The 144,179-nt window shown below is 35.9% G+C and overlaps 3 protein-coding genes and 1 pseudogene across 5 annotated transcripts; 1 reads left to right on the top strand and 3 right to left on the bottom strand.

Moving 5' to 3' along the window:
* Nucleotides 1-26,860: 26,860 nt before the first annotated feature.
* Nucleotides 26,861-27,611, top strand: LOC110101453 (mannose-specific lectin). The gene has a single exon (XM_020829361.2). The coding sequence runs from the start codon at nucleotides 26,912-26,914 to the stop codon at nucleotides 27,407-27,409; it is 498 nt and encodes a 165-aa protein (XP_020685020.1). The 5' UTR covers nucleotides 26,861-26,911; the 3' UTR covers nucleotides 27,410-27,611.
* A 28,094-nt stretch (nucleotides 27,612-55,705) lies between these two features.
* On the bottom strand, nucleotides 55,706-58,263 carry LOC110101455 (annotated as a pseudogene).
* Nucleotides 58,264-66,704: 8,441 nt separating this feature from the next.
* On the bottom strand, nucleotides 66,705-138,333 carry LOC110101454 (isochorismate synthase, chloroplastic). Of its 3 annotated transcripts, none has more exons than XM_020829362.2 (14): nucleotides 138,066-138,333; nucleotides 132,502-132,746; nucleotides 132,282-132,399; nucleotides 132,028-132,144; nucleotides 131,804-131,950; nucleotides 131,428-131,502; nucleotides 131,289-131,357; nucleotides 130,346-130,464; nucleotides 70,034-70,091; nucleotides 69,805-69,915; nucleotides 69,380-69,464; nucleotides 67,641-67,738; nucleotides 67,154-67,246; nucleotides 66,705-67,072 (listed from the first exon to the last, which is right to left on the bottom strand). In XM_020829362.2, the coding sequence occupies exons 1-14, from the start codon at nucleotides 138,291-138,293 to the stop codon at nucleotides 66,989-66,991; spliced, it is 1,647 nt and encodes a 548-aa protein (XP_020685021.1). In that variant the 5' UTR covers nucleotides 138,294-138,333; the 3' UTR covers nucleotides 66,705-66,988. The 3 variants fall into 3 exon arrangements, 2 of the variants coding, with proteins under 2 accessions (XP_020685021.1, XP_028549046.1); XM_028693213.1 differs by having other exon boundaries at nucleotides 131,449-131,502; XR_002303689.2 differs by lacking the exon at nucleotides 66,705-67,072 and having other exon boundaries at nucleotides 67,195-67,246; nucleotides 69,370-69,464.
* On the bottom strand, nucleotides 77,398-86,496 carry LOC114579239. The gene is made up of 2 exons (XM_028693214.1): nucleotides 80,975-86,496; nucleotides 77,398-80,885 (listed from the first exon to the last, which is right to left on the bottom strand). The coding sequence occupies exons 1-2, from the start codon at nucleotides 81,390-81,392 to the stop codon at nucleotides 80,557-80,559; spliced, it is 747 nt and encodes a 248-aa protein (XP_028549047.1). The 5' UTR covers nucleotides 81,393-86,496; the 3' UTR covers nucleotides 77,398-80,556.
* Nucleotides 138,334-144,179: the final 5,846 nt, after the last annotated feature.

Below are 144,179 nucleotides of genomic sequence, written 5' to 3'. Positions count from 1 at the left end.
TGCATTAAACAAGAAGCATATTGAATTATCTGATGCATATGATTCCTTAAAGTCATTTTATGTTGAGTTATAAAAACAATTTAAGAAATTAGAGGAACTTGCATGGGAAATAAATAATAATGAATATCATTTAAAAGTAGCAGTGACATCTTATAAATATGAAAATAAAGCATTGAAAGAAAAACTCAAAGAATTTGAAAATGATATACCATCATTGCATGCATCACATAACTTTAAGAAGAAGCATTACCACTTGACTAGATTAGTAATACCTTTTATTGGTGTTAAATATCTTTTATGTGGCATGCTTGGACACATTTCACACACTTGCACTATTCACCGTAGTACACTTTGGGTGTGGAGACCCAAATTACATGGTTTATAGCATAACACACATGCATTGCATTCCTCTTTCCATAAGAAGGGATAAAAACTTGTTTGGGTTCCTAAATATGTCATTTGATGATTTTATAAGTGTTCTCTCATAAAAGACCTCTTGTAAGAGCATGTGATACCTGGATAGCGGATGCTCACGACACATGACTGGAGATGCCAATCAATTCATTTCACTTGAGGTTAGGGCTGGAGAAAGGTCACTATTGGGGACAACACCACTAGGAAAGTGGTGCGTGAAGGTATAATCAAAAACTCCAAAAACCTTTTAATTGAAAATGTCTTACTTGTAGATGGACTGAAACATAACTTGCTCAGCATCAGTCAACTTTGCAATAAGAGCTTTATTATAAATTTTTTAGCAAATACATGTATTATTAGCTTGAATAAAAATATTGTTTTACAGGGAAAGTAGATTAATAATATTTACATGCTTGATTTAAATAATATTGAATGTGTTGCTTCTTTTTTGCTTAAAAACTATCGCTAATGAGTTTTGGTTGTGGCATAGAAGGTTATGTCATGCCAGTATGCAAATCCTTAGGATAGTGACCCAAAAGGACCTGGTTGGAGGTGTTCCCAAGCATAAGTTCTCTAAAGGCAACCTGTGTGATGCCTGTTAACTAGGGAAGCAAGTCTAATTCACCTTCCATTCCATTAAGAATATTAGCACCTCTAAACCTTTAGAAGCCCTTCACATGGATTTCTTTGGAACCATTAGCACTGCCTGCTTAGGGGAAAAAGTCTATAAATTTGTGATTGTCTATAACTACTCGAGGTTCACTTAGATTAAATTTTTGTCTCATAAAAGTGAGTCTTTTGATGAGTTTAGATCCTTTTCTACTTGGATTAAAAAAAACTAGGTTGTGAGATCTTGACCATTCATAGTGACCTTAGGGGAGAGTTTGAAAATGAGATATTTGGAGATTTTTGTGAGGATAAAGGGGATTGACATAACTTCTTAGCTCATAGAACCGCTTACCAGAATGGAATAGCCGAAAGGAAGACCATGACCTTAGTTGAGGCCACTAGAGTCATGCTTGCTAAGTATTCACTTCCAAAATACTTTTGAGCTGAAGCAATAAGCACAGCTTATTATATATTAAATATGATGAATGTTAGAGCCAAACTACATAAGACACCCTATGAGATCTTTAAGAGTAGGACACCTAACCTTTCTTACCTCCATGTCTTTAGCTGTAAGGTTTTCATTCTTAATAATGGGAAGTCACCCTTAGAAAAATTTGACCCAAAATTTGATGGAGTGTTCTTAGGATATTCAAGTGTGGGGAAATCCTTTAGGGTGTTTAATAAGAGGACATTGATGTTGGAGGAGACTACTAATGTGATGTTTGATGAATCTGTTCCTAAGAAGTCTAGAGTTGAGGATGAAAATAAAGTTGAAGAGATTTACTAAGGAGTTGATAATTTGGAGAAGAAGGTAGAGCCCCAAAACAATAAAGGAGTAGGTGAGATTAACCAAGGAGTATAAAATATAAATTTGGAGGAAATGGTAGAACCTACACACACTTTGCCTCGAGATTAGAGATATTCTTTGTGTCATCCTAAAGAACTGATCTTAAGAGAACCTTTCAAAAGTATTATAACTAGATGTGGACTTAGAAAGAAAGTGAACCACTCAGGTTTTATCTCAATGACTGAACCCACCAACATCAATCAAGCCCTGTCCAATAAGTTTTAGATCTTAGCCATATAAGAGGAATTAAATCAATTTCTTAGGTATGATGTTTGGGAGCTTGTAGAAAGACCAAAGGGACAAAGTGTAGTTAGAACCAAGTGGGTCTTTAGGAATAAGATGAATGATTCTATGTGGTGGTTAGGAATAAGGCAAGATTGGTGGCTATGGGTTACAACCAAATAGAAGGGAATGATTTTGAGGAGACCTTTTCCCCTGTAGCTAGATTGGAAGCCATTAGAGTGCCACTATCCTTTGCCAGTTATAAGGGATTTAAGGTTTTCCAAATGAATGTTAAGAGTGCCTTTTTAAATAGGATAATAAAAAAATATGTGTTTGTAGATCAACCCCCAGGTTTTGAGTGTTACCAATTTTCAAATCAAGTTCACAAATTAGGCCTTATATGGATTAAAATAGGTACCTAGAGTTGGTATGAGAGGCTTATCACATTCTTACTAAAGAGAGATTGTTAAGGGGAGCATAGACACCACTCTTTTTCTGAGGAAAGTAGGAGATGAGTTACTCATTATTCAGATCTATGTTGATGATATAATCTTTGGATCTTCCGATAAAAAGGTATGTGATGATTTTTCTAAAATAATAAGTAAGGAGTTTGAGATGAGTGTGATGGGAGAATTGTCTTACTTTTTAGGATTTAGCATAAGATAATTAGATGATGGAACCTTTCTAAATCAATCAAAGCACATTAAGGACATCTTAAAGAAATATAAAATGGATAAAGTCAAGCCAATATATACTCCCATGACCTCCAGTGTTCAGTTGGATAAGGACCCAATTGAAAAATTTGTTGATCAAAAGAAGTACAGATGAATGATTAGATCACTACTTTACCTGACTGCTAGTCTACCTTATATAATATTTAGTGTTTGTCTCTGTGCTAAATTTCAAGCGTATCCTAAAAAATCTCACCTCATTGTAGTTAGGAGAATTCTTAAATATCTCTTAGGGACCCAAAACTTAGAATAGTATCCTAGGTATAACACTTCTTTTGAGATTATTGGATATTCTTATTCTGATTTTACAGGATATATGGTGGATAAAAAAATCACTTCTGGGACTTGCCAATTCATAGGGCAGCCTTTAGTCTCTTGGTCTAGTAGAAAATAAAACTCTATTGCACTTTCCACTGCTAAAGCTGAGTACATTGCCTTAAGGAGTTGTGTGGCCCAAGTCCTTTGGTTGAAGCAACAAATTCTTGATTTAGGATTACTTATAGTCACAATTTCAATCTTTTGTGACAACATTAGTGCCATCTACATCTTTAAGAATACTATCAAATATTCAATGATAAAATACATTAAGGCTTCACTTTATTAGAGATCATGTAATCAAAGGAGATATTGAGTTACACCATATAGCAACTGAGAATCAACTAGCTGACATCTTTACTAATCCACTAGCCTTCAACATATTTAGCATCTTTGGACCAGATTGGATGTGATTGACATAAATGTGTGAACTTGATGCTTTTTAAATTCTAAATTAATTTTCAATATGTTGTTTGTTATTTTCTTTTCTTTCTATTGACTTTAGTTTTACTTGTTTATTTTTTATCATTCTTTTCATATTTTTCATTTTTATTGTTTTAATTTTTCTTCTTTTTTTTTTCTTTTTTTTTTTCTTTTATCACTACTGAAATGATATTTTGTGTCTTGTTTTTTTATTTTTTGAAAATTTATAGTCAATATTTGGCATCCCTAAATTAGTTAAAAGGTAAAACATCGTAGATTGTTTCCCTTCCTCTAAATTCTTTTAACGTTGTAATTTTCTTTTCTAAATAAAAGTCTATCTTAAATTAAGAACTGAATTTTGTAATTGAAATCTTTTTTATCTTGCTACAATAATATATCTTATATAAATAATGTTCAAAGTCATTAACACTTTCAAGCTTTTGTAATTTTTTCATTTCATTTATTATACGAATTTGATTCTACATTGTGGTTTACTCTTCCTTATATTAGAGAGTAAGTTTTTTCTTCTCTAATTTCTTGAAGATATTCTCACAACTGAAAGTATTTAATAGTTTCAAGAGGGATCAAGCTTATAAAAAGGACAAGGGCATAAAATGAGCCCAAAACGAAGAAAAATTGAAAAGATGTGCAATGACCATAAAAAGAATTGAAGATACACAAAGTGTATAAAAAAATCAAAAGATGTGTAAATTGTGCCTACCAATTGACAAGAGGCATAAAATGAGCCCACAAGAAAGCAAGCTCATCACTTAATATTTTCAAGGGCTTATTTTTGAAATTCATGATTGTGACTAATTACTTTGATATATTATTCAATAAGATATTTTGGTTGGAACCAAGTTTTGAATAGATCTCTTTTTCTTATCTAATTAATTTTTCTGAGTTAGATCATTCTTTTTAAAAGATGGTTTTCCCTGTGAGAAGTCCGAGTTAGGGCTAATAGGATCGATTGTTCTACCATTTTTCAAATATCAACTATATAAACTCATTGATTCTTACAAATTTTTAATTCAATCATATAGAGAATTTATCATATTTATGCTTTGATAACAAACCTTCGTTTTCATTTCTTTTATCATTTTTATTATCTTTTTTCTTTATTTTAGTGTTATTTTTCTTGTTTTTAGGCCTTCTCTAATAATCTCCATCCAACCACAAAATTTCAATTTTTGCTCACATCATCCTAGATGATATTCATATCATCCTGGACAATATATTAATTACTCACTTAATCTTCCATCTGACGGCTGATATGACTCTTCTATTTAAGTTCATCCTGGATAATCAATTATCATCCGAGATGATCTGATCGTATTCTGCTTCAATTATTTGTGATCGGCCTGGACGATCCTACTCATCCTAGATGATCTTCTCAAAATTCTACCTAATTATTGGTGATCATCCTAAATGATCCACCTATTTGTCATGGAAAATCCATATGGCAAAGCTGTTATATATTTTAAATTTGGCTGGTATGATCTATTATTGTCAATCATCTGGGATGATCCATCTAATCATCCTAGACAATCTGCTTTTTTAATAGTCGTCCATCATGACTCCTCATGATGATTGCCTTTGTCTAATTATTCCGCACGATGTCTGATCGTCTTGGACAATATAATCACCGTTTTGACCAATCATCACAGACACAATATTTTTGTTTGATAATCCTCGATTATTCTGCAATCATTTTAGATGATCGGCCCGTTTCTTTATAAATAGCAGCTTTCAATGGTTTTCTCACCTCAAATCTTCAATTTCTTCATTCCTCTCCCTGAAGCTTTCACAATCTTATTCATAGAGGGTGGCAAGTGATCCCGAATGCTAGCTAGAAGCTCTTCGAGGGCCAACATTGATCCTCGTTTAGCTGAGGCAGCCGACCAAGCCTCCTACCTATTCTATAAGACAACTGGTATTATCTTTTCTCAGACTGTCAATCCACATAAACTTTCATATCTTGTTCTTGATCTTTTTGCACACACCTCACTCACTTTCATCCTTACCCTCGCAATCCCTTTTAATTCTGAACTGCTCTTTAAATTTTTTGCAAGCCTTCAAATCAACTCTTCTTACACTACACTTCAATCTTATGTCAACAAATGCCTATTTGAAATCACTTATCAGGAATGTCACGAGTCCTTCAATTGTCTACTACTGGAGACAAGCTTCAATTTTGTCTCAAGATCCTGATTATGACTGGGCCACGACCAATCACTTTCTTAGAAATACTATTGTCTCCTATTATGATGGGGCATCCAACACCTTAGTCAAGGATACTAAGGCAATCAAACATATCCTTCGCACCTCTGTTATTCCCAAAGTTGGTGATCATGTCCACATCACTCCTCTCCTTTAGATCATCACTTTCTATATCATGGCCCATAAAGAATTCAGTGCTATTGATCTTATTTTATTCTTTATTGAGCATCTCACTAGTATTAGGAATCAATTACATAAAAGGAAGCCTAACCTTTCCTTAGGACACATCATAACATATGTCTTGGAATCCATGTACAACCTTTAATATCCTACCCCACCTAACTTTTAGCCTGCCTTCTATACTAACAGCTCTTTCCACATTCTTCATAGTACTTGTATCCACCTGGAGCATGAGGAAGCTGAGGGAGCTGAGGAGGAAGCGGCTCCCGCACCTATTCCTACACTTGCTTCGCTCTTCCAGCACTCATAGCTAGATCAACTGGTGGAGCGATTTGACCAGTGGGAGGCTCGGCTCGACTCCTATATTGTTGCACATAAGAAGAAACATGCTGAGGCTATTGATCAATTTGATTTGTATGTGGCTCACTAGCAGCAGCAGCATGACACGGACATGGCCGAGTTTGGGGAGTAGTTTGATGATATATCTATCTTTTTTAGTGACCACTATCGCCTCCTTCTGATGATCAGGGCCCGTCGTACTTGTTGTTCGTTTTCCTTGTATCATTTTTTCTATGATGTAGTCTATTTCCTTTTTGTAGTTTATGTTCTATTTTTTATTTTATAGTTTCCTCCTCCTTTTTGTGATGTCAAAAGGGGGAGTAGTGGTAGTGTTTTATATTGTTTTGTTATACTGTTTTCTATTTAGCATTTGTACCATCTTTTTAATTTTAGTAAAATTTGGACTTCTTGATTCATATAATTTTTCCTTGAGATGTTTCAATTAACCTACTTAAATTATTTTTCTACCAAATATTTTCCATCATAAAAATTGAGGATATTGTTGCGAAACAAGATTTAGGAATTATAATTTTAATTATAGCAAACATTTTTTATACTTCTATTTTTTACGACTATCTTGTCTACTAACATTTCAAGTCAACAAGATCAAATTATAAATCAAGGCTGCCCAAGATTGGGTATATTAGGACTGAGTCAATCTATAATTAAGTGCACGTCAAGGGGTTTTACCTTTTTTGAGTCAATTGTAATAAAGTGGGTCTTGATACTAAGTAACCTTACACACACACACTGAAAAAAATTATATCTATTTTTAGAGTTTTCTATTTTTGACCATATCATCCGGGATGATCTCAAATCATCATGGACGATAAGTTAAAAATAGAAACCCTAATTAGGGTATCCTGGTAAAAGTAGCCGCAATTAAGCGAATTGTCCTGCACAATATTAGCTTTGTTCTATATGACATGCTCAAATCAGAAAGAATTAATTGCCAAGTCTTTTAGGCATATTTTATTTTTAGACATTGTCCAAGACATCATTCTGGATGATGCATTACAATTATGCCTAAATTATTTTAGTAATTAAGGAAAGAAATTAAGGTTTCATTGCTCGATCATATCATTCTAAATAATCACAGGATCATCCAAGGATGATTAGTTAAACAAACGTTAGTTTCTTCTTGGATGACCAGAATGATGTTTTGGATGGTATATATTGATTTATACTAATCATTCGGGGTAATCCAAAATCATCCTGGACAATCAGTTATTTATTCCATCATCCAAACATGTAACCAAGGAGATGTTTTGGATAATATCTGATGTTTAGAACTAATCAGCCAGAACGAACGTGAAATCATCCTGGATGATTAATTATTTTTCCATCGCCTAGACAGGATAAGTCTGGACGACTAGAGCAATTGTCTGGATGATACTCAATAATTTTGAACTAATTATATAGGATGATGTACTATCATCCTATATGATCAGAACAAATAAGTCCTTTAATCATCCAGACTCTCCCAGATCATTCTGACTGATTAAGCTGAATTTGTACTAATCGTACATGATGATCCATCAATTATTCTATATGATATTTGTTGATTTGTTGCAATTTAGGGAAAATTTGAAGCCCTTATTTATAAGACCTCTTATTTACTTAAGAGAGGATCTTTTACTACTGTCTTGACTTGATAGAGCCAAGATGAGAGGGAGAGAAAGAGAGAGAGAGAGAGAGAGAGAGAGAGAGAGAGAGAGAGGATCTTGTGAGGGGGGGTTTGTGAGGGGTTTTATAAAGGTTGCTCCAAGCAAGGATCCGAGTAATCTTCTTTGACCTTCATCCCTGGTTCCTTAGAGGTTCGAGAGAGGTCTACTTCAGTAATTGATCGAGGTTCTCTGCCTACTTCAAAAGAAAGCAAAAGGAGTTGGGTTCTCTATTTGCTTCAGGAGGAAGTAAAAGAAATTTGGTTCTCTTCCTCACTAGAGTCAGTGGAAAGGAGGTTTATACAGGCTTTTTCACCTTGTTGTGGGAGCAAAAGAAGAGTCATTGAGTTTAGTGCAATACCTGAAGGAGAGGCTCTCAGAAGTGGACGTAGGTCAAGTTGACTAAACCACTATAAAATTTGTGTTCTTTTTTATTGCTTTTCTGCATTTAATTTTCACAGATTAAATTTTTTTGTGGTGATTGTTTGGTTATGATTATGATTTTGTTTGAGAAATTTTTAAAACACCAATTCACCCCCCCCCCCCCTTTTAAAACCCCAATTCCCCCCCCCCCCCCTCTTGGTTATCCTCAGGCTAGTTCATAAGTGCTTAACATCCCTAACGAACATTAAATTTCTATGCTTTTGTCAGAAATCCAAACATTTTCAGTTGTTTTGATGCTAAGGAATTTTAGACCTTCCATCTAATAATATGCTGTAAGTAGCTTGCTCCATTTAATAAAAATTTCTACGTCAGAGAAATAGGGCCTTTTTCCCATAATTCAAAATCTCTTTACCATATTTTGCAATTAAGGATCTATTAAGGAGAGAAGAAGGGTTAGTAAAAACATTTCAAGCAAATTTTTCCCTTAGAGGGCCAACTCTTTGGATCTGAAATTACTCCTTGACCACCATATTTTTTGGCTCTATATAAAATATCCCAAGAGGCGTAGTGAAGACCAATACTACCTCCTTCCTTTTTCCATAAGAATTCTCTACACATTTTATCTACATCATTCAACACTCCCAAATGGACAAGATAATGGGTAGATAAAAATGTAGGAAGAGAAAGAAAGGCTGATTTTAAAAGAAGTAATTTCCCGACAAGAGAAATATACCGATTTCCCCACACATTTAGTCTACTAGAAGCCTTTTCCAACAAACTTTGAAAATCTGAGAAAACCAATTTTCTTAATGAAATTTTGATTCAAAGATAGATCATTTGTTTACCAACTTTAAAGCCCAAAAATCTGGAAATGGAAAGCATTCTCCTTCTCTTAACCGACTTGCCAAAAGGATAGAAGATTTTTTAATATTGATTTTCTGTCCCGACCACTTTCTTTAGTCCTTGAAAAAATTCTATTCACCTTCTTCGCACTTTTAATATTGGCCTTAGAGAATATATGAATATCACTAGCATACTATAAATGTAAATTTTTTTCTGCATTTGAAGATATCTTTAATCCAATATTCCTCCCTCTTTTAGAAAACACATCAGAGAGTAATTGTGAGCACAAGATAAAGAGATAGGGAGAGCAAGGACAACCTTATCCAAACCCACTCTTGGCTTCTATCCACCTAGAATTACACCCATTATCCATGATAGAGAATTTCAGTCTAAGAACATATTGCTAAAGAAGATTAGCAAATCTTTCCGGAAATCAAAAGTTCATAAGAACCTATTCTTATGTAAACCAGCTCATGCTATCATATGCTTGTTCCATGTCAATTTTAATAGCCATCATACCCTTCCTTGATTTAGAATATCTGAACTTATTAAAAATCCTTAGAGAGTAAGATGTGATCAGATATGGAATGACTTCTAAAAAAGAGTGACTCTTCTTTAGAGATAATTTTGTGAAAAAGACTTATCATTTTATTGAACAACATCTTAGCCACAATCATATTGATTGATAAACAAAGTCTAATAGGTATGAAATTAGATGGATAAACTGGATTGTTAACTTTAGGAAGAAGGATTACTAAAGTTTCTTTCCATTCTTCACACATAAGACTAGAAGTAAAAAAAAATTTTATAGCATTCCAAACATCATCTTTAATAGTACACCAATAAGATTTAATAAAGGTACAACAAATACCATCCACCCCAGGAGATATGTTTCCTTCTAAATGCTTAACAACATGATTTAACTCTTCTTTGGAAAAGTCAGCCGAAAGCAATCTTTTATCAGTATCCCCAAGCACATGAAAAGGAATTTGCCGATCTCTTAAACCGCAATTTTTTAATTTCCACTTGTCTTTAAAAACTCAAAAACAAGTTTTCAATCATCTTTTGGTCTTCAATCATTATACCTTCACTATTTATATTTGATGAATCCAATTTCCATTTCGTCTAGCTGAAGCCTAAGGATGAAAGAAATTGGAGTTAGAATCACCTTCCTTTGCCCTATTAATTTTTGCTCTTTGATTCCACCAAGTATTTAGCCATCCAAGTGTCGAATTAAGCTCTAACACCATGGCTTTGAGCTAACAAAGTTTAAATTTTGAAATCCCTGTAGAATCTGCCTCTACTAACTGTAATTCCAAAATATCTTTTTTTAAGATGATCCTTCAAAACATTGAGATCCTTGTGTTTTGCTCTGCTCCAAAAAAATAATTCCTCCAAATCTCTTTTTAACTTAAAATTTAGAGATTGGAAAACATCCCCTCTAGCATATTTACCCCAAGATTTAGCCACAATTTTGGATGAAGCAGGATAGGAAGCCCAAACTTCTTCAAATCTCAACATTTTATTACTCTTCAAAGAGGAAGAAAAGATCTTAATCACTATAGAACAATGATCAAATGCAATTCTAGAAAGATGACGAATAGCCATTAATTTGATAGCATCCAATGCAATATAATTTAAAAGATAACAATCCAGCCTTTCAAGAATATGAGCGTAGCCTTTTTCATTGTTGCACAAAGTATATTTTGGTCCAATCACCCCAATGTCGTGGAAATCTCCTTTATTTATGAACAATCTCATGTCTTGATTACCCTGATTAAGAACAAATCTTTTGCCTCCCCTTTTGTCATTTTGAGATAAAAGGAAATTAAAATCTCCCCTAATCAAAAAAGGGCGATTTCTATCAGAGTACATGTCTAGACTCTTCCACTATAATCTCCTCTTGTAGATGTCTTTACTACCATACACTATAGCAACCAAATAACTACCCTTGTTCAAGATAGATAATTCACCTATAACAACTTTTTTTTTAAAGAAAGCCAACGGCTAAAACATTTATTAAGAAAATCAACCTACATACACATTACAACCATAACTTGATTCCCCCTTTAATAAATCACAAAATATAGGAGGAATCTTATTAGAAGAAAAGACATCCCAATAAAAATCACTCAAGATTTCATAGCTAGCACAAAGGTTTGCTAGCTTACTACACTTCCTCTCTACCCAATTAAATAAAACAAATATGTGATTCTTTAAAAATACTAACTCATCTCTCCACTTACCTCCCAAGTCTTGCAAATACTTGATAACATTAAAATTATCACGTTCTATAATAATTCCTTCAAAGTCATGCATCCAATCTTTGACAATTTCTTTAATAAATGGAATAGAGATAAGCTTAAGATCTCCAATATCCCAACGTATACATGAGTGACCATACGCCAAAATAAGTCTTACTTCACTGTCTCGTACCACTCCTCCAGCTCCAGCTTCATACATTTTAATTAGTGATGCATCCACATTAAATTTCATCCAACTGGGGGAGGGGGGTACCAATGATCTAATAGTCCATAGGACTGATTCATACTCCAGTGTCCGAATCTTCCTTGAGCCATAAAGGAAATATAAGCCATACTTACAGCATATGACACTATGAACCTTGAACAATCCTTTTTTTCTTCATGAATTAGTTTGTTTCTAGACTTCCATGTAAGGAGAACTGCACTGTAGTAAATATTCATCATGAAGCCTTTAGATTTGAAACCCTTTTCCATCCATTCCCAACAAGAATTTAAAGAGTCAAATTGTTGAAAACCAAAGCCACCTTTATTTAAACATTCAATGACTTCTCACATTTTCACACAATTAATTATGATATGATCACAATCTTCCAACTAACCACATCCTCTTGGATAGCTATGAATGTCTTGGATTCTTCTTTGATATAATAAATGATTGGAAGGTATTGCATTATTGAATAATCTTCACCAAAAAACTTCTACCCGTGGTCTCAGCTTTATCTTCTTTAGACATTGCCAATAAATACAATCCTGCTCCTACATAAATTTGTTTTTATATACCAGAGCTGAAATCGAGCAACCCGAGTTCTGTTGAATTAACTCCAAGTAGTCTCTGTCTTGATCTAAATTAATTTCCACCATAAGGATGATTTTTATAAGCTCTTCTCCAAATCTCTGTTTGAGCTTAGAAACATCCCATTCACCTTCTGTAATTAAGAAATCCACCATTTCCTCTCCTTTATATGGAATTTAGACAAAAGTTGGCCAGCTATTCAAATTTTTGTCCAGTATCCAAATATCATCAAGGATACTGATGGAACCACCATTTGCAACTCCCCATTTAACTACAGATTTAAGATCTTTCTTTCCACTTGATAGTATTTTGCTGGTTGAAGAAGAATCATTCCCATTAACAGATTCGCGCATAAGCAGGCCCAACTTTGGATTTAGCATTTGATACAGCAATGAATCTCTAACTTGAGTGACCCTCCAAGCTAGTTTTTCTCTCAAAGCATCTACATTCTCCACACAAGAATGGATTCCTCTTCGACCCAGTTTCACTAGTTTACACAAATTACTCCAATTTACATAGTGCAACACCAAACTACCATTTTGTTTATTCCAGATAAAATCATGGCAGAGATTATCACCATTTTTTAGAATGCTTTTTGGAACAAGTGAGTGAGTATAGTAGAAGTTGGGTATAGATAACAACACCGTCTTGATCAGTAAAATTTTCCCATACAAGGAGAGTTGTTTACTTCCCCAGATACTCGTCAACTTCACTGCTTTCTCTGTGATGAATTGGAAATATGCTGCTGCCAACCTCCTTGCTGCCAATTTAACACCCAAATACATAAATTCTTTGACCACCTTGAAACCCATTATTCTTTCAATGATCTTCCTCCTTCTTCTCTTCACATGTTTACCAAATAACATTACAGACTTTCCAATGTTAATCCTTTGGCCTGTCCAGTTATAGAATTTTGTCAATACACCTTTGATTTCCTTAACTTCTTTGGCATTTGCATGAGCAAATATGATAATATCATCTGCATAAAGAAGATGAGACAACTTTGGCATATTCCAGCCAAGTTTGATCCCCAATTCAATATCACTTTTCATAAAATGGTTGGTGAGAAGTTGTGAACATAAAATGAATAACGCTGGTGAAAGCGGACATCCCTATCAAAACCTGCTCTCCGCATAAATCCAGTTAGACATCTTACCATCAATGATCAATGAGAATTTTTGATGCTCAACACACTCCATAATCCATTTAGAGAATTTTTGAGGAAACCCAAAGTATTATAAAATCTTTCAAGAGTATTCCAAATCATGCTATCATATGCTTGTTCTAAATCCTCTTTGAATGATACCAATCCTTCTAGTGATCTAGAACTCCTGAATTTTTTAATTGCTTCTTGTGCTACAAGGATGTGGTCACTTAGTGATCTGCCATTGATGAAAGCAGCCTGCTCCACTGAAACAAGATTATGAATCACCATTTTTATTATATTCAACAGAATTCTTGCTACCACTTTATATATAGACCTACATAAACTAATAGGTCTATATTGACTCGGAACTAAAGGATCTAAGATCTTCAGAATAAGAACTAATAGAGTCTCCTTCCATTCATCCATCATTCTACCGGAAGAGAAGAAGTAGTTCACTGCATTCCAACAATCCAACTTTATTATCTTCCAAAAAGATTTCATGAAGGAATACAAAATTCCATCATTCCCAGGAGATATACTATTAGTTGATTGTAAGACAACCAGTTCCAGTTCTTCCATAGTCAGTTCTTTGATTAAACTTTCTCTATCCTTCTCTTCAACATAATTATTAGGATCAGGCCATCCATTCAGATCACCTACCCTTCTTTTCCATTTCCTATTGAAGAACTGTAAGAAAATTTCATTGATCTTACCTTGATCCTCAGTAATAACACCAGCTACATCCTTAATTTTCTAGCTGAAGCAAAAGTATGAAAAAAATTGGAGTTAGTGTCTACCTCCTTCATCCAGGTGATTTTAGATCTTTGTTTCCACCAAGTGTTTAGTCGGGCCAAGACAGTGTTCAACTCTCCAATACACGAACGAAGCTCCAGTATATCATCCTCTGACAACCATCCAACATTTTCTTCCTTATATTGTAATTCCATAATTCTTGATTTCATAATATCCTTTTGTTGTTCAAATTCCCTGAATTTAGCTTTGCTCCAGTGAAACAGGACTTTTAGAGATCTCCAGAACTTGATGTTCAGTGATTCAGCATAATTCCCCCTATTGCACTTCCTCCACACAGCTTTAACCACACTCGTTGCAGCAGGGTATGAAGCCCACACTTCCTCTACTTCAAGATTTTGTCTGATGCAAAGTTCCAATCCAAAAATTCAAGTAGAATTGGACAATGATCTGATGCCACCCTGGATAAATGTCTCACTACCGACTAGTTGGCCTTTAATGCAGGTGGATTGCCAAAATAATGGTCCAACCTCTCCAAAATTCTAGCATTACCATCTTTGTTATTGCACCAAGTAAATCTTGGTCCAATAATATTCACTTCGTGAAGATCATTTTTAGTTAGGAACAAACTCATTTCCCTTGAGCCTTGAGAGAAACAAAAAGGTCTTCCTCCTCTCTTTTCTTCTTTATATAACACAATTGAAATCACCCCCAACTACTAAGGGATAGCTATTAGAATTAAATTCCTCTAACTTGTCCCAAAGCATCCTTCTATGAACTGCATCTTTCCACCATATACCGTAGCTATTCTCCACCTCCCCATATTCAAAATATCCAGGTCACCTATGATAACTTGCCATGAAGAAAATAAGCAAGAAAAGAATACCATTTTGGACTTCCACGATACCAATATACCTCCAGAAAGGCCTTTAGCAGGAACTTAAGAAAACTCCCACTCCTTACCAATAAGAGTTTCAATTTCACATTTACTAAAACTAGAGACTTTTGTTTCCAAAAGTCCCACAAAAAATAACTTTCCATTTTTTACCAACTCCTTCAAATATAGAGAAGCATGTTTTTTCCTTGCTCCTCTACAACTCCAAAAAATAATAGACGCCATTATCGAACAAAAGGGGAAGAGATACCCATCTTCTCTTTTACCTCCTTCTCCATTTTCCTACCTTTTGGAAAAAAATTTATAGGGCCAAGGCTTCTGAGTTCCTTTGCCAGCTTTATCTTGGTATAAGAAGAGCTATCATTTTTGCTTCAATCCATCATGTTTCCTTCACTACCATTAGTATTATAGTCTCCTTCATCTCCTGAATCTGCTGAATCCGGTGTAAAATTTTCTTTATCTCTATTATCCTCCCGAGAAGCAGCTGGAACTAAGCTTTCTTCAATAACCTGGAGCTCCCCTTCCTCTGCCAATTTGCTGAGAATTAAAAAAAATTTCTTCTGAAATTAATTCAGTCTCAACTTCAGAATCCTTCAACTTCTTAGACTTTTTCATACCAGATTTTGCCTCCACCTTATCAAGCAATTCCACAGCCTTATTACCATCCAAGTTTCCCTGATTATTCAACTTCTTTTCTCTAAATTCTTTCCTTGGCCCTTGACTACTATTGAAATTGCTTGTATTTCTGTCTCCTGCACTCTTTTTTTCCATGAAATAAATTCCCTTTAAACTCTTTCTTGCCATAACTGACGTGGATCCATAGACCATAACTGTCAGCATCTTTTGAAGGCTTTTCTGCTATTTCCTCTTTACTCAATTGAACATTTTGTTCCTTCACATTGCAATTACCTTCTACCTCAGCATCGAAATTCTTGCCCATGACCCTCTCATGACACTTATTTTGGTCATGTCCAATCTTACCACAACCAAAACAAATATTAGGGATCCTTTCATATTCAATACTTCGGAAAAATCTTCCAGATTTTCCATCAACCCATACGCCAAGTAGAAGAGGATCTTTAAGACGGATGTGGACACAAATTCTAGCAAATTCGCATCTTTCCCATTGGAACATGTTTTCATCCAGCAGATACGGTTTTCCTATCTTTGAGGCAATTCTACAAACATTTATAGTATCCCAACAGTATAGAGGTAGGTTTGGCATTCTCACCCATACAAGTGCTATCAAGCCCTTCAAGGAGCTCGGGGAGAAGGACTGGCTCCATTTATCTACCACGGACCATTGGCAAGAATAGAGTCTACATCTTCATCATTTTCAAACAAGCACAAGCTCCATCCTTTGCCAAGCCAAGTTGAATTAAACTTGCCAAATTACAACCACTGTCTCTTAGTTCTGCATTCACTATAAATTGAGGAATATTTTCCACAAAAACTTTTACCACCAACGTATTTTTCAATGCCTTGGTATTTTTTGATACTTTTTCCTCACACAGTTGTACTGTCATACCATCCTCTATTAAGGAGTTATCAAAATTCCAGTCTGACTCTAAAATCCTTTTATGAGATTTCTTTTGCCAAGCATTGAGTATCCCATTCCCTAATTGCTCTTTGATTGAACAATCTCCAGCTACCTTTGAATCAGGAGCAACCTAATTTCCTCCCCCGATACACATTGGCGAACCACGTTCAGATCTTCTCTTCCTTCCAGCATCCCTTCTTATTTCTTTGATCAACAGAAATGCCTTCTTTTGATTTCTCCTAGTTTTCCTCTTTCTCCAATTCAAACAACATAGAATCAGCCACCGCAGCTGGACTGATATTCTAAATTTCATGAACCAGATCACTCTCCTTGATTTCCTCTGAAATCAATACACCCTTTCCTTTCCCAATCACTGGCTTTGGTTTTACGTTTAAGAGGCCTCCTTCATTAATAATAATGGGCTTGGAATACATAGATGAATACCTTGCCCCGTTACTTCCAGTCTTTGTCATAGCTCCCGTCTTTAAATCTCCAAAAACAAGCAGAGATTTGATAGTCGAGAATATCTTTTGCGTTTTAGTTGAAGATCTTCGATCACCTCTTGGACAACCGCCGGTTATAGGCCGGTGATCATCCGCCACCATCAGTGGCTGCAACAGTTACTGCCAAATAGAATTTTGAAACTTCATTTTATCTCTCTAAAAACTCAGACCTTCTCTCTCTAAATCACAAAACTTTCCTTCACATTAAAATTAAAAGAATATCACCTATAACAACTTGAGAATAAGATTCCAACACCAAAAATGAAGCAATATCTAACTTCCAACAAATCAAAATTCCTTCTCATAACCCATCCGAGGGAAAAATATAGAAATCTCAATTTGTTTCAATCAACTTAATTGCATTTACTTTAGTAATAGAAGTAATCTTTGTTTCAATTAAATTGAAAAAAAAATGTCAAAGTCTTTAACAATTTCCTTTAAATAGTGAGAGGTCTCTTTTTTCCTAGCCCCTCTACAATTCCAATTGGTTGCTGAAGAAATTTTGGATTAGAAATGGGATTGCTCCCTTTCCTAAATCTTTTCCCCATCTCCTCTTTTCTATTTTTTTGAAGAATATTCAATTTTTCCAAGGATTTGAGTTCCTTTGTGAGCTTGAATTTCATCACAACCAATCCACCATCACTTGGTTTATCCTCCAAATTAGAAGTTTTTTCAACAACAACATAATTTATTTCACCTTTTTCTAAATCATTAACCACCAATTCCATTGCTAGAGGATCAAAATCCTCATTATTATCATCACTAGAATTCAGAATCTCAAATTTATTAGAAACCACAGGTAAGTCGGTAGTAACCGGAGAAGTTACCTTAGCTTCCACCATAAACTTAGATGGAGAAGGGAGGCCCTTAGAGAGTAGATTAGCATCATCTACTATAACATCAAAATTCCCTCAATCCACTTCAACTTCAATAGCACCTACGACTTCAACTTCAACAACATCTTTGTCTACAATAGGAATCTGGACAACTTCCATAGTTATACAAAGATTAGCCACTTCTTTGATTTGAGAGTTTTTAATAACCAGCTGATACTTTTTGGCTGGAGCTGTAACCAAACTCTTAAATTTTCCATTTTGAATAAATTCGTTTCCATTGTTAAAAAACTTCTTCCTTCGCTTATTGTCAACAATAATCCAAGGACCATAAGAAGGTTCTTTGTTATCATCATTAGGTAATGTGATTTTATCTAAAGCATTATTCTCCTCAAATTTTTAAATGTTGTTAACTTGACAGATATTATCGGTCAAATGACAATCATCTAAAAGGTGTCCAATCTTACCACATTTGAAACATAAGGTAGAAATTTTTTCATATTCTACCTTTTGAAAGAACCGGCCTTCAAGACCATCCACCCAAACTCCCAAAGAGAATTTCTTTTCAAGTGGCATACAAATGCAAACTCTTGAATATTCCCTCTTACTCCATTGGAACATATTACCATCAAGTCCTAATGGAGTGTCAATCATCGATGCAATTCTAGCCACATTATCTTCATCCCATCAAAGCAAAGGTAAGTGTGGCATCCTTACCCATATAGGAGAGGTTAAACCTTTCAACGAAGTAGGAGAAAAAAGAGGGTTTCACTTAACAATTCCCACTATATGCCCATTAACAAACAACAAACCTCCATCTAACACCCTTTCTACTGCCTCCAATGAGAAGAAAGAGCAAAGTACCCATCTGAGACTAAGAGTTGTAATATGAAACTTCCCAAATTGTTGCCATTGATGACGTAGCTCAACATAAAGTACATAAAAGGCACATCCTTTCCCAAGAATTTCACCATAACCGAGAACTATAATTTTTCTGAGTTTGCTTTGGCATTAGATTCATTCAGTTTGATAGCCAACCCATCCTCTGGAAGAAAATTCAGATCACTTGATAGATTGACCTCAATATTAGGCCTTCTACTCCATGGATTAGGAACAACCTTATATGAATGAATGACTTGATCTTCCTGATGAGTAGATGGTAATAAATCCTCTTGTTCATTTGTGCAAACAGTTGAAGTCTTATTCAAATCCTTATTGTTATAAAAATCTTCTAAACCAATAAAACAAGTCTTAACAAAATTTTTACCAAACATGTTAACAAATATTTTCAATCCTAAAGAAGAAGATGCCTCCAGCTCAATCTTACTTTTCGGGGGAGTAGAACAAATCAAAGGATGAGCATCATCAGGCCTATATATTTCAACAAATTTTTTCCCTTTCCCAATAACAGGGGATAATTTCTTCTCAGGAACAAAAGTTGGTTCACATATCTTCAATGGATGAAACTTGTCGAAGTTAGTGAAAGCCAACCAAGCGGAACAAGATGAAGTAATGTCGATTGGATTCTGGCGACCATTAGTGGTCACCATCAATTCCAACGGCATTGCAAAAAACCCGCCAAACCAAAGGAAGAAGAAAATTTGAAAATAAAATGAAGTTTGTTTTGCAACAGTCCCAGAGCTTCTCTCTCTAGCTTCTCTCTCCAATACACCCCCCTCTTGGTGTGCTAATCTACAGTTCAAAATGTTTCTCAACCCAATTGAGATGAAGTAAATAACTCATATATTAAAAGTGAAACTTGTATATCTTTGAGTACATTGAAGTTTAATCAATGAGAACATCATTAATAATACTTTCAACGATTTTTAGCATTCCACGATCAAGGCAACATCTTTCCTTTTGAATTTTTAAGTTTGAAAGTTCTAGGCTTCACTACTTTCACTACAACATATAATCCTTCGCATAGTGGAAAATGTTTATTTTATTGAGGTCCCTTCCCTGCAGCTATTATACTTCACAAGTCTAGATCTTCAATAGATATTGGTTAAGGTTTTAATCTTCTATTAAAATGACGAGCAACACATTAATGTTATGTTGCACTTCTCCATGAAGGAACATAAGTGTTTCTAGGAGGAAATAAAGATAAAAATGCAACTTATCTTCATTCTTAGCAGCATCAAAATAATAAATGAAGTTTATATTATGAGGCTTCATATTTTGCTACATTATTGATTAATATAAATGATAAATGAAGTTTATATTCTAAAGTGTTATTTTGAGGGAAAATAAACAGTATTCCCTTTTCTGTTTAGATCTTCCAAACTCTCCATAAACATATAATACCTAATGAGGTGATAAAGATGGAGAATATAAGTTTTTGCTACATATGGAATTGTATATTCCTCCACAAAGCCAGCAAATATTTGCGATTTGATATCTGGTTCAGAAAAAATGATATCAAATTCTCCCAATTCTACTAAAAATTTAACTAATCACCCTAAAGCTTAAGGTTTTTGATGGATAATTTTAAGTGGAAGTTTGGTATATACACCAATCATGTGAGCTTCAAAATATGGACATAATGTTTTTGCTAAAAAATTTGATGCCAATGCCATTTTATCTACCAATCGATATCTTCCCTATATACCAGTTTTAATTTTATTTATATAATTAATAAAGAGTTAAACACCCCCCCCCCCCCCCCCCCCCCCCCCCCCCCCCCCCCCCCCCCCCCCCCCCCCCCCCCTCAAATTGTTATTAAACTTATGGCATAGGGAGAAATTGAAAGATAAAAATATAAAATTTCTCCTCTTGTTGGCTTTGAGAATAATGAGAATGAAGCTAGAAATATTCTGAGTTGTTAAAAGTATCCTAACATTTTCCTATCCTGACATTCGTCTAGAATTACAAGAACCCTTTAGAATCTTAAATAATGATAAATATTTATTTCCCGATTGAGCTAAGAGGCGTAATAAAGTTGTTATTCTTCCATTCATTTGATATATCTCCTTTATATTTCTAGTAGGTGACATTTTGTATAACTTTGAATTTCCTAAAATTTTCATCAGTTTCTATATGGGTAACCATGAACCCTGAAAATTTTCCTGATGTAACTACAAATGTGTAATTAGTGGGATTATGATGTATATTATATCATCTAGGAAGATAAAAGCTTCATTCCAAATCAAAATGATAATTTTTATTCTATTTACTCTTTACTAACAAGTCATCAACAAAAGCTTTCATTATTTTCATAAAATGTTTCATAAAGACTTTATTCATAAGGTGTTGATAAGTTGCGCGAGCATTTATTAATCCACAAGTTCAAACCATTAAATAGATTATCAAACAATTTTAAATGTGACATGCTTATAGTCAAATTGAGTGGATAATCGAGACAAATCGAATGATCTCAAGATCATTGAATTCTAATATCATTAAGACATTCAAATGCCCAGTAAATGATCCACAATCAAGGGGATCAATAGCAGCCGTCAATTCAAACCACTATCATCATACCCTTGATCTCCCTCATATTTAATTTCCATAATATTCTCAGAAAACTATAAATAGATCTCTCATTCCTCATGAAATGGGACCCAATAAAGGAAGAGAAGGAAGGGAATAAAGAGGGAGAAACTAGACTTCTCTTGCCACGAGACTCCTCCTGGACAGCTGTCAACCACTGATCATCGTCAGATTGACGTCAGACTTTTGCCTGTCCACTGATTGACATCGGAGTTCAGCATAGCAACTGGCTGGCGTCAGACCTCCACCGGCTACGCGCCCACTAAAACTGGATTTCCGCCTTACCACTGAACATCACCTGATTTCCGTCCAATCTCAGCTCGTCACTATATTTCAACCCGGCAGTTGACAGTTGTAATTTGACCATCCTCAATTTCAAGGATGAACCGATTATTTATAATCTATTTAAATTCTAGTAGAATCATTTCACTCAATGTCACCTTGTGGTTTTTGCCCCTTTTCAAGGGCTATCCATGAAAAAAAAACCATATGTTTTTTTTATTCCTTGTTTGTATGTTGGATATCCGTACAACGTTGAGATAAAAATTCTAACTCTATCACCATGTATATTCTAATATGAATATTTAATATTTTCATTAGTGAAAGCTTCTCAAGAAGTATATTCCCCTTGGCTAACTAGTATTAATTGCGAATTAGACTCATAACGCTACCTTCCAAAAGAACAAATATAAAAATGTTATCATTTGCAGTGACTTGTTCATAAAACATGCTAATTTACTTCTAACCTCAAAAGTATTAATTACACTCAACACCTAATGCTACCTTCCAGATGAACAAACCAGAAAGAAAAAAAAAAAAACTAGAAAACGTGATCGTATGCAGCAACTCGTCCCACCTATAAAATTCGTACCAGCTATAAGTAGTGGTCTTTTCCTAGTGCCAATAATTCCCCATGCCTAATTAAAATGCATCAATACCAAATAATTAGATACTCCAACCCAGAAAGAAAAAAACAAATTTTAGCTTCAAGCTAGCTTCCAAATGAACAAGCTAGAAAAAGTTATCATATCCAGCAAGTGGTTCATTAAACCTATAAGATTAGTACCGGCAATAAAGTGTTGTCATTTCCTACCCCGGTAATTCCCCATGCCTGATTACTCTGCTTGAATACCAAATTACTAAATAGTCCAACCCCGAAAGAAACAACAAAATTGTTTGGTAAGCTGGCGACCTCATCTTTATTTAATCGCTTTCATAAATGAAGGTTGTGTTAATTTCTGCTAAATGATCAGTTAAATTTTGGTAATGTTTTTAATGTACATTAAATTTTAATTAGATAATAGTGTCCTATGAAATAAGCAGCTTAGCGATGGAAAAATTGTGGCAAAACATACTTTTTCCTTATTCTTTCAAAAATGACATAACTTTTTGTCAAAAAAGAAGTTATAAAATATCGGGCGGTAAATTAATTTTGTGCTGGAAAAAAATTTAACATTGTCATTTTGTAAAAGAGAAAAAGATCGCAATTGCTTTACTAATATACAAATGATGACAGTGTCATATTGGAATTAATTACGATGAGTTTAGGCACAATAATGTACAAAAATTTCATTATAATTTAGTATAATTATAAATGTTTTAGGAAAAATACTTGTCATATTTTAATTATTATCTTACAAATTAAGAACAATTATGTTGTTAAGATGCCACAAGTTTGTCGCAGAACAGGTAGTGCTCTATCTAGGTGCTCGCTCTTCAATCCAAACTTAAAAGGGCAAATTATTTGGTCTCGACATCCATCATAAATCTGCCTCAGAACAGCCATAAAATTTGAACTCTACAAAATTCTCTCTTTCCATCCCAAATCTGTCATAAAATTTCACAACATATTTCAATTACCTAACTACATAAATTTAAACATTAACCCCAGCATGAATTCGAAGTAGGACACAATAATCACAATTTTTTTGTTTTGTAATAATAAATTGCAGAATATAAATCAAAGAAAATGCTTATATACTTTTAAACATGTTTTAAAAAAAGTTATATAGTGCAATTAAAAATATTAAATTAAAAAAAAAAAATTGTTCAGCAGCATCGGGGGATTGCATTATCATCTTCATCATCATTATATGTCTTGGCATTCAGACCTTCTCCTCACATGATATCCTTGACCTGTTGAACTATATATGCGATCAGAGAGAAAATGTAGTGGTCGTTAAAACTCATTTTCCATCACCTGCAACAGTTGAGACGTTGTATTGTGCAATGCTTTTATGTAGAACAAGCTACTATTATCTATCTGTAAACCCTGAGATGTCGTTCTATCAATAGAAAAGCTTCATCCAATATAAAACATGAACTCGGCTTATTTTAGACATTCCAACAGCCTCATACGATCATCAAAATATAAATTACTTTTGTGTTTAGTTATTCCATGGTCTACAAGTGGGTGATAGTGTAATTCACCTCATAAATTTTAAAAGATTCCATCACTACAACAAAATACCAAGTTACTGATGAATAATAAGTTGTAAATATCATATTTCCCCTTGGTCAATAAATTTGTGACGTGCGCTATGATAGAATGTGACCACCTATAAAATCCTAATCCGAAATGCATTTTTTTGGTATTTCTATCACAACCTATGGAGGCCATTCCATTATTAAATTATTGATGGATTTTCCCATCTATTGATACTTAATAGATTGCTCGTTAGTAACTTACATATATATTATTAATGGAGTTGTGTTCTATGCAATTTGACTGACAAAATTCATATCCGTCATGTGAAGATGGATCAATGACAAACTTTTAGACAGGAATATACATAATATCAAAATTGTAATGGAAATTTTGCATTAATTTATCAAAAACATATAGGATAAATGAAGAAATAGTTGGCGGGATATGAATTTTACAAATTTAAGGAAATTCACTAACTACATTTTTTTTTTTTTGGACATTTACATTTTGGTCAATTAAGGAAAACTCATCCAAACATTATTTATACAAGAGTCGAACCCAAGACATCTTAGTTGGAAGTCAAACCTCCCTAACAACAAACCAAGGAGAGTTGAGTAGCTGTAATAAATATATAATAATAGTTTGTATCATGATTCACAATAAACCTATAATATCTTAAACAATTGCAAACTTTTAATATAATATAGCAAATGTACGTTTAAAATAAATATTTTCCTAAGCTATTGAAAAATAAAATCAAGAAATAAATAACAAACAAGCATGTTTTGCACATAAGTAAATGTTAGCACATATATAATAAAAATTCAAAAATAAATTTTGTAACCATAAATATGTTTCACAAGTATCCTCTTAGCTCTTCTCCACATATATAGATTCCCCTATTTTATCGTTTTTTTCCTTACCCTCAGCCAATCATCCCTCTACCTCATCCCATATTCATGCATCCCCTTATAGATGTGGTTAGAATAGTGGAAAGTAAATTTGGTACCTTATAGGGTGAACTTTTGCGTGTAAGTAAGTTAGGATTTGTTACATTCTGTGTAATAAATACTTATTTTATCAATGCTAAGCAATGCTTAGGTTTTTTTTTTTTTTTTTCTTTTTTGATATGATAATAATGGAAGCCAACTTAAATATATGCAAGTATATTGCCGAATCAAGTAATAAAGTCATGAAGTATGGTGTCGAACCCACAAGGAAGTTTTTTGCTTAATTACTTGCAACAAAAAAGTACAATTGCTTACTCTAAATGCATAAATTATCTTTCTGAAATAAAAATGATATTTTTTGGAGTTTCTATCATTGCATAATAAAAGTAGAATAGTTGAAACATTATTTAATAAGATATTTTGAATTTATGAATGCAAAATATCATATTTTTTCTAAAGAGACCCATAATTGTAGATGCGATTTAGAGCATATGCATCCATTGATCTTTGTTAAGCTTGTAGAGGTGAAAATGATATCTACTCATCTCATACAATTATAATATCTCTTTTAGAACCTAGAATACTTAAAGATCCTATATCTAGGCATGTTAACATTTTATCTCAAAATTCCAAATTATTCTTGCCTTCCTCCATCGAGGCTATACTGCACATTAGATTTTTACTACACATATTATATATCATTATGTGCATTAAATCAAGAACAAGTGATAACTGAGAAAATCATTAAATTTTGAAGTATAAGAGTCTTCATTAGTATTTAACATGCTCTTTGTATCATATATCCAAAATAAAAATTCTAATCAGACATAAGAAATTTCAAGCAAACTCATTTTTTTTCTGTTCATAGAAGAATCAAAATACAAGGGAAATAATAGAGGTTTATTACCATGTATGATCAAAGTATCTCCTCTATACTCCTTTATTGATAGAGTTTCTTCAACAAAAACAGGCAAAACACTCCATTATATTGTATCATGTACTTGCCTAGTCTTCCTTAGATTTTACTCTAACATGGTACTAGAGAAGCACACTGAAAAGTATTATGTTTTAAAGAAGTACCACTTCTTCTATCATATCCTTTATAAATTTAAATATAAGGTTTTAGTCATACTTTTAGCTTTTAACTGAAATCAAATTTTGAATGTACTCTTCTTCTTTTTCTTTTATTTTAGAACTTGACAAGAATATAATTAATGATTTTGAATATCAGTTTTGTTTATATCCTCTTACAATTTTACTTAATTTAATGTAACAATTTATTAATATGGAACACAATATAAAGATGGGTTGCCTTCAAAACTTCCCTAAGTTTATAGTCTTCTATTAGGCTTGCCTAGATTTATTAATTTGGTTGGGGTTCATCATTACCATTCCTTAAGTGGTTTCCACTAGGATATTTTATTTTCACCTTTGGATTAACTTCTGTATTGCTAGGCAAGGATCCAAGAGGCATGCTATTAAGTATATTACAAGCTAAATAACTAATTTTCCAAACTATTAATAGAAATAACTTGACTATGCAATTGAGTTCCTAACTACATCAATATTTCTTCCAAAGGTGACTTTCTATTTTCAAATTGATTGTTTTGATTAAATTGTAAAGTATAAGATGGTCTAGAATTAGTAATGGGTTACTGTGGATTGTTCCAAATTCCTCCTTGATTATTTTGACATAAATTCCATTGATTATTGAGATGTTAAATTTTACTATAAGCTTGCTATAATCGGAGTTTTGATGATCTCGATTTATTTTTTGAAGCTCCCGACTTATATTTTCTTCGAGATATGTGCCCAATCAAGGAAAATATTTGGTGACATATCAATATATATACTTATATATAATTGAGAACTTAAGTTTATTATATTTTTTATTTAAATTATGAGTTAAGTAGAGAAAACTTTTAATCCAAAATATAAAAGTAAATAAAGAACAAAAAAACTTAAGAATATAGCATTTTTGTTTTGAATTATTATTTTAGCACATTCCAGACTTTCATCAACCTTTGGCTTGGCTTCCTACTATAAATAAAGGACAATGCACACACATTTAGCGCATCACCCAAGTAGAGTACAACCAAGAACAAGCTAGATAGCTTTCCAATAAGCCATGACTTTCTCCATCAGCTCGGCAATGATCTTCCTCCTCTCTCTTGCTCTCTTTAGCACGCTGGTTTCTGCCGACAATCATTTACTCCCTGGCGACAGGCTGAACCCAGGTAATTTCCTGAAGCAGGATCGATACATGTTGATCATGCAGGAAGACTGCAACCTCGTGCTCTACAATCTCAACAAACCTGAGTGGGCAACGAAGACTGCTAATAGAGGCTCACGTTGTTTCGTCACCTTGCAATCCGATGGAAACTTTGTCATCTATGACGATCACGAGGAGCGTAACGAAGCTATTTGGGCCAGTAATACCGATGGCCAAAATGGAAACTATGTTATCATCCTCCAGAAAGATGGAAATTTGGTCTTATACAGTAAACCAATCTTTGCAACCGGCACCAATAGGTTCGGCTCTACTGCTGTTGTTGTTGCCAAGCGCAACCGCAAGGCGCACTTTGGTGTCGAGCAGAACATTATTGAAGTTACAACTAATCTCTAAGTTGGGGCAGAGGATGTTGGCCTTTTGCGTACGATGTTAGGTAGAGAATAAGAGCTTAATATAACCTTAAATTAGTAGAGTTATGCAGGGGCCGCAAGCGGGAATGGAATGATCAGGCATGCCTTCATGGTTGGTTTGTGTACGTACCAGTTGGTTGTTCTTAATATTATAATAAAATGGCAGCTTGATTTTTTTTATTACATATTAATTCGCTAAAATCATTTAATTTTGCTAATGACTAGATTCAGAACTATCTAATCAAAGACGCAACGAAAATCAATGATCGAATTTAAACTCCAAATATCTACTTATAATTTAGGAAAAAAATTTGAATGAACGGAGCAGAGGACTCGGTAGGTGAAATTCTTCATCCAGCTCTCAACCTTTACTTTAAAATCCTTAAGAGTTGATCAAATATTTGAACATTCAACAGCCAGCAGAACTTACATCATTTTAACAACAAATATTATTAGCTATTGCGAAGCATGCTTCCTGGTGACTTGAACTAGAATTCTTCATCTGTCAATTCAATTATACTAGCTTTCAAAAGGATCAAACTAGAATAAGAGATCATGTGCAGTTTATTCAGAAGAAAACCTAAGATCTCTCAAACCAACAAGAATAACAGCTTATTATTTTTTTTCTGTAAACCGAACTATTGGTTGATCATATGGATTGGCACAACGATTTGAGATAAAATGCTTATTATGTTTTAAAGAATATAGCTATTCTGCTTTTATTTCTAAGCTTAAATATGAGATTTTATAAAATAATGATGGTATTATAGTATCAAATGATAGTTATAAGTTATTTTTCTCGAAGTTTATTGTTCGATATATGATTCTTAAAACAGTAAAAATTAAAGATTTTAAAATAAGAACATTTTTTAACTTTGTCTATTTATTAATTTTTTAATTGTAATTTTAATGTTTAACTTAATTCATGACTCCTCTCTGTTATTACGGCACTCGTGGAGCAGACAAAATGGAAGCACAAATAGCATAGGTGGCGCAGTGTAAAGCTGCAAGGCAGTTATGATTTAGGTTTCGTTTGGGACGGCTTTCTTACTACTTTTTAAAGTAACTTTTTAGTACAAAAAATTTAATTTTTGTATTAAAAAACTGCTTCAGGAAGCAGTAAGAAAGCCGTCCCAAACAAAGCTTTAGTGTGAACCATTTATTCCTCTAATCTGGACTGAAGAGATTTAAGCTATTTGACCTTTTTATAACTATATATACTGTATAAAGGCTATATGCGTGCAAGGGAGAATAGAATGCTTTTTACATGTCTTCTTCATGCTTATATAGGTTTCTGTTTCCAGCTGTCATTAATGCAGGTTTTCAAGGTATCAAAGCATAGTGCTCATGTGACTATTCTAATTCTATCATAAAACATTATCCTATTATCTTCTCCAACTATGGACGCCGCCTCTGCCTCTCTTGCAGCAACGACTGAGTTAGCTATCAACTTTGGTTCCTCTTTGGAACACTACTCTATCCCTCCCCAACTTAAATTTTTGATGGGAAACAAGAAATATATTATCTCCACTTCATTAACCTCCGACAAATATCTGATCTGATGCTCTCAAGTGCTGAAAGTATTTCGAGCAAATGGATTTAAACGTTTATTAGATGGATTCTCCATTTTCCCACCTAAAAGTTTATCCAGCCATCTCCTATGTCTCATACTCCATAACCAACTTCATCATACCATACATAGATTTTAATGGACCAAAATCATGCTACAGCCTTATACTCGGTCATTTCACTAGGACTTCTTCCTTACGTTCCCTCCTTAGAACATAGTGCCGACATTTGGGAAACTATTGCTTGGCGACTTCAATCTTCTACTAGTTCATTTGTAATCCAACTCAAGAATGAACTCTATCACCTTTCTATGAGAGATCAAACCATGACACAAAATCTCATCGCAATTAAATAAAAAGCAAATTCCTTTGCAGCTACAGGTACCCCTCTCGATCCTAAGGATATTATACAATATACTTTGAATAGTCTTCTGACACAATACCAAGCTTTCAAAACTATAGATTGAACCAACTTACAACTACAAAGCTTGGATGATTTATACACTCTCCTCTGCAGTGAAGAACAAAACATTGCACAAGAAGATTCTCATGAACTCCAATCCCTCCATATCTCAATGCAAACCATGGCTCTCCCGACATCTCAGGCATGGGGTCATGGTTAATTTAACACCTCTCGAGGTCATCCTCCCTACAACCTCAGAAATATCAGGACTACTTACCCCTTGGGTTGTGGTGATAAATCTATCACTTGTAATCTCATATTTCAGATATGTGTCATGCTAGGCCTCTCTGCTCTTCGATATCGATATCATCATGATCAGACATACACTGATGCAACTTTGAAACTAGTGCTTTTCCCAATTTGATTCTCCAGTACGACCAGACTGGTGTCTTGACATTGGTCCTTTAACCCACCTATCATTCGATTAATCCTAACTTAGCTCCACTAAATAGTACTCTAGAACAGATCAGATTGTTCTAGGTAATGGTGATGGGGGCTCTGGAGTTAAATTTTGAATTGTATAAAAATTTAAGGATCTATCGCTCCTAAATAATGTTTAGATTTTCTTTGATATAAATAATAATAAACCCACTTAATATATGCAATTATACGTGTCGAATCAGACAATAAAGTGTAGAGTAGAGTGTCAAACCCACAAGGAAGTATACTTACTTGCAACAAACTACTAATGTTTACTATAATTGCAATAATTATCTTTTTTTTAATATGCATAAAGCAATATAATTAAAAGAAAAAGAGACCCAATACAAACTAATAACAACATCACACTTCTCCTTTAACAATTGAATAAAGTAAGGAGGAATATGATCCATACTAATATCATCCCAAACAAAGTTACCACTAAGAGCATAGTTAGCACAAATATTTGTTAACTTTTTGCATTTCCCTATTCACACAATTAAGAATAGCATGATTAAAATCATTGATAAAAGAAATAAATTCAAATCCAAAGCCAGGCTTGTGAATCTCCATCATCTTGATACTATCTTGAATGCTTTTAATCACATTTGCATTGTCCCCTTCAATTATGATGACTTTGTATTGCATCATCCAATATTTGACAACACATTTTAAAGAATAAATGGCTTCCATTTCTAACTGAGAGAAGTCCCAATGAACACCATTGAATCCAAATGCATATAGAAAACTTCCTTTATGATCCCAAAAAACACCTCCAACTCCAGCTTTATATGACATTAACAAGGAAGCATCTGTTAGGGAATGTGCCCTAAAGAAATATTATTGTAATATATTTTCTATGAAAATAATATTTAAAGACAAGTTTAGCATGTTTCGATATTATCGTTTGATATAATAATTTTATTCCATGACTATTTATGTGACCATAATTCAGTATATAATTATATACAAGAGGATTGAATTATGGATAATAGTCAAAACAAGTTCATAATTATTAATTATAGTTGGAATCTATAATTAAATATTATTAGTACGGTCCATCAACATTAAGAATGGAATAATCTTATCTGAATTATTCGATATGGAGATATTAAGGATGAAGGTACTTTATATAATATGATTATATAGAACTGGACTAGATAAATTTTGAATTCTCTAATAAATTATATTTTAATTATAAAGAATTTAAAATTAATCATAAAGATGATCATATATAAAATAATCTTAATCTTGAGTTATTAATAAACTCCTATTTGTGACATTTGGTTTTTTGATTTACTCGGAAAAAATTTGAAAGAAATAAACTCAATCATTATATTTCAGAAACACAATGAAACAAATGGCTGTGAATGTTAATATATAGATATGGAATCCATTCCTTTCATTTTTGAAAGTTAGAAAATTAGTTCCCTTGAATAATTAATTCAGAACTTGAAAAATTGAGCACTCAAATTTTGTGACGAGGTCACAAAGTTTATTATTCATTAGAGAATTAATTGGAATTCAATGATCAAGATATAATTAGTGAGGTGACAGAATTACATAGCTTTAATTATGAACTTTTTATGAAGTGTTATTTTATATGTAATGATTAAATCAATCGACGATTCAATTTTCTTTATTGAGTAAATCAATAGACGATTCATGAGTGCAATTTTATATTTACAGTGGAACAATATTGAAATTAATAATTTTGATTTATTAATTTAAGAGTTAAATTATTAATCAATTTTATTGGAGCTTGAATTATAGGTCCAAAAGTCCCTTCTTCATCACCTAAGCTCTATTGTATATTGAACACTATCGTTAAGAATGTGACATAATATAAATGTTAAATTATGATCACATTAGTAATACATTTAATATCACCTTTTAATTTTATTTTTCATGAAGAAAATGATGACTCATCATTAATATTTTCTTAATATTAAAAGATAAAGATAAGGTTGATGATAAGTCATGATGTATCATGATAATTATCATCAAATATCTTTTAATATTAAAAGATATAAATAAGATTAAAGATAAGATTGATGATGTGTCATGATAATTATCATTTTAATATTTATAAAAAATGCTTCATGAAATACTAAGAGGTGTTTATGAAAAGATGTAAACTTTTCTTATAAATAAGAGTTAAGTTCTACATGATGAATATAGATGATTCCTTCATGAGAGATGGAAGAAGATATATGAGAAGAATATTGGTCTCATAGTTTCTTCTTTTGAATGATTAAATTGTGTTTAGAATACAAATTAGATTCAAAAGGAAAAGTGTTCATCAATAATTGATTGATTGTGTCCACTCACTAAAGTATATTTAGTGGGGTGATTAGAAGAAGAAGGCTTACGGTCTCAATCAACGTTTCGACGAAGAAGATCTCAAATCTCAATCAATAATTTGATAAAGCTTTCTTCATTTCATATTATAAAGTAATTTATTAAGAAAATTAATATTGATAATGTTTTAATTTAATTTTCTAAAACTTCTGATTTTTTATTTTCGTATTTTAAATATGGATATCAAGATCCAACAATTGGTATCAGAGCCAGAGTTAATTAATGAATTAATCTTTCTGGTTTATTAAAATTCTTATTTTATATGATAAAATTAAGCCCATATTATAATCATTTTGTTCATAAGATGAAAAATGATTAAATGTTATATTTCTAAAAGTTATGTAATTGCAATAATAATTTTTATGAAAAAAAAGTATTTCTTTCGTGATATTGTTTATGAAAAAGATATTTGAAAGGTGTTTATGTATCATTTTTTTTGTAAGCAAAGAAAATTTGAAGTAGATTTTGAATTTACTTTAATAAAATTGTTCTTGAAAATTTCTTGATTTAATCTTGATTTTTTTTATATTTTATAAGATAAAATAAATAATGAGTGGGAGCAAGTTTTATGATAATAAAATCTTTGGTCTCCATTATTAATTCTATACCGTGAGTTTTAAGTGGCACCTATCAATGCATAGATTTCGTTACCCTACGGAAGGTGTCCATTTAATTCAATAACAAGGTTGATTTCTTTTATAACAAAAAAATTTTTAAGATATATTTTAAAATTGACCTACCCTACGACGGTAATTTTAATTTAAATTTTAGAAAATTATAATAATGGGTCAAACTCATAAAGATATATATTAAATGTGTTAATTATATCTTGACCAAATAAACGGTTATTAATAAGTAAAGATAAATATGAGATATTTATGATTTTATTTATTAAATGATAAATTATCAAATTAATTTTATAATAATATGACTGACCCTACTGTAACATATTATTGATAAAATTAGTATAATTGTGGCATTAACATTTTTTTAATTTGTTTACGGCATAAATCATATATGTATATGAATCATGCTTATATATGCCAAATTTTAAATGATGTGTCATGATAATTTTTTTAAAATATGTTTATTTATTTATTTCAATTATCATGACGAATCTCATTCTCACAATCTTATTAAATGAAAAGTTAACTGCGGAAAATTTTATGAAATGGAAAAGCAATATGAACCTTGTACTGATTTGTGAAAATCATAAAATTTTTTTGAATGAGGAATGTCCTCCACTTCCTGATGCTAATGCTTCTCGTACTATACGAGATGCCTATAAAAATGGATTGACTCAAATAACAAAGCAAGGTGCTATCTCCTTGCTAGCATGTCTGACGTGCTAAGATCGCAACATGAAAATATGATAACTGCATATGAGATTATGGAATCTCTCCAATCCATGTTTGGGCAACCTTCTGAACAAGCTCGTCATGAAGCTATCAAAGCAGTTATGAATTCCAAAATGAAAGCGGATGTCTCGGTTTGAGAACATGTTCTCAAAATGATAAATTATATTCATGAAGCTGAGATTAATTGAGCAATCATTGATGAGGGAACTCAAGTGGGGATGATTTTAGAAATTTTATCCTCGCGATTTCTGCAATTCAAGAGCAATTACTTTATGAATCCTCTAAAGTATAATCTTACTGAATTGCTAAATGAGCTTTAAACTTTTGAATCAATTTCAAAAGAAAAAGAGCCAGAATCAAATGTTGCTGAAGTTTATCCTCCTTCTACTTATAAGAGCAATAAGAAAAAAAAGAAAGATAAAAATATAAAATTCATAAAAGGAAGCAAATGCATCAAGAATAAAAGCAATAAAAAGAACAAAAGCTCTAAAAAGGAACCCAAAGGAAAATGTTTTCAATGTGTGATCGAAGGGCATTGGAAGCGAAACTACAATAAGTATCTTGCGGAGCTAAAATAGAAGAAGAAGAAAAAGCAAGCAGGTAAATTTGATTTACTAGTTCTTGAAACATGTTTAGTTGAAAATGATTTATCATCCTTGATAATTGATTCAGGTGCAACTGATTATGTATGTTCTTCATTGCAGAAGCTTAGTTCTTGGAGGAGGCTTGCTAGTGGTGAACATGTTATGAGAGTAGGGACAAGAAGTACTATATCAGCTCAAGCAGTGGGAGCCGTTAGGCTCGAATTTGAAAATAAATATCTAGTGTTGAATAATGTTTATTTTATTCCAGGGCTTTCTAGAGATATTGTTTCTATTTCAAAGTTATTTGAACAATGTTTGGACTCTCTTTTTATAATAATGAGATTATTATTTCTAAGAATGGTTTGAATATTTGTTCTACAATAATGGAAAATGGACTATTTATGTTAAAACCCACTGGAAACACACTGCTTAATACTGAAATGTTCAAAGTTGAAAAACCTAAATAAAAAGAGCAAAAGATTTCATATGAAGATAACACATATCTATGGCATCTTAGACTTGGTCATATAAACTTAAATAGGATTGAAAGGCTAGTAAAGGATGGTCCTTTAAGAGAACTGACAGTCGGAACTCTACCAGTCTGTGAATCTTGTTTAAAAGGAAAAATGACTAAGAGAACTTTTTATGGAAAAAGTGAAAGAGCAAAAAAAAACCCTTGAACTTGTACATTCAGATGTTTGTGGACCATTTAATATACAAGCAAGAGGTGGTTATGAATATTTTATCATTTTTATTGATGACTATTCAAGATATGGTTATATTTATTTAATGATAAGAAAATTTGAAACTTTTAAAAGTTCAAAGAATTTTGTGCTGAAGTTGAAAATCAATTAAGCAAGTCATTAAAACTACTTCGATCAGATTGTGGTGGTGAGTATTTAGATACATAATTCAGAAATTATTTAATTGAAAGTAGAATTGTATCTCAACTCACTGCACCTATAACTCCACAACAAAATGATGTTGCTGAAAGAAAAAATGAACATTGCTCGATATGGTTAGGTCTATGTTAAGTTACTCGTCCTTACCAAATTCATTTTGGGGATATGTAATACTAACTGCAATGTTTATTTTGAATATTATACCTTCAAAATCAGTACATAAGACACCATTAGAATTATGGAGTGGGCGTAAACCTAGTTTACGACACATCCGTATATGGGGATGTCCGACACATGTATTAAAGGCAAAAACAAATAAGCTAGAATCACGTTCAGAAGTATGCATATTTGTCGGATATCCTAAAGGTACAAGAGGAGGTTTGTTTTATAGTTCTCAAGAAAAGAAAGTATTTGTATCAACAAATGTTACTTTTCTTGAACATGAATATATGAAAGATTTCAAACCTCGAAGTAAAGTGTTACTAAAAGAATTTCTAAATGAACTAATCACAAAAGATACGAACATTATTGTTGAAAGTCAACAAACAGAAACCACCACTCCAAATCAAGAACCTTTATTTCCTCGACGTAGTGGGAGAGTTACTAGATTACCCTCTCGATATAATATTAATGGAGAAGCATATATTATCGCATCTGATGATGACAATGATGATCCATTAACATATAAATAAGCATTAGAGGATCCTGATAAAGAAAAATGGTTAGACGCCATGAAACTTGAAATAGATTTGATGTATTTCAATTCTGTTTGGGAACTTGTGGATCTTCTTAGCGAGGTAAGACCTATAGGATGTAAAAGGATTTATAAGAGAAAAATAAGTACTAATGGAGAAGTTGAGACTTATAAAGCAAGGCTAGTGGCAAAAGGATACACCCAAAAGGAGGGTATTGATTTTGATGAAACTTTCTCTTCTGTTGTTATGCTTAAATCCATACGTATAATTTTATCCATTGCTGCATATTATGACTATGAAATTTGGAAAATGGATGTCAAAATAGCTTTTTTGAATGGCTATCTTGAAGAAAGAATTTATATGAAACAACCATAGGGTTTCATAATAGAAGGCCAAGAGCAAAAAGTTTGCAAACTACAAAGATCTATATATGGACTTAAGCAAACTTCAAGGACATGGAATATAAGATTTGATGAAGCTATTAAATCTTATGGATTTGATCAAAGTTTAAATGAACCTTGTGTTTATTAGTACTTTAAAAATCAAATAGTAGTGTTCTTAATTCTTTACATAGATGATATTCTACTTATTAGGAATAATACTGAATTATTATTTGAAGTAAAGAAATGGCTGGCCAAACAATTCCAAATGAAAGATTTGGGAGAGGCAAGTTTTATACTTGGGATAAAACTAATAAGAGATCGCAAAAATAAAATATTAGTACTTTCTCAAGCATCCTATATTGAGAAGATTCTTACAAGATTTGGGATGCAAAACTCCAAGAAAGGAAATATGCCTTCACGTCATGGAGTTTATCTTTCTAAAAAGCAATGTCCTCAAACACAACAAGATAAAGATGATATGCTACTAGTGCCTTATGCATCAGCAGTTGATGTCTCATGTATAAAATTTTGTGTACAAGGCCTGATATTTGTTATGATGTAGGCATAGTCAGTAGATATCAGTCTAACCCAGAAAGATTTCATTGGGTGACAGTTAATCATATACTTAAATATCTTAGAAGAACTAAAGAATATATGCTTGTGTATTCTGGAAGTGATTTGATCCCTATAGGATACACTGATGCTGACTTTCAATCAGATAGAGATGAAAGTAAATCCACATCTGGCTCAATATTTATTTTAGGAGGTGGAGCCATAGTTTGGAGAAGTGTAAAATAATCATGTATTTCTGACTCAACTATGGAAGCTGAATATATGGCTGCTGTAGAAACGGTTAAAGAAGCAGTTTGGCTCCGTAATTTTATAATAGAATTGGAAGTTGTTTCAAATTTAGAAAAACCTCTAACACTATTTTGTGATAATAGTGCACTCCGATTCGCTCGGCTCCGCATATGTTCGTGGGTCGGGTCATGTCAACCCGATAACCCGCACGGGTCGGGTCCAGGTTGACAAGCCTGACCCGTTTGAAAATTAGGGTCCGGTTAGGGTCAACCCGTTTACAGCCAGGTCAAGTCGGGTTCGACCTGAACCCGACCCATTGACCCAAATTGACACCCCTACCTTAATGCACACACCTTTTGTACACATGAATGAAGACCACGGCCCCCCAAATGAATCGCCTTACATAAAGATTCCCAGTACACATAATGAAGTCCACTTCTACTATCATTTTTATGCCAAATAAATTCCCTATAAACTTTATCAATTTCAGCCAAAATACCAAAAGGCACAAGAGAATGAGTGCGATGAAACACCGGGATTGAAATAATAATTTATTTGATAAGAATAAATTTCCCTAATAAAGAGATAAATATATTTCCCCAAGTATTAAGCTTTACAATAACTTTATCGAGCATTAACTTGAAATTCGTTGCCACAAGTCTCCTCAAAGCAATCTTCACACCCAAGTACTTAATTCTTTAACAGATTTAAAACCCATTACCTGAGCAAGACTTTTCTTCCTCCTCTTCACCGCTTTTCCAAAAAGAATAGAAGATTTCTAAAAATTAATTTTCTGACCCATCCAACTATAATAGTCAAATAGAATACTGCAAATCTTCTTCACAAATTTCACATTAGCTTCACAAAAAATCAAAATATCATCTGTATAAAGCAAATGAGAGATCCTTGAAGCATTTGGATGAACTTTAGTCCCTATCTGATTATCTCCTTGTATTAAAGCATTTGATAAAAGTTGGGAGCATAAAATAAAGAGAAAAAGAGATAAGGGAAACCTTGAAGAAATCCACTTCATGCATTGATCTAACTTGAAGAATTTCCATTGATTAATATTGAAAATCTTGGATTTTCTACCCATTCCATAATAACTTTAGAAAAAATTAAAGGAAAGCCAAAATATTTCAAAATCTGCTCCAAAGTTCTCCAAGCCATATTGTCATAAGCTTTTTCCATATCTATTTTAAATGAAACCAATCCTTCAGAAGATTTTGAATACATGAATTTATAAAAGATTTTATAAGCAATTAATACATGTCCCAATAAGGAATGACCTTTATGAAAGCTGTTTAATTTGCTAAAATGAGTTTTGGAAGAATAGATACAAATCTATTAAGTAGAATTTTAGCCACAAGTTTATATATAGTTTTACATAAACTTATTGGCCTAATATTTGAAGGAATCATAGGCTTATTCACCTTTGGAATGAGCACAATCAAAGTATCTTTCCAATTGGCATCCATTTTTCCAGTAGAAAAGAAATGCTTAATAGCATTCCAAATATTTGTTTTTAATAATGAATCAATAAGCTTTGACAAAAGAGTGTGTAATTCCATCTCCACCCAGTGAAATCCCTCCACCAAGTTGATTAATAGCTCTTATAACTTCCTCCATAGATATTTCGGTTTCCAAGATTTTTCTATAATTTTCATTCAGCACACACCTAGGCCAGCCATTCAATGAACAAAATCTAGCCTCCCACTTGGTTTTAAAGAAATTAAAAAAGATACTTTCAATCAGATCTTGGTCCTCTGCAAACAATCATTCTCATCATTGATTTTGTAAATATGTTTAGCATTCCACCAAGCACTTGCAAAAGAATGAAAAACTTAGAATTCATATCCCCTTATTTAATCCATTTCACCTTTGCCCGTTGCCTCCACCATGTGTTCAACCGAGCAAGTGTGTTGTTGAGCTCATTTACTTTTGTTCAGAGAACTAGAATTTAAAAGTGCTCAAATGACACTAAAAAGTGCCGATACCATTTGAAAGTTTGTTAGGGATGTTAGGCCCTATGAACTGGCCCAAAGCTAATTAAGAGAGAGAGGTGAATTGGTAAAAAAAATTTCTTTCAATCAAAACACAAATCAAAACCAATGTCACCACAAAGAAAACCAAATGCGAAAATTAAATGCGGAAGTAATAAAGGAAAGAACACACCAGATTTATTGTGGTTCGGTCAAACCCTGACCTACATCCACTCCTTGGAGTCACTCTCCAAGTATTGCACTAAAATAAGTGTCTCTCCTTTAGCCCCAACAGCTAGGCAGAGAAGCCCTTACAAAATCACATCCACCTTCCCAGTGCGGCAGAGTCGCCGGGTCCTTTGACACCAAAGAGATCTTCTTCTTTGGTGAACTTCCCTCGAGACAAGCCTTGATTCCGACGGTATTCAGGTGCGAGCTTGCCGGAGCAACCGTGTGGAACCCCCTCCATACTCCCTTGAGTCCCCCCTCACAGGATCTTCTCCCTCTCTCAAACTCCACCCTTTCCTCACTCTCTTTAAAGATTTCTCCTCAAGTTTCCCCCAAAAGAACGAAGCTATAATGGCTACCAAAGAGACTTATAAAGTGTCTTGCTAAAGCTTAAATAGAAGATCTCAAAATGAGCTCATTAATGCAAGTTGCCGACTTTATCATCCAGGACGATATAAATATCGTTCTGTACGATTAGTACAATTTAAGCCCAATCAGTCGGGATGATTTGAGACGACCAGAAGAAGTTTGTTCATATTGTTCAGGACGATAATATATCATCTTGAACGATCAAAATAAATCGTGGAATATCGTCCAGAACATCGCCCTGAAAAACAGCTGTCTGATGTCCAATCGTCTAGCGTATCGGCCTGGACGATTTTGCGATCGTCCAGGATGATTTGATCGTACAATCAAGACATAATTGCTTTCCTTAAATTCCAGAGAAATTTTGGAATACTTGTCCTGGATCGTCCTGGACGATATTTAATAGTCCTGGACGATCCTCTGGACGATGTCCAAAAATAAGTAATTCCTAAATAGATCTGGAGGCATATTCTTTCTGTTTTGAGCCTATCGTCCTGGCCGATACAAAATTGTCCAGGATGATATTTTTACATAATGACGGCTGCTTTAATGAGGTTGCCCTAATTAGGGTTTCTGCTTTTGAAATGATTGTCCAAGACGATATAAAATCGTCCCGGACGATGTTATCAAAAATAGTAAACTCTAGGGAACAATAAAAAATCTTCCAAGTTACAAAGCATCAGGAGCGACACCAAATACAATAGACTCAGGAAAGGAAAAAGGGTACAAACTGACTCAAACCTAGTCTATCCAATCTTGAGCTGGTTCCAAATTGCAGTCTGATGGTGTGGACCTGAAATGTCAGTAGATAAGGCAGTCGTAGAGAAATAAGAGTGTTTGCTATCATCAAAATTATAAACCATGAAAATAGATCCACAACAATCTCTCCCTTTTTAATGATGGCAAACACTACAATTTGAATTTTTAAAAAGGAACATTTTCTCCTAATCTCCCCCTCACTAGAATAACACTTTAAAAATAGGGGAGATAAATTTTTTTTGTTGTTTTTTAATTTTTTGAACAAAAGATACAAATACGACAATAGTACAAAAATTCAACAATACGTTCTCCCCTTTTGACATTATCAAAAAGAGAGGAGGCACACATAAAAAACAAAATGACCGAAAGACAAAAACGTTCCCTAATCTAGTGAAAAACAAATATTCTTAAAATGAGAAAGTTACCTCTTGGTTTTAATAAAAAACTTAGTAGAATTGGATTGATAATGCATAGCCCAGAAAAGGTTAGAAATTCATAATTTGATAATCCAAACTCAAGTTCTTTTAAAGGCTTAAAAAACTTTTTAATCCAATATCCAAATCAAAGAATAAACGGAAAAAAGAAATATTAATTTTTCAAAACTCCTTTCATAAAACATATCTAATAGAAGATCAATGCATGAATTGCTGAATTAGGAACTAATATTTCAAGCATAAGTTTCGAACATATCAAGAATTTTCTTAAGCTTTTAGTAATATAAGAAAAAATAAGCATATATTTTTTTATGGGCTCATTTTATGCCCTTTATCACTTGAATGGCTCTTTGAGCATCTTTTGATTTTTAATACACTTTGTGTATTATTATTATATATATTTTTTTTAAATTTGGCGTCATTGCGCATCTTTTGGTTTGGCATCATTGGCCACTTTTTTTATTATTATTATTTTCAAAAAATATGCTTTCTTTCTTATATTTTTAATACTAAAGTAAATCTAAATTATTGACAACACGAACAACTTGATTAAGAAAATTTTAAGGTGGATTCAACAATCTTGTAAAAGATTCTTATGCGATAGAAAAAATGTAAGGAGATGAAAAAAAAGTTTCAAAATCCAATTTAAAATATGATGAAGATTTTGAATCAAAAGTAAAATAACCTCTTTAAGAACAGAGAAAGAGAAACAAAGAGAAACAAAATGTTTTAGAGAAGTCAATCACAACTTATCAAAGATTTCAAGAAAAAATAGGAAGCACATTTTTTATTTTTAGAAAAGTGAATATGTGTGTTGATTAAAGAAAAAAATTCACAAAATAAAAAAAATTCAAAGAATAAACAAAGACAAAAACACAAAATAAAAATTGAAAGAAAACAAATAAACAAAAAAAAAAGAAAATAACTAAAAACAAAACACAACACAAACACACAAACAAGGCTTTTAACAATTATCTTTCTCCTGGTCCGATGCTTCAGAAACCATGTCTGCCTAGGAGATTTTTTGCTTTTCATTATCTCCCCAATTTAAAATTTTCTCCACTTTACCATTTTTTTTTGTTAGAAGAATTCTTAAATTAGGGCACTGATTTTTCATATGATCAGGCTTCCTACAACGAAAGTGAATAACGTTAGAAGAAATATTAACATCCTTACCATTTTAACCTTTATTCCACTTTTGTTGATGCTTATGCTTTGGTGAGCTTTTTGACTTGCTTGACAAGTCATTGCATTCGTCACCAACTAAGCTATCTCTTTCTGTATCTTCAGCTTTTAGAACAATCATTTTACCTGCATCCATAAGTCTTTGACCCAAACTTTACTTGTAAGCAATGAGTGAGCCAATCAAATTATCAATAGAATATTCATTCAAATCTTTTGATTCACAAATGGAAATTACTTTTGCATCAAACTTATTTAGTAGACAACGAAGAATTTTGTTAACTTTTTCAAAATTTGAAAATTCTTTTTCTAAAGCATGCAATGATGTTACAATTTGGATAAACCTAGTATACATCTCTAAGATTGTCTCATAAGGTTTCATGGAAAATATTTCATAATCATGCATTAACATATTCAACTTGGATTGCTTGATTTCACTAGTGCCTTCGTATATTGTGTGTAGTTTATCCCAAATTTCCTTACCAATAGTGCACGTGGATACTAACATAAAATCTTCAAAATTTAAAGCACAAAAAAAGAAATTTAAAGATTTTGCATTCAATTGAGCATCGATTCGTTCATCTCTATTCCATTGACTAAAAGGAATGATAGTTTTAATTCCATCTAAAATACGTGACGATAATGAATAACTAGTTAAAATCATATGCCACATGCAAAAATCAATTGATTTCAAAAAAATAGACATGCGAATTTTCTAAAAATCAATTATAATATTTTCAAATAAAGGTGGTATGGTGATTAAATAACCTTCCACAATATTATGATTTGAAAAATTAGCCATGGATTGAAATTCAAAAGCTTTTAAAAACTTATTTTTTGCAAACGGCTCTGATACCACTTGAAAGTGCTCAGATGACACTAAAAAGTGCTCTAATACCACTTGAAAGTTCGTTAGGGATGTTAGGCCCTATGAACTGGCACAAAGCTAATTAAGAGAGAGAGGTGAATTGATAAAAAGAAATTTCTTTCAATCAAAACACAAATCAAAACCAATGTTACCACAAAGAAACCAAATGCGAAAATTAAATACGGAAGTAATAAAGGAAAGAACACACCAGATTTATAGTGGTTCGGTCAAACCTTGACCCACATCCACTCCTTGGAGGCAACCTCCAAGTATTGCACTAAACTAAGTGTCTCTCCTTTATCCCCCACAGCTAGGCGGAGAAGCCCTTATAAAATCACTTCCACTTTCCCAGGTGCGGCGGAGTCGCCTGGTCCTTTGACACTAAAGAGATCTTCTTCTTTAGTGAACTTCCCTCGAGACAAGCCTTGAATACGACGGTATTCAGATGCAAGCTTGCCGGTGCAATCGTGTGGAACCCCCTTCACACTCCCTTGAGTCCCCCTCACAGGATCTTCTCCCTCTTTCAAACTCCACCCATTCCTCACTCCCTTTCAAGCTTTCTCTTCATGTTTTTCCCAAAAGAACAAAGCTACAATGGCTGCCAAAGACACTTACAAAGTGCCTTACTAAAACTTAAATAGAAGATCTCAAAATGAGCTCAATAATGCAAGTTGCCGACTTTATCGTCCATGATGATATAAATATCGTCCTGTACGATTAGTACAATTTAAGCCCAATCAGCCGGGATGATTTGAGACGATTAGAAGAAGTTTGTTTATATCTTCCAGGATGATAATATATCATCCTGGACGATCAGAATAAATCGTGGAATATCGTCCTGAACATCGCCCTGAAAAACAGCTGTCTGAAGTCACATTGTCCAGCGTATCGGCCTGGACGATTTTGCGATCGTCCAGGACGATTTGATCATACAATCAAGTCGTAATTGCTTTCCTTAAATTCCAGAGAAATTTTGGAAAAATTGTCATGGATCATCCTGGATGATATTTAATAGTCCTGGACGATCCTCTGGACGATGTCCAAAAATAAGTAATTCCTAAATAGATCTGGCGGCATATTCTTTCTGTTTTGAGCCTATCATCCTAGCCGATACAAAATCGTCCAGGACGATGTTTTTTGCATAATGACAACTACTTTAATGAGGTTGCCCTAATTAGGGTTTCTGCTTTTGAACTGATTGTCCAGGACGATATTATCAAAAATAGTAAACTCTAGGAAACAGTCAGAAATCTTCCAAGTTACAAAGCATCAGGAGCCACACCAAATACAATAGACTCAAGAAAGGAAAAAGGGTACAAACTGACTCAGACCTAGTCTATCCATTCTTGAGCTGGTTCCAAATTGCAGTCTGATCGTGTGGACCTAAAATGTCAGTAGATAAGACAATCGTAGAGAAATAAGAGTGTTTGCTATCATCAAAATTATAAACCATGAAAACAGATCCGCAACAAAATTTTATCCTATGAAAGACCTCCACCATATGCTTCCTCCATTTGCATCTCTAAAATTTCATTCTTAAGGGATTCCTTCAATTGATTAAGATGTTTCAACTTGGATTTGCTCCAATAGAATAGAGCTTTTAAAGCCCTTTTAAATTTTATATTTAGAATATCATAATATTCAACCACAATATTCTCGTTCCAAGCTTTTTGAACTATGGCAGCTGAAGCAAATTGAGAAGCCCAAGTGTCATCAAATTTGATGTTCAAGTTTGGCTTCAGAGCACCATTCCATAGATTTAGAACAATAGGGCAATGATATGATGCCACTCTAGGAAGATGACAAACCATCAATAACTAAGAAGAATTAACAACAACAGAGTTAACAAAGCATCTAACTAATTTATATAAAATATATGCTCCCCCTGCTTTGTTATTGCACCAAGTAAACTTTGGTTCAATAAAAACCACTTCATGATAATCGCTTTTAGTTAAAAATAACTGCATTTCCTTCAATTATTGGGAAAAGACAAACCATTTCCCTCCCCTTTTATCATCTTTCGACAACAAGCAATTAAAATCACCATGCACCATAAATGGCCTATCTTTCGAAGCAAAAACCTCCAAATTATTCCATAGCTTCCGTATTTTATAAATATATTTATTCCAATAGACAGTTAAAATCCTCCACACATCTTTATTATGGATTTCTAAATATCTAATCACACATTGATATGAAGAATACATAGTAGTAAAAGAAGCGACATTAGAATTCCATAACACGAAGATCTCTCGAGACAATCCATTTGAAGGAAGATGAAAAAATTCCAATCTACTCCAATGACCAAATTAATATCCTTTCTATCCATAGAAAATACCTTAGTCTCTAGCAAACCAACAAAAATCACACCATTATCCTTCACAAATTCCTTCAGGATCGACGTGCCAAAAAACTAGGATCGACGTGTTAGTTCATAGCCATACCGGCAAACGAGAAAACACAAAACAAAAAAGAGGAAAAGCAAGGGAAGAAAACTCCCCTCGGCACATGCGAATGACAGAGAAGCAGCTTCAGGCATGGGAAGATGGCAGGAAGTGGCTAGGGCAAAGCCCTACCATGCCCCAGAGACATCGGGCAGAAAGTGTTTTGGCATAAGTTAGTATCCAAATCCTACTACGATATTTCTTGAAATTTTTAGGTCAATTATGTCAATAGAATTATGGTTTGCTAATTGACATACCAAGTGAACTTCAATTGATATTAAATTTAAACCCTAAGTATATGTAGAGCTAAGGAGTATCCATAAAAATTTGAGGTCATTTGGAACACTAAGTTTTATTACACTTTTCTAAATGTAAATGGATATATACCTTTAGAAATTTATTTAGGGCAAACTAGATAGAGATCTAAGGTAATCATTGGCTAACTAACCCACAATCATTGGCTAAGACACATCCAAGGAAATGTCCCATGAAATTTTGAGCGCTGTTTAAATTATCTATCATGAGCATTTAAATTATACTAGTAGGGTTCATAATAAAAATTAATCCTATTATACTAACCACCTAGCCTTATCTTTTACTATCATTAAATACAGCTACTCAAGCTGAATCCTTAAAGGGATTAATCACACCAATTTGTCCATTGGATTAGGGGCAACTAATTTTTGAAGTATAGAGAATTTTTAATGATTTATTATACTGAATCCAAGCAATTTACCCAGTTTGCCAGCTAACTTGGTAGCACTTTCCACATTGTACTTTATCATAGATCACTTAAATAGTAATGGGCTCTAGTGGCAATGCAAATTTAACATTAATCATTTGATCTAAGATCAGATGCTATAATTTAAAGGCTTGAAATTATAGGAGCGATGTATTCATCTCAACTTGATTAAATCATAATCATCCTATGAAATTAAATGAGTCAGATGACAGTGATTTCTTCTTCAAGCTCCCATCAAATTTCTCAAACATTATCCTTAATTTTCTTGATCTAGGCAATCTACTCCACAAAATTCCTTTAAATCTATCAAGAAGGATCATAATAAAGTAACCTACCCATTTAATGGTAGGATCACCATGGATTATATGTTTAAATTATTATTATTTCAGACCCCTAACTAATGGAGCTTGGGATTGATAATTACCTCAAATTAAAGAGATTTTGGTGGGGCTTTTTCTTGCAATAGATTTATCTAGATCCAAGTAGAAGTTAATCTTAAGATAGAAAGGCTTGAAGAGCATTGGATCAGAAGTTGTGTTTTTATTAGAGAGGGCTTAGTGGAGATTGATCAGAATTAGGTTAATAGGTTGTTGAAGGACTAGAAAATGCTTACAAATAGCTCAAAAGGACTGCATGAAGCTCAAGGAATGAAAAATTGGAACCCCTATTTAGAATAAAAGTAGGGTATTTATATGACATTTAGAAACGTATCTAATTGGAATTTAGGCTCGAGCTCATTGTACTGGGCCATTAGAGTAATGTTGGATGGTCTAATAGGATACAAGATGATATTGAGAGAATATAAGGCTCTTAGGGTGAGTTAGATAGCTATTTAGATCTAAACCAAGCCTTAACTAGTCAATTTCTATAACATTTCAACCTCCTCAATCCAAGCCAAAAGTTGGGATGGGATGGGTTAATTCTTATGGTATAGGGGAATAGTTTGTATTCAATGGTTTAGTTTAATTTGGCCTGGCTTGCCAAATGGTCAATTTTAAGCCCATTTGGTGAACATGAGTTAGCCACTTTTGCTAACCCAAGCTTGGCCAAGGGCTGGGCAAGCTAGGCTAAATCCAGAGTGTTTATGAGCAGGCTATGTACATATTGGATCAAGCCAATTTGGTTTAGGTTGGAAATTAACATAATAAAACCCCTTTAGGTGCACTTACATTAGCCCATTTAGCAAATACAAGTTGACCTATGGGATGGGAAGTTTTCAAAAAGTTCTTAAGGATCTCATAGATCAATTGGCATGCTTTGGAGGATAAAGGTCCAAGGATTTGAGCAAAATGCAAAGGAATAAGTCATATGGTGCATTTAGTCAAATAAGGATAACTTGGTCAACATAACCCAATGATTGGGTCCTTTGGGTTGGAAGTGATTGGGATGTAGATCAAGGAAAGGTTTAATGCATCAATATGCAAATTTAATGGAAAATAGTCAACTATGGCGTTCTTGGTCAAACTAGCTTAAACATGGCTCACCATGGTTCTAATAGACTCAAACATGTTTGAGTGATTATTTAGGAAGTATAAAAGGTATCGACATGATTTGAAATAACCTGTATGCATGAATTTATATTTATTGGTGAAATTGGGGTGATATGGTATATTTTACCTTTCATGTTCAAATATGGTCAACCATGGGTCTAAATAGATTTAGGCAACTTAATTATGATTTTAGGTGTCCTAGGGATCAATGCTAGGGTTTTGATTCATGTTTGAATGATATTTCATGCATAGGTTTAAGGGATTTAAAAGTCAAACATGGTCAACCATGAAATCCAATGGGTTCAAGTCATTCCAATGATGATTCTGAATAAGTTTAAGTCATTTCTAAGGGTTTATAGGGAGGTTTACACCAATATGCCATGTTGAGGGGCATGATATATAAATATGAGAAAGTTTTCATTTTAAGGTTTATAGGCTTATTGATTAATGATTGGAAGGACATGGAGTCTTCCAAAGGCCACTAAGAAGGCTATAAGGAGGTGATAGATAAAAGTAAAATTGGCCAAATAAAATTTCAAAGATTTCACCTAGGGATTCTATCAAACTTGGGTATCCTTATGGGAGAGGATTCTTATAGTTTAATGATTTGAGTTTGGAATTGACCTCATACAAAAATGGGTCAACAAATGGACCCTTAATAGATGTAATAAACTCATAAAAGTAAACCACATATATTCATGTTGATCAAGATAATTAACATAATCCACAAGAGTTTAGTAGGCTTTAAATTCAACAGGCAATGAAGGTTATTTCTAATAGGGAAACACTTGAAATGGAGATCATCCCAGACAATCATATTTAAGAAGGTAGCAAGCAAAAGGTGGATTTAAGCAGGAAAATGTTAGAAAGGGAAATTATCTCAAACAAATAGAGTAGCTCAACTTCAAGGAAGATTTTCCTCAGGTAACAAGTAATGAAGGTTAATTTTAATAGGGAAACACTTGATGGTGCATATACTTACAAAAGAGTTTTCTTGATCCAAGGAGTAGTTCAACTTCAAATAATAAGACCTGAGGAGCACTAGATTGAAGGTGAGTTTTTACTGGAGAGGACTTGGTGGATCTTGATTAAGATTAGGTTTAAAAATTATTGGAGGACTGAGGAATTCATAGTAATCACTCATGAGGACCTCATAAAACTCAAGGAATGAAAAATTGGAACCCCTCTTCAGTAAAAATTGGGGTATTTATAGGATGTTTGGATATGTATATAACTACATTTTTGGTTTGGGTTCGTCATACTAGGCCATTAGGCTAGTGCTGGAAGAAGATAAGGCACATGTGGTGAGTTGGACAGGTAGTTAGAGCAGAACAAAGGATAGTTTATAGAATACTATGTTCACCTTACGCTAGGTAAGAGGCTTGGCTTCCTAAGTATAGAGGGAGAGTTTTCATGCAATGATTCAATCTAGTTTGGCTTGGGTTACCAAATTATCCATTTGAAGTCCATTTATCTAAATTAGGTTAGCCAATTTGGATAACCCAAGCAATCCCTATCGCCGGGTAGGCTAGGGTAGATCTTGGGGGTTTAGGGCAGGTTATGTATGTATTAGATCAGGCTAATTAGGTCTAGGTTAGAAAATAGATTAATGAAATCTCTTTATGTACACTTGGGTTAGCCCATTTTTCTATTCCAAGTGGGCCTAAAGAGCGGTCAAGCTTGGGTGAATTCATGTGGGCCTTACGGATCTAGTAGTAAGCTATAGAGGAGAAGGGTTAAAAGATTTGAGCTAAATGCAAAGGAATAGGTCATATATTGCATTTGGTCAAGTTATATTGGCTTGGTCGCGCACGTGCACACACACACACACACACACACACACACATATATATATATATATAGGAGGCATGCTAAGGTTTAGGCAAGGTTTAATGCATTAAATGCACATTTAAGGGAAAATGGCCAACCATGATTTCTTGGTCAAACTAGGTCAACCATGGCTCACATTGTGGTTTGATGGACTCAAACATGTTTGAGTGATTTTTTTAAGAAGTTTAGAAGTATTGGCATTATTTGAAATAACTTGTATGAATTAATTTACATTTTTAATCAAATGGAGGCCATATGGTCAACCATGGGTTTAAATAGATTTATCCATGCTCAATTATGATTATATGGTTCCTAGGGTTTTGATCCATGTTTGAATAATGTTTCATGCAAAGGTTTATTCTTTAGGTTTTAAGGTATTTAAACTTGGTCAACCATTAAACCCAATGGGTTCAAATTATTTCAATTATGATAACCATTAAACCCAATGGGTTCAAATTATTTCAATTATGATTTGAACATGTTTAAGCCACTTCCATGGCTTTATAAGGTGATTTGAACAGTATATCATGTTGAGTGGCATGATATATAATATTAGAATGCTTTTTTTTATTTTTTTTGCAAACATTTCATAAACATGTTATATAATATTAGAATGTTTGCATTTTAAGATTTATGGGTTTAGGGTTTGATTATTTGAGGGCATGGAGGCTTCTAAAGGCTACTAAGAAGGGTCTAAGGAGGTGATAGGTTAAAGTGAAATTGGCCAATTAAAATTCTAATGTTAACACCTAGAATTTCTAGCAGGCATAAGTATCCTTATGGGAGAGGATTCCTATTGTTTAAATATTTTAGTTTAGCCTCATACAAAAATGAGATAAGAAATGATAAAGGAACAAAAAGTAAGAATCTTCATCCATTTACAGGTTTTTTTCTACTATAAGCCTTTTGGAGGATGACTAACACTAAAGATTCATGTCAAATATAGGAGTAGAATTTTGATTGTAATTTAAAGGGATTACCCAATTACCTCTATTTATTAATGGTTATAATTAAACAATAATTGCCACATTTGGACTTTTTCTAGACAACTAGCTAGATCTTATTACATTTTATTGTTTATATGCATTCTCTTAAATCTCCTAAAAGGTTCAAGTGTATAAAATCCACCTTAGTTCTCTTGCATTTCATTTGACTAGGTTTGATTCACTACTTTATAATGATTTCTCTTTAATTTCGGATTTGATGAAGTCCTTAAATCTTAAGTCATCACCCTCTCGAAAAATAATTTCAACTTTTTAATAACATGCTGATTCAAACAATAAATCTCATTCAAAAATATTAAAGCCCAATATAGGATAAACTAGAGTACTGTGGGCTCCAAAAATTCGGCCCCGGCCTTCGCCCACTGGTTGCTTTTCTTTGGTGAGGTAGTTTTAACAAAATAAGTTCCGGGGTAAATTTTGGAAGACAGATGGGTTTATAGATAAGACACTACCCAGATATTTCACCCTCATTTTGTGAGGACTTTATAATTCCGAGTTCTGGTTTCCTATAGGCACAAGCCCCTATAGTTAATTACCCCTCCCGATAATGAGAGAGAACTTTCGATTAAGGCTAGTCGTCAATCATATATGTAGAAAATACATGTTATCTAGCACATAGTAGCAGCATGGGTTTGGATATGAAAAAAGTTTGAAGGTTTCATATTTAAAATTGAAATTTCACCATCTTGCATTTAAAGCAGATGGTGGGGGAATGGATGATAGACCTGATCAAGATCCCATGGTTCCATCATCCCAGACCATCACGATCCCTGGTCTACTTAGTTAGAAGAGGTACCCAACCTAACAGAAGGATCCTTGTCGGCATCCATGAGTTGTTTTGTCCAAGGGGGCCTTGTAGACTTGTGGTGAGTATTTATCTAAGGGGACAAATTTGAATCCACCTTAGCTAACAGAGGGCTTTATGCTTTGTCGATTCTATCATATTGAATCATATCTCAAGGATTTGATGCCATTAAGGAGTGTATTTGCTATGGCCATAACCGATATCTATGGTGCCATTTGGCGGCAAAACCACTCCGTTCAGAGGGCCCCTGGTCGTAACCGTTTATCATGCGGTGTCATTTGGTGGCAAAACTGTCGATTAGAGGACACATACCACATCGTTAGTAGAAGAAGACTATTTGAGAATGAATCCTAGTGATATTTTTGACCAGGGATTAGCTCTATGTGAGCTGAAGGAAATTTTAATTTGTCCACCCCAGCAAACTGTTGTGGAGGGTGGATGGATTTTGCTTTAAGTTATTGATAGTGAAATTTAAATTTTTAAATATCTTTTTATTTTGGAATTTTGAGATGTTTTGATGTTTAGGCATTGACATTTTGGATTATTTGTGAACCCCTCCACTTGAGATAAACTTTTAACATGGCCATTATTGAGGTATTGGGGTTATTCATTAACTAAATCTTGTCGACCCTATCAACTTGCCAATAGGGGATTGGATTTCGTAGGCTTTATGCCTTTGTTAGTGAATCTTCTTTATTATAGGCCTTGAAGGCCTAATATAAATGTATAAAATAAATATTTCGATCGAATTTGTGACCGTATATTTATCCAATGGTTTGAACTCTGTCTATTCCTATTTACCTACTTAGGAGGATCAGGTTTCATAAGCTTCGTGCCTTTATTAGTGAATTCTCTAGATTATAGGCCTTGAAGGAATAATATGAATGTATTAAAATAAATACATCGGCCACCACAACCATGTATTTATTTGAAGGTTTGAGCCATGTCGACTCTTATTGATCCGTATAAAAGGATCGGGTTCGAACTTGAATTTAATTATTGACCTGTATAGCATCCCTAGACATCACGTGTGTATCAATAACACGCTCGCCGGGGCCCATATGGGTGTTTAGGGGCATTTTATAACTAAACCCTGTCGACTCCTTTTTACTTGCTTAGGAGGATCAGGTTTAAATTTGTTGATCCGCGTAGCATCCCTAGACGTCACGTGTGTACCAATAACATGCTCCCTGGGGCCCTTGCTGGTTGTATTATACATTTACCTATTTATTGTACCTATGTTTATACAAATTATGGTGTATGTGTGGGGGTATAATAATAATATTTATAAACACCTTTTGTCCTCTTGCATGAATGTTGCGGATCCAGTGGCATGACGTAGCAGCTTATAGATTGAGTTGCTCACTGCCTTGTACAGGTAGATTATTGTGTACTACTTGCATGATTTACGTAGGTGGATTGTAGCGCATTAATTAATCTCCTGCTTATGGAAGAAGGATGTTTTCACTTGCCACTATCTTAGTATGGGTTGTATGAGTATCTTTACATTCATCATAAGCTTTTGTATGTGCACTGAGCTCAAATTCAGGATGTTGTTTCATATACTTCATCAATGTATTTTTCTGGACATCAGATTTTTGTTGATAACATAAGCATTATCACACTCCTTTATGGTTATCCATTTTGTAATTCTATTACTTGTATATGAGACATGTTGAGCATTACAGATCTTCTATCATCCCCAGGAATAAATTGTAGCTTGCATGATGAAGCTTATTATCCATTTTTACTTGTAGGAGAGTGATGTATCTAATTAGTGGACCTTCACATTTTGCTCGCCTGTCTTTCGGCATTCATAAGGACCAAAGTGTATGCTTGCAGGATAACTGGCCTAGGTCGTAGGGAGATTTTCAGCTCTATAAGTTGTCCACTACAGTCATTTATTAGAGAACAGGTACTTTGCTTGTCGATTGATGCTCGCTACTTGTAAGTGTACCATCCTCCTTTCTCCACTCTTTAGTCGTCATTTACAAATAGTTCTTTATCTCGTGTTAGCCATAACATTCATCGAGGACTATTACATGGTGACTTGTAGGTGGGGTTGTCACATCTCCTATAATTTCTTTTTTTTTGTTGCTTGAGGATACATCTTGTTTGATGTTGTGAATGATCTTGTAAGCTCTAATGGCCCCCATATCATAACTTCACAATCTTCTTATTATTTGCAAACAAATCCTCACTTGCAAGTTCTTGGCCTTCAAGGGTGATTTACAACAAAGTGTAATGAACTTGATTTTATCATTAATGTCCTTATTCCAATCCACATGACTTTTATAAGTCAAGTATAGTCATCCAAAAATTTCATGCTAAGGTTTATGATTAATTTATGCATAAATCCTTATTTACTTGTAAGATATTTGTTTGGATGAATTTAAATGACCAAAGTAGCCATCTTAATTGAAGATTCTTGTATTGTTTCTCGCAAGCATTTCATTTGATCCTTGTTTAAATAATTATGATTGGATGTCACACATCCCTTATGAATTCAACATTTTAATTATTTGTTATTTGATTGCAATTTTTCATTCTTATATGAAGCTCAATTTAGTGTTATTCTCTTATATTCAATTTCATTTAATTTCAAATGTCATTATTTAATATTCATTTGAGCTCAATTTTTTTTGCAACCATAAGTCTTGTTCTTTTTTATTTATTCAATTTTTTTTATTCAAAAATTTAAAGTCATTTTTTAGTCTATGTTCTTATGTCCCCTGATGTCCAAATAATGTCCAATATTTATTCCAAGTCCTTATCTTTTTCAGACAAAATTTCGGCAGCCTCTCGACGTCTCCCCTGTTTAGGGGACATTTTTGGAGACTAGCCTTCCCTTCAAGCACAATAAAGGCGTGTATGGCAGGTGCCCTTAGACACCGTGACCGTGTTCTTTCTTCCCACCACGCGCACCTGTTTAAAAAGATAATTTGCTTTCCCCTCGCTCGAGGATACTTATAAATAACCCCGCCTCGTCGTAGGCATTGCACCGAGGTCCCATTCCACCACGCGCAATAAAGGCGCGTATAGACGATTTTTCGGTGCGCCGTGAACGTCAAAATGGAGCTTAAGGTGATTACTCGATTCGCCGTGGACGCCGCACTGGGGTCCCATCCCACCACGCGCAATAAAGGCGCGTATGGGCGGTTTTCCGGTGTGCCACGAACTCTGAAAAAAGGCTCTCAATTTTAAGGTGATTATCCACCTCGTCGTATGCATCGCATCGGGATCCCATCCCACCACGCACAAAAAAGGCATGTATGAGCGATTTTCTGGTGCGCCACACACTCCGAAATGAGATCTCGAATTTAAAGTTCAAAGGGGTTATACCTTCAGCAATGTTGGCGACGAAAGTGATGAGGTAGCAAAAGAAATATACAACATTAACATATCACAAAAATGCATTAATGACTAATGGAATTAAATATATTAACTATAGTCTAAATAATTAATGAAATTAACTAAAATAACTATAGGTCAAATAGTCAATGAAATTAACTAAATTAACTATAGTTCAAATAGTCAATAAAATTAATTAAATCCCTATAGTATCAAAAAAAGAAGTTAAAAAAACCAGCTAGTCTAATTAGAATTCAAAAAGGAATTTCACTGTACTTGAAATCTTCTCGGAAAAAAGATGAGTGGCATGCCTAATATGTCACTAAATCATGCATGAAATTATAGATACGATGATACCCAAAATCCATATTCCATTCGTTTGCTCCTGATGTATATTTTGAGTCCATGTACATTTGTGAGTGTCTCAATTATCATGCATACACTTACTTTTAAATTTAATAATAACACTAAACCAGTTGGTGACATTCATTCAAAGAGCTACAGAGATTTGAAAGAAAAAATCTTGTTGTTGCCTCGTACCTCCTTTTTTATTGTGATAAAAAAAAACTTCATGCGGCATATATGTACATAAGAAAACACATAAACGAGCATATAAATATTTATGGAATAACGTCAACTAACGAACTTAATAATATAAATATATAACAGTATACACAATATTATATATGTAACAATATATATACAACAGTATTATATAAATAATTACCACTGCTAACAAATAAAGACATAAACAAAACAAATAAACTAAGAAAATTCTAAAACAGAAATATGTTAAAACAAAACAAACAAAAGAAAAGAAATCAAACTTTATTGCTTGTTTGCTGTAGAGTAAATTAGAGAAGTGTGTGTGATCTTTTGACATGGCTGAAAAGTGAGAAAATAAAGAGGAAAAAGTTTTTTTTTTTTTTTTTTGACTACTCGACTAAAGACAAAACGAAACAGAACAGACTTAATAGCTACAACACAAATGAGTAAAAGATATTAATGCAATGATTACAACACCAATAGTTAACAAATGTGAAATTAATAGTTATAACAGTAATAGCTAAGACTAGAATCTTAATAACTACAGGGCTTAATAAAGGCATGAGCATCTTACTGCAGCTTCTCCTTCTTTTTCCTTAAGATATGGGGATGGGTTCACGTGAGAGGGTAAGGAGAAAAAAGACGAATCTTGCTGTTGGTTTAAATGGAGAAGTTTTGGAGTGAAATCAGGCAAAGGAAGTAGATGTGAAGGCTTTTTTTTTTTTGCTAAGTTGGTTCATCTTCAGAGGAGGAACGAGAGGCTTTGAGTGCAAGTTTCAGTGGAGCTCGTGTGTTGAGAAGAATTCGTGGAGAGCAAGGTAGTAAGTTTGTGGGGTTTCAGTCTGGAAGTTTAGGTGTGAACGGTCAGGGAAGGTGAGGGGGTTGGACGAAAGTTTACGGGAAGAGGAGTGAGGGACGGCGTGGAATGGAGGATTCAGAAGCCTTCACGAGTTGTGGGAGAAAGGAGCTGTAGGCGTCATTAAAAAAAAACTGGGAGCAGCCCCACTGAAGCTTACTCGGTTTCATTTTAACAACAAGGGAAGCTTACTCGGTTTCATTTTAACAACAAGGGACTTGACGAGGATTTTACGGGATACGACGCTAGCTCAGCCGGATTTTCGGAGTTTTGTAGGGATTTAGCACAGAAAATCCATTCAGAAGAGACGAGGTAAATTAATGTGATTTGCTGTTTCATTTGACTTATAATAATTTTTTTTTGAAATAATAGTGGTATACGTTTTGTCATCATTATCCATGATAATTAATTTTTCTAAGGCGATGCTTTTAATCTATCCATTAGCCACACTGGTGGCTCAAAGTGCTTTCCAGTGAGTATTTGTGATGAAATAAATTAGTTTGTTGCATCTATGTAATGGATTCCATCACATTTCACATAAATAGTAGCATCACTGTAGCCTTTTGCTGTAACCGAACTCCCATCTAATATCTTAGTTTGCCCACAACGAATTTAACTGTGATAGTTCAATGGAGGCCCTCCATATCCGCAGCATACCGGCACTGGATGCTCCAAACTATATCGAGAATAATTTGCAATGAGATCAGATTTAATAGTGAAGATGCCAATATAAGTGACATTTGCATCTACAAACTGGGCTTGTAACTTTGTGCAGAGGGCAAGGAAAGGAGCTGTAAAATGAAGAGTTTGGCAGCACGGTTGTGAGAACTCACACATCCATATTCATCTGGCTTTGAAGGATTTTTGCCAAATTGAGTAAAAAAAATTTTTTTTAAGCTAAGCGCCTAAAGGGGCCAGTGTTATGAATCCAAAAATTCCTTTCTCCTTGACCACACAATTTCTTGACCCCAATCTTAAAGCCCAACAAAATAGTTGGAATCGAGGCAATAATTTGATCATCTGAATTGGAAGAATAATAAAAAAAATGTCACTTTGGCCTATGTAAAACATGTAAAGTCCCCCGACTAAAGAAATCTATTGAGGATGCGCAACCAAATGAGCTTATCCACACAAAACAGCTCTATGATGTGCACTGAAGTGGCAACTAAAGAACTTAAGGCGTCAACTTCCCTGACGATTCATCTATGACACCATAATCAATGCTCGGCTCTCTCAAAGAGGGTATACTTTCCAATGCAAATACCACAAGATGAGGATATGAGAGATTATAATGATCATATAAAACGAATTGCATAAAAAAAATTTGGATAACTATGGCTTAAATAACAGGCAACATTCCTTGCCCTTGAAACATCAAGTGAGAAGTTCAACTCTGGCAGATAAGGGTATGTAGATGGCGTGTAATCTGAGAAAACGTCAGATATGTCTCCCCATTCAACTCATCTTGTAGGAAAGCGATTGGGTTGCACTAGACTTCTACTAGCAACACATAATAGTTATGCTTGATGTTTTGTGAGGGCCATTCCATTAAACTTAAAGATGAAAGTCCCTACTAGAAAAATCCCATGATCGAACACCCCACACGATCTCATTGGACCTAAACACCTCCAATCGTCGTCTGATCCCTTTCTGGCTCACTCGGTTTGGACGATTCAATTAACATCGTACGTCATCATCCTTAATATTTTCAAGATAATTAATTCCTAATTTGCAAAGCTCATTCATAATCTCCAAGCTATTATGAAATAGGCATGATAATCGAAGGCTTCTCAATGTTAGGGATGTTTTAACAAAGCGTACTGCAAAGAGCCATCCTTAACTCTTGAATATTCTTGTTTGCAAATTGACTGTGCCAGTCCATGTAGTAAGTCATACGGCTTGTAACATGAGAAGATTTTTTCAATGATTATCAACTTGTCAAAGATCGAATTTTTTTATCATAGCACCGAGGTTTCTCCTTCTGACATCCTCCATAATCTTTCTCTGAAAGCCAGGAAACTGAATGAAATCCAATGCAATCCACATTCGAACTAAAGCATCTTCATTAAACTTATAATTTCTGGGCTAATTTATAGGGGTCAACAAGTACTTTTGAACTTCTTACAATATAGTGCTCTAAAATTTTCTTCCTTCGACTCTAAAAAAATGTTCCCATTTAAACCAATCCTTCTTTGAAAATTCTAAACTTCTAATTCTTATTTTAAACTTTAGAATTAAAAAAAAAAAATTACCACTATTTAAAGAAAAAGTATTCTTAAGTGTCTCATCTCTTTTAAGATGTAGACATCACTCCATCCCTCCAACTGCACAACAAAGACATTCAACCTATTCGCATCTAAATAAGGAGTCTCGTACCAACTCGCAACCCATGACGAGAAGCTTCCCGGAGCCCATCCGACTCGCCCCTCACAGTCACCATTCCACTTGGCAGCGACGATAGACCGCCAACATATTAGATATTACAGTTTTACTTCTTGCCACTTGGCAAAATGTTATTTGTTTGCATTTCTATAAATAGTTCTATTAGCTGTAATGAAAAGAATAAGATAATTCTTTTCTTTCGTTTTGTCATGTCTTCTATGTTCTCCTCGTTCTCAAGAAATCCTCATGGTATCAGAACAGTAAGATCTCTTTTCTGCCTTCTTCTTCATTTTTTTTTTCTCGCCCGCGTTCTACCGTCCATCTTCTGTCTCATGGAGACCTCTACGACAACCTCCTCTTCCCATCAAACTCGCAACAACACTCAAGCGTCCTTCCTCCCAACGCCTACTATTCCTGCGGCACTCAAATTCTTGATGAGTAACATCAAGAATGTCGTTGTTCCACCTCTCAATGCTGATAATCATCCTCTCTGGCGATCTCAAGTGTTAAAAATGTTTCAAGCCAACGACTATGAAGCGTTCTTGGATGGATCTCTCACCGCTCCACCAAGAACTGTGAAAAACGACACCGGGCAGATTGTTTCTAATTCTACCTACATTACTTGGCATTTACTTGATCAAAATCTTTTCTACTGTGTTATATTCTGTCATCTCGCCCACCATTCTCCCGTACGTGCTTTCCGTCGCCACCTGCACTGAAATTTGGGTTGTTCTTGATCGCCGACTTCAATCTAGTACCAGATCAAGAATCATTCAATTGAAGCACGAATTTCACTATCTATCTATGAAAGATAAATCTATGACTCAATACTTGCTTGAAGTCAAAACTAAAGTTGATTCATTAGCTGCTGCTGGGGCTCCGCTTGAAGTCGAAGATGTCATTCATTACACATTTGACGGTGTTCCTCCTGCTTATCAAACGTTCAAAACTGCTATTCGGACTAATCTTCAACCTCTAAGCCTTGACGATCTTTATACGCTTCTTTGTAGTGAAGAAATCAACCTTGCCCACGAGACAACTCGGGAACTTCAATCGCTTCAAATTTCCAGAAATTCCACAGCTTTAACTGCTACTCGCGGTCGTGGTAAGGGTCGTAGCCGATCGATTCAGAATTGAGGTCAAAATTCTTATTCAAACCGATCTCAGTCCAAAAATTCAAACTCTAACCGTGGAGCCAACACATCCAAATTATCAATCACTTGCCAAATTTGTGGCAAATACGGTCATTCGGCGATCAAATGCTGGCACCGACATGATGATCAATACAACGTTGATCCACCCAACACAGCTCTTTTCTCTTCTCCGTCACCCAACGCAACATCCGAATGGTATCTTGATAGCAGTGCTTCAACGCATCTTACTTTTGATCCAACTCATTTTCAGTCTTCACAACCTTACATTGGTTTGTCTGAAGTTATTCTTGGCAATGGTCACCATCTACCTATTCACAATACCGGTAAAGGTATTCTACCTACTCCTCAAGGTAGCCTTCAATTAAAACATCTTAATCTTGCTCCGAATTTATCTTTCAACCTACTGTCGGTTTATCAACTGACTCGTGACAACAACTGTATAATTACCTTCTCTTCTTATGGTTATGAAATTAAGGATCAGACGACCCGCCAAGTTCATCTCAAGGGTCCGTGTATTAACGGGCTCTACTCCATCCGGCAAAGTCTCACAATTCCTCCAAGACCAAACTCATTCCCATCTCCGTTCAAGCCATTCCTGATCTTTGGCATAGACGACTTGGCCATCCATCGGCTTCTACTCTGTCTACCTTAGCAAAACATTATTCTGATATTTGTATTTCATCCTCTACTTCTATGTGTAATGCCTTGTCAAATGGCTAAAAGCCACAGAAAACCTTTTCCTATTTCTCAGACTACTAGTTTATCTCCTTTTGATTTGGTGCATTCAGATGTTTGGGGACCATCCCCATCTACTTCTTTTCAAGGATATCGATATTACGTTTCTTTTATTCACAATTTTTCAAAATTTACTTGGTATATCCCTTAATTCAAAAATCTGATGTTTTTAATAAATTTTGTGAATTCCAGAAAATGATCAAATGTCAATTTAAAACTGATATCCGAATTCTTCGAACTGACATTGGTGGTGAGTTTATAAACAATAAATTCAATTCTCTTCTCAAGAATCTTGGAATTATTGATCAATTCACATGTACGTATTCTCCTCCATAAAATGGAGTTGCCGAACGCAAACACCGTCATTTAACCGAAACCATTCGATCTCATCGCCTCTCTTCCTCACACATTTTGGGTCGATACTCTATTTACTGCTGCCTATTTAATAAATCATTTTCCTTCTCTAAATACTTTCAAAAAATCTCCTTATGAAATTCTTTATCAAAAAGCTCCGAATTACAAATTTTTTAAAGTTTTTGGATGTCTTTGTTATCCCTGGCTCAAACCTTACTCTTATAGCAAATTGTCTCCGATGTCCCATCCCTGCGTATTTATTGGCTACGCTCAATTTCAAAAAGGTAACCATTGTTTAGATCCTCTCACTAATAAAGTCTACACTTCTCACGTTGTTTTTAACGAAGTTGTTTTTCCCTTCTCAAATCTTTCATGCCATTCTATTGTCTCTAACATCTTGAATAATAGCACTCCTCCTTTGCTTCTCATACCCACATCAGCCTTAACTGCATCCATTACCAAATCTACAACTCTACATTCCCATAAACTCAACCTGTCATGCCCATACTCTTGGACACTTCTCCCATTGCTTCCCAAAATTCTGAACCGTGCCCACCTTTATCACTCTCTGATGACTCCTCTACCCTACATGATATATCGCAAACTCACACTACCAGCAACTCTCAACCCTCACGTCATCCCATGATCACAAGGCTTCAAAGTGGTCATTCCAAACCAAAACAGATATTTGATCTTTCTTGCATTCTCCAAAACGTTGAACCTACTACCTACAATCAAGCTCTCAGATCCGATAGTGCTATTGCAAGATACAAAAACATATTAGGTTGCAAATGGATATTTAGAACAAAATTCAGATCCGACGGTACTATTGCAAGATACAAAGCTAGGCTTGTGGCTAAAGGATTTAATCAAGAACATGGTCTTGACTACACAGAGACTTTCAGTCCTGTAGCAAAAATGCCAACTATTCGCGTGCTTATTCTTATTGCCTTACACTATAACTGGGAGATACATCAGCTTGACGTCTCAAACGCATTCTTACACGGTAAGCTTTCATACACAGTTTACATGCACCAACCATTGGGATTCACCGATTCTCTTCATCCAAACTACGTCTGCAAATTGAATAAAGCCTTATATGGTCTCAAGAAATCTCCTAGAGAATGGTACTCCACTTTCTCAAATCATTTGCAAAGTGTTGCAAAGTGCCGCTGATCCTTCCTTATTAACTTATCAAAAAGATTCCATTTGCATGTACATTTTAATTTACGTTGATGGCATTTTGTTAACAGGAAATTCGGCCAAAGATATTAAGTGTCTACTCGAAAATTTATACAAAAGGTTTCAAATGAGAAATCTTAGGTCACTAGCAAATTTTCTGGGAATTCAAGCTGTTGCCACTACCGATGGCTTTCTTCTTCATCAGCAAATATATGCTAACAGTATTCTGGATAAAGCTGGCATGACAAATGCAAAACTGGTCTCTACACCAGCCTCTTGCAAAACTGTGCTCACTTCTACCTCTAACAATGACTTTTCAAATCCTAAACTATTCCATCATCTCATCGGGTCGCTTCAATATTTAACATTAACTGATATTCAGTATGCTGTCCAACATCTCAGTCAGCACATGCACAAACCGCTTAATCTTCATTTCGAATCTCTCAAGAGATTACTTCATTATATAAAAAGTACAACTAACACCGGCATACCTCTTCACAAAGGTGATCTCAGGCTCCAAGGATTTGCAGATGCTGATTGGGCTAGTAATTCTCAAGATCGCAAATCAATCTCGGGATATTGTAAATTTTTGGGAAAATCTCTCATATCTTGACAAGTTAAAAAGCAAATGACGGTTGCTAGATCTTCTACCGAAGCTGAATATCAAGCGCTTGCCACCGAAGCATCCGAGGTTATTTGGCTCCGATGACTCCTTGAAGTTTTTCACAATCCGCAAACAATACCCACTACCATATACTACGATAATACCTCTGCGATCGCATTAGCAAATAATCTTATTTATCATGCTCGTACAAAGCACATTGACGTGTATTGTCATTTTATCCGAGACTGCATTCAAGCAAAGCATCTCACGGTTCATCACATTTGTACCAAGGATCAAATAGCTGACATTTTTACTAATAATCTACCCATACAAAGCTTCCAGTTCTTGTCCAGCAAACTGATCTTCGCTCCACCCCCATCAGTTTGACGGGTGCTATTAGATATTACAGTTTTACTTCTTGCCACTTGGAAAAAATGTTATTTGTTTGTATTTCTATAAATAGTTCTTTTAGTTGTAATGAAAAGAATAAGAGAATTCTTTACTTTCGTTTTGTCCTGTCTTCTCTGTTCTCCTCGTTCTCAAGAAATCCTCACAACAAACACTAACAAGACAATCATCATATCAAAGGCATACCTTATTCATCCTTTCTAGACTCTATAAAAGGAGGTGGATGAACAACAGAAAGGAATATCAAAAGCATAACCATCATCAACATCGGAAAAGGAATAAGAAGAAGAGGACAGTGATTTTATTCAACTCCACTTGAGAGAAATCTTAGAAGAGAAGTTACTTCTTTATTTGTGTAACCAAAAGCTCTAAGCTTTCTACCAGCTTGTAGCTTTGGCCCAAATAACAAAGATTTCTTCTACATTCACATCTCTCTCTCTCTCTTCTCGCATCTGCTCGTGGTACCTAGGGCTGCCAGGCAACATCCACCAGACAAAATAAGATCCGACATATATATATATATGAAGACTTTTGAGCATAAGAATTCAGCGATGCCAAAAAAAGTGGATTAATCATGAAATTAAACAATTGTGTGCCAATATTTGACAATATATGTCCATAGAATACATTACTAAAAGAATGAGATGTTTAGGCGAATCATTTTTATATATATTTTCAGAGATAACAAATGTAATGAAGATTATCACAATATACTGCCAGCAATATTATAATTCACTATCAAATCGTAGGCTTTGATGAGCTCAAAACACATGATCACTCTGTTATTCTGACAGTCTTTATAGTTGCTGGTTTCATTCCCAGAAAATAAATGGTGTAATTTTGAATATGATTACTGAATCAAACATGATCGACTATGTAGAAATGACTAATCCTTTTAGTGTTGGTAAGTGCTTGAATGAAAGCAAATGTTTATGGTGTTTAAGGATAGCAATAAACACCTTCTTGATAAGAAATAAATTTTATTGTTGCAAGATACCTAAAATCCTTTTCGCTTGAAATTTTTTGATTATATTAGGAAATTATTTGATTTCTGTTGTGATCAATATGAGTCAAAAAGCAATTTGACATTATCTTGTATGAAACCTTTGGCTCTAATATCAATATAATATAGGGTCTATAAAATCTTGATATTGAATCAACTTCTCCAATGTTGTAGTGGTAAAGGGTTATGTGGGCAACAAGAAAAAAAAAATATTTAATATTTTGGAAAGATTTGAGGATGGAAGTTTATAGGCATTGAAAGGGTGGGTTTTTCTAGAAGAAAAAGTGTCAGCAATTTCATATCAAAGGTTGAGTATGTCATAAAAATAATACCATATTTTTTATGAATTTTAGATTAATGGTGGAGGATTTGCAATTTTTTTTAATCTTGATGTTTTTTGTTTTTTTTTTTGAAGAAATGCAGAAATTGCATTAAAATAAAAGAGAAGACAACCTAACACAAACTAGGTAATATAAGCTAATGATCCATTTTTCAATAAGAAAAAGGGACCTTATTAAAACTAAATTTGTTAATTTAAACTTATTATAAATGAAATGAAATCCACTATCGCCTATTTTGAAACTGTTGAGATACAGGGGATACCAAAATTTAAGACAACCCGAGGGTTGATTAGAATCTCAGAGTTCTCATCCAGTTAGAAAATAAGAATTAGTAAAGATCCCATAATCATTTAAACAAAGTTTAAATAACAAATTAAAAGTAAAAAAGGAAATAACAGCTAAAAAGAAAATTACAATTCAAAAATAAATTCCAAAAGTTTGGTATTAGTTCGCCAAACTTTATGACCATAAGCTCCTTCTTCAAGTATATCTTTGTTATGTTGTTATCCACGGGAGATACTTTTGCATTTTTAGTGAGATAAAAGGGAAGAAGAACCTCTCAAACCGTTCTTCTCTTTGTGATCAGCCAACTTTCTTCTAGGTAGTTCTTTCACCGGTCTAAGATCTTGTAGTTCTTTGAACAACTTGTGTTTAGAACTTGAAGAACCAAGCTCCAAAGAAACTTTTTTATTCTTCAATAAGACAGTTCTTTTGAACTTTAAACTGATTGAGGAGAAATGGTTTTAGAAAAACCATCTTTTGTTTCATCAACATTAACAAACATTTCAAAAATATTTGCTGTCTTAATAGGAGTTGAATCTGAAATCTGCTCCTCAGATTTCTCCTTAACCGCCTCCATCATATGTGGAATTTGAATTTCCAAATTCCCAACAACCTTTTGATTATCCTCTGAAATAACAGTAGATTCGTTATTTCCTTCAATTAGACCTTTCTCCAGCATAAGGCCAGCTGGATTTGTTGGAGAAGAAATCGACTTTAGCTCCTTTTCATCCTTCTTTTCAGCCTCCATGAGAGCTGAGTTAGTTGGAGAGAAAGCCATCTCATCAACCTTATTATTTGAATTATGATCAGCACTAGTTTCTCCTAACAAACCATCACCCATATTATCCTCATCAGCCAAAGCTTTAAACGAATTAGATTCAAAAATTGAATCCCGAGAATCCATGCTGATTTTCAATTTCTAGTTAACCGCCACTTCATCTCCTTCCTTGAATCCAGCATTTTCTTCAATTTGACCTGCAACTTCCACTGGACGGACATCATTTTGATCTTGTTCCCATATGCCAATGTTTGTACAATTTCTTCTGTTTCAACAAGAACAGTTTCTTCACTTCTACAACCCGTTCCAGATTTTTCTGCTGCTAAAAAAATTCTGGATTTCAATTGATTTCTCACTGATTTCTTCTTGTTTTTGAATTTAACTTGCATCCAAGGACCATAAAGATTATCATTATGATTTGAGATGGAAGTGATTTCCTCAATATTAGGACAAACTGAATCAATATGCCCTATTCTCCCACATTTGAAACAAAGTGATGAAAGATTTTCGTATTCAAACTTTTGAAAAAATCTACCATGCAACCCTTCAACCCATATTCCAGAAGGGAGTTTAGAGTTCAAATTAACTCGGATGCATGCTCTAGCAAATTCTCTTCTTCCCCATCTAAACATATTACCATCTAATAGTAATGGAGTCCCAATTCTAGAGACAATTCTAGTGATATTGGACTCATCCCAGCAGTGAAGGGGTAAGTGAGGAAGACGAACCCAGAACGGAGATGAAATACCTTCCAATGAATTAGGAGAGAAGTTAGGAGACCATTTGTCTAACCCAACTGCAAAGCCCCCTACAAATCATGGACCTCCATTAAGGACTTCTTCCATGGCTTCATGAGATTGAAATGAACAAAGTAACCAATCTAGGCCAAGAATGGTTAAATGGAATCCTCCAAATTTCTTCCATTGCTTTCTTAACTCAATGGCACATTTAGAGAAAGATAATTTTTTCCCAAGAATTTTAACAACCAAAGATTTACTAAAAACTTGAATATTGGATTTTTCCTTATCCATATCCAGTTTAACAATGTTTAACTCTTCAATCTCATCAAGATTTTTATTCCAATTAATTTTAATGTGTAGTTTTTTAGTCCACACATTAGAATTATCAAAATTTGAAGAAATATTTGGATTATTGATATTGACATTAGCCTTGTCAATCTCCTTGTCATTCTTCAAAATATCAACAAAACTGCTCCTTAAAGAAGAAGCTTCTTTGTCATTTGCTCCAAAAAAAGAAACCGGTAAAGGAGATTTAGGTAACTTGTAAGAAGCCGAAATTACCTCTTTCCGTTTACTTGAATCCGGCAATGGCTTATGTTTAGCCAACAAGCCTTCCTCTTTGATAACAAGAGAAGATTCCAAAACACGAAGATTATGAGAGGAGATGCGTTTGAAGGAGAATCTACCTTTTGAATCCAACATAATTGGACTCGCGGTAGATAAAATGGATTTGGTGTTCCGGTCATCCATAGATGACCGGCCACCTTCTACCATCTCTTTAATCTTGATGTTCACAATAGAAATTATCTCTTTGTAAAAGGCTTTTAACTTTGATACTTTGGTACTAATAAAGATTTGAGATCTTAAGAAGTTGTAGGAGCATGAAAATTCAGTTTTATATAAATTGTGAATATGAAAATTCAGAAATTCCAAGAAAAGTGGAATAAGCTTGAAACCAAACAATTCTGTGTCAATATTTGACAAAATACGTCCAGAGAATACCTTGCTAAAAGAATGAGAGTTTTAGGCGCATTATTTTTATATATTTTCAGAGACAACAAACGTAATGAAGATTATCACAATTGAGAGCCAACAATATTATAATTCACTATCAAAATGTAGGCTTTGATGAACGCAAAATGCCATATCACTCAGTTATTCGACTATGTAGAATTGACTAATCACCGTTTGCTACAGTGCCTGCATTCTTGATTTCTTTCAAACATTCTTGGAGTTCATGACGGTGCAATACTTTCGTGAACTGAGGAAACATTAAAACCACCATTTAAGATCATTCGGAGAGAAGCTGAAACGGAGATAGGAGTGAAAGAGAGAAAAATACCTGGGATATCTTCAAATCAACTTCTTCCCATTCTAATGATGGAACGGTTCCTTTTACTATCCCAGCACCAGCAAAAACTAAAGTGTTCAAATCCTAATTTTCATGTGGGTACATAAAAATTCAATAAATTTATTAGCATAAAAGAAATAAGTTCTGAATTACTAAAGTGCGTTTACACTTTGAATTTAAGTTGTTTATCATGCATTCAGAGGAAGAATGAAGAGCACTTAACCGCAAAGTATAAATGTACATTTATACTTTGTTCAGAATTTGAAGAAGACTCGACACTAATCAGTTAGTAGAAGTCAGTCATAGTGCAAGTAAATTACATTTTTTCGATATCTGCAGGTCTTGAAAATTACATAGAATTGAACAACGAGATTTTAGAAGAGATGAAATACGCAAGAATTGAGCATTGATGGACAGCGGATTGATGGCCAACGATTACACCAGTAAAAAGAAAAAAAAAAACAAATTCTTTCATTACCTGACCAACAAGAGCTGATCTGATGCCAACTGCAAACTCACTTTCACTTCCTCCAAACCAACCAACAGGACCGGCATACATTCCTCGATCAAACTTTTCTGAAAAATAACAACAAAATAATCATCATTATTACTTTAAAACAGGTGGTTTTCAGTTCCGCACCAAACATTGGAAAAGCAATGCTTATAAATACTTGTGTTGCGAATTACAATGTACTAACATCATATAATAGAAAGGCGTGTCTTGCCCATCTCGTGCAAGACGGCGACAAAAGCCCGAATCAATATAGTTAGTTTAAGAAAAGCAAATTAGAGATACCTTATGTGAGACACTCAATGGTAGTATCCGACAATACGTATTAACCAAACTGACAAAAGAGACTACGAACCTCAATCTCAAAAGAAATCCAAGTCCCCAGTTTACTCAGCATCCTCCCTTTGCAATAGTTAATTTAACCATACCTAAAAAAGTCTCTCTCTCTCTCTCTCTCTCTCTCTCTCTCTCTCTATATATATATATATATATATATATATAAAGAGAGAGGGAGTGTATTCGTAATATTGTAATATCATATTCTATATGTATTTGTACTCTATTTTTATGAATAATAAATGTCCTATATTCATGCATGTTCTGCATGTGTTCATGCATGATAATTTTATAAATATTTTGAATTAAATAAGAGAAATATTGCCCAAAAAACCACGCAAGACCATTAGACCATTTCGACTAATCAAACCGCACGGTGGCTAACATAATGCTCAGGACTCTTAAGAGTCCACCTTAAACAATTTTAAACCCTTCTCCACCTTTTGTAGGCCTCCTTGCAATGGGTTGAACCTTTCCAAACACATAATAAACCCAAGCTCACCGTAGAAAACCCTTGGGTTCATTTGGCCCAATCCATAGACCAATATAGACCGAACAATAGTCCCAAGACCAAATTGATAGATCTAAGAACTTTTCAACTTTAACTAAAAAAATGCATAATATTAAAGCAATCCCCATGAGCATGCTTTGAAAGATTTACAAAGTCATATGTGAAATGAGATATAAACAAAGCAAGGGGGCACTTTTTATAAAACAGTAAATTGAAGGGAGAATGAAAATATTTATTGTGCATTTATATGTTATAATTATTACAAGTGATAATAATGAAAAAAACTTCACTCAAACAAAAATAATAATAATATAGAATTTGAGATAAAAAAACTCAAAAAGTTCAAATAATTCTTCGAGATAAAAGTAGTTCAATAAGGAATATTTATCTCACATTAATAAAATTATGTCCTAGAGTTATTAAGAAAATCAAATATAATAAATTTAAATTAGTGTAAAACTCTAATAAAATAAGGCAAGGAGCTAAATAATGATATAAAAGGAACCAAATTCGATAAAGAATGATATTAAATATTAGTTGATAAACTAATCAGCCTATCTTACACTCATTCAAATATTATATTTATGAGAAATCTCAAAAATCAATTTATGCATAAGCCAAAGGAATCATACCTTTGCTTATATCAAACTTATTAATTTTGCAATCAACAGATATGCAAAAATTAAAGATAAATTTAGTGCACAAGTGCATCACTAAAAAGGCACGTGAGAGTATAGCATTCTTGTACAGAACCGGTAGTTTAAAAAAAATGTAGTGTAAAATTGCAATGATCCGAAAACAAAATACAATTATTTCACAATGAAAATATAGAAAGGTAACCAAGTTAACCTGTAAGTACCATGTTCTTCTATAAATTTGCGAGCCTCTTCCGAAGGCATCCCACAAACGGCAGGACTTGGGTGCAGGGAAGCTAGGACATCAAACTGCAAAAAAAAGGGTTTTGAAGATAAGAGACAACACATGGAATGATAAAAGATGTTTTGATGAGATGTAAAGGATATAGAACTTTGCCAACTTTCGAGAAAAAGTTTTTATTATTTGATAATTATCTATTTAAAATAATAATAGTAAAAAGCCAACTCAGTTCAGCTAAAACTGGGGAAACTTAGAGAGATAAGAAAACTTGTGAAAACGCACCTTCGTAGAACAGAATATAAGTTAAATATTCTGCAATCTACATTTTATTTCTACTTCTAATATTTGAGCAGGTAAGGTTTTGTATGAATAAAATTTAAATGTTTATGCGTTGCGCACAAATCTAACCTCATCACATTCCCTCCTTAATTTGCCAAATAATTCAGCACATAGATGTTGTACTCCGGGAAGTCTTCGTAATGCTTTTCTTGGATCTATAATCACCTCATCGCAGATGGTCTACAGCAGACTTATCAATTAAAATCTTAACTAAAAATTGGGATAATGAGACAAATGATACATTCAATCAAATCAGTATCAATTGCAAATTTTACTCTAAAAGTGAGTAATTACTTGCCTCCAATTTTGCTCTAATGATATCGCGTACTATGGTAAATTCGATATCATCCTTGCGACTGCAATTGGAAAATAGATCAGTACCTTACTTTTCAACTGAGTGGAAATAGTTGGGCATATTATTTCTTTATTGCAGCTAAAGTTTTGTAAAAGTTCAGTAATAGTACATTTTGATCATCTCAATATCACATTTATTCTTGAAAATTAATAAGATGTTTCTTTGAAATTTGCAAACACTCAAGCCTACATCTATAGGCATGATGAGATGAAATAAGTCGTCCGTTTACCAATGACATAATTCCAACACATAGAAAGAGCCACCACTAACCGCAAAATTTTAAAATAAAAAGCTATAAATACATTTATCTCATAGCATCACGCCTACAATATACGATCTCTCCTCTTCTACTCATTTTAAAATTAATCAAATAATACCTATAAATGGTTTAAAAAAAAGGGAGTAGTCACAACTCAATGAGTATGTCATGATTCTAAATTATAGTCATACGAGGCCTTTGGAATAATATTCATGTGAATTTCAACATATAAAGTAAATCTAAATAAAATTCATTATAAACATGACCATCAATATTATACATATATCATAATTTATTATTTATGTAAATAATATATCCATCATAGGAGACAATGTCTAAAATAATACCAAGAAAGGTACTCTATTTCCATTTCCTTTTCATAACCTTTTCTATTTACGCAGCAAGTATATTGCATATCTGGTTAGTATCATAAGAGGATGTGCTCCATCATTCAACAAGCATATGCAAGCATATCTATCTAGTAATTTTCATTTATACAATATTCATTAACTTTCTATGAGAAATGTGAATCACAACATATTAATTATTGTTCATGCCAATGTGAACAATTATTGTGTCACAGTCAATCTAGAGTGTAATAGAGAAGGATAATCAGAACAAAATTACTTCTTAATAACACCTATATTGAAATACTTCTATGAAAATTGGGGAGTAAGAAGTAGTCTATTCAAAATATTATAACATATCATGCTTTATACTTCATAACAGAAAGCATATATAATATATCTCAAATAAAAATGTACATCTCAATTGAAATACATAGCTTTACTAAAACTTTTAAAATTTATTTACATACCCAAAAGTCTATTCACAACCAATTCAGATCCATTTATACACCCAAGAAGTCAAAAAAAATAGTCAACTATCCTAATTAGTACCCCACTGACTCATTTCTCTTGTCTGCAGTATAACCACTACTAATCAGCTAAAGCTCAATAAAATATGCAAGCAATATAAAAGAAATAATAATACCATTTTAATAGCTAATTTAAAACACATAAATTCCATACTGATTATAAGAATACATAACATCACTTTATTTTTTATTTCATGTTCAATACCTTTATACAAGTCATATGATAGCTATAAACTTTTTTTGTATCATTCTAGTTTTTTAATTCAAGGTTGGGTTCGAATTCTCAACTTGAAGAATTGAAACTGTTCTCTCAATCAAGGTAGGATTCAAATTTCCAAGTTTTAAAATTTTGAGTGTAGGTGTTGACATTTACCAAATCCCAAAATAAAATCATCAGCTCAAATATAAAAAAATTAGATGTCTTACCTCATATCTCTGCCACGAATCATATCCATGCCCTGAGTAGATCCGCCGCCTGCTACAGTGATGATTCACTATACAATTCGGCGCTAAAAATGTCCTCTCATGCATGCGAGAGACTCTTCTTGATCGCTACCCACCCTCATTGTTAAATATCAGAGCAAACGAAGCCTTATCCCATGTTCTCTCGGTATTTCTTCTTTCTCTCATCGCCAACTTCAAGCAGAACTCCCGTAGCCTTCCTCCTCCCATCAAACCAAAGCCTCGCCGTTGCTTTCGACCCCGAACCCCACATCTGCCGTCGCCTCCCCCTACCTATTCCGAACCCGTCGCTCCTCCCTCTACCTCTTCCGAAACCCACGGACAAAGAGAGAGAGAGAGAGAGAGAGAGAGAGAGAGAGAGAGAGATCCCTCCCCCCACAAGCCCAAACCAGCCTCTCCTCGTTCTTCTCCCTTCGACCCTCCTGCGTTTGACCGAACCTCACCAAACCGAAAGCCTCCTCCGATTCCTAAGGACGAATCCCCCCCCCCTCTACCTTGTCCCGATCTCCAGGCCGAATCCTTGCTCCACGCCTCAAGTCACGATCTCATCCTTCCAGAACCCCTAGCCGAACTCCTCACCTGATCGATACTTCTTACCTGTGCCCGAGTTCAGAGAGTGTAATCCCTCTCTCATTTCCTTTTAGTGTATTATTATTATTCTTATTAATGCTGATTATCATTAATATGAATATTAATGCCATATTATTATTTATTATAATATTACTTTATTATCATCATTAATGATATCATTAATGTTGTATAATTGTAATATTATAATAGCATAATAATAATATGATTTTAATATTAATATTAGTGTTATTTCCATTATTATTATTATTAGTATTTAATTATAATTATTTATTATTAATACTAATTATAACTAATAATTAACTAATTATTATTTATTATAATTATAATTAATTAATAATTAGTTATGATTAATAATTATAACTACTTAATAATAAATTATAATTAATAATAATTAATTAGTTATAATTAATAATTAATTATAACATAAGAAATAATGATTAATGAAATAATAATAATAAAAATAATAATAAGTAACCATTAATAATAAAATAAATCAAAACCTATACCTAAATATCGGCTAGAGCAAAAGAGGCGGCTGCAAGCAGAGGGATGGAAGCGTCGGTAGGGGAAATCAGACAGGAGAAGATGGAGTTGGGTTCAGCTTCAACGGCTAGGTGTGGAGGTAAGTCGGTTTCTTCCTCTCTCTCTCTCTCTCTCTCTCTCTCTCTCTCTGGGCTGACGACCTACGAACAGGGCAGGGACGGGAGGAGCTAGGGCTCAGTTTGGTTTTGATTGGAGGTAGGAGGTGCTTGGTTCGGTATCTATGGTGATAGGCGTTGAAGCAGCAGAGAGGAGAATTTGAGGGGAGAGCAGAGAGGGGAAGCAACGCTAAAGCCTCGCTCTCATTTCATTTTTTATAGACTGAGTGCAACGGTGTCAAGGCGAGCAAATCCTGGAACGGTGCCGAAGGAAAAGTGATCTAGCGAGATTTGCGGGAAGCTACTCCGTCAGTGGGATTCCTGGATCTGATTGGTACCCGATATGATTTTGAGTCCTCATTTATTTTTTCTTTGGGTATAACATGGAGGTTAATAAATGCCCCCCAACAAATGTGATTTGCGTCTAGAGCGAACCACGTTTGTTATATGCTGATTGACCCTATGGAACTCCAGATATTTGCTCTGGATATCACACAGAGGTTTTCATTTAGTGGACCTCCAAAAATTTTCTTGGATGTCACACTAAGATTTCTATTTAGTGGATCTCCAAAAGTTTGTTTAGATGTCACACTAAGATTTCTATTTAGTGAATCTCAAAAAGTTTGCTTGGATGTTATACTAATCTTTCTTTCTCCATAGATCTTTTAGATGTATCCACAGATAGTTGATACATTGGCTTTAGTTAAATAGGGACCTCAAGATAGGGATATAGCACTTCGTATTTGGGTCCCTAGAGCATGGCTCTGTAGATTGATAATGGTGGATAATATCACAAATATTTGTTCTCTTTTAACACTCCTGTCACTTTAGTATATGCTCAATATTCTTCCATCATATGGTTGTATCTTGATTAAATTTTAAATATTTATTTGGGGATCTCAGCATGCAGCGTGATATCGACCCAAATAAATATTTAAAATGCCCCCAGTCTTTTGGGACATTTATGGGTATCATATAGGGTACTCATTCCATAGCTTTAGTTTGAGTCCTGAGATTTTGATCCTTCTACCCTATGCTTTATGCTGCGGACATTGATGGAGAATTACCTGACTTACCAACAGTGATTTGTCAGGAGATTTGTAATCCTTCAACCATATGCTTCTTTGCTTTGTCGGGCTTGACGAAGGAGTAGATGCCGGTGACCTAAACCCCTTAGGTTTGTACTAAGTCGGTGGCGAGAAGTCATCGGTCCAGAGCTTTGTGCATAACGGACTTATTGATGACATAATCCTTTTGTTCAGCCTTGAGCTTTTTGTGAACTTTAGGACAATTTCTTCGGTCCTTTGCTTTGTGGTTTAACGGACTTGTTGAAGAAAAATTCCTTCGATTCTTGCTTTGTGCTTTATAGATTTGTTGAAGGATTTGAAATAAGATTTAGTCGATAGTACCGAACATAGATGCTATCTTGATTCTTAACCACTTGAGAAGATTTTAATCCGAGTCACTTGAGTTCATCAAATTGGGTGAGCTAAGATTTGATAACTCTTCGTCCTCGGGGGTTCCTCTGACCCCTATACATCAGACCACGCGAGAAAAGACTCAAACTGGTAAATAAAGCAATATGTGCATTGATGAAACACGTCACTTAAGGGGTCAAATGACCTCCAAATGCCAAGCAGATGGTATCGTTGCGATCAGGACACTAAATTCTGCTAGGTTGAGGCCCTCGTAATTGAATCAGATGAGATTGGTCAAAAGAGTCGACCGACACCCGAAATTAAAACGCGAGGCTGATCAAACGATGTCAGATCAACAAACGGACTTCGCCATTGTGTCCGGAACGTCCTCGACATTCAAAATATACATCTATTGTGATTAATTGGGATCAATCTTAAGGGTGACACAGATCCCAAGATAATAACACATATCGAGGAATTTGGCCCTCGATGTTGCCAAAACAATTTCAAATCGACAAATGGACAGTGTCATTGCGTCCGGAACATTGTCTACATTCATAATATATATTTTATTTAATGAATTTGGATCGTCTGAGATGGTGGCAAATTTCTATGCAATTCAAATGTGATATAAAGGTCTGTGTTACGACGGAAACAAGGCCTCAAAAATGCTCGAATGACATCCGATCGACAAATGGACAGTGTCATTACGTCCGGAACGTCGTCTACATTCAGAATATATATTTTATTTAATAAATTTAGATCATCTGAGATGTTTTTCAATTTCTAGGCGATGCAAATATAATATTAAGGCCTGCGTTACAACGGAAATGGGGTCTCGACGATATTCAAATGATGTCTGATTGACAAACGGACAGCGCCATTGCGTCCGAAACATTATTGATATTCAGAATATATATTTTATTTAATAAATTTGGATCATCTGAGAAGGTGGTGAATTTCTAGGCGATGTAAATATGATATTAAGGCCTGCGTTACGACGGAAATGGGGCCTCGACGATATTCAAACAACGTCTGATCAACAAACAGACAACACCATTGCGTTCGAAACATCGTCGACATTCAGAGTTTATATTTTATTTGATCAAATTGGATCATTTGATATAGTGTCGAAAATTTCAAAGGCGGTCCAAATATAATGCAAAGGCACGTGTTACGAGGGAAATTAACCTCGTCGGTGAAGAAACGATGTCCGATTACAAAACAGATCACGCCGTTGCGTCCGGAACATCGTCTGTATTAAGAATCTATATTTTATTTGAGTAAATTGGATCGTTTGAGGTGATGTCACAAATTTCAAAGGCGAGCCAATTATGATACAAAAGCACACATTACGTGAGAATTAAGCCTCGTCGCCGCTCAATTGACGTCCGATCGCAAAACGGACTTCGCCATTTCGACCGGGACATCGGTAATATCCTAAATGCACTACAAAATTGTCTAATGTATATGTTCGACAAATTCGACACGCTAAACAAGATGATTACATATATTTTGAGGTAACACATGAACTCCAAGTAAATTACACAAATTTCTAGAAAAATTTTAAAAAAAAATGAGGCAATCTTTTTATATTTACGTGTCAGCTTCAAAGAAAATAAGAGTATAATGTAAACTCAAATTGCATTTAAATTGCCTCGTATCTTCTGAGTAAATCCAGTACAAATCTCTGATGAAATATCGTAATTTTTGCTGAAGCAAAACATCAGACGTAGCAAGCCTCGTATGAGGAAAATATCTTGTTGTTAAAAGGAGACTAACGAGGCTTCTGTTGGTTGACGAACCTTATTTTTCTCAACTCTCTACAATTCAGCTCTTGAAAAAAAAATTCCTCCTGCACCTCTCGTTTTCTTCTGTTTCCCACTCAACTATTCATACCGTAAAAGCACCTTCAAGCAGCTCACGATCTCTTCTTGCGCCAGCAGCAAACAAAGAAAGGTCCGATCGTCCAAAGTCGGATTTATCTCTGACCATTATTTCCCACTCAAAGATTCGCCTACGTCGGTGGCGTGCAGCTATCCGGCCGGCGGCCTCTCTTCATTGCGATCAAGAACGCCTTATTTGAGCTATAGATCCAGCGGCTCGTCCTCTTTCTGTTATCAACCTAAAACTTCCGCATCCACTGTGAAAGGAATCATACAGCTTTTACGGAGAGCTCAAGGCACAGTAACTTTGCAGTTTACGAGCAGAGTCTCATCCACTCGCTGTAGCAATCTCCACTTACAAACGATCAAGTCATTCCCCTCCAAAAGCTGGTTTCTCCACTTCTACTAAGAACCAGTAAAAGTATCTCTCCTTCCCTTCTACTCATCTTCAATCTTAGTCGAACTCACCTGTAGCCCGTCCGTCCCTAAGAGGTTCATCCGCATGCAACCTCCTTACATCCCACAAGCTTCTTCATTTTATTAACTATTCCTTTGGTCCTGCATTTCCATCCGTGAGCTCATTTGCATATTCCAAGGGAAAGAGCAAAAGCTACTGTGAGATTCCTTCACCTTTACTAACTTTTGTAATTAAATAAATTGTTATCATTAATTGTTTACATTAATAATGATATTAAATGCATGTACTTATATTTTGCTTTAAGATATTCTTCTGAACTCCCTGTTTATCCACTTTTCTTGTGTCATTAGTGGCTAAATGAAGCTCACCAATTCTTTAGATAAGCCCACCTCTTGCATGCTGCAGCCAACAAAGCTTCTCACCTCATAAATCTATTATTCAAAAGACATTAATCCCTCCCTTCATTTGCTGTATCACCCCACTATCTCATTTCACCCAAGGTTATCTTTCACATTCCCTCACAAAGCTTCAAACAGCAAACTTTTAGTTCAACCTCATTATTATTGTTTGCTTTTGATTTTTTTTTTATGGATATTAATTAATGTTGCTATTTGGTGAAGTTAATGCTACAGGTATTTTTGTCAATCAATACTGTTGGCCATATATTTGTGTACATACATGTGTGTGTATGTAAAAAAAAAAGGTGATTGTGAGATTGTTTTAAAAAAAGAAGAGAGAGAGAGAGCATTCAAAAAAAAAAAAAAAAAAAAAAAAAAAAAAAAGATAAAAAAAAGAAAGAGGGAAAAGAGTATAAAAAAAAGAGAAAAAAAAGGTTTTAGTGCATCTCACCGTCGTCGTCAACCCTGCGAAGGTACGAATTTTCTAAAACTCAGATTCTCGCTTTCATTATATGCGGCGGACCGGAAAACCGCCTATATATGCCTTTATTGCGCGTGGTGGGATGGGACCCCGGTCCGACGCCAATGACGAGGTGGGCAATCACCTAAACTCCATTTCGGCGCTCGCGGCGCACCGAAAAATCGCCTATACACGCCTTTATTGCGCGTGGTGGGATGGGACCCTGGTGCGGCGCATACGACGAAGCGGGGTAATTTATAAGTACCCGTACGCGGGGAAAACAAATGTGTTCATTTTTTTATGCAGGTGCACCCGAAGACCCCATACACGCCTTTATTGCGCGTGGTGGGAGGAAAGTACACGGCCGCAGTGTCCTAGTCTGAGGGCACCTACCATAAACGCCTTTATTGCGCGTGGTGGGAAGGCTAGTCTCCCAAAATTTCCCCTAAACAGGGGAGACGCCGGGAGGCTGCCGAAATTTTGACTGAAGATTCAAGGACTTGGACAGAATTTGAACAAATTGAACTTGAACTTGCACTTGGACTTGTACTTGGACAAAATATAAAATGACATAAAATTTAAATGATTAATTTGAACTTGAATTTAACTCAAATGATTTAAACTTGAACTTGAATTTAGTTTGAACTCAAGAAAACCACAAAGAACTTAACTCAAATTTGAGCCTCAATGAATCATGTTTTGAATAAAAAATCAAGCTTAAATCAAGCTTGAGCATATGATGTTGAACTGGACTCGAACTTGGATTTGCCTTGGACTACAAGGAATTTTGCTTGAATGCAAATAACAAATGACAAGGACTCAAATTCAAACAAGATGAAAGAAGAATTTGAACTCAATTTGCACCAAACTCAATCAAGAAGAACTTGATTCGAGCTTGGACTTGAATTGGGTTTGCATGAAGAACCATTTCTTGAATTTGGATAATCTTTGAATGATGATATTGAAATTAAATGTGAATATGTAAGTAATGGACTCTTGATAAGCAAGTCTCAATGTATATGAATGATGAATAATGAAATTTAGATGATTTAAAGTGTCCAATCAAGTTGACTTGCAAATGAGAGCAAGTGATATCTATATTGATCATACAATCAAAGGCTACTAGAAGGATTTTGCATGAAGTGTATGATGAATACGATGGCACTTTCATAATCAACATATATATGCAAACAAACTAGTGGAAAACCACCTTCAAGGATAAAGAATTTGCAAGTGAAGTTTGTTTGCAAGCAACAAATGAGTTCCATAAACATTGAAAGGAAATATACAACGAGTCTTCAACTACAAAGAAATGACTTCAAATCTACTAACTTCAGAAGATTCAGTATCAGGGAGCACATTTCCCATAGCTCGAGTCTGAAGCCTGAATGGGTGTAAAAGGTCGGATCCAACATGCCAAAATATGGCTGGATCGCTGGCAGTTCTGTCTACTCAATACGGCAACAAAAAAGGCTGCAGTAGAGGGCCCCATTTTAGCAATTAGAGGACAAAGAGCTACTAAATCCTAGCTCTCTTAATCTGATGAACTCAAGTGACTCGGATTAAAAGTCTTCTCTAGTGGTTAAGGATTAAGATACTACCCACATTTGGTACTATCAACTGAATCCAAGAACCCACAAATCTTTCGTCAGGTCCATCTCAATAAGCATAGGACAGAAAGAGCTAAAATTTTTGGAATTTAAACTAAATCCAATGGCTACTGATTCCAACTAGTGGCTGAAGCGACATTGCTCAAAACTATCCTAAAAGACTGGGGGCATTTTAAATATTTATTTGGATCGACATCGTGCTGCGTGCCGAGATCTCCAAATAAATATTTAAAATTACCTGTGGTACCAACAACACAAGTCTAAAATTCAAACTTAGAGTACAATTCCAGCACACAGCTCAACACAGCTCAGAAAAAAAAGGAAGAAACACTGAAAAAAAAATCCTCCACATATATATAATGATCATCATGAGGTACAAGTATATGGAGACTCAAGGCGCTACAAGAAGTACAGACCAAAAAACAACGAACGAGGACGTATCAAAAAAAGCGAGCCCGTAACTACTCCAGCCTGTCAGTGATCGTAGCCAAGGTTTGAAACTCTGACTGGGCGACCTGAAACTGCTCCACGACACATGTTAGCGAAGCGTCTGCATCCAGCACCTCCTGCTGCAAAGATCTATGACGTTGCTCCTCCCTTCTAATGAGACGATCCCGTCGGCTACGTCTCTCTTGTATATGAAGCCTCCGAGACATCTCCTGCATAAAATACCTCCAAATATTCCGCATACGGGTTGTCACCCCGTCTTCCTCCCTAGTCATATCAGAAGTACTCTGACGGTGTCTCCTCAGAATCTCTACACTACGGTCCTGTAGGTCGTGAGCACCATCAGCCCTCGCTCTGCAGCTGACAACCATCCCCTCTATCTCTGGAAGTGTAACCGTAGACCGAGTGATCGAGAGGAAGCTTAGTTGCCAAATGCAGGATTCTGCCTCGCGACACACTGCCTCCCAAAAAAGTAGCTCAGTGGTGCCCCCATACTTGGCAATTAGGCCAAGGAGCTGGTTGGTAGTAGAAGAAAAGTCATGCCAAGACTCTGGAGACCTTCACTTAATGCTAGAAACTAACTTTCTCAGAGCCTACGCCAAGTGACCATACATCTCAGTGATCATGGAGGTCGGGGGTAGAGGAACTAGGCATTCTATCTTTGAAGTGTAATCATATCCCGCGGGAACTACACAAAAGATTGGAATCAATTAATATGGAGAAAATATTATAATAATGCATTTAAAATAAATTAACTTATAATAAATACATACCCGTGGAGGGACGCACATAGTCGGCTGGGTAACTGGCTAGAGCTGAAGGACCCGCAGGGTCGGCTGGGTAGCTGGCTAGAGCAGAAGTAGGTCCCACAAGGTCGGTCGAGTAACTGACAGGAACGGGAGAAGAGATCGCAAAGTCAGTCGGGTGGCCCTCAGGGAAGAAAGAGAATTTCATGGGAACCAAGCCTAACGGTGGCAGCGTGTGTGGAGGCCCTCCAAAGAACTATGAAAGTAGAGTGGCGCCGGTACCAGAGGACTCGCCTAGACAGAATGACCCGTAGGGGTCCACCGAAAAAGAAAAGTCATAGGAGGGTCCTAGTGTACTGTAGCCCATAAAGTCTGACCTCCTCAGCTCCTGTGCATCCTCCCCAAGGTCCCTATGAGAGGGGCGAGCGTCTAGGGACCGCCTGGAAGAGGTAACAAGCTGAGAGCTGGCCTGCCAGCGAGAAGACCGGGAAGACTCTGCCTGAGGTGGCGCAGGTGCCACGTCTGGAACTCTGGCAGGAGAAGAAACAACATCTGTAGAAGTGGTACGAGCCTCAGTGTGTGTTCCTGCACCAAGAAAATATATATCAAATGACCAAATATTTATCAAACTAAATGCTGACAAGAAGAAAAGATGAGAAGAGATAGGGTAGTACCTCTGTCACCAACAACCTCTGGAAGACTCCGACGGGACTTACGTCCCCTCGACGATCCAAGCTCCCGTACCCGACGCTCGTACCTCCTGGCGCCGTGCTCCAAAGCAGGTCCGAAAGACAACCGTACCCATGACAGTCGGGTGTAACTGACTCCTGTCTGAGCAGATGGCTGGGCTAAAAGAAAACTGGAATCTGTCCCTAGCCTCAGTAAGTGCGCCCAAGTCACAGCGGCAACGTAAAAAAGAGTCTCGGGTGGAACTGTCCCCATGTGTAGTACATCTGTGACCCCTGGAAGGAGTACCTGCCCGTCGTAGGCTGTAGCCTGTGAAAACCCAAACTGCCTGGCCATCCTGTTGGGCTGGTAGCCCTCCGACGTCACAAAGCCACCCTGACGGTGACACAACCATCCTGGGCGCATGCTGATAAAGTACTCAGCAACCGCCAAACTCTGATTACGGAGCAGCAGTGTACGTCTACCTATATGATCGACTCTGTCAACTAGAACTATACCCCTCTAGTGGGGTGGCAAGCTAACAGTGTCTGGCTGGTGTACCAAGGAAAATCGGTCTGAGACTGATTGCGGAGCAAAGAACACCCTAATCCTCTCCGACTCAAAAGTAGAAGAAGCCTGAAAGAGCTATAGAACAGTGGGAAACCCTCTCTGCAAAAAGTAGGCCGGAGTCTCTAAACAAGAAAAGGCTCCCTAGACGTGCAAGTTAACCAAGGCATACAAGTACTGCCACGATAAAGCTGAATCATGCACATCCAAAGAACTAGCATCAGAAGTAGTCCGTAAAACTCTGTACACTCTAACAAGGACAGCAGGAGCAAGAGCAAGCCTCTGTCCCACCGACAACTGACTGGCTGCTAAAAGAATGCTACATCTTAAAGACTCCGTCCTGAGCGGAAGTATGAAGAGCCAAAGCGCCAAAAATCCTGCTAGCAGTAAGTCCTCGTCGACACCTGGTAAAGCTGGAGAAACGAGGCTAGTGGAAGGAAAGGGCTCGGCAGTCTCCTCTGTCAACGAAGTGCCGCGCTGAAACCAGAGTCAAACGGGTCGTGTAGAGAGGCTGCGGCTGGAAACAATAACCTCTTCTGAAGGAAGCTACGAATATAAAGGTCCACAGGCATGGCATCTCGACCACGCCTCGACAAACGCGACTCCCGGTACGTGCGCCTGTAGTGCTGGAGAAGTGAAGGGTAAACGACCGGTAGTGCCAACCTGCCTCTCCCATCACCGTCTGTTGAAGGAACTCTGTGAAACAACTGCTCATCTGGAGGTACACACTCCTCAAAATAGTGTCCAAAAACAAGAAGTCCGGAAACTGTCTGTAAATCTGAAAGGGTAACTGTAAGCTCTGGATCCGTCCAACTGCTGAGTCTCTCGGCCATTCTAGAGGGGGTGACGACTGTAAATGACGATGGCTAAGTAGACTCGACTGTCCAACTGGCTCGAGCTTGTCCGCTGTTGGCACTAGAATATCACAAGTACCCAAGTTAACCTGTGCCAAGGAACTCTCTGACGGGTCGTACTCCTCGTACTACAGTCTGAGACTGATGACCCACCTCTCTGGGTTCTCAAAGCCAACAGAACCCACCGAAAGCTCTGAGAATAAGGGGAAGCGAGCAAAGAAGTCGTGAAAAATGTCTCGCCCTCGCAGCATATCCTTATGCTGCTCCAATCTATCTCGGACATCGACACTGCCCTGAGGATCATGTCTATTTATCGCCTCCCAGATGGCGGCCTCACTAGGCTCACCTGGGGGCAGATCATCAGGTCTCTGCCAACGAAACATTCCCTACACGGGGAAGACAAAAAAGAATGGTCAAAGAACATAAATGATAATAAAAAAGAAAGGGGGAACTACTGAAGACCGTCAACTAACATATAACAAACGTGATTCGCTCTGGGCGCGTACCACATTTGTTGGGGGGCATTTGTTGACCTCTACAACCAACCCAATAATCTTAAATTCGATAAAGAGAATTCAGCTTTAATATGGATTGCATTGAGTTTTGTTATGCACTGATGGAAGAAGCAATCAAATAGGGAAAGCCAAGCTCCTATTAATGGAGTTGATTTGTACAGAAACATTTCCCTTCTATCCATTATGAGCCATCGTGGAATGGGAAAGACAACTCTCTTGCAATACTATGAAGAAGAAATGGCAAAAGGAATTTGATCTTAAAATGTGGGTTTGTGTTTCCACAACTATGATGTGAAAAAGTCATTGCAGATATTTTGGAATCTCTTAGTGGGCCTTGAAGAAGGTCAGTGTTTGCAACTCCTTAACTCTCATGTATTTGCTGATGAAGAGAATCCTAATGATTATAAAGGATTAAGATCCATTGATGGAGAGATAGTCAAAAAGCTTTCTGGATCTCCATTGGCTGCAAAGGTCTCGATGATGCTCAAACAAAGTCCGATTGCAAAACGGACTGCGTCATTGCGTCTGGAACGTTGCCGACATTAAGAATATACATTTTATTTAATCAATTTGAATCTTCTGAGGAAGTGTCGTGAATTTCGAGGCGATCCGCATATGATCCAAAGACATACGTTACGAGGGAAATGAGACCTCGACGATGCTCAAACGAAGTTCGATCGACAAACGGACAGCGCCATTACGTCCAGAATTTGTTGGCATTAGGAATATACATTTTATTTAATAAAATCGCATTGTTTGAGACAGTGTCGCAAATTTTGAAGGCGATCCAAATGTGTTGCGAAGGCACGCATTACGAAGGAAATTAGCCTAGTCAGTGGCAAAATGACGTCCGATTATAAAATGGATGGCACCATTGTGTCCCGAACGTCGTCGATATTAAGAATATATATTTAATTAAAAGTCATTGTTGGAGAAATAATTAAAAATATTTTAAGATCTCCATTGGCAACTAAAGTCATTAGTCGTGTTATGGAGGACAAATTGGATGAAAGGCATTGGAGGGCAGTTCTAAAAGAGAGAGAGAGAGAGAGAGAGAGAAAGGGCAATTTATTGGGTCAGAATTTTATCTTAAGGCTGAGCTGTAAAGTCCTGCGAAATCATCTACAAAATTGTTTTGTATTTTTGTTGCATGCTTCCACGAGATCATACGTTTAATAAAGATGAGTTGGTCTAAATATAGATTGCATTGGGTTTCATTCAACAGTCTCAAGGAATAACTGTGGAGGATATTAGATGAAGATATTTTGATGTCTTAGTCAAGAAACCTTTCTCTGACAAGATTCGATTTCAACACAACATGTTACAAAATGCATGATTTACTACACGAGGTGGCACTTGCTCAAATTTTCGAAGTATCGGAAAGCATTCGTTTGCTGTAAACCTTTGCTCCGTACCTTAAAATGATGCCCGAGACAATTGGATATGTGTCACATCTCTAATACTTGAAGATTCTCCAAACTTTACTGCCAAGATCTCTAAGGAAACGGTATCATTTGCAATTCATAATCTAGAATTTGGGAAGCTTATTCATCACAATTTTTTGTCGAGAGACATGAATAACTCTACAAAAGTGCATTACATGCAATTGCTATGGGAGGATCTCTCTGGAATACATAGAATCGGAAAGCTAAATTCTCTTCAACAATTAGATGGATTTTATGTTAAAAAATGAGAATGGCTTCAAAATTTTAAAGCTTGAGCATATGAATGATTTTTGTCAGTTAAGAATTAAACTTCTTTAAAATGTGAAGGATGTCGAGGAGGCTTGCAATGCCAAATTATGTGCCGAGAGGCGAAACTTATTAATTCAGGGAAAATTTTGATTTCGCCAAGAACGTGCTCGACGACCTTCAACTACCAAAATGTTTAGGAAATTTAATTGAAAAGAAATACATGGATGCAAGATCTACAATATGGATAAAAAAAATTTGTTGGGTTGTCCACACATTAAATCTCTTCATTTGGCTGATGAAATAAGCAAGACTTGCAACACTAAAATATTTAATAATTACAAGCTACTCCAACCTGATTCCTCTTGGCAGATATGGAGAAATGAAGGTTGTTATTAATTGTCATCCCGTGCTCAACAATCTCATTATAAATGTGTTGTGGGTGTTACTAATAGATGTGCTGAAGAATATTGCCTCCTTAGAAAAGCCGATTATCACAGATAAAATGACAAGGCTTTGTTACTATCATTAATATAACAAGGTTTAAGAGATCAGCCAAGCTAAAAGTCAAACAAGAAAGTCATGATCAAATTAATGCTAACCTTGTATCAATCAAACTCCTTTTGTCAGAAATCTTCTGAATCCCAGATATTTCGCTGAAGCAAAACCTCGGACAGGGCTTCCCTTGATTCAAAGCGCGGCTTCGTCGTTAAAAGAGAGCAAAAGGAACTAATTCTTTTTTTACACACAGCAAAGCCTTCAAACTTCTGTCCGAGTTCAGCTCTCAAGTGCCTCCTCCGATCTTACCTCTCCCACGCTGCGAACTCCAGATTCTCTCCGATCTTCCCAGCCTTGCAACTAAACCTCCTCCTACGCGTTTTGCCGTATCCGGATTAGGTGGGTTTCTCCCCTTCGTCGTTGCTCACAACAGCAAGATGAAATCCTCTTTTTAAAGTATTCAATCCACTACAAGCCGAACCGCTACCAAACAAAACCCTCAAAGCCCAAACAAAAATTTCCAACTTCCAACCTATAAGCTGTTAACAACACATCCTTTCCTCTTGTTTTATTTTTGAACTATAGTCATCTCATATCTCCTCACGTGATTTCATTAGCACATTGCAAGGGAAAAAGGTAAAAGTGAATAATGAGATTCCTATGCTTTGTTGACCATCATAATTTCCCATGTCCTTGTTGTTATAGTTATCAAGGTGGTAGGTTTAATTATTTGTGCTGTAACTTTTAAGTTAATTTCTGTTGCTATTTATTACTTGGTTATTAAGTTCCTTTTTTTTTACTGTTTTGTTTTGTCTTTAGCCGATTTAAAAAAAAAAGAGAGCTTTTTCTTTTATTCTCTCACTTTTCAGCCATGTCAAAAGATCACACACACACTTCTGTAATTTACTCTACAAAAAAAAAAAGAGTGAAGTTTGATTTCTTTTCTTTTGTTTGTTTTGTTCTAACTTATTTCTGTTTAAAAAAAAATTTCTTAGTTATTTGTTTTGTTTGAGTCTGTTATTAAGTTCTTTGGTTGACGTTGTTGCATAAATATTTATATGCTAGTTTATATATTTTCTTATGTACATATATGGCTCATATAAGTATATTTGTAAAAAAAAATGAGACAAAAGTTGGACTTTGCTTTCTGCCCCAACGTGTAGCAGTTTCTCTTATTCAATCTTGTGTTCAAATATCTCCCCACTTTAATCAATAGTAGTTTCACTTTTACTAGCAGTTACTTGTAGTAAACTATATTATGATCCTTTAGTCATAATTTCACACGATTCTTGCATAATTTTACTTTCGGTCATTTATTTTTATTGTTATATGTATTTTTTTTATTATATCTGATATTTACATTATCTATATTTGTATAAATATGTATGTGTGTGTGAGTTTGTGTTTTTTTTTAAAAAAAAAAAAGAGGAAAATGGAGTTCCAAGGCAACAACATTTTTTTTTTAATATTTGAAGATTATTAAATGAATGTCACCAATTGTTTGTGCTATTATTAAATTTAAAAGCAATGTATGCATGATTGTTGAGATGCTCACAAATGTACGTGGACTCAAAATACACATCAGGAGCAAACGAGTGGAATATGGATTTTGGATATCTTTATATCTGTAATTTCATGCATGATTTAGTGATGTATTAAGTATGCCATTCATCTTTTCTGAGAAGATCTCAACTACAGTGAAATTTCTTTTTGAATTCTAATTGGATTAATTAATTTTATTAACTTCTTTTTTTTTGCACTTCAGAGATTCAGTTAATTGACTATCTGAACTATAGTTAATTTAATTAATTTCATTAATTATTTGAACTATAGTTAATTTAGTTAATTAATTATTTCGATTTTAATTAATTAAATTAATGCCATTACTAATTTATGCATCATTTTGTGATATATTCATGTTGTATATTTCTCTTGCCACTCGTCGTCGCAACCAATGTTGCAAAAGTATAAAATTCTAAACTCAAAACCTTAAGCTTGATAGCTCATTTCAAAGTTTGTGGCGCACTGGAAAACCGCTCATACACGCCTTTATGCGCGTGGTGGGATGGGACCCCGGTGCGGCGCCTACGACGAGATGGGAAATCACCTTAAGGTCCATCTCGGCGTCCGCGGCGCACCGGAAAATCGTCTATACACGCCTTTATTGCGCGTAGTGGGATGGGACCCCTGTGCGGTGCCTACGGCGAAATAGAGTCATTTATAAGTACCCTCGAGCGAGGGGAAAGCAAACTGTGTTTTTTCTTTATTGTTATTTTTATGTAGGTGCACTCGAAGACCCCATACACGCAATTATTGCACGTGGTGCGAGTAAAGTACAAGGCCGCGGTGTCCTCGTCTGAGGGCACCTACCATACACGCCTTTATTGTGCGTGGTGTGAAGGCTAGTTTCCAAAAATTTCCCCTAAACAGGGGAGACGCCGCGAGGCTGTCGAAATTTTAACTGAAAATTCAAAGACTTGAACAAAATTTGGACAAATTAAACTTGAACTTGTGGACCAAATAAAAAAGACTAATTTTAAATTTAATTAAAATAAAATTGAAATGAGCTCGTACTTTAAAATGACTTGAATAATTTGATTAAAAGTTTGATCAAATAAAGAAAAACAATGCTTGTGATTGCAACAAATTGAGCTCAAATGAACATTAAATGATCATGACATTCAAAATCAAATGAAATTGAATATAAGAGAACAATATTGAATTGAGCTTTGACATTGAACTCAAGCTTGTGAATAAGGAATTTGATTCAAATTTGACTTGTGAAATTGAACTCAAGTAAGGACTTGAAGCACATACATAGAATAGAACTTGAATCATTTGTAAGAGAACTTGGTTTGAACCAAGTAAAGGGGACATAGAAATTGAACTCAAACAAAGAACTTGTATGCTTAGACATTGAACTTGAGCTTCACAAAGTCAAGTGAAACTTAAGCCTGAATGGATTTTAAAAAATCAAAACTCATAAAATCATGGAAATAAGCCATGATCAAATAAATGAGAACTTGACATTGGATAGATGAATGTCAAAGTACAAATAGAGGTTTGTAAGTAACATCAATAAAATACTGAATATCATTGGTGGTGAGCAAAACTCCAAAGTTGAACTTAATGCAAATAACTTCTATGTCAAATCATGCAATCAAACCTGCAAGCAACAAGCATCAACATGTGAGAAAGAGGAAATGATATATGATGATTCAAAGAAATTAAAATGGGACCAAATTTTGATTTTCTGAAATGACATTTGAACAATTCCAAGCAATCTACAAATGAGTGTAGGTTGGATTGTGATCCTCTCACAGTTAATTGAACACTAATTTCTTGAAAGATTCAAGACATCGCCACTTCAATCAAATTGAGAATGTTAATAGTATCAGGTTCATCATGTATATTGCAAGTATAATGTGATCTTTAATTGAAGAAGACTATGGGAGAAAGAGCTTGATCATGGAGCCATAGTATGAGGCCTTTAGATAATGATAACCCGACTCCGACCAAATTCTGAATGTCAAGATTGAATAATACTATCGAGGCTTGCGCGTTCTCGATAAATTAGTGATCTCCAAAGCTTACACTGATGATTGTATAGGACTCAAAGGTGAAGGATATGTGATGTACACTAGCTCTTATGGGCCGTTGTAGGAGACCGTCGTACACACTAAGTATTACCTACAAAGCAAATATAAAGATCTGCAATACATACAATCTCTCGACAAATACAGATGTATGCATAACATGCCACCCTCTGTAAATACATAAAAGACTACAGTAAATGCAGTATTCTGTAGTCAACTTCAGTCTAAAGATAAATACATCTATCTCCAGCAGTAGTTGATGTATTGTAAAGACCAAATACAACAATAAAGTACATGACAGATACGAGCTCCCACGAGCTTCTATTGGAGCCCCACTATAAATATCAAATATCATCTACGAACAACATGCAATATGACCACAATGATTACAAGTACCCATGGACCACTGTAGAAGACTCGTAGTACACCCAGTTTATTATCCATGAGCAAGATACAGTAATTATATCAAGTGCAAGTGCTTATGAGTTACAGTGGAAAACTCATCATGCATACAACAAGCTATCTACGAGCATCTACAAATACAAAGCATGAGTTTAGTTTGTGCACTACAATCTATCCGTATAAATCATACAAGTAGTGCACGACAGTCTACCTGTACGAAGAAGCAAACAACTCTATTTAGAAGCTGATACGCCATGCCACTATATCTGCAACATTCGTACAAGCAGACAAAAGGTGTCCACATACTGCTACGCCGCGCCACCGGATCTGCAACATTCGTACAAGCAGACAGAAGGCGTCCACATACTGCTACGCCACGCCACCGGATCCGCATCATTCGTATTAGCAGACAAAAGGCGTCTACAAATATTCCAAAATATCCTCACACATGCACTGTAGTTTGTACACACTTAGGTACACTAAAAGAGGGTATACAATCAACACCCGCATGGGCCCCGGCGAGCGTGTTATAGAAATACACGTGACGTCTAGGGATGCTGCGTGGTTTATCAAATTTTGAACCTGATCCTCCTAAGAAGATAAAAGGAGTGGACAGGGTTCAATTATAAAATGCCCCCAAAAACTCGCATGAGCCCCAGCGAGCGTGTTATTAGTACACACGTGATGTATAGGGATGCTGTGCGGGTTATTAAATTTAAACCCGATCCTTCTAAACAGGTAAAAAGAAGTAGATAGAGTATAATTACAAAATGCCCCCAAACCCGCACGGGCCCCGACGAGCGTGTTATTGGTACACACGTGACGTCTAGGGATGCTGCGCGGGTCAACAAGTGAATTCAGATTCGAACCCAATCCTCTTATGCGCATCAATAGGAGTCGACAAGGTTCGAACCTTCAAATAAATACACGGTTGTGTTAACTGGTGTGTTTATTTTAATCCATTTATATAAGGCCTTCAAGGCCTATAATTAAGAGAATTCACTGATAAAGGCACGAAGCCTATAGGAAACCTGATCCTCTGTCGACAGCTCGACTGAGTTGACAAGGTTCATCCATAAATTACAAATATTTTCAAATGATCCCCTGACACCCCGATGATGGCCGTGTTGACTACAGATCTCAACCGGAGGGGTTTCTAAATATTTTTCAAATGCCTCCCAAAAGTCCATTTCAAATATTTAATATAGCTCCACCCGAAATACCCATAAAAATCCAAAAAAACTAAAACTCCACAAAATCCAAAAATCCACAAATCCCAAATTTTAAATATTTAAATTTGAAATTCAACCCATCAATCACTTAAAGCAAAATCCATCCACCCTCCGCAACACAACGATTTTTCAAGCTGGACAATTTAAAATTTTCTTCAGCTCACAAAAAAGCTAAATGCCTATTCGAAAATATCACTATGATACATTCTCAAATAATCTCCTGCTAGTAAGGACGTGGTATGTGTCCTCTGATCGCCGGTTTGCGCCAAATGGCACCGCAGGATAAACGGTTATGACCCGGGGCCCTCTGATATGTGATATTTATAGTGGGGCTCCAGCAGAAGCTCGTGGGAGCTTGTATCAATTGTATTATTTATGCACTTTGTTGTGGTATTTGGCTCATGTAGTACATCTACCACTGCTGCATGTAGGTAGGTAGATATTTTCCTTCACAGATTAGAATTAACTTTAGGATACTGCATTTATTGAAGTTCTTCTATATCTACCCATAAATGGCATGTTATACATACATCCGTATTCGTAGAGGACTCATATGTATTGCAGATCTTCTTTATTCACTTGTGTATGGATTTTGAGTGTTTGTTGGTATTTGCACCTTGATCGACATAAAACTTTCTCAACTTTTGCTGAGAGCCTCATACACTTGATTGTAAGCATATTGTTATCCTTTCAATTTGATCTATATTTGCAAGAAAGTTGTTGTGTTTGTTGCATATTTGATTCTTCTTCTTGAAGATACATCTACTTGCAGGATAGCTCCATGGTTGTGAGTTGTGTTTACCACATGTCACCCATTTGTGTTCGCTAATGATTCGTTGAACTCGTTGCATGTGGATCTAATTAATCTATAAGAGATTGATGTGTGTATTTGCAGATTTATTATTGACTGTCGGAATGACTACAACCATTGCTAATTTTCTCACATACATTCATCAACAACCTACTATTAAGTGTCACTCATTTGTGTACACTTCATGCAAAATCCTTCTAGTAGCCTTTGATTGTATGATCAATATAGATATCACTTGCTCTCATTTGCAAGTCAACTTGATTGGACACTTTAAATCATCTAAATTTCATTATTCATCATTTATATACATTGAGACTTGCTTAGCAAGAGTCCATTACTTATATATTCACATTTAATTTCAATATCATCATTCAAAGATTATCCAAATTCAAGAAATGGTTCTTCATGCAAGCCCAATTCAAGTCCAAGCTCGAATCAAGTTCTTCTTGATTGAGTTTGGTGCAAATTGAGTTCAAATTCTTCTTTCATCTTGTTTGAATTTGAGTCCATGTCATTTGTTATTTGCATTCATGCAAAATTCCTTGTAGTCCAAGGAAAATCCAAGTTCGAGTCCAGTTCAACATCATATGCTCAAGGTTGATTTAAGCTTGATTTTTTATTCAAAACATGATTCATTGAGGCTCAAATTTGAGTTAAGTTATTTGTGGTTTTCTTGAGTTCAAACTAAATTCAAGTTCAAGTTTAAATCATTTGAGTTAAATTCAAGTTCAAATTAATCATTTAAATTTTATATCATTTTATATTTTGTTCAAGTATAAGTCCAAGTGCAAGTTCAAGTTCAATTTGTCCAAATTCTGTCCAAGTCCTTGAATCTTCAGTTAAAATTTCAGCAGCCTCCCGGTGTCTCTCCCGTTTAGGGGAAATTTTGGGAGACTAGCCTTCCCACCACGCGCAATAAAGGCGTTTATGGTAGGTGCCCTCGGACGAGGACACCGCGGCCATGTACTTTCCTCCCACCACGCGCAATAAAGGCATGTATGGGGTCTTCGGGTGCACCTGCATAAAAAATGAACACAGTTGTTTTCCCCGCGTACGGGTACTTATAAATGACCCCGCTTCGTCGTAGGCGCCGCACCAGGGTCCCATCCCACCACGCGCAATAAAGGCATGTATAGGCGGTTTTCCGGTGCGCCGCGAGCGCCGAAATGGAGTTTAGGTGATTGCCCGCCTCGTCATAGGCGTCGGACCGGGGTCCCATCCCACCACGCGCAATAAAGGCGTGTATAGGCAGTTTTCCGGTCCGCCGCATACAATGAAAGAGAGAATCTGAGTTTTAAAAAATTCGTACCTTCGCGGGGTTGACGACGACTGTGAGATGCACAAAAACCTCTCTTTTTCTCTTTTTTTTTTTCTTTTTTTTATACTCTTTTCCCTCTTTTTTTTATCTTCTTTTCTTCTTCTTCTTTTTTTTTTAATGCTCTCTCTATCTCCCCTTTTTTTTTTAAACAATCTCACAATCACCTTTTTTTTTTACATACACACACATGCATGTACACAAATATATGCTCAACAGTATTGATTGACAAAAATACCTATAGCATTAACTTCACCAAATAGCAACATTAATTAATATCCATAAAAAAAAAATCAAAAGCAAACAATAATAATGAGGTTGAACTGAAAGTTTGCTGTTTGAAGCTTTCTGAGGGAATGTGAAAGATTACCTTGGTTGAAATGAGATAGTGGGGTGATACAACAAATGAAGGGAGGGATTAATGTCTTTTGGATAATAGATTTATGAGGTGAGAAGCTTTGTTGGCTGCAGCATGCAAGAGGTGGGCTTATCTAAAGAATTGGTGAGCTTCATTCAGCCACTAATGACACAAGCAAAGAGGATAAACAGGGAGTTCTGAAGAATATCTTAAAGCAAACTATAAGTACATGCATTTAATATCATTCTTAATGTAAACAATTAATGATAACAATTTATTTAATTACAGAAGTTAGTAAATGTGAAGGAATCTCACAGCAGCTTTTGCTCATTCCCTTGGAATATGCAAATGAGCTCACGGATGGAAATGCAGGACAAAAGGAATAGTTAATAAAATGAAGAAGCTTGTGGGATGTAAGGAGGTTGCATGCGGATGAACCTCTTAGGGACGGACAGGCTACAGGTGAGTTTGACTAAGATTGAAGATGAGTAGAAGGGAAGGAGAGAGACTTCTACTGGTTCATAGTAGAGGTGGAGAAACCAGCTTTTGGAGGGGAATGACTTGATCGTTTGTAAGTGGAGATTGCTACAGCGAGTGGATGAGACTCTGCTCGTAAACTGCGAAGTTCCTGTGCCTTGAGCTCTCAGTAGAAGCTGTATGATTCCTGTCACAGTGGAGGCGGAAGTTTTAGGTTGATAACAGAAAGAGGACGAGCCGTTGGATCTGTAGCTCAAATAAGGCGTTCTTGATCGCAATGAAGAGAGGCCGCCTACCGGACAGCTGCAGGCCACCGACGCAGGCGAATCTTTGAGTGGGAAATAATGGTCGGAGATAAATCCGACTTTGGACGATCGGACCTTTCTTTGTTTGCTGCTGGCGCAAGAAGAGATCGTAAGCTGCTTGGAGTAGATGGATTGTTGAGTAGATGGAGCTGCCAACAATCCGGCCATATTTGAGTTTGTTGGATCCGACCTTTTACACTCATTCAGGCTTCAGACTTGAGCTATGAGAATTGTGCTTCCCAATGCTGATTGTACTGAAGCTGATAGATTTGGAGTCATCCTTTGTGGTTGCAGATTTTGGAGCCTACGAACATTCGGTGATTGTTCGAAACTCATCCTTCCACTGGAACTTTGATTCTCCAGTCATTTAAAAGAATTTTGTAGAATACGATCACTTGAACTTGTTGAATCAAATTTGCCTTCGTTCTTCCTGCAATCCTTACTGACGGGTTGACGAAGTGGGGGTTCCGCTACTACGGCCTTTCTTATGGCATGTTCAGTAGACGGAGCTGCCAGCAAACCGGCCATATTTGGGCATGTTGGGTCCGACCTTTTACACCCATTCGAACTTTAAACTTCAGGCTGTCGAAAGATTTTAAGCTGTTTCGGCTCAATTTGTCGGAGTGTGTAGCTACAAAAGTCTCTTTCTTGACTTTTGAGTCTTTGTTCATTGGAGAAGATAATGTCTCTAGCTTTTGAAAGACCACCTGCATATACTTTGAAAAACAAGCATTTGTATTCTTTAACATAAAAGAACATTTGTATTGATAATTTTAAATATTTATTCGGGAATCTCGGCATGCAGTGCAATGTCGATTCAAATAAATATTTAAAATGCCCCCTGTCTCGCAGGGACATTCTAGAATAGAATAAATTTGAAAATTTAAAATTTTAAATATTCATTTGGGGATCTCGGCGTGTAGCACGATGTCAACCCAAATGAATATTTAAAATGCCCCTGTCTCATCGAGACATTTTGGATAAGCTTTGTATATTTGAGATTTTAAATATTTATTCAAGGATCTCGGCACAGCGCGATGTCGACCCAAATAAATATTTAAAATGCTCCCAATCTGATGAGGGATTTTGAAATGCATTTTTGCTATACAAGAGAATTTCAAAAAATGAATATAAGCATGCACTGATAACTATGCACATAGAATTTTGATCATCATAAAGTACATTAGTCATGAAATTTTTCATGCTTGATACTTCTTTGAATGTCAGCCGTTGATTGGTGGCATAGGTCTCTGACCGTTCAGATCGATCAACTGATATGCTACTCATTGAAACACCTTTTCGATAAAGAATGGGCTCTCTCAATTGGATACAAATTTGCAACTGATTTTTCGGTGTGCGATGATTGATCTCCTCAGTACCAGGAATATAGCACTCATCCTTTTAATGTATTAGCTCATCAAATATACGTGTCATTACCGATTGATAGGTGACACTAATATTCTTCAGGATGAAAGGCATAACTATGTAGTAGAATATGCCTACACATATTCTGAATAATGTATGATTTTCATCTTCAGTCACCATCTTAATTTGATTATATCATAACAATTCGTCGGTAAAGGAAAACATAGCATAGTTGAAAGTGTTGTCAACTAGGAGTTTAAATACCAGGAGCAGAAAGTCATATTTTGAGCACGACTTATAGAGGTCTCGAAAATTCATGCAGATACGAATCTGAGCATTCTTCTTCTTCATCGGGATAATATTGACGATCCAACCAAGATATTTTTTTTCGTATGAAGCATGCCTCTGTGAGTTTCTTCATTTCTGCGATCACATGTTCTTCAATCTCCAATCTCATTCTCCTTAGAGTTTGTTTGATAGGTGCTGCATCTGGTTTGATGGCTAATCTGTGAATTGCCACATCATGGGATAAGCTAGACATCTCAGCGTATGTCCAGGCAAGGCAATCCCTAAATTCACAGAAAATCTTTTTCATTTCCTCTACTTGCTCTTTGAGAAGAACATCACTTATGCAAGTCGGGCGATCATCTTCTTCAGTCTGAGAGGAAATATTTGAAAAGCTACATGATTTCTTGTAAGAATTTTCAAGGTGTCGACCATCGAGGACATTATCTGTAGGGAACCTCTTTGGGACCCACTTTTAATGAATTTCATTAATGGTGAATCTCTAGGAGGTCCCACTAGATGTTACACAATTCTTTGAATATATATTTATTTTTTCTGGAGATGTAGATCTCCATATTTATTTTCACTTATGTCGGGACCTTTCAGTGATGGATTCTTGGATATGCATCCAAGTGTCACACCCCGATGCTCACCGTACATATCTTGATTCTTTATCTATTTAGCCATCATAATAGATGGTTGCTTTTACCTCTATCGGGACCTTTCAATGATGTATCTTTAGACATAAGGACCAACTGTCACATCCTGATATTCACCGTACAGAGCTCAATATCATCATTATTTTTTTACTGCTACTATAGCATTTAAACGACTAGCCAAAGATGGAAAGAGAAACCAATCCCCAGCGGAGTCGCCAGAAATCTGTGGGCTCCGAAAATTCGGCCCCGGCCTCCGCCCGCTTTTTTTTTTATTCGGCGAGGCAGTTTTAACGGATAAATTTCGGGGTAAATTTTGGAAGGCAGATGGGTTTGTGGATAAGACACTACCCAGAGATTTTGCCCTCATTTTGCGAGGACTTTATGATCTGAGTTCTGGTTTCCTATAGGCGCAAGCCCCTATAGTTAATTACCCCTCTCAATCATGAGAGAGAACTTTCGATTAAGGCTAGTTGTCAATCAGATACGTAAAGATATACGTTATCTGACACATAGTAGCAGCATTGGGTATTGAGATTTGGAAATTGAGGAGTTGGGTTTGGATTTGGATATTTGGAAAGATTTGAAAAGTTTGATATTTAAAACAGAAATTGCACCATCGTGCACTTAAAACGGATGATGGGGGAATGGATGATAGACCCGATCAAAATCCCATGGTTCCGTCGTCCCGGGCCATTGTGGTCCCTAGTCTACTTAGTCATAGGAGGTAGTTGACCCAACCTGACAAAAGGATCCTTGTCGACAGCCATGGGTTGCTTCATCCAAGGGGACCTTGTAGACCTGGGATGGGTGTTTGTCTAAGGGGACAAATTTGAATCCACCTTAGCTAACAAAGGGCTTTGTGCCCCATCGATCATATCTTATTGATTCATATCTCAAGGATTTGATGCCACTAAGGAGCGTATCGGCGCTGGCCATAACCGGTATTTCGTGGTGCCATTTGGCAGCAAAACCACTCGGTTCAGAGGGCCCCGGGTCATAACCGTTTATCCTGCGGTGCCATTTGGCGGCAAACCCCCGGTCAGAGGACACGTATCACGTCCTTACTAGCAGGAGATTATTTGAGAATGGATCCTAGTGATATTTTCGACTAGGCATTTAGTTTTTTTGTGAGCTGAAATAAATTTTAATTTGCCCACCTTGACAAACTGTTGCGTTGTGGAGGGCGGATGTATTTTGCTTTAAGTGATTGATGGGTTGAATTTCAAATTTAAATATTTAGAATTTGAGATTTGTGGATTTTTGGATTTTGTGGAGTTTTAGTTTTTTTGGATTTTTATGGGTATTTCGGGTGGAGCTATATTAAATATTTGAAATGGACTTTTGGGAGGCATTTGAAAAATATTTAGAAACCCCTCCGGTTGAGATCTGTAGTCAACACGGCCATCATCGAGGTGTCAGGGGATCATTTGAAAATATTTGTAATTTATGGATGAACCTTGTCAACTCAGTCGAGCTGTCGACAGAGGATCAGGTTTCCTATAGGCTTCGTGCCTTTATCAGTGAATTCTCTTGATTATAGGCCTTGAAGGTCTAATATAAATGGATTAAAATAAACACACCAGTTGACACAACCGTGTATTTATTTGAAGGTTCGAACCTTGTCGACTCATATTGATCCGCATAAGAGGATCGGATTCGAATCTGAATTCACTTGTTGACCCGCGCAGCATCCCTAGACGTCACGTGTGTACCAATAACACGCTCGTCGGGGCCCGTGCGGGTTTGGGGGCATTTTGTAATTATACCCTGTCTACTTCTTTTTACCTGTTTAGGAGGATCGGGTTCAAATTTAATAACCCGCGCAGTATCCCTAGACATCACATGTGTACTAATAACACGCTCGCTGGGGCCCATGCGGGTTTTATGGGGCATTTTATAATTGAACCCTGTCCACTCCTTTTATCTTCTTAGGAGGATCAGGTTCAAAATTTGATAACCCGCGCAGCATCCCTAGATGTCACGTGTATTTCTATAACACGCTCGTCGGGGCCCATGCGGGTGTTGATTGTATACCCTCTTTTAGTGTACCTAAGTGTGTACAAACTACAGTGCATGTGCGAGGGTATTTTGGAATATTTGTAGACGCCTTCTATCCGCTAATACGAATGTTGCGGATCTGGTGGCGTGGCGCAACAGTATGTGGACGCCTTCTGTCTGCTTGCACGAATGTTACAGATCCGGTGGCGTGGCGTAGCAGTATGTGGACGCCTTCTGTCTGTTTGTACGAATGTTGCAGATCCGGTGGCATGACGTAGCAGCTTCTAAATAGAGTTGTTTGCTTCTTCGTACAGGTAGACTGTCGTGCACTACTTGTATGATTTATGCGGATAGATTGTACTGCACAAACTAATCTCCTGCTTTGTATTTGTATATGCTTGTAGATAGCTTGTTGTATGCATGATGAATTTTCCACTGTAACTCATAAGCACTTGCACTTGATATAATTACTGAATCTTGCTCATGGACAATAAACTGGGTGTACTACGAGTCTTCCACAATGGCCCATGGGTACTTGTAATCGTTGTAGTCATATCGCATGTTGTTCGTAGATGATATGTGATATTTATAGTGGGCTCCAATAGAAGCTCGTGGGAGCTCGTATCTGTCATATACTTTGTTGTTGTATTTGGTCTTTACAATACATCCACTACTGCTAGAGATAGATGTATTTATTTTTATACTGAAGTTGACTACAGGATACTGCATTTACTATAGTCTTTATGTATCAACATAGGGTGGCATGTTATGCATACATCTATATTTGTCGAGAGATTGTATGTATTGCAAATCTTTATATTTGCTTCGTAGGTGATACTTAGTGTGTACGACAGTCTCCTACAACGGCCCATAAGAGCTAGTGTACATCACATATCCTTCACCTTTGAGTCCTATACAATCATCAGTGTAAGCTTTAGAGATCACTAATTTATCGAGAATGCGCAAGCCTCGATAGTATTATTCAATCTTGACATTCAGAATTTGGTCGGAGTCGGGTTGTCATTATCTAAAGACCTCATACTATGGCTCCATGATCAAGCTCTTTCTCCCATAGTCTTCTTCAATTAAAGATCACATTATAATTGCAATATACATGATGAACCTGATACTATTAACATTCTCAATTTGATTGAAGTGGCGATGTCTTGAATCTTTCAAGAAATCAGTGTTCTATTAACTGTGAGAGGATCACAATCCAACCTACACTCATTTGTAGATTGCTTGGAATTGTTCAAATGTCGTTTCAGAAAATCAAAATTTGGTCCCATTTTAATTTCTTTGAATCATCATATATCATTTCCTCTTTCTCACATGTTTATGCTTGTTGCTTGCAGGTTTGATTGCATGATTTGACATAGAAGTTATTTACATGAAGTTCAACTTTGGAGTTTTGCTCACCACCAATGATATTCAGTATTTTACTGATGTTACTTACAAACCTCTATTTGCACTTTGACATTCATCTATCCAATGTCAAGTTCTCATTTATTTGATCATGGCTTATTTCCATGATTTTATGAGTTTTTGTTCTTTAAAATCCATTCAGGCTTAAGTTTCACTTGACTTTGTGAAGCTCAAGTTCAATGTCCAAGCATACAAGTTCTTTGTTTGATTTCAATTTCTACGTCCCCTTTACTTGGTTCAAACCAAGTTCTCTTACAAATGATTCAAGTTCTGTTATATGTATGTGCTTCAAGTCCTTACTTGAGTTCAATTACTCAAGTCAAATTTGAATCAAGTTCCTTATTCACAAGCTTGAGTTCAATGTCAAAACTCACTTGGTCCTTGTTTGAATGATCATGATTAGAACTTATCATTCAATGCTTGTAGAGATCACAAATCCCTTATAAAATCATCATTTTGATCATTTGATATTTGATTGCAATTTTTTTATCCTGATATGAAGCTCAATTCAATATTGTTCTCTTATATTCAATTTCATTTGATTTTGAATGTCATGATCATTTAATGTTCATTTGAGCTCAATTTGTTGCAATCACAAGCATTGTTCTTCTTTATTTGATCAAACTTTTAATCAAATTATTCAAGTCATTTTAAAGTATGAGCTCATTTCAATTTTTTTTTATTAAATTCAAAATTAGTCTTTTTTATTTGGTTCACAAGTTCAAGTTCAATTTGTCCAAATTCTGTCCAAGTCCTCGAATCTTCAGTCAAAATTTTGACAGCCTCCCGGCGTCTCCCCCGTTTAGGAGAAATTTTGGGAGACTAGCCTTCCCACCACGCGTAATAAAGGCGTGTATGGTAGGTGCCCTCAAACGAGGACACCGCGGCTGTGTACTTTACTCCCACCACGTGCAATAAAGGCGTGTATGGGGTCTTCGAGTGCACCTGCATAAAAATAACAATAAAGAAAAAACACAGTTTGCTTTCCTCTCGCTGGAGGGTACTTATAAATGACTCCATTTCGCCGTAGGCGCCGCACTGGTGTCCCATCCCACCACGCGCAATAAAGGCGTGTATAGGCAGTTTTTCGGTGCGCTGCGGACGCCGAAATGGACCTTAAGGTGATTTCCCATCTCGTCGTAGGCGCCGCACCGGGGTCCCATCCCACCATGCGCAATAAAGTCGTGTATGTGCAGTTTTTCGATGTGCCACAAACTTCGAAATGAGCTATCAAGCTTAAGGTTTTGAGTTTAGGAATTTTATAACTTTGCAACATTGGTGGCGACGACGAGTGGCAAGAGAAATATACAACATGAATATATCACAAAATGATGCATAAATTAGTAATGACATTAATTTAATTAATTAAAATTGAAATAATTAATTAACTAAATTAACTATAGTTCAAATAATTAATGAAATTAATTAAATCAACTATAGTTCAGATAGTCAATTAACTGAATCTCTGAAGTGCAAAAAAAAAGAAATTAATAAAATTAACTAATCAAATTAGAATTCAAAAAGAAATTTCACTGTAGTTGAGATCTTCTCAGAAAAGATGAATGGCATATCTAATACATCACTAAATCATGTATGAAATTACAGATATAATGATATCCAAAATCCATATTCCACTCGTTTGCTCCTGATGTGTATTTTGAGTCCACGTACATTTGTGAGCATCTCAACAATCATGCATACATTGCTTTTAAATTTAATAATAGCACTAAAACAGTTGGTGACATTCATTTAATAATCATCAAATATTTAAAAAAAAATGCTGTTGCCTCGGAACTCCATTTTCCTCTTTTTAAAAAAAAAAAAAAAACACAAACTCACACACACATACATATTTATACAAATATAGATAATGTAAATATCAGATATAATAAAACAATAAAAATAAATGACCGAAAGTAAAATTATGCAAGAATCGTGTGATTATGACTAAAGGATCATAATATAATTTACTACAAGTAACTGCTAGTAGAAGTGAAACTACTATTGATTAAAGTGGAGAGATATTTGAACACAAGATTGGAATAAGAGAAACGGCTATAGGTTGAGGCAGATAGCAAAGTCCAACTTTTGTCTCCTTTTTTTTTACAAATATACTTATATGAGCCATATATGTACATAAGAAAATATATAACCTAGCATATAAATATTTATGCAACAATGTCAACCAAAGAACTTAATAACAGACACAAACAAAACAAATAACTAAGAATTTTTTTTTTAAACATAAATATGTTAGAACAAAACAAACAAAAGAAAAGAAATCAAACTTCACTCCACTTTTTTTTTTTTTAGAGTAAATTACAGAAGTGTGTGTGTGTGATCTTTTGACATGGATGAAAAGTGAGAGAATAAAAAGGAAAAGCTCTCTTTTTTTTTTTAAATCGGCTAAAGACAAAACAAAACAGTAAAAAAAAAGAACTTAATAACCAAGATAATAAATAGCAACATAAATTAACTTAAAAGTTACAGCACAAATAATTAAACCTACCACCTTAATAACTACATCAATAAGGACATGGAAAATTATGATGGTCAATAAAGCAAAGGAATCTCATTATTCACTTTTATCTTTTCCCCTTGAAATGTGCTAATGAAATCACGTGAGGAGGTATGAGATGACTATAGTTCAAATATAAAATAAGAGGAAAGGATGTGTTGTTAACAGCTTATAGGTTGGAAGCAGGAAATTTTTGTTTGGGCTTTGAGGGTTTTGTTTGGTAGCGGTTCGGATTGTAGTGGATTGAATACTTTAAAAAGAGGATTTCATCTTGCTGTTGTGAGCAACGACGAAGGGGAGAAACCCACCTAATCCGGCCACGGCAAAACGCACAGGAGGAGGTTTAGTTGTAAGGCTGGGAAGATCAGAGAGAATCTGGAGTTTGCAGCGTGGGAGAGGTAAGATCGGAGGAGGTACTTGAGAGCTGAACTCGGACAGAAGTTTGAAGGCTTTGCTGTGTGTAAAAAAAGAATTAGTTGCTTCTTCTCTCTTTTAACGACGAAGCCGCGCTTTGAATCGAGGGAAGCCCTGTCCGAGGTTTTGCTTCAGCGAAATATCTGGGATTCAGAAGATTTCTGATAAAAGGAGTTTGATTGATACAAGGTTAGCATTAATTTGATCATGACTTTCTTGTTTGACTTTTAGCTTGGCTGATCTCTTAAACCTTGTTATATTAATGATAGTAACAAAGCCTTGTCATTGTGATAATCGGCTTTTCTAAGAAGGCAATATTCTTCAGCACATCTATTAGTAACACCCACAACACATTTATAATGAGATTGTTGAGCACAGGATGACAATTAATAACAACCTTCATTTCTCCATATCTGCCAAGAGGAATCAGGTTGGAGTAGCTTGTAATTGTTAAATATTTTAGTGTTGGAAGTCTTGCTTATTTCATCAGCCAAATGAAGAGATTTAATGTGTGGACAATCCAACAAATTTTTTTTATCCATATTGTAGATCTTGCATCCATGTATTTCTTTTCACTTAAATTCCCTAAACATTTTGGTAGTTGAAGGTCGTCGAGCACGTTCTTGGCGAAATCAAAATTTTCCCTGAATTAACAAGTTTCGCCTCTCGGCACATAATTTGGCATTGCAAGCCTCCTCGGCATCCTTCACATTTTAAAGAAGAAGTTTAATTCTTAACTGATAAAAAATCATTCATATGCTCAAGCTTTAAAATTCTGAAGCCATTCTCATTTTTTAACATAAAACCATGTAATTGTTGAAGAGAATTTAGCTTTCCGATTCTATGTATTCCAGAGAGATCCTCCCATAGCAATTGCATGTAATGCACTTTTGTAGAGTTATTCATGTCTCTCGACAAGAAATTGTGATGAATAAGCTTCCCAAATTCTAGATTATGAATTGCAAATCATACCGTTTGCTTAGAGATCTTGGCAGTAAAGTTTGAAGAATCTTCAAGTATCAGAGATGTGACACAAATCCAATTGTCTCGGGCATCATTTTAAGGTACAGAGCAAAGGTTTACAGCAAATGAATGCTTTTCGAGACTTCAAAAATTTGAGCAAGTGCCACCTCGTGTAGTAAAACATGCATTTTGTAACATGTTGTGTTGAAATCGAATCTTGTCAGAGAAAGGTTTCTTGACTAAGACATCAAAATATCTTCATCTAATATCCTCCACAGTTATTCCTTGAGACGGTTGAATGAAACCCAATGCAATCCATATTCAGACCAACTCATCTTTATTAAACGTATGATCTCGTGGAAGCATGCAACAAAAATAAAAAACAATTTTGTAGATGATTTTGCAGGACTTTACAGCTCAGCCTTAAGATTAAATTCTGACCCAATAAATTTCCCTCTCTCTCTCTCTCTCTCTCTCTCTCTCTCTCTCTCTCTCTCTCTAGAACCGCCCTCCAATGCCTTTCATCCAATTTGTCCTCCATAACACGACCAATGACTTTAGTTGCCAATGGAGATCTTAAAAGATTTTAAACTATTTCTCCAACAATGACTTTTAATTAGATATATATTCTTAATATCGACGACGTTCAGGACGCAATGGTGCCATCCATTTTATAATCGGACGTCATTTTGCCACTGACGAGGCTAATTTCCTTCGTAATGCGTGCCTTCGCAACTCATTTGGATCGCCTTTAAAATTTGCTACACTGTCTCAAACAATGCGATTTGATTAAATAAAATGTATATTCCTAATGCCAACGACGTTCTAGACGCAATGGCGCTGTCCGTTTGTCGATCGGACTTCGTTTGAGCATCGTCGAGACCTCGTTTCCCTCGTAACGCATGTCTTTGGATCATATGCGGATCGCCTCGAAATTCACGACACTTCCTCAGAAGAATCAAATTGATTAAATAAAATGTATATTCTTAATGTCAGCAACGTTCCGGACGCAATGACGCAGTCCGTTTTGCAATCGGACTTTGTTTGAGCATCATCGAGACCTTTGCAACCAATGGAGATCCAGAAAGATTTTTGACTATCTCTCAATCAATGGATCTAAATCCTTTATAATCATTAGGATTCTCTTCATCAGCAAATACATGAGAGTTAAGGAGTTGCAAACACTGATCTTCTTCAAGGCCCACTAAGAGATTCCAAAATATCTGCAATGACTTTTTCACATCATAGTTGTGGAAACACAAACCCACATTTTAAGATCAAATTCCTTTGCCATTTCTTCTTCATAGTATTGCAAGAGAGTTGTCTTTCCCATACCACGATGGCTCATAATGGATAGAAGGGAAATATTTCTATACAAATCAACTCCATTAATAGGAGCTTGGCTTTCCCCATTTGATTGTTTCTTCCACCAGTGCATAACAAAACTCAATGCAATCCATATTAAAGCTGAATTCTCTTTATCGAATTTAAGATTATTGGGTTGGTTGTAGAGGTCAACAATGGCGTGTTGAGTAGATGAAGCTGCCAGCGATCCAGCTATATTTGTGTGTGTTGGATCCGACCTTTTACACTAATTCATACTTCAGATTTGAGACATGAGAAATACGCTTCCCAATGCTGATTTTACTGAAGTTGGTAGATTTGGAGTTTTCCTTTGTGGTTGAAGATTTAGATCCTACGTACATTTGATAGTTGTTCGCGACTTTTCCTTTCCATTAGAACTTTGATTTTTCGGCCAATTAGGAGAATTTAACATACTACGATCACTTGAACTTGTCGAGTTGGATTAGCCTTTGTACTTTCTACAAACCCTACTAACGGGTTGACGAAGTGGGGGTTCCTCTACTGCGGCCTTTCTTATGGCGTGTTGAGTAGACAGAGCTGCCAGTGATCCGACAATATTTAGTCGTGTTGGATCTGGCATTTTACATCCATTCGAACCTAAAGCTTCAGGTTGTTGAAAGACTTCAAGCTTTTCTGGCTCAATTTGGAGTGTATAGTTGCAAAAGTCTCTTTTTTTACATCTGAATCTTGGTATGTTGCAGAAGATGGTGCTTAAACTTTTGGAAGATCACATGCATATATTTTGAAAAAGAAATCGTTGTATTTTTCAGCATGAAAGAATGTTTATGTTAATGATTTTAAATATTTATTCAGGGATCTCGGCATGCAGCGCAATGTCGACCCGAATAAATATTTAAAATGCCCCATGTCTCATAGGGACACTCCGAACACCAATGAATAAGGAGTGTCTTTGGTTGACATTTTGTAGGTTGTACGGTATGCCCATAACGCTTCTGCCATTTTCGTATATCATTTTCTTTTATTCTTGATGAGGATCTTCTTCAAAAATTTCACCATCTTGTTGAAGGCTTCTGCCAAGCTATTTGCCCTTGTACTGTATATGGATGAATACCGCCAATCGATTTTATGCTGATCAACAAACTTGTAAATTTTGGTACTTTTGAATGTCATACCATTATCTGAGATCATGCGGCATAGCACACCAAATCTGTAAACAACATTATGGGTAAAGAAATTGATCACATGCTCGGATGTGACTTCCTGAATGGAGCAGCCTCTGCCACTTGGAGAAGTAATTTGTTGCTACCAGAATAAAGCAGTGTTCCGTCGATGATGGCTTATCTATTGGCCTGATTACATCTGTGCCCCATCATTCAAATGGCCAGGATGCTATTGTTGGGTGCAGAGGATTTGACGATTGATATATAACATCACCATAAATCTGACATTCGTGGCACCTCTTTGCATGGTCAATACAATCTCTGACTATGGTTGGCCAATAGTAACCCATTCTTTTGAATTTAGCGGCCATCTAGAGACCTGACTGATGTGCTCCACAAAATCGTTCATGGACTTCTACTACTTTATCAGCTTCCTTGATCTCTAGGCACCTTAACCACATTTGATCTAAAGCTCGACAATATAACATGTCATTGACAAATGCATATCGTAACGCCCTTTTTCGAATTTGTGTGGCAAGAGATTTGTCTGTCGAGAGTATACTTTCTTTGAAATAATCGATAAAGGGTTGCCTCCAATCATCCTCCTTCTCAACATTAAGCAATGCAACCACGATTCTGAAGCTTGATTAGCTTTACGTCTCTTGGCTACATGATATCCTTCTAGATAATTTTCCATAATGATCCGATGGATAGGTTGAGGGTCAACAAGGGTAGCATCCTGCTGGCTTGAATTTGGTATTCCCTCTACCTGCGAGAATTGTAATAGAGCAGGCTCCAAGATCCGACAGTTGTAAACTCCGATGAATAAAGTCTTCTCCTTGTTAGTATTTGGCATCTCTTTAGCCAATTTGGCTAAGCAATCTGCTTTGGCGTTCTATTCTCGGGAAACTTAAAACTAGTTAAACATTTAGTACCTATTGCAGCAACTCAAGGGTTTGCCAGTGGTAATGAGCCAACTCAACTTTGCAAATCTTGTAAATGCCCAAGACTTGATTTATCACTAGTTGAGAGTCGGCAAAGATTTGAAGATTTTGAATTTTGACGTTCATTGCGATCTCTGATCCACTATTAGAGCTTCATATTCGGCTTCATTGTTGGTCCGAGGTTCAGTCAAACTGAATGAAAATCTCATTATGCCTCCTTTTGGCGGTATAAGAACATGATCGATGCCAGCTCGGGCTCTTGCAATATTGGAGCTCGAGCTGGTTTAATCGACAATGCCCTGTCGAAGTACATCTCCAGAATGATAATTTCTTCATTTCCTAGACCTGCATGATTTGTTCATCGGGCATATCATTACTAAGTGGAGATTTTGCCGGGATAGGATGAGCAGCGAGAAAATCTATCAACGCCTATTCTTTCACCGTCTTTTGTGACATATACGTGATAAAAAACTGCAATAATAGTACAGCCCACCTAGCTAGGCGACCTGTCAACGCTGGTTTTTCATCAAGAACTTCAGCGGATCGATCTTTGATATCAGGGTGATTTTGTGAGAAAGCATATAGTGATGGAGTTTCTGAACGGCAAAAATCAGTGCTATGTAATGCTTCTCAATTGGAGAATAGCGAATTTCTGTTTCGATCAATCTCCGACTGATGTAATATAGTGCATTCTCCTTGCCTTCTTCATTATTTTGGGCCAATAATGCTCCATGGGACTCTTCTAGTGCTACCGTGTATAGTATAAGAGGTTTCCTCGGGATTGGCACTACAAAAATGGGCGGATTTAACAAGTATTCTTTGATTTTGTCGAATGCTGACCTCATTTTTATCTTGATTTACCCTCGAGTGCATTTGGTCGAGTTGATCAGGCCTCGTTGCGTTCAGTTTAATTCGAATCGGCGTTGATTTGGGATTATTCTTTTTTTATTTATTTATTGCATTAATTTGATCGAGTCGAGTAGAGCCTAAGATAGCCTGGACTGAGTCGAATTGTGTTTGATTTGAACAGACCCATGGGTCTAGCTAAATCCTAATCAAAACTTGATTAACTTTCCAAGCCAATTTGAATCCCATGGTCAAATCAAGAAATTTGATCTAACGGCTCTGATCTCCCCAAAATACGAACTCTGTCGCTGCCGCAGTGCTCAGTCACGTGATTTACTCGTTTTGGAGGAGATGCAGAGGTCTTTAGAGTGATCGGAAATGTCCAGTCCCCTTTCGGTGCTTCTCTTCACGTGAAACTGAGTTTGAGCCCTCTGGACTCGAGAGGAGGCTCCAGTCGTGGTTTTGACTAGGGCATTCGCATACTCTCACCCTCTCGCCCCGATCCTCTCCATTTGCACAGCTCCAGTCACCCGCTCCCTCTCACTCCCAGAGATTCCCTGGTTTTCGCCTCCCCCCTCTCTCCCGTGCTCCCTTCGGTCGGAACCCAAGCAAGAGCCGAAGCCCCTCTCCCTCTCTCGATCTCTCACTCTGTCTCCCGATTCCTCCTAACATGTGTTCTTCTCTACTCGTCTCCCCCGATGGCAAGAGGACCAAACCCCCTTCCTCTCTCAAGAACTCCCTCTCCTTTGTTGTGCGACGGACAGGACCCGAAGCTCTCGCTCTCCCTCGGGTTCGCACAACACCAAGAAGCCGCAAGCGTCTTCCCCTCTTCTTCCTTCGGTTCGCAAACCCCAGCCAGCACGACGACCTCTCTCACGTCCGACTCCACCTTTGGGACCGAGCCTGACGCTGTTCTGTCCTAGCCACCGGCTGCTTCTCCTCTTGCAAGCAGGTAATTTCTTCTTCTTCTTCTTCTTCTTTCCCCTATCTCTTATTTCCCTTTCCTTCTCTTTACTTGCTTCATCTCCTTCTTTCTTCTTTGAGAAAGTATAGAAACAAAAGGATGGCTATCAGTGATGGATTTATCCGGCAGAATGATCTCTAAAAAAAAAATCAAATCTATGACTTTTTTTAGATAGCTTTATGAGATGTGGATGAGACTTATACATTGATCTATATAGACTTGTGTATCTTGAAGTGAGGTTTTTCTCACAGAATTTGTGTTTATTCATGATTAACTTGCCTAAAATCTCAAGTGTAGATGTTGAGGTATAATGAGAAGTTATGTTTGTTTATTACCAAAGGAATGCATGCAAGGCGCTTGTGTTAATATCTACTAAGAAATAATACTTTTTCTTATGTTGAACAAGCATGATTTCATCTTTACCAAAACACTTGTATGAGTTTACATGATTTGTTCATTTGAGAAATCTTCAACCGTCATTTATGAGTGACTCATTTGGGTTGCTTCTTTCATATAGTTGCCAAAGCACTTTGATAGCAAACTAAGAAAAGCATGTTTCTTCTTGAAAACAATGAAAACCATGAATGAGTATTTTTGCCAATATTGATTTGCAATTCTCTTTATCATTGATTGTGATAAAATTTTGAGATTTACCACATATGTACATGTACATTCCGATTTTGTAATCAAACTCCATTGTTTATCCTTAATGATTATTAGCATCATATATGATTTGTTATTCTCATACTCATTTGTTTCCTCCTTCACTTGTAAGCATTTACAAGTTTTCTTATAAAGCCTTTTTGAAAGGGGGAAAGGGGTTGAAGCAATGTATTGTATCAAATAAAGGTGTTAGAAAGTTTTTCATGGGCTTTAAATGGGAGTTTCATATAGATCCAAACGATGGTAGGTATGTTGTTGGAAGCATGCTTAGTCACAAAGAGTTGGTAGACTTCGAGATATCTTTATGCTTATTCTAAACCTGGATTTTTCTCTCTCATTTTGAGCTTTATATGAAAGTTATGTTGGCGATTATGGTTTGAAAGTATTCATATGTTATATACTTTGAAGTTTTACTTTTGTCCACACATATATGTTATAAAAAAAAAATGGTGATTACATAAGTGGTTCCTTTTGAAACTTAGAAAGAAGTATGTGGCGAGTTTTTTCATCTTTTTTTAATCATGCATTTACGAGTTCCATTTTGAAATTTTTGATGACATGTCGCATGGAAGGTATGAATTTGTTGGAGGGTTTTATGAGTTTCCTCATGTTGAGAAAAGCTTTGGTTTACTTTATGATTGAAAAGAACCTTGTTTTGTTTTATGTGGGGAAGATGTTATGATTTTCTTTATGTTGGAAAGTCTTATGAAGAGCATTATGTTGGGAAGCTTCATGAGTCAACTTTTGTTGAAAAATTGGATGACTTGCTCTGTGTTGGAGAGTTCCACAAGTTGCTTTATAACTGGAAAGTTATATGAAATGTTTTATAGTTAAGAGTTTGATGGCTTTTGTTGAATTATAAATGATGATTTGTTATGAGTTTGGAGCTTTATTTATAACTTTTCAAAGTACCTTTCTACATTCCATTTATTACTTAGTGTCAAGAGTTTTGGAGAAAAGTTATTTGGATTGATTGATGTCATATTTTATGAAAGGAAGATGTCAAAGTGTTCATTTGCATTTGTTTGAAGAAGCTAGCAGTTGTTTGGAATATTTTGTGAATGTTGGAATAAAAGAGAGGTGTATGTGTTGGAAACTCTTTGAAAAGTGAGCATGCCTTGAACATATGTTTTGTGCTTGAAACAAGAGGTAGATTGATGTTTCTTTTATGGTAACACATCAAATGCATGTTTGGTCTCTTTGAGTTGAGATTATTTGGGAAGAATTTTACATATATTTCTATATTCAAGTGGTTTCATTGATGGAGTTTGGAGGAAGTATCAAATGATTGTAAGATTTATATCTTGTTCGTTATCAGTGTAAGCATAATGTTGGCATTCACCCTTAGCAAAAAAAAAAAGCATTGTTGTGAACATATGAATTTTATCGCACTAGAAGGGTGGCTCAACATATGAACCATTGTGGATTTTTTTGTTCTCTAAATTATACACTTGCAAATTCTCTTGAAACATTTGACGATGCATAATATGTTGAGTTGTTGGAGGGTTAATTTATGTGTATTTGAATGGTGGCGTTATTGTGGTAAGTATTGTGTTGGTGGTTCTTGCTGCCTTATGCTTCATATAGAGATTTGTATGAATTTGGCGCAATGAGATTTTAAGAAATTGTTGGAAAGCTTCATGATTCACCCAATGTTGAAAGATTCTATGCTTTTTTTTTTTTTGTATTTTATACTGGAGAGTTTAATGAATTCCTTTTTTGTTGGAGACTTTAAGAAAAACTTTGTGAGTTTTGTGTGGAGAAGCTTTATGACTAATTTTGTGGATGTTCTACAACGGAAAAGCTTTTGCGAAGTTTTTTTATTAGAAAGTTTTAGAGGTTTTACCCCCGCCAAATAAATAAAAGCATTCGATCGTTTTTTATTGGAAAGAGTTTTGATGTTTTGCTTTCTATTCGATAAGAGTTCTATATGTCGTTTCATTTGGGAAGTTTTATAAGTAAATTTTGGGATTTTGAGCTTTATGGTTAGCTTTGGGTTGAAAGACTCTTGGATGTCTTTTTGGAACGAATGATCTTGCTTATGCGAGTTGTCTTTTTTTTATGCTTGATTCTAGAATTGAGTTTGAGTGAATATGACGGTTAGAAAGAAAGTTTCTTTTTTCTTTAATTTTGGGAGCTTGTGTTTCCCCTTTTGTCACTTTGAGCTTTGTTTAGGAAATAGTTTGGTTATTTGAGTTGAGTTTTATTCGAGTGCTTTGGTTGGAATGTGGGGACAGTACATGACATCAAAAACACCTTCCCCCTATTCATATTTTATTGAATAGGAGTGAAGGAAGTTTTAGAGGCATGCTTGGCTTCGAAGAAGCATGTCCAATAACAAAATGCCTACATTCCATTTATTATTTTGATTTTCAATCGTTCTTTTTGGCGTTTTGTCGCATTTCTTTTTTAGAGTTCTCGTCTTTCTACTACTTTTCTACTTATGATCTTATTTTTATTCATAGATCCCTAAACTCATTGATACACATATGAATGTCCAAAGGGTTAGAAATAAACTTTCTTTTGTTCCCTATAACATTAATGACACCAAAGGACAAAAATTAAGGATCAAGTCTTAAATAACATAGACTTAGGATGCATGCTCCCTATAGGATAGAGACATCAAAACATAAATTTAGTGACACTTTTTCTTAGGTTTAGTGTGCCTTAATCTGTAAATAACCAACAAATCAAATCAATCATAATTCAACTTCTAAAAATGTATTAAAACACCTAATTCTTAATTAAACCTTAATTAACATAATAAGTACTAAAATGCAAAACTCAAACCAAATTTAACCAATCTAATAAACAACTTCGAATCAACTTAAAGCTTAAAAGATATAGATTAAATTAAACCTAAACTAAAAATCATTAAGATAAAAGATTTCTAAAACCTAAGTTTTAATCAAAACTCTTAGCTAATCTTTTAAAACCAATCAACAACCCCCTTAATACATAACAACCACTCCAAAGATGAAGTTTATTCGATGAACTACTCCGGGCTGCGGGGCTAAGTGTTTTAAGGAGGTCTGGTTCCTCGAGCCTAGTGGCACAATGCTACGAATGGATTTAATGGAGTGTTAAACTATAAAATTAATTGATTACTAATGATTTAAACCAAATAAAACTTTTAATATAACTATATCAACTTGGTTTTTAGGATGGACTACTCCGGGCTGTAGGGCTAAGTGCCCTAAGGAGGCCTGGTTTCTCGAGCCTGGTGGCACAACGCCACGAACTAGTTAATAGCAAACTTAATTAATTTAATCCCTTAATTGATAATAAATTACATAATTCACTTTTCTTTTTAATTTATAACCAATTAAATTAATCCAACAAAATTGGATGCCACTATGTAACCTAATCCTATGAGGCTATTAAGTTAATGAGGATGAAATAAACCTCACGGCCTCGATGAGAAACAAAAGTGGTAATCAATCAAATACTAAAATAAAATCTTTAAAAATAATCTTAAAACACTAATATTTAAACTTCAATTAAAATCTCTTTTTTGGGCCTTTAACAAATCAAATGCAAGCAATTTTAATTAAATCATCCTACATAGGACATACCTAAAATCACACAATCTAGTACACAAACACCTAGACTTGTTTGTTAGGACATGACTTCTAGCTCTAGGTTAGGCCGGTGCTCTGTTTTGATTTTTAATGTCAATTACTCTTGCTAAATAGGAAAACTCTCACATTGTTTTATGTTCTAGGAATAACACATACATGCTTTATAAATGCTAATATTAAATTTCCTGTTAATTACTTTTTTATTTACATGCATTTCTTTTCTGAATGGCATTTATGCTCATTTGTGTGTTTTTCTTTTATTTTATCTTACGAGGTATATTGGATCTTGCATGGTCGAGAAGTCAATGAATAATTTGCTCGCTTGAAGCTTTTAAGTGGCTGCGCCACAGGTCTTGCATGGTCGAGAATCAGTGGACAATTTGCTTGCTTTGAGCTTTTAAGTGGCTGCGCTACGGTCAGGTATAATTTCTGCAACTTGTAAAACAAACTCCTAATTATATATCGAAACTGCTATACATCACACACATCTTGTTAGTAGCTTTTAGTTTAATAAATACTCTAGTATGTATATTTAGCTAGCCATAAGTTAGTGCACTAACGAAACTAACCTTGCCCTCTTCTGTGAGCCCTAGAGACCCTTATAGTCACCTTAGGCCTGTAGTGTAGGCCCACCCATTTGTGCTATATGCATCGTTGTTTTTCCCACACGAAATGGGCATCGCTAGGATGTTCCATTTTTTTTCGGTTTTGGGTATGATACCCCTCCACCTTCTATAAGCCTTAGAGACCATTAGGGTCATTTAGGCCTATAGTGTAAGCCACCTATTTGTGCCATAGGCATCGTTATTTTCCCACACGAAGTGGGCACCATTAGAATGTATTTTTATTGTGATGTGATGCGGATACCTTGCCTGGAGGGTATCTTTGATATGTTCATTTATTTTTTCTGTACTCTGGATGCCATGCATGCATTTTTACACACTTTGATTCACAGTGCACCTTACATACATGCATGCATTACATCAGTAGACCTAAGAATATTTTAACTTATATATCTGTTTCATGCATCATATACAGCGCTAGGTATATTCTCTTGCATATTATAGAGTTTCTGATTGAAATCTTTTGAACAATAAATCCTTGATTCCCTATGATAGAGCTTTCTTATCTTGCATACATATAGGGCGATTGATTGTATTTAGGATGTTAGCTGACGTTTCACTCCATGCAAGCATATAAGACAAGATTGTACACCCCTCAATGTGTCTTTTCAATTCTGGTGTGTTTTTGAACCTATCATTTCTCTTAGGATAGTAATTTGATCTTTAATCTTTTAAACTCAAAATTTTAATCACATCTTTATAAATTTGAAAATGTTTAATCATCACTAAGGATAAAGAGAAGAGTTTCTTCTCTTGGAATAGAACTTAGGAACTTTCTCTGTGCACCAAATTAAGAAGAGAATAATACATAATCCTTGATCGAGAGTTTTTCTAAGTCAAGGCCTAGGATGTAATTAACCACGGGGGCTTGCGCCCGTGGGAAACTGATCCCCACATCAAATAAACCCTATTCGAGATATGTAGGCGAAATATGTAGGCGAAAACCGCTATTTTTCATGGCTAATCATAAGTATGACTCTATCAGCTCTTCCAATGGCCTGCTTGTGTCGAGTGTAAAGGCCTATGATCGTTTTTTCCTATGGGATAGTGCGGTCGTACCCTTTGCATTCGAAACCCATGAACAGCATCCTTTTGAAGACCCACAGATACGAGTCATCACCCACTAATAGGTAGCACCAGCATTCTTCAAGCCAAAGAGCATGACTGTATAATGGAAAATGCTAATGGGCGTTCTGAACAATGTGAGTTTTTCATTCTTAGGCGCCATCTTGATTTGATTGTATCATGATAATCCATCCATTAAGGAGAACATATCGTAGTTGGACTTATTGTCCAACAGGAGTTCGGATATAGGGAGTGGAAAGTCATCTTTTGGGCACATCTTATGGAGGTCCCGGAAGTCGATACATATATGAATCTGCCCGTTCTTCTTTTTCACATGGACGATTTTGGCAATCCAATCAGCATATTTTTCTTCTCGGATGAAACACACATCTATAAGCTTCTTTATTTCGGCAATCACCTATTCTTCAATATCCAATCTCATTCTTCTTGGAGCTTGCTTAACGGGTGTTACGTCATGCTTGATGGCTAACTTGTGAACTGCCACATTAGAGGATAAGCCGAGCATCTCAGCATATGTCCAGACAAAGCAATCCCTGAATTCACAAAAAAGTTATTTTATTTCTTTTACTTGTTCCTCGAGTAGGAGAGAATTAATGAAGGTTGGGTGAGGATCTTCCTCAGTTCCCGTGTTGACTTCTTTTAGTTCATTCATAGTGGTTGTCTGTCAACCATCTTCCAATTCTTCTGGTGCATGTTTGGCTTCTACTGGCTGCTCATCATAATTATCAACTTCGTATGTCTCATCAGCGTCAATGTCATCAGATTCAATTTACCTGCATGTGATGGCTCGGCAGGTCTCTTTCCAGAGGAATTTTCGCTTGATGAATCTGATACCCTTATATGCAGCTATATCCTTTTGTCATAATTGACGCGGATTCCTTCCATACCAGAGGCTCAGGCATGTTTGGAGTTGTCATTTAGTGATAGGAATATTGATTTGCTTTCGTAACATTCTTTGAATACCTTTGGTATTAAACCTTGGTAGCCTTGGAGGTAGTAACTCTTCAGAATCGAGAAGCATACAATATCAGTCATTATTCTCTTCTTTGCGTACTCCCGTAGAATATAGTACATTTTCTGGCACAATCTCATTTTTAAGGGGAGGCAGATAGAGGGTGGCGAGTTCTTCAACCTTATGTACCTCGCGCTGAATGATTTCCTTGAAGTGTTGTAAGGGAATACGCATGACTACGAGTACGTTATCTGAGATCAACATACTGTCTATTCTTCTGGAGAACACATCTTGCACCGTGTTCATGTAGATAAAATCGTAGTCATAATCATTATTTAAGTATTCAACATCCCTACTCCATTCGGCCGTAGACTTGCATACTCTTCGGGATTTAGTTGGAGTGATATCATCTTCATCCGTATCACTCACTAGATAAGACACGTATTTTTTCTCTTTGGAATGGTTGGTGCTTTGGGAAGAGTCGGCGTTGCCTTCTTTCTCCCCACTTGCTTTCTCTAACATTCCCGTTCAGGTCGCTTCGCAGCTTTTGAGTCTGATGCTTTAGCCTCGAGAGGCCTTAAAGACTTTTATTTCTTTGGCATAAAATATTATGCATCTTTATGAATTGTTGCTTCATGAACTATAAAGGGCTGAATATCACCAGAGATCCTGAATTCTTCTCCATCTCTGAGATACGTCATACACTGATGTAATGTTGGCGGGACAACACAATATTCATGCAACCAGGGACGTCCTAGTAGCGCCTTGAATGAAATATCCGCATCAATCACATGCAATTTAACTTCTAAAAGGAACTTTCTAAATACAAGATGGAGCATGAATGATCCAAGTATCTTCTATCTTTTTTCGTTAAAACTATGCACCATCAGCTTATCTAGCCCGAGGTGTTCCACATCAAGGCAGAGGGATCTCATTGCTTTTAAGCTTATTAGATTTATGGAAGATCCAGAATCGATCAGGATTTGACTGATGATCAGCTTATCGCTCTCCGCAGTAGCATGCAGAGGACAGTTATGATCTGCAATCCCAAGCATCATGTCCTCTTCAGAGAAGGTAATGAACGACTCATTACTAGCTTGTAGAACATCAGTCAAATTACGTTTAACAAAATACCCCTCATATATTTCGGGATCTTTGAGAGTCTGAATCAAAGTTTCTTAAAGGTCTTTAGACATTACTAAGGCATCGTATATGCTGAGTTGTGCAGGTATTTTTCTTAGATAGGATAAGATATTATAATCTATCTCCTTGGCTGAAGTATTCTTTTTCTTAGGATCTTTAGGGATAATATCATCGTTGATGACTATTTATTTCTCCTTGTCTTTGTTGGAGACCCCTTTCTTTGGCGGAGATGACAATATCTTGTCGTTTCTCAATTGCACTTAAGCGATCTCCTCTGCTTCAGAGTCATTTAATGGCGCATTTTCTTTAGAGTCAACCATTGTTGCATCTAGGGATTCATCTGTTGATTCAGAATCACCACCCAGGTTTGCTTGTCCTATCTGCGACGTTATGTCAGGGTCCAACCCATCTTCCTTTAAAAAGTAAGTATTCTTCTGAGCTATAATCCATTGATGTCACTATCAGACAGGATTCAGAAGAAACTTCCTCAGCGTATCCTTCTTTTATCAGTGCATTTGATGTCACTAAGATTACTCGACATACTTCTGTCGGAAGAGAGTCTTCATCATCCTCTTTGAATTTATCTATTTTAAGCTCTGACATGAAGTCAGCGAGCTTAATAGTTCGCCTCACAGTCTGATAATATTCATCCAAACTGTCAAGAACCCTTTGAGTTGCTGTCTTTTTCTCTTTAGGCTTTTTCAGTTTAGTCTTCTTCTTGGAGGACTTCACCCTTTTAGATTTTGATGTGTCAGCTTGGTTGGAGAACTGTTTAGAAGAAGACACTTGTGTCGTAGGAAGAGCTTTAAAGTTTAACACTAGCTCCATAGGAGATTTCCACTTTATCCCTGGAACTCCTTCGAGCTGTTTCAACATTTTCACAATTTTCTTAGAGATTGCAGTCTCCCACTGCTCTTCTTGAATTGGTTCCCTTTTCATTCTTCTTTCTTCAATCGGGGGTACGAAGAAAGTCGTAACCACCCGAGTTGATTCTTTTTTGTGATTAGTCAACACATTGTCTAACAATGTGAGCTCTCCCTTTCAAAATTTTCTTTCAAGCCAATCCTTGAAGATGTATGAGAAGTAATTTGGGTTGCTAGTGTATTTTGACTCCTCGGGCCTCTTGTACTCTGGCAATTCCAAGCTCGCTTTCACTGCCTGTCGAAACAACTTGGCGACGCTATCCCTCTTAAACGAATATTCTTTATTCATTTTATATTTGAGGAATTGGAAAGTTCTATCACCAGTTCCTATTGCTTTCCACGGACGTTCTCCTCCACCTTGGAAGGTTCATGGCCTATCATTTCCCCTGAGTATCAGCTTTTGTTGGGGGTTAGGGTTGTAGGCCTGCTTGGGCATTTCTTCATACTGCATTTGCTGCTTGTCCTTGTCTACGTTATAAATCACTTGTTTTTATTTGTTGGTTATGGAGAAAAATGTGAAGTCAGCCTCACCTCTTCTAGCACTCGAGGCTTTAGCCTTCTTGAGCTTATCAGAGTGACTCTCTGATCTTGACAGATTTAATTTCTCAACCTTGGCTACCCTGTCCAGCAAGTCTTGAAATGTGGGGATTGTAGTCATGCGTTAGCTCAAGAAAAATGGCATTAATGTACGAACCCCGCTATGCAGCCGTAGGATTCCATTTCCCTTAAGTCAGATTAAAGTTTACCATATTTTCCCTGAGGGTAAAGTCAAGGTTTAAAGATATGGGGTCCTTACTTCCTATGAGAGCAATCACTCATAGTTAATTACCCCTCTTACTACGTAAGAGAGAACTCTCGATTAAGGATGAATAAATTTTAGGTAATTTTAGTCTCAATAATGGGGGAAGTGGAGGTAAACCCGATCAAGATCTCATGGTTTCGTCGTCCCGGGTATACTATAGATTTTCTTCTACCAACACTAACAATCATTGACCGTAGTGTCCAGGGAATCTGATCAGCAGCCATGTGCCTCCTCTTAGGGATCCCGAGTAGACTAAAGTGGTTAAATGTGAGTTTTAATTTTTGTAAGGTATTTTGGGGTTTACATCTATTAGAATACCCAGAGATTTATTTAGTTTGGGATTTATGATTTCATTTAGAAGTAACACAAAATTTTGATTTGAAGTGAGTCTTATGACTTCATTAGAAAGTAGCCCAGGAATTTGGTTTGGATTGGGACTTACGGCTTTCGTAAAAAGTAGCCCGAGATTTTTATTTGGAATGGGGCTTACTGCTCTATTTATCAGTTGCCTAATGATGGGTCTTACAACCTAACTCTACAGTGAGGCTGCCCGGGGATTTTAATTATTTGGATAGGGCTTATGACTTTCCTTAGAAAGTAGCTTGAAAAGTGGGTCTTACAACTAATCCTTTTTAGACTAAGATGCCCAAGAGATTGAATTAGATTGTTTGGGTTTTAGGTTTATTACAATTTATTTAGTAATTTTCCTAAAATATTAGGGCTTACGACTTCAATTAGAAGTTGCCCAATGATGGGTCTAATGACCTAGCACTTTAAGCTAAATGGCCCAAGTGATGGGTCTTACAACCTAACCCTATAGACTAGGATGCACAAAAGTTTAAATTTGGCTTGAATTAGATTTGGATTAGGTCGTAGTGCTTCCTTAGAAGTTGCCTAATGATGGGTCTAACGACCTAGCACTTTAAGCTGTGGCCCGAGTGATGGATCTTACAACTTAGCCCTATAGACTAGAATGCCCAAATGAGGGGTCTAGGGTTGCATTATCACCTAACCATTTCCCTCAAAGGTCGGACTTACAACTTCTATTAGAAGTAGCCGGCGTTTTAATGGGGGGTTGACGTTAGGTTAATTTTTTTTTACTTAAAACTTTCCCCTAAGGTTGGACTAACGACTTTCCTAAAAAAGTTGTCGGGTAGTGGCCTTATAACCAAGTTTTTATAAACAAAGCTGCCCAAATGAGGGGTTTAGGGAAGTATTATCACCTAAACATTTCCCTCAGAGGTCGGACTTACGACTTCTATTACAAGTGGCCAGGAGTTTTAACTGAGGTTAAGAGTTAGGTTAATTTTACCTAAAACTTTCCCCTAAGATCAGACTTACTGATTTCCTACGAAAGTTGCCATATAATGGGTCTTACAACCTAAGGCTGCCCAAAAGTTTGGATTTGATTATTTGAGTGGACAGTAGTTGTTTGAAACAAGACCACCAGGGTTTTTAGTTGGTTGTTTGTGATTTTGATATTTCGGAGTTTTGACACTTATGTTAGTGTTTTAGTTGTTTTATTTTGAGCTCATAGTTTTTTTTTCTACTACAGCAGTCCACTGCTCTACCTATTTTTCTAGCACTATTGCTCTACTAGCTTTTTCGTACTCAGCTTTTCTTGCTTTCCAGTACTCTGTTTTACCTCCAGTAGCTAGATTTACCACTTTCCCGCATTGATTTAATTTTTTTATGAAGCACTGATTTTTTTGATTGCTTGTTTGCAGGCAAGTGGTGCTTGCAACAGTTCAGGGGATAGAGTCCACAAGTAGTTGTAGGAGCTCGTACAGGGGAGTTCTAGAGAGCATGCAGAGGAGAGTATCGAGTGATTTGTATTGTTATGGAGAGCTTGAGAGTCTTTGGAGAGTTTGAGAGGACTGTGTTGAAAGCTTGTATATATCTGATTAGTTGAAACATTGTCTTTCTTCTCTTTTTTTTATTGCATTTTGTTTTATTATTATTATTATTTTTATATGATTAATCAAATAATTAACCAATAAATCATTTTAAATTTCATTGCTCTCAAACTTTTAAATAACTCTTGAATTTTAAAACTCTCAGAATTTAAAACGCTCTCGTATTTTGAAATGCTCTTAGATAATTAATTTATTTGGATTTACATTTTAATTAGTTTTAATTTAATTAATTTCGATCAATTAATTCTTTTGATTAATTAATTTTCATTAATTTTAATTAAAAATAACTAATTAAAATTTACTCATTTCTTAAATTAAAATTTACCCATCAAGGGAGAAATCGGGACGGCACTGCCGTAATTTTTTCCAACCCAGACCTAAAGTCTAATGCGTAGGGTCTTCGATTTTAAACCATCTCACCAGGATCTATGATCGACTGCGTGAAGTCTTCAATTTGTTTCAACCAGCACAGATCTAAGATCAATGGCGCGGGGGCTTTAAATTTAAAACATCTGCCCGGATTAAAAATCAAAGGCGTCTTCGATTTCAAACCATCCCGGTCGGACCTAAGGTACGACGGCCCGGGGTCTTTGACCCCTGCTTAAGAAAAAAAAAAACTAAATTTTCTTCTCTTTTTTTCCTTCTTATTTTATAATGCAACATTATAATATAATATAGTATATATATATATATATATATATACATACATAATGTAATAAAGACAAGGAGAGTGAGAGCCCGATCAGGCATGGTCAGAGGCGGAAGTCACGAACGGGCGTCGCGCTCAGCCGGCTGGAGTCGTCCAATGGGGTCGATCGGCATCGAATGCAGGTAAAGGCGTGGGAGGCAAAGTCGAACAGTGATGGGAGCCGAGGAAGCTATGCATGCAATCCCCACACCGCGTGCGATCTCTCCCTTTTGTGAAGCAAACAAAGTCGGGAAGCACAAAGGAGTCGAGAGAAGCGACTCGTGCGATCTCCACCTCCTACGAATCGAAGGAGCAAAGTCAAACGGAAACGACGGAGCCAAAGAAGCAACTCGTGCGATCTCTTTACCTCCTATAGAGTGGCAAAACCGAACAACAAAGACGAAAAGGGAAGATCAAAGGCGAAGCCTCAATTCCTCTTGTGAAAGCAACGAAATCGAGCAAATGAGCATAAGTTATTTTTTCCTTCTTCGAATTTCGTCCTTTTATTATTTTGAATTGTCAGTGTCTCCGAAGAGGTGCATTTTTTTTGGCGAAGTGGGGCCGACAAAGGCAGTTGCTGCTATGATTGTTTTTTGTTCTAATTTTTTTAAGTCAACTCTATGCACAGGAAGGGTTGCATCTTGTCATCAATGTTTCCCATTAGCAATTGTACGGCATGCTCTTCTTCAAGTTGTTGCTCAAATTTCATGCGTAAATTTTGTCAGCGAGTAATATATTTCGTCACTGACTCATCCCTTCTCTTCTCCAGAGCGAGGTCAGCGATCGTTATCTTTTCAGTTGCACTAGTGAATCTCTTCACGAACATATTTTCCAATTATGTGAAAGTCTTCATAGAATCATTCGGCAGTTCAACATACCATTTAAAAGCAGTTGTTGTCAAACTGCTGACGAATTATCGGAAGAGTAAGGCATCGTTTCCCCCTATATTCCCACAGGTGGCCTTAAATTGTGTCAAATGCTCTCGAGGGTTGTTAGTACCATTGCAGGTATTGAACTTTAGGACTGAATACCCTTTCGGGTACAGCACTTGGTCGTATTCAACAAGGTACGGACGACCCTTACCCACCAACTTTTCTGCTTGATCAATGGCTATGATAGCCTTGATCTTTTCTGTGATTATTCCTTCCAATTTTGCAGCCGTCATAAGCTCAGAAGTACTTGCAATACTTTGTGGAGTGGGTTGGCGAACGACATTATGAGCCTCATGAACACCTTCAGGAGTGCCCCGTACTCCTGAAACTTGAGGCATTTGGGAGTTTGGAGAATCTGGAGAAGGATTAGGAATGGGACCGGCAGCAGTTCTCTGCATCATTTGCATCATTGCCCCCATCTGAGCCATCATCTCAGTCATCTTCGCATTAACTGAGAGATTTCTCTATCCTTTGCCCTCATTTTTCCTCTCATCTGTCGCCACATTTCAACGAGTGTGACGTCTTCAGGATCAAAAGGATTCTCCTCTACTTCCTCCACTTCCTCTTCTCCTTGGGAATGGCCACCTATGCCAGTGGTGAACCCCTCTCTGCGACGGCACCGATATACTTGCCTGGGTGGCGGTTGCCAACGATCGTCATCTTCATCGTCATCATAATCGGCGCCATCGTCGATGTCTACATGTGTCACCATATAGATAACTTCCATATCCAATGTGTTATTTATTTCATCAATTTCTTCTTTTAGATATTCTTCCATATTTTCTTCAATCTTTTCTTCTATATTTTCTCCTATATTCTCTTCTTTTTTCATATATTTTTCTTCTTCCTCTTCCAGTACTCGAATCTCCGAATAACGACGCCACTGGATTTCTAGTTCTTGATTTAACAAGAAGATTTCTTCGACCAGTGGGCTGCGATCAAAGTTGGATAACTCTTTGGGTGGAGTTAGTGAGCAACGGGATCCCCTAGAGGATTCTCCAAGGTGTCGACCGTCAGAATGGGCGCCGTCGTGGGCTTTTTTTGGGACCCATCTCTGACGTTATTTATAGGCGGGGGCGGATCTCCGGTAAGCTGCACCGGATGTCACGCCCAAATGAATGCCTCTTTCTCTTCTATCTTCTCTTTCTTCTTTGTGAGGCTTTGGCCTCCAAATTTTCTTTCCTTTTCGCCGTGACCTTTTAGCGGTGGATTCCCAAACAGGCAGTTCGGGTGTCACACCCCAATGTTCACCGTACCAAATATACTTTCTTTCCTTTCTCCCACCACAACAGTCAAGCGTTATCTTGGCGAAGTTCTTCTATCATTAGTTATCAATGGCCGATGATACTTCTTTTTCTTTAGCACTTTCTCTTTCACTGTTTTCAGGACTCGGTACACCCGAGCTGAGAGAGTCTTAAGCTCTTTCTTTCTTGGAGGGATTGGTGCTTCAGGCCGTTGATCCCAAAAAGATTTCTTTAGCTCCCTAGTAGAGCTATTTCTATTAACCCATTTCAGATTTGTGAACCCATTCCAGGTCGGAATGGAAGCTTCTAGCTCCTGGGCAGGCAGGTTTGATGGGTGCACAGGCACTAATTGCTGCTGAGCTCGAAGTTCAGCATCATCTTCCTTCTCTGCCTCCTTGTAAACCTTCCTCCAAATGAGCAGGCTTCAACATCGTATTTTTCACGTGCAGATAACTCGGTCGGCAAAGTGGTGGTGTTGGCAGTCACCACTGATACTCTTCCTCCGGCTACAACCCTCTTAGTACCAGGGCTTCAAGTTGCGACAAACTTTCGAACACAGAAACCCTCTAACGAGGATTTTCAGCAGCATTAATAGCATGTGACACTGGCAGATGCAACCAGTGTGTAGCAACTTCAGTAGAACTGGACCTCCTGGCAGGCCTTTCAGTTCTCACACCATTCAGAGGAACGGCGGTAGACCTCGCAACAACAGCAGGAAAATCGAGACTACTAAACTGGATGGTAGCTCCAATATTTTTAGTGTTAATAATCACATTTGCCAGCTGAATATTGGCACCACGCCCTTGTTGAACGGTGAATGAGGTATTATGTAGATGCATCTGCACGAATGAAAGGTAAGGGTTAGTAATCAGAATCTGATACATCACACCACACTGTCAAAGTGCAAAGACTTGCACATAACAGAAAATAAAAGTAGATAACATTAGCGAGCAATTTAAATAATATAAATTTAAAATACTTACTAAATGTGTTATCTCAATGGAATTGTTCGAACGATCATTTTTAGAATATTTAAAATTTTTTAATTCTTTGAATGATCATTTTGAAAAATATTCGAAATCTTGAATACGGGTTGAAATAGCCGCCACTATAACATTGAGACGACTAGCCAAAGATGAAAAGAGAAACTAATCTCTAGCGGAGTCACCAGAAATCTGTGGGCTCCAAAAATTTGGCTCCGGCCTCCACCCGTTGTTGTTTTTTCTTCGGCGAGGGAGTTTTAACGGATTAAGTTCCGGGGTAAATTTTGGAAAGAAGATGGGTTTGTAGATTGTGACCCAGAGATTTTGCCCTCATTTTGCGAGAACTTTATGATCTTAGTTCTGGTTTCCTATAGGCGCAAGACCTTATAGTTAATTATCCCTCATGATCACAAGAGAGAACTTTCGATTAAGGCTAGTTGTCAATCAGATACATATAAATGCTTGTTATCTGTCATATAGTAGCAGCATAAACATTGATATTTGAAAAGTTTGGATGTTTGGAAATTTGGGTTAAAATATTTGGGATATTTGATATTTAAAATTGAAAATTTCACCATCTTATACTTAAAGCGGATGGTGGGGGAATGGATGATGGACCCGATCAAGATCCCATGGTTTCGTCATCCCAGACCATCGTGGTCCCTGATCTACTAAGTCATAGGAGGTAGTCGACCCAACTTGACAGAAGGATCCTTGTCGGCAGCTATGGGTTGCTTCGTCTAAGGGTAGCTTGTAGAACTGGGGTAGATGTTTGTCTAAGGGGACAAATTTGAATCCACCTTAGCTAACAGAGGTCTTCGTGCCCTATCGATCATATACTATTGATTCATATCTCAAGGATTTGATGTCATTAAGGAGCGCATTGGCTTTGGCCATAACCGGTATTTTGTTCTGCCATTTAGAGGCAAAATCACTCGGTTCAGAGGGCCCTGGGTCATAAGCATTTATCTTGCGGTGCCATTTGGCGACAAAACCGTCGGTTAGAGGCACATACTATGTCCTTAATGGCAGTAGACTATTTAAGAATGGATCCTAATGATATTTTCGACTAGGCATTAACTCTTTGTGAGCTGAAGTATTTTTTTTAATGTCTACCTCGACAAACTATTGCGGATGGTAGATGAGCTTTGCTTTAAGCAATTTGATTGTTGAATTTTGATTTTAAATATCTTGATCTTGGGATTTTTTGAATTTTGGAATGGAGTTTGGAAGACATTTGAAATTATTTGTGGACCCCTCTAGTTGATATTTTCGTTCAGCATGACCATCATCGGGGTGAAAGAGGTTATTTCTATTTGAAAAAATTTATATTTTGTGGATGAACCTTCTCAACTCTGTCGAGCTGCCAACAGAGGATCGGGTTTCATAGGCTTTATGCATTTGTAAGTGAATTCTCATGATTATAGGTCTTGAAGGCCTAATATGAAAGTATTAAAACAAATATATCGATCACCACAACTGTGTATTTATTTGATGGTTCGAATCATGTCTACTATTTACCTGCTTAAGAGGATCGGGTACGAACTTAAATTTACTTATTAACCCGCGAAGCATCCCTAGACGTCACGTATGTACTAATAACAAGCTTGTCGGGGCCCATGCGAGTGTTTGGGGGCATTTTGTAATTATTTATTGAACATTATCGACTCCTATCTGCCTGCTTAGGAGGATCGGGTTCAAATTTATTGATCCGCACAGCATCCCTAGACGTCACGTGTGTACCAATTAACAGGCTCGTCGGGGCCCATGATGGTGTTTGATTATACTTACCCCTTATGTACCTATGTGTATACAAACTACGATGCATGTGCAGGGCATTCTTTGAAATATTTATAAATGTCTTCTATCCGCTCGCATGAATATTGCGGATTCGATGGCATTGCGTAGCAGCTTGTGGGTTGAGTTATTTGTTGCTTTGTAAAGGTAGACTGTCGTGCACTATTTGCATGATTTATGCAGGTAGATTGTAGTGCACTAACGAATCTTCTGCTTTACATTTATAGATGCATGTAGATAATATGTGGTATATAATGGGTCTTCTATGACATCCTGTAAAAGCTCGTATCTGCTACAGTTCTCTTCTGTATTTACCCTGTAGATGACACATCGGGTGTACAACGGCTCTTCTATAACGACTTGTAGATATTTTGCACTTGTCCTATCTCATTTGCTTCTGCTTGCAATAGCATGTAGTATGTATAACGAGTATTCTACAACCCCTTGGATATTTGTACTTCACTATGTATCATCTGTCATTGCTTATAGAGGGCTGGTGCATTTGACTGATGTTGGACAATTATTAACCATGGAGAAGTTATAGTGTCTTTACCACAACAATTGGTAGGTACCTCGAATGTGCTACAGACATGATGTCTTTTTCACCATTCTTAATGTACTTGATTGTAGACATGTCTTCTATAAACATTCGTCGACAAGTTGTATTGTCTTATACCATTTATATCTCTTCGTTAGTGCTTCTAGGTGGACGTAGAAAAGATTGCTACATCTACTTACATGCCTGTTGTGTTGACTGTATCAACTTTAGCTTTGTTATTCACGAGGCAATGTTGCAAAGTGTTTGCTTTATTTGCTAAATGCCTTTCATTCAGTCTCCAGGTTAGTTGCATTCATCACTATTGTGCATATGATAAATCACATATGATTGCTTGTAAACATTTCTGCTTTGATCTACGAGCAAATGATTGTATGCAAGAAGAGTCTTTCATCATTGCATATAGGCAATATATGTGTCTTTTGATGTGGACCGTTGTCGTTTGCAATTTGACCTCACAAGAATACTGATGTATTTATTGCATGTTCTTTATCATCACTTACGAGCAACCCTTTATTCTCCATTGCTAGTGAGTTATCACCTACCTGTATGATGATATCGTCCACCACTTCATTTCTCATGTCTTAGCAGTTAATGCAAGTTGTCCCAAATCATCAATCGCTTGAGCTTTCATTATCACTTGTGAGTGAAATATCTCACATATGAATTGCAATATTCATTAAAGTATTCTTGTGTATATATTTGTAATTTAGATTACACATTCTAATCAACCAATGATGGCATTTGGATTATTATTGCTCATTCAATGCTCAAGTTATCTTATTCAATTTATTGTCCTTAAATTTGCATGTAATAAGTTCCATGCTACTCAACTCATAAGCATATTCAAAGTAGGCTCAATTTTGATTTCAAGTTCTAGAATGAGTTTGAGTAGAAGTTCAAGGCCTTCATGTTTCCTACATCAGGTTCAAGTTCTTTATCCCAGGTAGTCACATTGAGTTCACTATAATTTGAGTCAAATGCTTGCAAGTTCAAGTCCCAAATAATCTTGTTGAGCTCAAGCCCAAGTTCAAAGTTCTATGTATTTGTTCTTTTAAATTTAAGTCCAAGTTCAAGTTAATATCATTTGGTCCAAATCAAGTCTAAGTGTTCAGCTAACAAGCTCAAGCCCTTGCTCAAATTGTTCAAGTCAAGTCCCTTGTGGTATTTTGAGTTCAATCAAGTTTAAGTCTTATATTTTTCAAAATCATTTAGGTCCATTTGGTTCAAGTCCGAGCTCACAAGTCCACTGTTGTTCAAATGTGTCCAATCAAGCTCAAGTACAATTTCATATTTACCTGAAATTTTGGCAGCCTCCCGGTGTCCCCCCCCTGCGTCCTCTCGCGTTTAGGGGAAAATTACAGGAAACTGGGAGTGTATGGTAGGTGTCCTCGGACGAGGACAATGCGGCCGTATTTATTTTCGTCCCCCACCACGCTAACAAAAGCGTGTATAGTTCTTCGATACCTGTTCCTAAAGAAAAGCAGTTGTTTCCCCGCAAACGGGTACTTATGGGTATCTCCACTTTGTCGTACGCATCGCACCGGGTTCCCATCTCACCACGGTAAGAAAAATGTGTATAGGCGGTTTTCCGGTGTGCCACGAACTCCGAAGAAGGGATTTGGGTGATTACCCGATTCGTCGAGAGCACCGCGACAAAATTCCTCCCACCACGCTAAGAAAAACATGTATAGGTGGTCGTTTTGTTGCGTTGCAACTTACAAGCATCGAAAGCGGGTTCTCGGAGTTTTAAGGTTCAAAAGATTAAACCTGCGTGGGGTCGGCACGTGGATCGAGGGAATGAGAGAGAGGCATTACTTCTCTTTTTTATAATAATTATTAATCATAAATAACCATAATTAATAATAGTTAATTATAATTAATAATTAATTAATTATAAATAATAATGATTAATTATAATTAATAATAATTAATTAATTATAATTAAAAATAATAATTAACTATAAATAATTACTTATGATTATTCTCTCTCTCTCTCTCTCTCTCTCTCTCTCTCTCTCTCTGGGTTGACAACCTACGAATAGGGCAGGGACGGGAGGAGCAAGGGCTCGGTTTGGTTTTGATCGGAGGGAGGGGCTTGGTTCGGTCTCTATGGTGAGAGGCGTCGAAGCAGCAGAGAGGGAATTTTGACGGGAGAGCAGATTGGGGAAGCAACGCTAAAGGCTTGCTCTCATCTCCCTTATATAGACCAAGTGCAGCGGCGTCGAGGCGAGCAAATCCCGGAACGGCGCCGAAGGAACAGTGACCTAACGGGATTTGCAGGAAGCGACTTCGTCAGCGGGATTCCTGGATCCGATGGGTACCCAGTATGATTTTGAGTCCTCTTTTTTTTTTCTTTGGGTATAACATGGAGGTTAACAAAAGGCTCCAAATTTCAACAAAAATTAAGACAACCTAACCCTAAGAAAACATCCTACTAACATACAATCATAAAGGAGTTCTCTAAACACCCCCTCCTTTGAATATTCTCTCCTAAACTACCAAAAAACCTTCCTAATTAATGCATGTTGGACCCCACATAGAGAGGCGGGTTTTATTCGTGTGGAACAGGCGTTCTACCCCCGATAGAAGCAAAGTCGATCCCTCCTGAACTGGCTGGACTAGTCTAACAGTAACCCCACCATGGCATCCTAGAGTGAGCCTTTCCACCATCTCCATATAATCACGATAAGTAGTTTACTTGGGTCCATGTTCACTAACAACTCGAAGTTCAACCGTTCGTCGAGTTGTCCCTGCCTTTCGATCACTAGAATCAATCCACACACACACTACACCTTTACGGATGTTGGATTCAAGTTTGTTTGTAGATGAAAAACACCCGTGCTAACAAGCAATCTCAATAAACAAAACAAAGAGCCTATAGTAATTATAGAGAAGAAACAAGAGGATTCAAGAAATAAAAATAAAGGCTAAGGAAATTCTAAAAACATGCTCTACTAAATCAGGTGATGTATGATTCAAAATCCGTCTCTCACTCATCATTTATAGGGATCCAATGGTTATAAATAAGGTTAAACCAAAAAAAAAGGTTAATGAGTATAAAATAAATTATGGCTAGTACAAGTTGTTCAAGATACTTGTCACAATCTGATGGATGTATTGCATGATTCTTCTCCTTCGCTCAATGTACAATTTTTGGTCCAATTCTCATTACCAAGTGTTTGTGAATGAGTTGAACAAGACAAGACCTCGAGATGGATCATGCTTGACAAGTCTATGGAGACAAGTCCTAAGGTTGCACTGGTGACCTCCTCGATGCCATTTTCAACTAGTTCAAATGTGAAGGGACGACACAACATGGACTGTGGTGATTGTGACCTCAAGATTGGCAGAGCATGGGAAAAATATTTACATCTTCCGGGGGGTGCAGCCTACGAGTGGATTGAAGAATGTTATTGACGGCTTAGTGGCTCGCGTGACAGCGCGTGGCGGCGAATTACTTAAGGAGGATGACTTTGGTCGATGAGATGAATCCCCCAAGGCCTGAAGGGATTTGGCGAAGGACTAGAATCACTATTGAGTGTGAACATCTCAGGTATCCCACCATAGTTGAGCTAAGGCCTTACTAATACCTCTAGGAGAGAACGCAACCATTATTGGTTAAGTCTTAGTTGTTACGATCCATCAGATCCGGGCTCTTTGGATGGAACATGTTAAGCACCTGTGGAATACCCAGAAAAACATGTACGAGTATGCATAAAGATTTGGACTTATTCCTACAAATTCCACCATGAATGTTTTTCTAACAATTTTACATACACATCCATTGTATGTTAAGATTAGGCCTACTTAGCAAGAAGAAAAAATTTTAATGCTTGCCAAATTTTTATATATTATTTTCACAATGGTAAAAAGCAACATATTAACTAGTAAGACAAGTTGCTAAATATATAGCACATTGTATTTGGTTCTAGAGGAGCATACAAGAAAAAGAAAATTAATGCGAAATAGTTTCTCTTCAAACACATCAAATAGAAGTACCTGTACAATAAATCTTGTCCATTTTGGAAATCTTGAATTTTTGTAACACCCCTAGCACGGGTCCCAGCCAAAGCTTCACTTGATATGTTGAGGAATTTTCGGTGAAACAATTTCTCTGGCTATTCATAAGGATGTATAGACGAAAGCATTTATTTAGGTCATTATAGAAAGAAAAAAAAAATATATATATATATATATATATATATATATATATATAACGCATCATGATAAGGCTGTCATCATTCACCATACACAAATTTATAAGTGCCAATATTTAACAACCATGCACAAATTTAGGTCATTATATTGTAATCCAGTTCGTATCATTTTTTTTGTGTTTAAATATTGCAGGTTGAATGTCTTCGAGGTGAATAAGCAAATAAATTGCCCTGTTATATGCAAAGATGGCATTTTTGGCAACCAAAATATTCAACATTCAACTAATACTCACAAGTTCGATCACACGAGTGAACTGAACAGCTAATTTTGATATGTAAGGAAACAAGTGTCACTCAGAAGACCAGGAGGCAAGAGCTAAGCTGGAAGTCCTAACTCACATACCAAAAAGCACAAGAGATTAAAATTTAGGGATAAAATTGTGGACCAAGTTGATGCATTTCCTTAAATCTTGAGTACCAGGATGTAATTTATAAGAGAATTATGTTGACTTCACGATGAATTTAGTGAAAGATATCAATGAGAACATATAGGGCAAGTATTATTAAGAATATTAAGTTATGAGCACACTTCATGTGAAGTTGAGCGTTATCTCATTAAAATATGATAAAATTAGAGAGTTCTTGATTGATGTCTGTAAAGGTCTAAAAGAATGTTCTCTTCATCCTCATGGTGCAAATCTTTATAGCATGGCATCATCTTTTAACCAGATAAAATACTAAGGTCAAACAAGTATGAGTGCAAATGCTGCATTCACTCAACATACAGTATTTCCAATAAATGCTGGAGCATTAGGAGGCTGGATGTAGAACTGGTATGCATTTTCACCTTCAATCTGCTCATGACATAAAAAAACATCAGATAACATATTTCAGAAAAAACACTATTGTACAAAAAAAATGTACCTGCAGAGAAGCTAATAATACCAGAGGATCAATGACACTGTCAGTAACGTACCTACTACAACGAGCCAATACAACCTGGGAAAATTTAACGCACAAACAAAATATAGTATTTCCTAAAAAAAATTAAATTTCAATAGATAGTAAACATTGCAATACTAAGCATTATAAATCTGAATTCATACTTCACTGGATCCAGTTTAAGAAAACTAGCAGTGATGCTGAGATTCGAGAAAATGTCAGAAAAAATTAATATTGCAATGCTTAAATATAAGCCCTAAATGAGCTTTTACTCGTTCTTTTACGTTTTCATCAGAATTATTAATCAAATAGTTAAGTTGAAAGGTAGTTTATGCATATTAAGAAAGATATAGCTAACCTTTACAAGATCTGAATGTCTTCTATTTATTATCTCCAAAGCTTTAGTTACAGAATCATTCCATGATGCTTTACAGGGAACATGACTGCAGCCAACAGTAGCTGTTCGCTGGATAGACTTTTCTAATTTATCAAATCGTCCTAATAACTGCATTAGCATCAAATAGAGTATAAATCATCAGAAAATTTCCAGCAAGACAATATAAACAAGGCACTTGTGTAGACCTGATTCATTGTGGCTATAAGCCCATTTACTGCTTTTTCCCATGTCAAAAGAAGGTAATCATCCCATGCAATAGTAGTAGCAAGCATTGAACCATCTTCAAACTCATCAAACTCAACCTGTTATTCACTTTAATAGGCAGGACCTTAACTACAAACTAGTATAGTATCACAACCTCATTTATAATCAGATGCGATAGCTAAGAATGGAAGTTAGTAAAGTACTGAAACAAAAAAGAATTTAGTGAATTACAAACCTGTGGAATAATGAAATAAAATGAACCGAACTCCTTCCACTCAGTAGAAATATTCCTCTTTGCATCAAACCGTATAGCACCATATGCACGAACAAGTGGGCAGTCTTTAGAGAGAAACCTTTAAATAATCAGATTTATTCTTTCGGTTATTATTCTTAAATGTGATGCCAAAGAATAGGCTATGTTATTGTTTTCATAATATGAGTAATCGAGAAAATACCTTTTTATACACTTCCAATCTTCCAAGCCGAAAGGATCAGATCCCCGAAAGGAAACAGCAGAGCCTACACCAGCAACACTCACAAAGCATTTCTCATCCTTGTCATGGTAACCTCCATGTTCGTTTCCCGATATGTCAATAAGATCCCGTTCTCTGTTCTGTCCTCGACCAGAGAAGTAGCAGCAAGGTAGATGATGCTGGGCATGTAGCCAATCTATGGCTCTGGCCTTCTCCATAATCGGTACCTACATTTCAACGAAAACAAGCTCATTCTGAATGTAATCCTTAACACTTATCCTCTCCACCATACAACATATTCAATTTGTAATTTGAGCGAGGGATTCGAATTTTTAATGTAGAAATTATGAGGGTGGTCTAAATAAGATTATAGCAGAAAAAATAATTTAAAAAATTATGTATTTTTATATTTCAAGAAAATTAGTATATATATATAATATATTTTTTTTTTTTTTTGGAAAATGTTTTTTGGGAAAATTTGGGACAAAGCCCATATATTAAAAAAGGAGGTTGCAAAGAGCACAAAAAAAAAACTCTATAACCAAATTACAAGTACAAAAAAAGCTGTGACAAAATATATAAACAGGAAATAAAAAAAATACCAAAATAGCAACAGGTTGTCTCAAACGGACTCAGGAGTGACCAGAACCAACAAATGTAGGAAGTGTGTGTAAGTCATGGCAAGAAAAAAAACTCAAGTGCCCAAAAGAAGCCACAAGAAGGAATAGCGCCCCCAGTTACCATCGGACCAGACCACGAGAACAGTCAGCAGGGTGTAGCAAGGTGCCAGGACAAATGCAGAATCAAAAACTGACGGTACAACGAGACAGTCTAGGGGGAAATGCAGATTGTCGGTTCCACACATCACAGTCCTAAGGGAGACAAAAAATGGCCCACATAGACCATCATTACGAGCTGAAGCACAAAGGGAAGGAGGAGTGTAGCATTTCAAAATTTTTCCAGTGAGAGACCTTTGCCAAGATAGCCTTAATGCTCTTGCAACAAATAGAGTTAGGGGCACTATGAATCCCAACAAAGCGTCAGTCATTCCTTTCCCACCAAAAAACATAAACCGAGCAGAAGATCACAAAAAAACAGAAGCTCTTCTCATAAGAGTTAAAATGTTGAACATCATAAAAAAATTCAAAACATATACAGCAAAGAAGGCCTAAATAGAAACCAATCCAAATACGGCAGAAGAAAAGATTGAACCGCAAAAGAGTAATCACACTGAAACATTAAATGCATGATACTTTCCTCCCCCTACAAGCAAAAGAGCAAGTGGCATGTATATGAATATTCCTTTTGGCTAACACATCAACTGTTTTTAAACAATCACGAGCCGCCAGCCAAGCAAAAGATGAAAATCTAAGGGCCAACTTTTTAAGCCATATGAACTTGTGCTAGAGAACTTGAAAAAAATTGCATTTTAAAAGTTTTGAATCAAGGATTATCAACTCCATTCCAAACAATAGTAGTAGAAGGGTTGTCTTGGATTAAAATAGAAGAAATGTTATGAATAGCTAGAGGAGCGAAAGAGTCCAGTAGCTTCCAGTTGCTAAGAGAAATAAACTCTTGCACAACGACGAAACCTTGGGCTGGCGGCTGCATGAAATCAGATACAACCTTGCCATTAACCCAAGGGTTCCAAAACATAGATAACTTGCAATTAACAACATCATCGTGAGGCTTAATGTTTTATCTAATACGAGATGCATTGTTACAAATAAACTTCCAGAATTTAGCAGCTTTATTGGGAGGGGGTTCTCAAGGTGAAACAAATTTGAATCTAAGCCAATCAGCGACCAAAAAATTGGTGTTAAACATCCGTAAAATAAAAGTGCATCTGTGTCCATGGTAAAGGGATTAGATGTCAGGGATACCCAACCAAGTGGGTAAACAGGTTTTGTTCCACGTAATAAGATGAAGTTTCTTGTCAGAGGTGGAGCCATGATACAAAAATCTTGAACAAAGTAGTCAATAGTTTTGCAGCATGACTTAGGTATGATAGCCCATTTGATCTAATAGGCAAGGGTGTTAGCAATAGTGAACCTCAAGAATTGTATTCTACCTGCAAAAGGCAAGAACTTGACTTTCCAACTAGTAAGTAGAGTAGAAATCCTACTCAAGGTTTAAAATTGCGTATTCGGGTATTGAGGCGTTTTTCGTTCGTGAGGCGAGGCGTAAGCCTCAAGGCGATTTGAGGCGTAAGCCTCAAAATCAAAAAATTGCGTAAACATAAAATAATAAATTTTGTATATACTAATGAGTAAATAATATATAAAACATAAAAATGCACAAGATAAATAGCAATGACATTAACATATCACATAAAAATGCACAAGATAAAGCCACCTCGCACTCTTCACTCTATGTTAAGTGCATTACACTTCTGAGGACTTTGAGGTAGGACAAGCACCTCTCCCTCAACATTAACTTAAAGTAATTAAGATCAGCAACACACCCTGTAAGTCATTGTATCTTCATGTTCGTCTTCTATGACAGCATGTCCAATATAGCTCTCACCTTATCTGAATTCACCATGATCTCTTCTAGCGTGTGGAGACCCCAAGAAACTATCTGATTCTGCACAAAAAATATACTTCAAAGGGTTAAGCAGCATATTATATGATCATCTCCCTCAAATCCAACAAGTGTTTCTCTAGCAACTTACTCTTCCCAATCAATTGACATACACCTTAATGCTCCTCCATTTATTGTCGTTGAAGAATTGGTCCTCAAGCACTACCAGATGGCTCGTATATTCTTCAAGCCAAATGGCATTACCATATAGTAGAGGAGCTCCTCCATAGTGATAAAGGCTACATTCTCAGAATCACTAGTGTTGAATTCGAATTTGTCTATTAAAGATAGTGAACTTTACTAGCAGGTCACGGCAGGTAGTATGTTTGATGTTATCCATGTTTACTAAGGGCTCTTATGGAAGTTCCTCGTCGAGTTAGGTAATCTTCTTGTCATTAGCATAATTCAATGCTCATCACACCTAAGAGGATGTTAATCCGAATTTATTTGCCGAAGATACTCGACTTTACTAGCACGTCAACCTGATGAGTTGAAACCTATATATAAGAATGGAAAGTACATAGAGGATGGAGAGAAAGAATTACATGTCTCGAACAAATAGAATATCCACTATTATTGAAAATGAAATTTTAGGGGTCTCCTAACTATTCTTCATGGCCACTTTATTTATAGGGTCATGAGGGCTACATGAAAGGCCATACAGAAAAAAAAAATTACAAGCCACACAGAATACTTGTACAACTGTACACACTAATATAAACATATGACGCCTCATGATAGGCTGCACGAGGATGAAGTCTACTGGCACTTGGACAAACTTAGTGATAAGAAGAAGGCTCCAAATAGGTATGCGAGTGAGTCCTGACGATAGGTCGAGAGTGATCTGCAACTTGTGCAAGAGATCTCGGATAGCCTTAAGGAGAAAGGCAAGTGAGACATAGCGGGAATGGCAAGTTGTAGGCTGGACAGTAATAGTTGACTGATGTGAGGAACTATCTACATAGGCACTTTCTATAGCTGAGCTTGGTGAGCTTAAATGTTCTGGGGGATGAGCAAATGATCGAGATAGTGATGAGTGGTGATTATTGAGGTAGAAACAAGTGGTGATTTAATGAAGAATATTAGATTCATCCCGTAAAAGGCGAGTTCCATAGTAGGCTCAAGCAACTAGAGCCTGTTGGATCTCCAAGAACAAGTCCCTCTGATAATCCCATCCGAGTTCTCTAAAGGAATCCCTCTCTAGGGTGAGTATCCTTGTCATGTCTCAGTACCATCTATTAAACACCTATGAAGGCATTAATGAGTATACAGCCGTGCACATTTTTATCTAGTGAAAGCCAAAGTCATATAAATTATGACCAAGAATCTAACTAACAAGCGGACTAGAGCATTGACCCTTAGAAGTAATAGGTAAAACAATCATCCTTAAGTCTCATTCAATCGCCTCATAAGCCATAAAGGGAACTTACAATGGGGGTGACCTAGCAAGCTAGTAAATTAAAATTTTCACAAATAGCTGTAAGGATTACATTAACCAAGCTCCCCTTGTTGATCAACAAAAAAACTGTTGATTTAGTAGTTCATGATCAATGTTGTGACCACCACTGCATCGTTGAAGAAATTTTCACTAAAATGGTCGCCAAGTTAACCTCGCCCATTTGAGGCCGCTCAAAACTTGCTACCACAACATTTATTATTTCATGCTCACCACTTCTAAGAGGATGTTGAATCCAAATTTTCCCTTAGAAGACACCTTAACTTTTTTATTTAGACTAATTAGGCTGAGGAATAGAGAAAAAACAAATGGTGAATAAAAAAAAACCCTATTATATTTAATATTATAAGTAGGGCAGTAAACTATACTCTCTCTTTATCGTTTGGTTATGGTTTTAAATGTTTTCATTGCTAATTCCTTTGTCATTTTCACAAATGCTATCCAAAAGAGCAAGTGAATAAAAAAACTAATGTATGCCCATACATAACCATATTAGTAACTCACAAGTGCCATATAGGATCTCCCCTGAGGAGCTCCGTCAAGAGGCATACTCTCCCAAAATGAGCCTCGCCTTGAGAAGCATCCTTCAAAGCAATGCCAGGTACCAATAGGTATTTGCCCCAATAAAGTTTGCATTGCCACAGCTACTCCACATGGAACTCAACCAATAATGCATATGTATCGAGCGAGTTCAACAACAAAACTCACCTCAACAAGCCTCACCTAAAGAGAAATGGAACATTGGAGGGCTTGGCTCCCCGAGCAGTACTCCCTAGCAAAAAGGCCATTTATTTCCCATAAATAACCCTAAGCTAAAGAAGACACACACATATAGAGCCAATTGCTATAGATTTTCCAACTACATTCATCCTCAACTCATAGCCACATCTGCATAGAAGATACATTGCTCGCCACAAATGGTTTGACACTTGTTTAGGGTACTCGCTTTTATGAATTCGCCCAAGATGAACAACCCTAAAGGGCTAATCCAAGGCAATCACCCAGAGGACTCGTCCAAGACACTCACCCCCGAGGACTCATTCAAGACACTCACCCCTGACTCCAAGGTTACTCTCCCCAAAGGACTCGCCTAGTGTGCTAGCCCAGGCTACTCATCAAAGGCATCTCAGGCCACGTCAGAGACAAATGGCTACGTGTATACATTTCAGCCTAGTCCAAGAGTTTATGCCAATTTGTATATGTTAAACCATATATTATTTCTCTATTGTTTCTAGGTATTGCCTTCTTTGTAACCCTATTAATCCTATAAATAAGAGGTAAAGAGGAATATTTGGGACTTCCTGACATTTTTGTTGAACACAAAGATTGCTTGGTTTCTCATATGCTATCTATACTCATTGATTTTCCATTCATATTATTTTGCTCTAGCTAGCCAAACTTGTTAGAAGGGTCAAAGCAGCCCCAATTAGCGGTTAACAACTGCTTCTAGAAGAAGAAACATATCAGCTAAATAAATGGTCTTGATTGAATTGATTTAATCACTTACCTCTAGCCGGATTATGCCGGAGTTGGTTCTCGGAGGATCGGCACGAAGAGCAGTGATAGCCAAATTGAGTTGCAAAAACGCCGACTCGGCGACGGCGACCGCGGGAAGCGTGCGGGTCTCGTGGATGATCAGCGGTTGATCTATGGAGATTGTGCCGCCATTTCCGTTCGTGTAGACTGAGCACGGGTGGTATCCCTGCCACATCATGCCTCCTATTGTTGACGACATTATCTAAAGGAAGATGAAGGTGCTGTATTGGGAAACTGTGTTGGCCATAAGTAGTATTGAATTCATGTTGGATTTAATAAACCCTTTAAATTAAAATTTAGTAAATTTTCATAGTATTAAAATCAAGGTTTTGAAAATCGGACCGGACAACGAACTGAAAGAATGAGAGGTTCACGATTCGACCGAACCGGATGATGTAATAAATAATAATATTATTAAAATTTATAAAATAAATGAGATATTTTCCTCTAATAATTTCACTCTACATTCCATTTTCATATTAAATAATCAAATAATATAAATATTGGTAAAGTTTCAACAAGCTCAACTTGCAAAAAACAAAGGATTGCGGAGCAAGATGGTTTATCAACAATTTTGTGATGTTTGATCAACAATTTTTGTAAAGTTTCAACAAGCTCAACTTGCACATGAGTAAAGATATTTCTTCTAAGCATATTAGAAAAAAAGTCTAACCTACATCTCACAAAACTATTTCCAAAGTCAAACATGTATCTAGCCAACATAAAATTTATAATTCTAACTGGTTAACACAATTAGTAGAGGAAATCATCTAGCTTAATACATAAGAACTCTAGCAACCATTTAACTCAGAAGGTAGAAAAGCGGTAAATAGTTAGTTCAAAAAGAGAAGAACCTATGAACCCTAGGTCGCAACTCCCAATCTCACACACAAAAAGTATTCTCCAGATTGCTTCCTCTCTGTCTCTCATTTCTCTCCTATTTTGGCTAGCAAAGGGATAAACAAGTGGAAAAGGAAATTGTCATGAACAGCTCGATCATCTCCCACATCCTATCCGCCCTTTCTTGTCTTCTTGATAGCACAAGCTGTATACTCCCAATCGAATGGAATGTTCATAGGCCCTAGTTCGACTGAATGAAAACACATGAATGCAATAAAAATATAAAAAACAAAATCTATGGCTTACCTGGAGCTGGACGACGACTAATTGGATTCTCACGGAAAGTCAAGCGCCGGCGGCTGTGAGGTCGGAGGAGTGCGAGAAAGACGGCTGGGATGAACGGAGATGGTGGAGGATTCCTTCGGCTTCGCTTGTGGATGGAGGAGTCGTGTAGGCGTCGAAGAGACGAATACTCGAAATAGAATACGCAGCTTACGATTAGGGCAGCGAGAATAGCGATCAAACTTCCCCACACTCGCGTTCGATCGTGGATGGACGGCTGAGATTTGTGAATTTTCTGGTTCTTCAAAAGCCGCCCGGTTCGGCAGTTTTTTGGCCGGTTTTGAAGACAGCTGATTCTATGATCAAACAGACCGCCCGTCAGACCTGTTCGCGGTTGAACTGGTAGAGCCGGTCCGGTCCGGTTTTGAAAACCTTGATTAAAATAAGAAAATTTAAAATCTTTACTAAATTTGATATTTAGAAAAGATAAAAGATTTTAAATCTTATAAAATTTTCAAATCCGGAGATTTAATAAATCATCAAATTTTAATAGTTAAATTCAAAAAAGTTAAATTAATAAAATTGATAGAATTTAAGCGTAGTATTTTCTCTCAAGAAAATTTAAGCAAAATCAAGCTTAAATTCTGCTTAAAATAAGATGCCAAATAACTCTGAAGATATTTTGGGTGGAAATGGAGAACCAGCACTTATATGACGGAAACATGACAGGATGAGAGCATGATGCAAGGGGATAGTCATCGGCGATCGAAACCTTTTGCTGGTTGCACATTTCATAGCTGATATAGATAAGTTGAAGCTTAGAGTACATACGAACGGTCCTACCATGGTGCAAAGAGCCAAGGTCGGATATTACTCTGTGAAGAGACGTGTGCGATGACGGCTATGAAAAATAGCTGTGCTAGACTAAATGCCCAAAATGCTTAAAAATAAATGGAAATTACTTTACAAGCCTTTTGCATGCATAACCAATAATGTTCATGCATTTTAAGATATTATTTAGTAAATGAAAATTATTTTTTAATTCCCTTTTTAATTTGTATGGCCTATTACTTCATAAGATATTGCTAGTAATACTAGAAAATAAAAGTATCGTGGATGCATTAAATTAAATTAACACTAAGAACTAGTATGATTGTTTGATGTTTGAAATCGTGATTTAAGAAATAAAAAAATTATTATGTTTATCATTTGTTTGAATAATTTTTTTAAACTTGGAAGCAATGATGTTTGAAATCGTAATTTAAGAAATAAAAAAATTATCAAGTTTATCATTTGTTTGAATAAATTTTTAAAATTTCACTGATAAATGTCTCAAAATGGATGTTTTTTCGATTAATGTTTCTTGTGCATGAGTCGTTTGTTGATTGATCCGGCTAAATCCTATTTCACAAATGCACCTACCGTTCAAGTAATAAAATGATTGAGAAAAATATTGTTCCCTCCAAGTTGATCTTATAAGCTAAATACTAATTTTTTTTCAACCAATAGCTTTATCTTATCAAAAGTAATTTTTAATGAGAAGTAATTTTAACATTTTTTTTAAGATTTTTCCAATTTATAATAAATTCTGAATTTATAATTAATTTGGTAAATATGTGCGATGTAAATGGATATATTAATTTTAGTTATGAACTGGAGCATAAATAATTACACATCTCCATTGAGCTCATTTGAATCTTAGTAAATGTATAAATAACCTTAATTAATCACACCTCACTACATGAAACATATTTTAGAGATCCCAAAATCCTAAGTCATATATCTTTGCTTTTATGAATTTTGTTTATGCTCTTCTAGTTGCTCCATTATGCCTCCATCGAGGTCATATATTGCACTAAGTTTTAAATTGTGAATAGCCATACAATATCTGTTATAATCCAGGAGCCCGAGCTAGCTTATGTTTCAATAATAACAAACATTACTATTATTTATTTGGATTCTCCTAATTGTTATTTTTTCATATGCTTTTGTGTAATATTATTGGCTCAAGACTGTGTATAATAGATTAATTTATGCAAGAGTCTATATATTTATCTTTAATCCTTTGGTATTATTAAGGCACTATTGAACCATTATGTTCATTCATCATTCATCACATCATTTTGCAGGTTTAACTATCTGTAATTGTCTTCCACCGTGGCATTATGGCAAATTGGTTATACAACTCTTAGTCTGATATACACTTGGTGACATACTACAATGCTTCATACTTAACACCTTGGTGACATACACTCGGATGAATTTCAGTCCTCTTTCTCTACATCATTGAACTGGCAACTCTGACGATAGAGTAAATGTAGTGTTATGGTGCTCTATATGTGGTGCTGCGGCGTTCCGATGCTCCTTCAATTTTAGAATATTTTGCTTCTTTCCTGTATAAAAAGAAGGAATTAATTGGCCTTATATATATATATATATATATATATACTCTTATCAAATTCCTTAAACTTCAATATATTACTTGTCCTCAAGTAATTCATATTGCACTTGAAACAATTTTTTTTTTTACTGGAACATAGTATTTGGAATTATAAAATTAATAATCTAAGTATTTATAAAGAAGAGAAGTCATAAAGTTTTCCAATTAAAATAATTTATAAAAACTCATTCTATCATTTTTTTGCTAATATTCCTTCTAAATTAAACTCCTAAGTGTATGTGATAATTTTCACAAACTTAGGGTAAATGTTTTTTGGAATTAAAGGAATTCACATCTTTAGTTAATTCACTAATCAATCTATAATTATTTTTAGGTATTATGATTCCAATAATTCATCTTAGAAGTGTAAAAAAGGGCCTAAACATAACGGGTGTCAATATTTAATAGTCCAATATTTAGTATTTTCAATTTCCTTTTCCTTTTTCTCATTTTCTGTTGGATTAACTAAGTACCTTATAATTTTTTTGAATAACAATATATTACTTCCACTATTTGTTTAAGTGGGTCTATACATTACTGTTATCAATTTTTAATAGTCCAATAATGGCCTTTTTTATTTTTAATTTAACTTTTTCATTTGTTAAATACTTCATAAATGTTTTGAATACTTGTCTTTTGCCTTCACTTTTATTCTATCAAAAATACATTAAGGGGTTCATAATTTTTCTCAACATGGGGGTCCATCTCCCAGCTCATAAATTTGCTAACCATGTTTGCACTATAATAATCTTGGTATGGAGCATCAAATGGCCATACATTTGATACATCACCTATCTAGTCTTAAAAGTTACTGACTAAATCTATTAACAAAAGTTGGATCTAATCTACTATATCCCATAGGTCTACCACCTAATCTCCTAACATCCTAGAATATCTACCCTGTCTTTAGTTAGGTTTGGTTGGTTGGTTAAATCACTCTCCTTGGTCAAACAATGAAAATTTAAAGATTGGATCTTAGATCTAGTAAGGGCAGATGCATGAAAGTTCTGCTCCTCTCCTAGGTTTCCTATGGATCCGTCAGCATCACATAACGCATAAATTAGGTAACGATAAACTAAGCACACTGTTGTAGATGATAAGTGCAAATTATGAACTATTTTATATATTTTATTTTCAGTGAAAATATGTAATTTTAGTTATTTTCTTGCAGAAAAATAAAAAAATGGTAGAAATTTTAAGAAGACTACAATCCCATGACATCCAACAAAACCATACTGCAACACCACCTTTAATATTGCCAAGGCACTAAAAATTAGACATTGCAATACCAAGTTCTTTATTTTCAAGCTTTGTGGCAGCAACACAACTAGCATCAAATCATTACCAACATTGTGGCATCAAAAACTTTATGAGATTGTTGCAATTTAGTTTTTGATTGGTTATATTCTTGCAAAATATATATTTTTGATGATTCTAAAAATTATTGGTTTGATTATAATTTTTCCTAACATATTTTTGATGTATTTATTTATTGTCTGTGTGTACTAACATTTCAAGGAATTCATACTCCGGATTGCTGAAGACTTCAAATCAAATCAGTTTAGGGTTTATTATAAATTTACTTTTTATTTTTCATTTTTATTGAGTCTGAGAGAGTGTGATTGTATTTGAGTAACTGTGCACACATACACCGAGGGAGAGTTTAAATTTTACAATTTTCAAACTGATCATACTATACAGAGTCATTTTGTACAGGTTGATTTGTTTAGTTATTTTTCCCCTGCGAGCAGTCAAATAAATAGAAAGTACAAAATTTTTCTAAGTATGAATTATACTGTACGATATGACATACATATGTACTCCATACAGTGTACTAGTTGGATGGGTCCCTTTTTGTGCAAACAAACTTGAAAATTTTCTGAATGATTCGTACCGTACAATGTCATCATCGTATGTATGCAATATAGTGTACGAGTTGGACGGGTCCCTTTTCATTCAGATGAACTTGAAATTTTTTTGAACGGTTCGTATCGTACGATGTCGTCATCGTATTTACGCCGTCTAGTGTACGAATTGGATGGGTCCCTTTTCATCCTGATGAACTTGAAATTTTTTTGAAGTGATCATACCGTACAATATCGTCATCGTACGTATGACATCTAAGGTACAAAATTGTGGGTTCCTTCTTCATCCCGACGAAGAAGAAAAATTTTCTAACTATTCATACTGGACGATCATCATGTATGAAATCATTTCATACCAATTCACATAATGTTCGTACATAACAATTTTTGAATTATTCATACGTACAAACTTACGATTGTGTACGCTCAAAATGGAAATTTATGTTTTTTAGACAATTTTCGTGTCTTTGATATAAAAGGTCCTCTAAAACTAACGTGAAAAGAGTTATTCTTTGTGAAGAGAAAGTGAAAGAGAGAGTGTGAGAGAGTGTTTGAGGGAGATTTCTTGTAAGTGGAATGTGAAGGGTTCACAAGGTTACTCTAAGGTATGGATCTCTTTATATTTTTTTAGTGATCACTCTTCCTTTCTTCTTTCTAG

This window comes from Dendrobium catenatum, unplaced genomic scaffold (assembly GCF_001605985.2).
Source record: "Dendrobium catenatum unplaced genomic scaffold, ASM160598v2 fragScaff_scaffold_242, whole genome shotgun sequence".
Taxonomy (NCBI): Eukaryota; Viridiplantae; Streptophyta; class Magnoliopsida; order Asparagales; family Orchidaceae; genus Dendrobium; species Dendrobium catenatum.
Note: the sequence above shows the minus strand (reverse complement) of the source record. Positions and strands in the feature narration are given on the sequence as shown.

Bases quoted from the DNA above. Each gene is read 5' to 3' on its own strand.
- LOC110101453 (XM_020829361.2), top strand. From the start codon at position 26,912: ATGACTTTCTCCATCAGCTCGGCAATGATCTTCCTCCTCTCTCTTGCT.
- LOC114579239 (XM_028693214.1), bottom strand. From the start codon at position 81,392: ATGCGCCCAGGATGGTTGTGTCACCGTCAGGGTGGCTTTGTGACGTCG. The intron at 80,886-80,974 runs GTACTACCCTAT...TTCTTGGTGCAG, and splicing joins AGAGGTTGTTGGTGACAGAG to GAACACACACTGAGGCTCGT.
- LOC110101454 (XM_020829362.2), bottom strand. From the start codon at position 138,293: ATGTCGTCAACAATAGGAGGCATGATGTGGCAGGGATACCACCCGTGC. The intron at 132,747-138,065 runs GTAAGTGATTAA...GTTGAAATGTAG, and splicing joins CCGGCATAATCCGGCTAGAG to GTACCGATTATGGAGAAGGC. The intron at 131,503-131,803 runs GTTAGCTATATC...AAATTTTCCCAG, and splicing joins GACATTCAGATCTTGTAAAG to GTTGTATTGGCTCGTTGTAG.